Below are 144,179 nucleotides of genomic sequence, written 5' to 3' on the forward strand. Positions count from 1 at the left end.
AATTTGGAAATGATCCCCAAATATAATCCAAAGTATGCCAAACAAAGGAACATTGGCCAATATTAACCCCTCTATGGTGAGCAGAAGAGCTCCAGAGGACTCCAAATCACAAAACAAAAAGTTCACCCGGCTGCATGCCCAATGGTTGCTGAGTGCAGTTGTCCTATCTGGCAGTCAGCTAGCCTGTCAACATGATTGGCTGCCAAACGAGAAACAAAATAAAAAAAAACATAACGAGGTCCTGCCATTATCATGAATCAGAGTTAAGGACCAGCCAACTTGCCTTGATACAGTGGAAGCAGCATGCTACACACATAGCTATGCAATCCATCCAGTTTCCTCCTGAGATCTCCACCATCACAGATGACAGTCATCAGCCAATTTCATTCACTCCACATGATATCCAGAAATGGCTGAATGTGCTTGATACAGTAAAGGCAATGGGTCCCAACAACATCCTAGCTCTAGTGTTGAAGATTTGCACTCCAAGACTAGCTTCGCCCCCTAGACAAACTGTTCCAGTACAGCTACAACACTGGCATCTAGCCGACAATGTGGAACATTGGCCTGGCATCTCCTGTCTACAAAACGTAGGACAAAACCAATTTGGCCAATTGCCACTCCATCAGCTACAGAGCATCCTGACTTGGAATTATGTTGCTGTTCCTTCACCGTCGCTGGGTCAAAATCCTGGAATTCCCTCCCGAGCAGCAATATGGTTGTACATAAACAACATACACTGAAGTGATTTAAGAAGGCGGCTCACCATCACCTTCTTAAGGGCACTTAGGGATGGGCAATAAATGCTGGCCTAGCCAGTGACACCAACATCCCATGGATAAATAAAAAAAATTGACTGGACTTCCACATCATCAGAACTTCCAGAATCCTCCCAGCAACCCCACTCCTCTGTTTCCTTCCCACCTCTCTGTACATAATCAGGGACATTGTCTTTAGAAGCAGGTTTTAACCCATCACAATATAGCAATCTTTGGGCAGGAGGAGCCAGCAGTCCTGTTAATCTACACTTCCAAGTTCAACCTTGGTTGTGCACAATGATTTTGGAACTGATAGCCTGCAGACACCTTTTTAAAAATAATTATGAGTTCCCAGTAAATACAAATACCTTTAGCAAATTTGTGATTGAGATGTGAAATCTGAGTGGTAAATATTGTTTTCAATTAACACTAATTGAAAATAGCGAGAGTTTCATAGCAACATGGCTTTCTCCGGTTTGTTAGCCATCATACAGTGTGAAAGGAGAGGTCGGAAGACAGGATGAAAAATCAAGTTTTGGTTACAGGTTCTGTCCCCCATTTTCTTTCCATCACTAGCTCGAGGATATTAAGAAAACCTACCAAACTAGAAAGTAGCCTCTCCAATATCAAAATTAAGAACTTCGGTGTTTGCCACTGTCATGAAATTTATTGTGAAAATATATTCCTTGCTATTTATAATGAATATCAGAACTCAATTTTTAAATAGCTTGTTTACAATTTTATTATAAATATTGAAAATCAGAATCCTTTAAAAATTCATTTATTGTATTGCTGGATGCATTGATCAGAGGAATGATGGGTCTGAATATTTTTACAGGCAGGTGAGAAGTGGCTGAATGGCTTCCCACTCTTTCTACCCCTTGGTTGACAGCAACAGGTATTTTATGAAGAACTTGCTTGCCCATTCAGTGAGTGTTTAACTGTTTAAGTGCTGTGACTATAAAAACACACACAGACTGGTTTTCTTATAAGTTTTCAAAGAAAAGGAAATAGTATTCATTATACTTAACATCCGATCTAAATTAAAATAATAACAACATTCCAACTTTCACACACATGCATTGAAGAGTTCACACACACACACACACACACACACACGCAAGCACATGCACAAACACAGAAGTGAGTTATAAAGTGAGAAGATAAGTTAAATTATTTAAGACCCCAAAAGAAAGTCAGTTATTTATGGATCCTGTAGATTGATGATTTCATACTGGGCTTGATGGTCTTTCTGGATTCTGCATCAAGACAATTTTAAAAAGTGGATGATAATTTCTATCTTTTCTTCTGGAGTCAGCAGCTGCTGGATTGATGTTTAATATGCTGCCCACTGTGTGTGGCTGATCAAAATACAGACAAGGCACAAGCTTACAAAATGCCTTAAGTGAGAGAGAGGCTGAGTTCTTCTCATTGTTCCCAACTCAGGGCCTTTTTGGTCTCATTCTGACTGTCCCTGCAAGCAGTGTCTTAAAACACAAAAAAGGTTAGCTGGCTCATCACCTGACTTTATCTCTCAAACTGGCCAGTTTCCCAAACATGGTCATAGCCAGCTGATTCCAGGTCCATTGTTTAACAATGATTAGGCTATGGCTGGTGGAGTTTCCTTCTCAGCTGGAGTTATTGTCCAAATTGATTGAGCCTAATGGCTTGGCCCACACCCAGCTGAATACATAAATTATGTCGGGATGTTTTGTGAATGATTGAGGGGATGGGTCATTTGCAGTCATCAAGTTGGTCGTCTCTGGTGGGCTGTTTCTAGACAGCCTGGCTTCTTTCTGATGGCTTTGTAATTTTTAGGGCATAGCTGTGTAAATGTTCAGCCATCTCAGGAGCCGCTGCTTAAGTCACTTAAAATTCTGTTGTTCCGTCTTTTTAAACTTATCTGGTGGTTTCAGCCCACTCAATAAATAAAGTCATTTTTGATATAAAACATTGTATACACAATGAAAAACATAAAGCCTTTGCCAGATCTGAATATAATTGAATAGATTCAACTTTATTTATTGAGTGGGCTGAAACCACCAGATAAGTTTAAAAAGACGGAACAACAGAATTTTAAGTGACTTAAGCAGCGGCTCCTGAGATGGCTGAACATTTACACAGCTATGCCCTAAAAATTACAAAGCCATCAGAAAGAAGCCAGGCTGTCTAGAAACAGCCCACCAGAGACAACCAACTTGATGACTGCGAATGACCCATCCTATTAGGGGAATTTTTTTGCAACCTAGGTTTCGCCAAGGAATGTAAGAGGATATAAACTGGGTAATCCTTACATTCCTGTCGCTGATGTAGAAAATGGTGGAACTGTGCAATAATGATATTAGCAGTAGTTTAGCATACAGAACAACAGTCATTATGTTTCCAAGTAATTCACTGCATGAACAAATTTGATGCTTTGGCATGATATTTTACATAAGTGAACTATATTATTATTTTTTAACAGAGCGTTTGGAGTTAAGTAAAATAATTGGAAGTGTATGTGAACAGTTACAATTTGGATGAAATTGTGGTCTAGATTCTAGTTGAATAAGTTGTGCCCTTTCTAATATGGGCTTGGAGAGCAATTTAAATTTATTTGGTACTAGACACTAGGATAATTTATGAATATTAATTTTGTCATCTGAATAATGATCTGCAACATTTTCTGCCTTTCAGTTTTGAGTGGCGATTGAGAGTACAGTGGCTTTAAGTAATGTCAGGCAAACTCACTGGGGGAAAAAAATTCTAAATGCCTTTGGGAATCCCTGCTCTTTCAGTGTGAGATCTTTGCATTTAAAAAAAAATAGCTTCTGGTCTGTCCTCAGGCTGCCTCCATACTGACCTTACTAATAGGCTGAGCTGAGGCTTCGTCACCATATCAACAGCCCTGGAGGTGCCAAATTAAAGGGGATTCATAACTCTCTGTTCCCTCCACAGTGGCATAGCCTCGGATTCCTTCATTAAATGCCCTACTGTTTGAGGAGAAAATGAGCTGAACTTTAATAAAACACTAAAGGAGCACAGAGGAAGAATAGATTTGTGTCCCAAGAAGCAGGTAATGAATAACAAGGGTAAAGTGAAATTGACTTATTCAGTCACTATAAATTTAGGGCCTAACTTGCAATAACTTTAAGCTGTTCTATTTCCTGCCATAGCTCCAGTATGTAACACTTCATTCAGTTGATCAGTTTGTCACTATTGAAGATGTTACAGAGCAAATGCTATCAACAGTGTATAAGAATGAATAATAATCTATGGTGGCTATGCTGTTTTCCAAAAAGAGCAGAGTAAACTGTACTACTACAGTAAGGCATCTTCAACTGTCAAATGGTACATCTTCTTCACAAAAAGCACTCAAGGGTTGTGTCCAATTCTGGGCAGTACACTTTAGGAAGGATGTGAAGGCATCAGAGAGGGCGCAGAAAAGAATCATGGGCTTGGATTTTTCCTATGGCGGGCGGGCTGTGCGGGAGCGGGCAGGGGCGGGGGTGGGGGTGGGCGTGGAGCCGATTGGCTACACGCCACCATTTTACGTGGGCGGGCTGATTAAGGCCTGCCCATCATAAAATGTGATCTATAGCACTTAGCTCTACCTGCGCAGGCGGGAGGAGGAGGGAGAGTAGGAGCCTGCGCTCTTTCGCGCGTGTGCACTGAAGAGTGCAGCAATCTCCCTGAGGCACAGAGCTGCCTCAGGGAGATTGAATAGCTCATGAAACATTTTAATAAATTCTGCAAAAATTTATTTAAACATGTGCCCCCATGTGACAGAGTTACATGAGTTGGGACATGTTTGTGAAGGTGGGAAAATTTATTAATTTATTTTATAAAAGCTTCAGGGAACCTCATTCCGCCCGTGGATAAGGTTTCCTGAAAACCACGAAGGCTGCTTGGGCTTTTCGCATGCCCGTCAACCATAAGGTTGGACGGGGAGCATTCTAATGTACTTTAATTAATTTCTTAATGGTCTTAATAGGCCCTTAACATTTCAGCAGGCGCGCAGCCGACTCCAGCGCGTGCCTGCCAAACGAAATATCGCGATGGTGTGTGATGATGTCGGGACACATGCCTGACAACATTGCGCATCGTTTTACGCATCGGTGTGTTGGGCCCGCCTTCGCATGCCGACTGGAAGATTCTGCCCGTGAAAATAGTTCCAGGGATGAGAAACTTCAGTTATGTTCATAGACTGGAGAAACTGGTGCTGTTCTCCTTAGAAAAGGGAAGATTAACAGGAGGTTTGATAGTGGAGAAAACTGGAGAAACTGTTCCCATTGGTGGAAGCATTGAGAATGAGAGGACACTAATTTAAAGTGATTAGCAAAAGAAACAACGGTGACATGAAAAGGTTTTTTTTATGCAGTGGGTGGTTAGGATCTGGAATTCACTACCTGATGTGTGGTGGAGGCAGATTCAACTGAGGCTTTCAAATGAGAATTAGATTATTATCTGAAGAGAAGAGTTTCCAGTACTATGGGTAAAAGGCAGGACAGTGGGATTAAGTGAGTTGCATCTGCAGACAGCCAGCATGACAAACTGAATGGCCTCTAGTACTGTAGCCATTCTATGATTCTATAAATCAATCAGAAAAATAATTTTCTGTAAACCTGCAATGACAATTATTCGAAAGTCAAATGACAAAAATGTGCGAAATAGTGAATTCTTAACTCATGTTATTTTTGTAATAAGTAAACAAACCGTATTTTAGAAATGTTACAGAAATACCACCACAGGGTTAAGCGAGAGACTGATGTTCATTACTATGGAATGTAAAGAATGCTAACAAGTTCACACTGAATTGGTGGATAAGGCACATAAAGTCCAACTGAGAAACACAAGTTGAGAGCAGAGTGTTATACATTGGTGAAGAATACAATGCTGCATTTCTTTTGATTACAGAAGTCTAATTGTATAAGAACAGACCATTAACTATAAATCCCAGAACTTCTGATCTCCGGATGGTCGTACCAGGGATGTAAACTCAACCCCCAAATCCCAAGATGTGCTATGGGACTCCTCAAAAGACTCAATGCATTGAATACATGGGAATTGTCCGGGAAGTTTGGACTTCTGATGGACATCTCCCATGTGTCTGGAACCCTCCAAAAAATGTCTCCAACTTTGAGTTAAAGTTGGAGACTTCACAGGGTTCTGGCTTACCATAATAGTCACCCAGCAAAAGTTCGGTAACTGTACTACTGACCCTCCGACTCTCCACTGGATGCCCCCCACTCTCAACCCCCACTCCCGACTACCGGTCTACCACCCCTTCCCCACAACCGACTGTCCCTCAACCACCTGACTATGCCCGACTACCTGACTATCCCCCTCCCATGGAAATGACTACCCCCCGCGATCCTCCAAATACCATCCCTAACCACCCAACTATCCCCTGACCCTGAGTGCCCCTCACCCTCCAGACTCATCCTACCCCCTCACCCACCCACCAGACACTCCACCCCCCTTACCCATTTACCTGCTGCCCTACCCCCTTGCCTACTTACCTTACACATTTACCTTAGCTCCCTAGCTTCTCAAAGTGGCTTTGAGATATTTAAACTAGCTAGTGCAGTAAGAAGGAGCCATGGCTTCTATGATGATTCTCTCCGCTGCTCCCTGTGAGGATTGCTGCACTGTGTGAGTTTGGAAGGACCCTCCATTGGAAGACAGGCCCGAAAAATTGTAGCAAGGTAAGTAGATAACATTTTGCCTGATTCAGTTCAGAAATAAGGGGCAGAATTTTCCCGTTGACTTGCCACCTTTGGGAGGACAGGCACAGGCACAAGGGGCGCAAGGCCAAGAGGTGGACCTTAGCGGAAGGGACTACAGAAGATGCCACTATCCTGCTGCCAGGGTATACAGGCGGCAGAGCAGCAACCTCAATATGTCTGAGGTGCAATGCTGAAGGAGGCTCCGTCTCTCAAGGGAGACAGTCAACTACATCTGTCAGATGATTGGGCCTGAGATCTCCGCTAACTGTGTAGGTGGACACCCCATGCCAGTGGCTCTGAAGGTCACAGCTGCTCTCAACTTCTATGCCTCCAGCTCTTTCCAGGGGTCAGTGGGTGATCCTTGTGGTGTCTCCCAGTCAGCTGTCCACACTTGTGTCAAGCAGGTCACAAACGCTCTGTTCAGGCATGCATTCACCTTCATACCCTACCGTTGGGACCAGGCAAGACAGACAGAGCGAGCCAGAGGCTTCGCAGCCATTGCTGGCTTCCCCCGCGTACAGGGTGCTATAGACTGCACACATGTGGCCATCAAAGCGGCAGCAGGTGAGCCCGGTGCCTTTGTCAACAGGAAGGGCTTCCACTCCATGAATGTGCAGATAGTGTGTGACCACAGGATGCAGATTCTACAACTTTGTGCAAGGTACCCAGGCAGCTTCCACGACGCCTACATCTCAGACACTCCCAGGTGCCAGGGCTCTTCAGTGCTCCAGCCCGGCTTGATGGATGGCTGCTGGGTGACAAGGGCTATCCCCTCAGAAGGTGGCTTATAGAAACATAGAAAATAGGAGCAAGAGTAGGCCATTCGGCCCTTCGAGCCTGGTCTGCCATTCATTATGATCATGGCTGATCATCCAACTCAATCTCCAGCTCCCGCTTTCTCTCCTTTGATCCATTTTGCCCCAAGAGCTATATCTAACTCCTTCTTGAAAACATACAAGGTTTTGGCCTCAACTACCTTCTGTGATAGCAAATTCCACAGGCTCACCACTCTCTGGGTGAAGAACTCCAGCGAATATAATCCAAACCGACTCAATCTCTCCTCATATTTCAGTCCCGCCATCCCAGGAATCAGTCTGGTAAACCTTCACTGCACTCCCTCAATAGCAAGAACATCCTTCCTCAGATAAGGAGACCAAACTGCACACAATATTCCAGGTGTGGTCTCACCAAGGCCCTGCAAAATTGCAGCAAGACATCTCTGCTCCTGTACTCGAATCCTCTGGCTATGAAGGCCAACATATCATTTTCCTTCTTCACCGCCTGCTATACCTGCATGCTTACCTTCAGCGACTAGTGTACGAGGACACTCTGGTCTCATTGCTGATTCCCCTCTCTCAATTTATAGCCATTCAGATAATAATCTGCCTTCCTGTTTTTGCTACCAAAGTGGATAACCTCACATTTATCCACACTATACTGCATCTGCCCACTCACTCAGCCTGTCCAAATCACAGTGAAGCATCTCTGCATCCCCCTCACAGCTCACCCTCCCACCCAGCTTTGTGTCATCTGCAAATTTGAAGATATTACATTTAGTTCCCTCATCTAAATCATTAATATATATTGGGAATAGCTGGAGTCCCAGCACCAATCCCTGCGGTACCCCACTAGTCACTGCCTGCCGTTCGGACAAAGACCCGTTTATTCCTACTCTTTGTTTCCTGTCTGCCAACCAGTTTTCTATCCATCTCAATACACTACCCCAATCCCATGCGCTTTAATTTTACATGCTAATCTCTTATGTGGGACTTTGTCAAAAGCCTTCTGAAAGTCCAAATAAACCACATCCACTGGTTCCCCCTTATCAACTCTACTAGTTACATCCTCGAAAAATTCCAGTAGATTTGTCAAGCATGATTCCCCTTTTATAAATCCATGCTGACACTGTCTGATTCTGCCACTATTTTCCAAGTGCTCAGCTATCATATTGGACTCCAGAATTTTCTCCACTACCAACGTCAGGCTGACTGGTCTATAATTCCCTGTTTTCTCTCTACCTCCCTTTTTAAATAGTGGGATTACATTAGCTACCCTCCAATCTGTAGGAACTGTTTCAGGGTCTATAGGATCTTGGAAGGTGACCATCCACTATTTCTAGGGCCACTTCCTTAAGTACTCAGGGATGTAGATTACCAGGCCCTGGGGATTTATCGGCCTTCAATCCCATCAATTTCCCTAACACCATTTCCCTACTAATACTGATTTCTTTCAGTTCCTCCCTCTCACTGAACCCTGTATTCCCTAACATTTCTGCTATATTATTTGTGTTCTCCTTTATGAAGACAGAACCAAAGTATGTATTTAGTTGGTCAGCCATTTCTTTGTTCCCCATTATAGATTCCCCTGTTTCTGACTGTAAGAGACCTATATTTGCCTTCACCAGTTTTTTTTCTCTTCACATACCTATAGAAACTTTTCCAGTCAGTTTTTATGTTCCCCACAAGCTTACTCTCGTACTCTATTTTCCCCTTCTTAATCAATCCCTTGGTCCTCCTTTGCTGAATTTTAAACTGCTCCCAATCCTCAGGTCTTGTTTTTTCTGGCCAATTTGAATGCCGCTTCCTTGGATCTAATACTATCTCTAATTCTCCTTGTAAGCCATGGTTTGGCCACCTTTCCTGTTTTACTTTTGTGCCAGACAGGAATAAACAATTGTTGCAGTTCACCCATGTGCTCCTTGAATGTTTGCCATTGCCTATTCACCATCATCCCTTTAAGTGACATTTCCCAATTCATCATAGCCAACTCGCGCCTCATACCATCGTAGTTTCCTTTATGAAGATCCAGGACCCTAGTCTCAGAATCAACTATCATATTATGGTTGCTCATCCCCAAGGGGCCTCGCACAACTAGATTGCCAATTATTCCTTTCTCATTACACAATACCCAGTCTAGGATGGCCTGTTCTCTAGTTGGTTCCTCAATGTATCGGTCCAGAAAACCATCCCCTATACACTCCAAGGATTTCTCCTCTATGGTCTTGTTACTAATTTGCTTTGCCCAATCTATATGCAGATTAAAGTCACCCATAATTACAAATGTTCCTTTATTGCATGCATCTCTAATTTCCTGTTTAACGCCATTCCCAACATCACCACTACAGTTTGGGAGTCTATATACAACCCCCACTAATATTTTTTGCCTCTTAGTGTTTGTCAGCTCTACCCATACAGATTCCACATCATCAGAGCTAATATCTTTCCTCACCATTGTGTTAATTTCCCCTTTAACCAGCAATGCAACTCCACCACCTTTTCCTTTTTGTCTGTCCTTCCTAAATACTGAATACCCTTGGATGTTCAGGTCCCAACCCTGGTCACCCTGCAGCCATGTATCCGTAATCCCGACTATATCAAACCTGTTTACATCTATTTGCTCAGTTAATGCATCCACTTTATTGCGAATGCTCCTGGTATTAAGGCACAAAGCCTTAAAGCTCATTATTTTAACATTACTTGTCCTGTTCCCACTATTTTTCACTGAGGCCCTGTTTGATTCTTGCCCTTGATTTCTCTGCCTATCACTTTTCTTATTCCCCTTTCTGTCCTTTGTTCTTGTCCTTGATTCCCTTTCCTCTGGCTCCTTGCATAGGTTCCCATCCCCTTGCCATTTTAGTTTAAACCCTCCCCAACCACTCTAGCAAATATTCCCCCTAGGACATCAGTCCCGGTCCTGCCCAGGTGTAACCTGTCCAGCTTGTACTGGTCCCACCTCCCCCAGAACTGGTTCCGATGTCCCAGGAATCTGAAACCCTCCACCTCACACCATCTCTTCAGCCATGTATTCATCCGATACATCCTGCCATTTCTACTCTAACTAGCACGTGGCGCTGGTAGTAATCCTGAGATCACTACCTTTGAGGTCCTACTTTTCAATTTACTTCCTAAATCCCTATATTCTACTTTTAGGACTCCATGTGTTTTTTTAACCTATGTCGTTTGTACCAATATGTACTATGACCACTGGCTGTTTACCCTCCCCCTTCAGAATGTCCTGTAGCCGCTCTGAAACATCCTTGACCCTAGCACCCGGGGGGCAAAATACCATCCTACAGTCTTGTTTGTGGCCACAGAAATGCCTATCTATTCCCCTTACAATTGAATCCCTATAACTATTGCATTCCCACACTTTTTACTCCTCCCCTGTGCAGCAGAGCCAACCGTTGTGTAGCAAATTTGGCTGTTGCTGCTTTCCCCTGAGAGGCCATTCCCCTCAACAGTATCCAAAGTGGTATATCTGTTATTCAGGGGAATAGCCACAGGAGATTCCTGCATTGCCTGCCTCATCCTTTTGCTCTGCCTGGTGGTGACCCATTCCCTTCCTTGCTTGTGGACTCTTAGGCTGTGGTGTGCCCACCTCTCTGTACATGCTATCCATGATACTCTCCGCCTCGCGGATGCTCCACAGTGCCCCCAGCCGCTGCTTCAGCTCCGAAACCCGGACTTCCAGGAGCTGCAACTGGAGACACTTCCCACTCCAATGCTGACCCAGGCACTGGAAATGTTCCCGGCTTCCCACATAGAGCAGGAGGAGCACACCATGGCTTTGAGCTCTCCTGCCATGACTTACCCCTTTAAATTAAATTAAACCTTTTGGAAGATACTTAATATCAAATAATATCAATTACTTTAGGGCCCTTCTTCACTGCTCCTCGTTGTTACAGAATACAGCCCTTACAAACAATGAACCACAAAATAAGACCTTAAAAGCTATATGTGATAAAAATAGTAAATACTTACCCGACCATACTCACAGTACTCAAAGGATCACCTCACTCCCTCCTTACCAAACTCCCTCAGTCACCAAACTCCAACTTAAGCACTCTATTGCAGCCTACAGCAGCATTCCAGTGGAGACAAAGTCAGCACTATAAGATGGCCTTTTTTTATACTCTCTGAATCTAGCCTCTGAAAACCTGTTTAAGCCAGTTATCTAATTAACTAGTTGTAGCTGCAAGTAGAGCATGTAAAAACCCTGTTTTAAAGCTGGCCTAAAACTCACTTTCTTCCAACCCAAACAGCAACTTTTAGTTAATTACTAAATTAAAGAAAGACTAGACTTTAGATAGAAATTAACCCTTAAATTCCCTCAGCCACCAAACTCCAACTTAAGCACTCTACTGCAGCCCAAAGCAACACTCCAGTGCAGACATGATGCCTCTTCGCCATCCAAGAACAGAATCTGAGCAGAGGTACAATAGGAGCCATGCCTCCACAAGGGCTGTGATGAAGAGAACCATCGTTGTTCTCGAGATGCGCTTCCAATGCCTGGACCACTTAGGGGGTGCATTCCAGCATGCTGCGCTCTCCAACATCTTGTGCTGGACAGGGGGGACACAGTGGATGATGCGCAGTGGCTGCAGCTGCACACAATGAGTCCATCAGTGAGTCCAAGGATAAGCACGCACAGGGAAATGCTCAGGGGGGTAGACGCTGACCTGGGCATACTCCAGGGAGGCAGAGACACCCAGGAGGTTTTAATCCAATGAACCTTCAGCTAGCACACCACAGATGGACCTCCATGACAAGCCTGGGCTGCAGACTCCATACTCGATACCCAAGTGCAAAATCTGCCAGGTTATGAACAGTAACTAAGGGCCTTCTTAATAAATCTGAATGTCCCACAAAGCACTCATTACATTTTTGGAAATCATATACATGCAAAAGAAAAAATGCACCCTCAGGCACGGTCACATTGCTGAATTTAACATCACAAGCAAAGTAACTTAAGCAAAAAAAATGACAATGGTGTTCCAATTCAAAGTAAATCATAAAGACCTCAGCTCGGGCCAACACAACAGCATCAGTGATAAACCTGTGGCGTGCCTAAGGTGCCTTATGTTTATGTTTGCGGGTGCTACGTCTTGGTGCTGCCCCCTCACTAGGAATGGCATCTGAGCCAGCCTGCTGACTCTGCTGTCCTGTTGGCCTCGATGACCCTGGTGGTCGTCGTCTGGCCCGTGGAGCCTGTGCTGGCCCCGCCTGGGAGGGAGCTGCCAGTTCCACAACTGGCATCTCCCCAGTTGTCGCAACCTCACCAGATGCTATGGTCACTGGGAGAGGGGTGGAGGAGCTGCCACCCTCATCCTGGAGTGCTCTGTGAGGTGCCTGCAGAGAGGACAGGCAGCTGCTGCTCCGATGTGAGGTCACTTCGGACCTCCGTGCTCACCGTGGATGGAGGGGCACCGAGCTGTGAAAGTTGATGCCCAAACCATTTCCCACACTGGCACTGACCAGCTGAGGTCAATGCGGATGTGAGGGCTTGCTGGTCAGAGCACATCCCAAGGAAGCCCTGACAGGTCTCCTGGAAGAGCCTCTCCATGAGAATCGCCACTCTCTCCATGGAGAACACATGACGCTCAGACATGTGGTTCATTGCTTTGGCGATCGTCCATGTAGACTCCTGCACCACGGACACCAAGCCAAGCATAGCCTCATGTATCTCCCCCAGATGCTCCCACACACCCGGCCACATTTCCTGCCTCTGCTGCATCACGGACAACTCCAGAGGCTCATCATCAGGCACTGACTGAGCTTGAGTCTGGTCCCCTGCAGTCCTCCGACGGCTGGCACCATGGACACTCTCTGTCTCTGTCAGTTCCTCCAGCAACTGTGAAGTGCCCTCACTGCTGTACCCCGGGACACTAGCTGATGTTCTAATTCCCACCGAGGTGGTAGTATCTGTGCTGGTGCCTGCCTGGCAGAAATGGTGTGACGCTGGGCCCTCAGGTGTGAGAGGGGGCCCCTGCTGCTCCTCCTCCCGGCCCCGCTCCGCTGATGCTGAAAGGAAGAACAAGGACATTGGATCCACGTGGAGGCAATAACAAAGTGCATCCCTGTCCCCCAGATCATTATACGCTCATCCTTCCATAATCAATGGTCAAGCCATGTTGCAAAATTAAATCACTTAACATTCAGCACTGCCATGGCTGTTGGGAGAATAATGCTGAATTCACTGCTGGGCATAAATACCTGACCGTGGCACCCCAACCACACTGACACCAGTGGACCTGGGCACATGGCGCCTCTCCAAATCCAGAGTCTCCTGCTCAAACCAGCTGAAGATGGCTAACTGCGCTTGGCCACCGCCAATCCTTGCACGCTCTGCCACATTATGAGCATTCTTCTCCTGAAAATGAGAGAAGAGCATTGATTAGTGCAAATTGTACATGGGCTTTCTTTGCGCACGGCCCACCCCAAACGGACTGGGGCATATCAGGACTCCAGTGCCTCCTCACCCGCTGCTGCCGAACACTCACACAAAGATACTGGACCTGCTCTATATCCCCCACCTACCCCCCCCGGACACATGCTGCCTCCATCACATTATGCAGCACACGATATATCCTTCCATAGCAAGGAGGTGCAAGCAGGTGAAGCGCAGAGGGCAGCAGATGGTTCATTGCCACGCCTGTTATCACCCTGGCTTGGACATGTCCTGCAGTTCAAACACAATGCCTAGGTGCAGCTCCTCCAGGTTGCCCCCAGAACAGTAATGTGGGTCTCGGTGTATCACATGCTGCCGGTGCAGAACCCATCTCTCCACCAGCCTCTCAGGCTTACCTTGGCATGGGTAATATCTGCTGGCCCCCAGCGTACATGCTGTCAATGATTCAATGCAGCCACTACACTCAGACTTAGATGAGTTGCGGGGTGGGGGGGTGGTGGGCAGTGGACAGCAGGGGGAAAAGCCGACCTGCTGGGTTAAATTCCCAATGCCAACATTGTCCTCACCCTTCCAGAGCACAACAAGTCATTGAAATGCTTGCGGCACTGGATCCAGGTGCGCCGCACCACATCGCGGGAGCTCACCACCTCCGCCACCTCCCCCCAGACACATTTTGTCATTTGGGGGGACCTCCTCCTCCCAGCCTGGGGACCAGCACCTCCCGGCGTGCTGCCACCTCCTTGAGGAGGGGGTGGGGGGGGGGGGGGGGGGGGGGGGGGGGGGGGTGGGGGGGGGGGGGGGGGGGGGGGGGGGTGTGTGGGGGGGGGGGCGGAGGTGGAGCAGCAAGGCAGTCTTCTGAAAAACGAGGGGCACAATAACCCCCTGCCCTATCCTCTGGCCTGGCCTGCCCCGATGGCCTACTCTACGGCCTGGCCTGCCCCAATGGCCTACCCTCCAGATTGCATAATCTCCATTGCCCCTCTGCAGAGCCCTTCACCCAGCCATTGTGAGCAGCCTTTCCAAGGCTGCCAGTCCTTCCTTTATACAGGCCGCCGGGTTGCCATTGGACCCGGTGGACTGAGAGTGCCCGCCACCACCTGCCCACATCTGCTATGCACGGGAGTCATGAAGTATGCTCGGCGGGCCTTAATTGGCCTGCCCACATAAAATGGCAGCGTGCACTCGATCGCGAACGGCGATTGGATCTGCACCCGCCTGCACCCGCTCACACTCCACCATCACCCCCCCACCCCCAGCCAGAAAATTCAGCCCAAGGATTCTGATCCAGGCTGGAAGTTTTGGGCCAGCCTTCACCACATTTTACCAAAACTTCATTGAGAACGCCATGGCTCAGTGACACATATGATGCGTCAACATCCTGAGCCATGGAGAGATAAAATGCAGCTATTTACTCAAGTTTACTCCCTGTAATGGTTTCCATTGGTGGAATTTTCCATTTTTGGGACTAAGTGTGGTGGCTGGTGGGGTTCGTGGCGCATTTCCCGCTGGACAGCACGGTGGGAATTCGCACCCGATTTCACGCTGCGGAACTAATTACTTTTGATTCAGTGAGTAGCTCTGCCAATCAGGTAGCAGGCAGGCACTGATTCGTTCACCCTGTCATTACCTCATGGGGCCAATATCTGGGCACCATATTTAAACACACACATTCACTCTGTCAAGCCCAGCTGTATGGAGGAAATGTCTTGACACGGCTGCATTCAAGAAAAAGCTGCACCAAGGTTTAGCATCTTGAGGCCCTCATCCATGGAGCCCACCAGCACCAGGATGCCCTCTACCCAAGAGATGGCTCCAGGAGACCCACCAGCCTCACCTCGCTGGCCTGGGAGGTGGTTGCAAGAGAGGTCAGCTCGTCGGGCACTCGCCCAAGAAATGGCATCCTGTGAAGGAAGAGGATGAATGGCCTCACCTGCTCCGCCAGGGTAAGCCATCCTTCAGCTCACTCCAATCTCACTCTCTCATCTTGGCATCATGCACTCAAAGAGTTAAACTGCTCAAGGATCTTGCACAATATTAACAGGGGAGACATTGAAATTGATTGTCTTACATACGCTATAACATTATGAACATCTCATCTATCATCCTGCACAAACTCCATCCTCAGCCCTTACTGGGGAGGGCTCAGCACACAGCAGGCATGAATGCTTTCCAACCTCTCCTCCATCACTTCTCACCACATTCCATCCATTTGTCTTCATGCAGGCCAAGCTTGCGTACAACAAAGGGAGAGAGCCCAGACTGGAGGAGGAAGGGCAAACATCCAGGAGCTATCCAAAATTGGGAAGGATGCCACCTAGTTGGCAGGAGACGACAGGGATTGCTCATGTGGGGAAGGTGAGATCGACCTCTCCCAGCAAGTCAGTAAGGATGAGTCCTCCATGAGCCGATTACATCCTGACATTCCCAGTGTGTGACTTGCAATGTTGCATTCAGCCTGTTTATGAACTAGATCTATCTGCTTACTCTTGCAGGCACCAGCAGGTCCAGACACACCTCCAGAGCCAACATAGACCACAGCCCCCAGGCCACCTCAGACAAGAAAGCTGAGGAGCCATTAGAAGAAGACACATCACTGTGTTCACCCGCACCCTCCACCAGCTCAGAGACACACACCCCAGTGGGTCATAGATCTACATTAGGCTCGAAGTCACGTTCTGGGGAACACCTCACTGACACATCTCTGCAGCGTGCGGAGGCAGTGACAGACCAGGTCCCTGGCACTCAGGGGACTGCTGGAGATCAGGCACCCACTGAGTCTGAGTCTGGAAATGAACATGTCAAACATGCTGAATAGGCAATGACAGCCAGCGAAAAATCAGGTAGAGTTGTGAGAGGCAGTTAAAAGACTAGGACGAAGGATGGAGGACTCCGTGTGCGTTCTATCTGATGTCATAGCTCCAACATGCGAGCTCTTTGTGGTGTCCATGGGAAGGGTGGTGGCCGCCTTGGAGACCTTTGTCCAGCAAACCCTGCCAGATTTGTAATCGGACCTGCACTCCATCGCTAAAGGCATTGGTGGGATCCATCAGTGGCTGGGAGAGAGCAGGCAGAGCACCGCAGCCTCCCTCGAGGAACCCCTTCTCCTCAGGGATTCAGGCAGGGGCCCTTGGGCCCCTACGGGAAGGAGCAGCAGCAGCTGGAGACCCTGGGGCCACCCACCCAGGTCACTCCGAGAGTGTCCGGCTGACCATAATCCCCTCTGCTTGTGACCCCATCGCCTTCAGCTGCAAAGGCCAAGGAGGGGCGCTCCAGCTCTCGTTCCCCTAAAGGACACCCACTGTAGCCATCAAAGACGACAGGGCATAGCAGTCAGCAGGCTGCCTCCACCTCTGCTGTGGATATCGGGAATGCACCAAGACGCAAGGTAGGGTTAGAAAAATGGAGAAACTTTGATATCACTTCTGGCTCATGAGCATTCAATCACTGTTTATATCATGCACCTTTGTAAATACATTTACTGTTCATGAGAATGGTCACATCATTTGAAAGTGTCTTGATTCTGCATCTATGTACCCTCTTATTGCAAGGGTGAGCCATGCTCCAACTCAGTGATCGCATCCTTTTGTGAGACTCACATTTATGTGATGTGTAGCTAAGTCATGATAGTGACTCGCTATGTCAGGGAGATGTGCCAAACTCTTTACTGGAAGTGTCTGCAAAATGTGTTAGTAACCATACTCCTTACAAGACAGCATGGAATTGGGTGTGCTCACTAGCCTCAGAGGGGTGGCTGTAATTGTTTCTCCAAATGGGAAGGCTACCTTCACTGGTAGTGCCAAAGCACAAGTCCTACAGCCATGTTGGTCTCTCCAACATGTGCGCATCTCAGTGTCCACTAAAAATTTCTCATTAAGGTGGCAATGACTTGCAGATTTGCACCAAGTGTGGTAGTGGGCAGGAAAAAGGGCGTTTTACCCGCTGGCCGCAATGGTGGGTTTTTGCGCTGCATTGTCCCATACCACCTCATTAATTATGCTGCCACAGGAAGCACACCACCTCCCTGGCAGGCAGCCTCCGATTTGCCCAAAGCACCATTACCTCGCTGTTTCCTCACGCAGGGCGCCATATTTAAACAGCTGCAGCCCAGGAGGGCACCAGTGAAGACCTGGCCCCAAAAGCCAAGACGAGTGCAGCCCCCTGATCCAGATACGCCTTCCGGACACTGTAGAGGCCCGCCTCAATGTCCTCTGCCCTCACTCTGGCTGCAGGAGGCCCATCAGTCTCACCACTCCAACCTGGGAGATGGTGGCCGAGATGGTCATTGTGAATGCCGCACACAAGAGGTCAGCCATCCAGTGCAAAAAACAAGTGAATGATTTCAACCATGCCGTCAGTGTAAGGCAACTATCTCATCACTCTAAACTCACATTCACAAGGCCATCACACATTCACTGGCATCTCTCTCATTGCCAGCTCAATGGACATAATCGCTCACTCACTCACACCCTCACACCTCAATCTGGCCTCATCTCCTCTGGAGACTGCCTCCTCAGTCCTCACCATCTTGAGACTGTTTGCACAGATCAATATGTGCCCCCACAAACACCTTGGGATATCCTCCTCCCCCAATACAGCCCTCACCCTGCATCCTCTTCCCTTGCCTGAGACCACTTTTTCCCCTTCCTCAAGCAAGTCCTTGCCCTGCATCCATTGAAAAGCCACCCCACCTTACAGCTGGTCTGGTAGGTAGAGACCTGCGTGTGAGCCCCCTAAAAGTGGTACAGTTCTGCCTGTGAAGCCTGGCGCTGATGACCGCGAATGCTACATGAAGAACGGTAGGCAAACAAACCTCGAAGTCCCGAGTGAAGTGCAGCTCGCCAGGTATATGTCGCTTATGCATGATTATGAAACATGTCAGCAAGACACAGATGATCCAGTGTGGGGGGATGATTCCAGCGAGCAGGCCTTATAATTAGATGCAAATACATTAAATTGACGTTCCCGACATCCAATGGCGGGAAATGCGACCCACCATTGACGGGTGGAGCGGATGATCGCAAGCTACTTTCACGGCAGCACAAAACCCATTTTTGGCCTTCTCGCCATATTGTCTGCTCACGCCAACCATAACGCCCGATGCCAACGGGGGCAGAAGATTCCGGCCAGTGTTATCTAATAGGATTTTGATGCTTGCCAAACTTGCAGCGATCAGGTCACTATCTCTACCATATTATACAAAATTCATGTAATGTTAATTTTTAAAAAATGCTATCTTTTGAAAATAGATTTAAGGTTTTAAACAGTTGGAAATCAAGATTGATATACTCACTGCCAGAGCCAGGAGAACAGCCTTCAAAAGGATTTTGCAATCCAGCTATTCTGCAATCCAGGTCTGCCATATACACTCTCAAAGGGTGGTTACCGTCTATTAACTGAAGGGTTCCGTTTCTGACAGTTTGCTCCAGTTTATTTTAGAAAAAAAATTTCTTCAAGAGTAAACCGTCTCTATTTTATCAGAATTGATATATTTATAAATTCGAGGAGGGAAGAGAATCAACAAATGTATTGCCTTCTGCGCTCTGACTCTTACCTTGCTTGCGTTCTGTTTCCTGCCATTACCAAACCATAGTATCCTGACATTTAATAAACTATTGGCTCATGGCCCACCTCCTGTAATCTTCTCCCTCTACACCTACAGAGCCCTATTCCTTTCAATCACTCATTTCAATAGGTCGATTAAGATGAAGGCAAACACATTTAGATGTTGCACTGCCCCAGGATGCCAAAATTGCACATTTCAACCCTCACTGGCAGCCATGCAGCGCCATCTGTCGCTCACGCACCTCAACTGATTTGCGAAAACCACCAGCTACCACCAGCTGAACAAAACCAAGTGCTTCAATTAGAATCTTCTGTGTCACCAGTTTCCCCAAGAAAATTTTGAGAGCAATCAAATCGCTGTCCTACTGAAGAGCAGCCCTTCTGTTACAGCACTTCACAGAGCAATCCTGCAAATCTAAATGTGTCATCTGGGAAAACAAGAACAGAGAAGGGAACAAACTGTGGGTTATTTTTCTTGTTTCATTGACCAATTCGCCCTTCAGATTCCAGGTCACCAGAAGCCCAACAATGGAACTATATTCTGATAAACAACATAGGCCTAAATGTTGTGCTCATCGGGCGTGCGCAATCGATGGGCCCGGGAGTGGACAGAAACGGTCCCCCGTTCGCAATTTCACTCTAGCTGGCCAAATAACGGCCTGCCAGCATGAAACACGCACTGAGAAAGGCTCAGCATTGCTGGTGGGGGGGGGTGGGGTGGAAGGAGTGCGGGAAGAGGGCGGGCACCAACGTCACTGCGGGTGCTGGTGAATGCTTCCACTGAGCTCCCTGAAGGCAGACAGCTGCCTCAGGGAGCTGCAAGCCTCCACAGGATAAATAAAACAACAAAAATGCTGCAAAATATGCCTATGCAGCACAATGAAGTATCTGAAAGCTTACCTCTTAAAAAAAATGGTCCCCCAGATATTTCTAATCACCTTATACCCTAACAGAGATTTCATCCCACCCTTGGATGAGATTTCGTCAAAAATGTAAAGCCCGCCTGGCCGATTGCCCATCCAGGCCATGCAAAATCACTCACAAGTGGGCCGTTAATGACCTTAACCGCCTGCTTAATTGTCGGCTGGTGCTCTTCCGGATTTTGCACGCCTCTGCTGAGCGAAATATCACACAAGTGCACAATGACACTGGGATGCTCGCCTGATGTCATCTCGCACGATTTTACTCCCATTCGGGTTGGGAGTATGCTTGCCTGTGGGACGTAAAATTCTGGCCATAGTCACAGTGTGATTGAAATGTGACTCCTGCCTAACAGCAATGGGGTTGATTCTTCCTTGCTCAGTTAGGGATGGATGACAAATAGCAGTCCAGTGAGTGACACTCAGTATAATACCCACAGCTGCAACCTAAACACAACTCAAGATTGTGTGGCTCTAAAAATGAACAGCATAAATTGCCACTAATCTATGGCTAGCTTGCCACATGTGGTGAATAGCGAACATATTGGTCAACACTGGTGTAGTTAAAGCCACGAGAACAAGGAGTGCCCTTTAAGTTTATGCTGTTTTATATGCCTTGCTTTTTATGTCTAATTCCTTGTGATACAACAAGAGCAGCTGTCATACATCTCAAATATCTGAAGTCATCTGGTACGAATTTCAACACAGAAAAAAAATGCGCCTACTCTGCTTGGAAGATGATATGAGGAAAGAAAGAGAAAGAACTTGCCTTCATACATTGTCTTGTCACATCCACAGAACATCTCAAAATGCTTCATAACAAATGATTACTTTTCAAGTACAATCACTATTGTTATGTAAGCAAACATGGCAGCCAATTTAGACTTAGTAATGTCCTACAAATGGTAAGTGAATGAATGGATAAACCTCAGTTCTGTTAGTTTTTCCCAAACTAAATGTTTAGCTGCTACTGTATCAGCTGACTTAGCTTCCAGCCCCATATCCTCTCTGTTTCCATGCCCACCTGTTTCAGTGCATCTTTCAATCTTTCACTGAAACTCTCCTCCAGGCCTTTGTTACTTCAGCCTCTATTATACCAATGCTTTCCACCGCCAACTCATCTTCTGCCCTCTTATAAACTTCAGTCCTGTGCTACAAGTATCTTATCCCATAATCAAGTTCATAACTTCTTTCCTCACTAACCTTGACTCCCCATTCCCAAAGGGTCACTTTTAATACTTTCATCCTTGTGTTTGAATCCTGCCATGGCCTTCTGCAACCCTACCACCCTGTGATCCCACATGCTGCATTCCTTTGACTCCAGATTCTTGTGCACCATCCCTTCCCTTTACCCCAGCATTAATACCATATCTTGTGCTGGCTGGGACTCACTCTCTGGACTTACTTCTCTAAACCTGTTGGCATCACCATCTCCCTTTCCTCCTTGGAATCTGATTAAAACCTTCCCCTTTGGTCTTCCCTCCAATATGTTCCTTCTTTGGTTCAGCATCTGTTTTTTTTCTTCACATCTCTGTGAAGCACGTTGGAGTGCTGTTGACATGGTGTAGTCTTGATCTGATTATCTCCCTGCTACCTACAATGGTTAATACACTCTTTACAAGTTGAGAGATATTCCATTTCATGCCCATATCACTCAGTGAAAATGAAACTGCATTATTACATATAGTGAGGCTTAATTCCTTGCTACGGCTCTCTTTGCCACACCATCTCTAGATATGGTATATTTGATGAAGAGTGATTTCAAATGAGAATCCTACCACTGAGCTGAATTGACACCTTGTACCAAGTCAGACATACCAGAAGGTCCCAGGTTCAATTCACCATCTTGGCTGAGTTAGCTAGGGCAACAATTAGGGCGCTATATTCAACCTTAGTGTCCCAGTTTAAAGGGGGTGGGGGGTGTGGAAATCAACTAGACGTCCTGTTCCAAGTACATGGCTTCCAGCAACCCTCCAAAATAAATGAAAAACGACATATATGTATGATCCTGCACAGTGGTTATCGATGGCTTTTCAAAATATTGGAATCAAAGCTGAGTATTGTTCAGTGCAGTATTAAAACAGGTGATACATTTATCCACCAAGCTTTTTGGAGACTAGTGGGCTGCTGTTAGAAAGTGCAAATGTGGACATCAGGCGAGGACAGGATTGAGTTTGGCTGTGATTTCTCCTAATGCCTTTATAGTTTGGTGAATCTCATTGCCTAGACTCACAAATAAAGAATGGCTATGTGGCTGAGATACTGCAGGCTACCAACATCACTGGAATCACACACACCCCAGCTGAGTTAGGGAGTTTAGGTAAAGAACAGAGAAAGCTGGAGGCACCAGTGTATTTTTAAAAATCTCTTTATATATGGAAATGCATCATGCTTTATTGCAGGCTTCATTTCCTGACCCAAACATTTTTACTTCTCAGAGTATAATCTTTATCCATCTCAGCAAGCAGTTACAAAAAGAATCAATGGTGTTTAAGCAAATAAAATTATTCTGCACAATAATTCCTATTACAAACCTTGCATAGCTGAAGTGGTATTAATGTCATATAACTGTTCTAAAAAGTCAACTCAAAGGCTCCAAATGACTCAATAGCTAATGGTACTATGGGCTAGAAATTGGTTAACCCTGTTTTATGAGCATGCAGGCTGAGGGGGACAGTGTTCAAATTTGGAGTACCCACCTCATCTGTATGATTGTAGTGAAAGTCTGAAGGGGTGCTGTCTGAACAACCAAGCAACCTGTGGGCTATGCACTCAGCAGGGGTACCTGAAGGATTGTTTGTAAACATTTGACACAGCCAGCTTTTTCTTCTTAAAGTCAGATTGTGCCTAAAAGGACAGATGCACAAAAATATTGCTGTAACATGTAAGTTATTGCAAAGTGAATACTAGGGCAGAGTGACGGATGCAATGCTGGAGGCAGCAGTGGTGCACACAGGCTGGAGAAGAGATGCCCATGGTCTGATGGAGGGCCAGGAGGTCCTCAAGGGCCACTGTTATGATCAGATGAAGGGCAGTCAAATGACTCCTATCTTTGTCCTCTCCTGCTTGACTGCTACAAGTTTTTATTTAAAACAGATATACTTGCCAATTTCATGAATATTTAAATGTTTATGTGCTATGGCCATAAAAGGCACAATCAGTCAGCTTTTCTTGAGACTTAAGAAATAAAATAGAATAGTTTTTATTACACTTAACCCAGTCAAAGTAAAATAATGAAAAAATGCTATGAATTACACACACACACACAGAGGTTACAGAGAGGGAAAGATGGATTAAATAATTTAGATTCCAGTGAAATTAAAGGGGTATATGACTCTTGAATGTTGATGACTTGGCTGGCTTCAGGCTGAATTCTGTTGTGCTGCTACTTTCATTTGGCGGTCCTGCTGCTTTCGGCATTGAGGCAGTTTAAAGATGTAGACAAATGATTTATCTGTCCTTCTAGAGACAGGACCGCTGGTTGAGTTCTTTTTAAAATCTTTTTCTGCAGCACTTGAATTGTCAAAATCAGCAGACATTGTTCAAAACTTGCAGTTGGATGGAGAGAGAGAGAGGGAAGGAACCCACTCAGGATCTTGTTCCTTCAGCGCCTCAGTTACTTGATGTGTTCTGAAGAGAGAGCAGATGTTAAAAGACACAAAGGGTTGTCTTGACACATGACTTCTCTCCAAATGCCCAGTGACTCAAATATGGTCATGGCTAGTGTATTCCAATTGTAACTTGACTAGATCATGTCTGGGAGTCCCTCTCTCAATCATGTGTTATGAGCAACACATGATGAGTCATCGAGGTACGAGTGGGTTTCAGCCAGGACAGGGTAAAAGGTGGATCGTTTGCCAGCTCACCAGAGGATGAGCACTGTTGCAGACACCTCACTTGAGAACATCAATGGGATAGCATACAGGAAAACACTAAATGGGCATGCATTTCGAGAAGCTGGATGCATTGCCTGGCCTGGTAGTCAGCCTCCTTCCACAGCCTCTGCTCCCTCCCCTTGTTGTGCTGCAGTTCTGGAAGCTCCGCCACTGCTGCTTCCATATCTATTGTAGGGTACTTTTCTGGTCCCTTCCCCCTCCACCATCCCCACCCCTCTGTCACATAAAGATCTAGAAACTCACCCATATACCTCCATCCAAAGCATATCAGAGTACTTTCAGGCTCTTGGCACTCGAAAACATCATTACAAATTTGTATTGTTTTCCATTATCATCAAAATGACTACCGTCAAGGCAGGGATTTTTAGAAGAAACATTCCTACAGACCTGGATTGTGAAGTTGATTGGTGGCATGCCTCCGTCTTATCCAATACAGTTCAAGGTGCTTAAACTTTGCATTGGTACAAGTGAGTAATATGTGATTGCCAAATTCCCAAGCTCAATCCATTTATGGACCAAAATCCAAAGGGATTTAATAAATATAGCAGGGTGAATTTTCCCTCAGAGTGGATTTCTGAAGGCTGGTTGCAGCAGTTGTGATCAGAGCTCAGGTGCCCCAAGGTAATGTCAGGTGGCCCAGCTAGCTCCCCAAGATCACTGGGGTGGGTGGAAAAGGGTCCGATGTTTTGGTTGGGGATGGAGGGTAATGAAGCAGCAGCAGCAGAGATCAGGTTTCTGGAGCCTGAAGGGGCACTCCTGCTTCTCCAGGCTGCACAAAAAACAGAGGGACTTACCTTTAGGGTCGTTTTTGGAAGAGCAGCCAGCTGATACTTGTCAGACTGTGTACGATGCACAGCCCAGCCAATTCTGCCCACAAATGGCATTGGGGGCCTGATTTCCATTTCAAATGTGCTTGCCTTTGGTTGGCCCCAATCAATATTGCCATGACAACCAGATCATAGGTCATTTCTCAGTATTTTTGGAAATTTGCCCTAACATTTTGCTATGAATACGTAATATCATTGTTTTAGGGATATGACTTTTAGTTAGGGGGCTTGAAGTTTTTTGAATGTAGGATAAATAAAAGTACCTGGTTTGAGAAACATCCTGGTAAACACCCTTAAGATAATTACAATTCAAAGGATGTTCCATGTTTACTTAAAGGGGTTTGAGTTAGATGTGTGAAAAAAGAAACAACATGTGGTCTTCTCTTGGCTTCATAATGGAGCCAGTGAGCCTGGTAGAATTGTACTTGTCCCCATTAGAGATATAAATTATTCATGTGGATCCCAGAATTAAAGGGATGTTTTCAAGGTAAAATTAATTAGTTTGGATCTCTATCTGGAACATCCAAGGTATGTCACATTGCTATGTTATAGGTTATGCAGGCTGTCATTTTGGCAGTAACTTTGGACAGACAGTTGAAGACTGGGCCAGGAGCTATAAAGCAGTTATAGATCAGTAGCAGAGGGCTATCAGAAGCCAAGGGCATTTCTGGGTTGGAGTCACTAAGTAAGAGTACAGTGAAACCCATGCCTGACTTGACCACAATCCTGAGGTGGTTAAGGACAGTTGGAGGGCCACCTAGCTGGATGCTAGTACAAGGACCCCAAGAAATCTCATACCTCAGAGAATAGCAGGAACACTGAGGAGAATCAAAGTGAATTCCTGAAAGCTATCGCATGTCATGATTTTTCCCAGGAGAAGTGAAGGAACCCTCAAGATCCTATAAAGTATAGGGAAACACTTCGGTGGAAACAAAAGTAGAACAAGTGGTCGGTTGAGATTTTCAGGTGTAAAGAATAAGTGTTTGCGAAATATAGGCTGGACTTTTCCGTGCCCATTGGTGTCGTGCATCATGGCGACATGAGCAGACAATATGGCTGGGAGGCCAAAAATTGGTTTCATGCCATCGTGAAACCAGCTTGCAATTGTCTGCTCCATCAATGGTGGGCCACCCACCGCCACACATCAGGAACTTCATTCTAATAGATCTGCATATATCATTATAAACCTAACTCATCGAAATCAACCCCCGACATCAAATGTACCACCCACATCAGTGGAAAAACACTACGGTGCAGAACAAGTCTTGAAAAGTGTGACGTGCAGAAGTCGGGATTTATCGAAAGGGCCTTGCTCAGATCGTGGACCTCCGAGGAGCAGAAGATGCTGGAGCCCACAGCTACCAGACCCTGGAGGAACACGTACATCGCATGCTGAGTGGACTTATATGGACATGGCTCCACTGTGAAGCAGCTCACAGAAGGTAGAAGGTGACCGTTGATGTTTGGGGCCTGCTTTGGGATATCAGTGACTTGGCCATGGTCTGCAATGGGTGTTCGTTGTGGGGGTGGAGAGGAGGGTCCACCTGTGAGTGGGAGACGAAGGTGTACCGGAGGAGGGTGGGAGAAGAAGGTCTAGGTTTGACTGGGAGAGGAAGGTGTACCGGGGTGAGTGTGAGTTTGGGAGGGGTGGGGGAGGGAGTATGGAGTGGGGGGGAGTGTGTAACCAGGGAAAATGCGGCAACCCAGGAGGTAGGTGTAAGTTGGGAGGAAGGTGTAAGGTAAAGAGATCCGAGGGGGAAAGGAGACGGAGGGGCGGAGGACTTAGTAGGGAGGAAGGAGTTCATAGGGGGGCAGGAGTCCAGGGGATGGAAGGTATTTGGTGAGGAGAAGAAGTCCAGGGGAGGAAGGGGTTAGGGAAAGAAAGGAGTAAGGTGAATGAAGGAGTAAGTGGGGGGGTGGTGTCCTGGTGAACATGCAAGGGAGGGTTCTGTGGATTCAATGGCTGCCTCCTGGGGAGAAAAATGAGGGGGGGTGTAGTAGGAGAGAATGTTGAGATGAGAGAGGGCAGAGGGAGCTGGTAGGTGGGAGGGTGATGGTGCGTTGGTGGCAGTAGAAGGGATGGTAAAGGTGATTGGTGGGGGCTCGGAGGCTGACATGGACCCTGGGGGTGGGAAGAAGGAGGTTAATGTGGATGAGGTTGGGATTCTCGGGAAGATAGGGGATGTGCATGTTCACCTGGACATCCCAGAAAGAAAACGGTTCCGGCTGGTAGGTGATGGTGGGGAAGTGGAAGGTGATGCCAGAGGGATCAACAGTGATGGAGAAAAGGACATGGGTGACTGGGGAGGGGAAGGGACGGGGGAACTGAAGACATACTTAACAATAACCATGATTCTAAAATTGAGTGTGAAAGGAGCCTTGGGTGGGCACAGGTGCTATATAGGAATGGGTGGGCGGAGGTGCAGATCAGTTCAGATGGACAACTGAAAGAGAATCCAAGCAGGCAGCATTGAGAATGCTCAGAACAGTGAGATGAGTGTGATGGAGGAAGGCTCTTCGTGTGCGGGAGAATGCATGCATGAGACTCTGAAAGGCCCTGCTTCACACACACTTTGCCCTCCAGAATCACTTGTGGGCCAGCTGCGTGCAGTTGAACTGCTAGTTGGGGGAATGGAGGGAGGGACTCACGAAGCCTGTCAGTGAAGCTGAACGACACCATTACACATTATTCAGTGAAAGTGAATATATTTTCAGATTATAAAGTAACAAAATGTGTTCACCTGTATAACCACTTGTGATCAGAAATTCTTAAGTTTTCTAGGCTTACCACTTCTTCGAGGTGCTGCCCTGACATCCGCAGTAGGGATGGAGACAGCTTGTGCAGTTGTTGACTCTGATGACTCTGGTGTGGGTCCTCTGGTTGCCAGCTGCTCCCTCTGCAGTGACAGAGGATGAGGTTGAGGGGGTCGCAGATAAAAGGGACTCGGGGGGAGATGACAGCCTCTAAGATTCCTGAGTGGATGACCCAGGGGTTTCGTTCCTCTTCCCTTCAGATGCCTGAGGGCCCCGGTCTGACTCCTTGAGGGGAAGAAGCACCTGGAGGGCCGTTGAGGTGCCTCATTTCCCTCTCACGTTGTCACTGCAGGACCTCACCCATGGCTCTTGTGATGGAGTGCAGGTCTGTGCACATCCCCGCTTCCTGTTGTACCAGGACATCCATGGCACCTGCCATCATTCTCATGGAGACCTCCATACACACATATGTAGGCACCACTTCATCAGAGAGCAGGCGGATACACTCCTTCAACTCACGTGCTGCTCTGTTGAGGGCTTCCAACAGCTCTGCATGATGTTCCCCCGCTTTCTGCTGACTCTTCACGATGAGTTGGAAAGCCAAATCTAGAGGTTCGTCATCTGACTCGGACCTCACAGATGCATCTTTGCCAACAGTCCTACGAATGCCAGGGAGCTTGGCTGAATCTGCCTCCTCTTGCTGCGGACACGTGTCCCTGTGGTGACCACCAGATTGTGGAACCCGTGCCTGCTCTAGATCTAGGTCCCACCAAGGTGTGTGCCTGTGCTGGTAGAGAGTGTGGGTAAGCGCTGTGACAGATCTTCCAGGCTGCTTATTTCAAGCTCCAATGGAGGAGGTTTCCTCTTGGCTGGAGGTGAGGACCTGGATGGAGCTGAGGGACTGGCTGGCTGAGGGTTTCAGTCACTTGGCAGTGCTCTTTGTGAACCAAAGTAGAGATAATTAGTGCATGGCAGTAGCGTCAAAAGTAGGACAGAGAGCATTCACTGTTGTATTGAGAGAAGGATGATGTAGCGCAGGATCCTCATGTAGGTGTTCACCACTGATCTCACTGTCACCACAGGCAGCGTCCACGTCCCCACCTGTCACTCCTCAAAGTGAGTGAGGGGCTTAATGTGAGCTACTGGGTCCTCTACCTGCTGATGTGAGCTAGCTTCTCCTGCATGAAAACAGATGGAGAGAGTGTGTGCCACATGCATGGCACTGCATGGAATAGTGAATGGAGCCATGGATGATATCAGGACACATGTTCCTGAGGATATGAGGCTGATTGAAATGTAAGGCTGTGTGTGGGAGTTGGTGGTGTTGTCCCTTGAGGTGTGAGAGACCTGTGGATGTGTGATGGGTTTGTGAGTGTGTGAGAGTGAAAAGAGTGACTTACTCTGGCAGAATGGATGAGAGCATTCATCTTCTTCCTGCACTGGGTGGCTGTCCTCTTTTGCAGGACATTGGCGCTGACCACTGCTGCCACCGCCTCCCATGCTGGATTGGTGACCTTGCTTGATGGCCTTTGCCAAGATTGGAGGTAGGTGACATCGTGGCGGACTTCTACTGCGTTCAGTAGGTGCTTTAGGGACGTGTCGCATGATTCCTCACTTTGGCAGCCATCAGTTCCCAGCAGCTTCCTATCTCTTAAAGAATACTCTTTGTAGGGGTGACCTTTAAACATGGTGCCCGGTTAACTGGAGGCCTGAGCTAATAGCGGGGCAGGCGAATCAGAGGGTGCCCTGCCAGCGACTCAGCGTGTTTCCCGGGAATGCATAACTAATGAGGTGAGAATGGGATTTCTATGGTGCGAAAACCTGCCATCGTGGCCAATGGATAAAACATTCTTTTTGTGCCCGCTACTGCACAGTGCAAATCTGGGACAATTCCGCCCATAGTGTTAAGTTAACATTACTTGTTTTGTGTAACTCTTATACAGTAAAGTATTTTTTTTCAGTTTAAATGTCAAATCTTGGGTGCTTCTTTCAGTTGATAACTGGGAATTCAAATTTCTTTTTGGAGTTACTGGTTTCCACTGAGATCATAACAAGCTCTAGTTGCCAGCAAATGCATCACTGTAGTTCAATTTTAAGCTGAACATATAATTGTTTCACAGGTCATTTTGCAACTCTAGCACAAACTGAAAGGGTGTGGATGCAACTTCAATGATAATTTTCAAAAGGAAATTGGATATATGCTTGAAAAGGAAAAAATTGACAAGGCTATGGGGAAAGAAAAGGCAGTGGGATTAATTGAAAGCGCCTTCAAAAAGCAGGTACAGAAACAAGGGGCCAATTGATGACCTCCTGTGCTGTAAGATTCTATGATTACATTTAAATCATCATCATTATTATTATGCACACTTCATATTATAAAGGTTTCGTATTTTAAGCCATTGCTCTTTACATGGGGAGTTTACAGATCAAAAATAAAAGCTTATCAAATGGATTTGATGCGATTGTTTTAAGTGGCCCCAGGCCATTAGGTATTTTGATTTTTGACTTTCCTGTGAACTGCCTGACTAAAGCACAAGAAAAGAATCAACTTTTCTATGATATTTTGCTAAATGATATATAAAGCAACATGACATGTTAAATTTGTGTCAAATACTAAGGACAACTAAAATCAGTTTCTACCAATTTTTAACAATAAATCCCTGCATTGTTTTTGGATTACAGAATCAGTAAAATCACAAGAACAGCACAAAGCCATTCAGCTCCTCCAGCCTGACCTGTCATTCAAATAGATCAATTAGATCAATGTTGATCTATATCGGGTAAATAAGATTAGAGACGTAAATCTCTAATCTGCATGGCTCAAAGATTGGTGTGGGAGAAATAGGTTCTGACTCATGGGGCACTGGTACCAGTACTGGAGGAGGAGAGAGTTGTTCCTTTGGGATGGGCTTCATTTGAACCATGCTGGTATAAATGTCCTGGCAAGTCGTATAACTAGGGTTGTAGATAGGACTTTAAACTAATTGTTGGGGTGGGAAGGGGTTCAATTGAAGGGAAGTTAAAAAAATCAAAAAGATAAGAGAGAGCAGAGGTGCAGGGTAGTGAAGAGGCAAACGCTAATCAAAGTGTGACATGAAGGGGCAGAAAATATAAGCAGAAGAGTGCAGCAGAAATCAGAACCCGAATGAGCAATAATGGTAAAAAGTCAAAGCTTAAGGCTCTTTATCTGAATGCGCACAGCATTTGTAACAAGATATTTGAGTTGACGGCACAAAAAGAAATAAATGAAACAAAAGCAAAAAATGATGAAAAAACTCAGCAGGTCTGACAGCATCTGTGGAGAGAAAGACAGAGTTAATGTTTCAAGTGGCCATTGACAGGTCAGTGGGCCTGATTTTGCTGCGCCCCCGCCTTCCTGAAAATTTAAATGGGATGGAGTGACGTCGGGGGTTCCTCCCGATGTCATCCCGCATCATTTTACGCGTTGGCGAGCAGGCTCCGCTCCCTGCTCGCTGACAGTAAAATTCTGCCCATGGTTGCAGGGTGACCAAGAATGGGAACTCAACATTCAATGGTATTCCAGAAAAATAGGCAAAAAGGAAAAGGAAGTGGATAGCTTTGTTAATAAAGGAAGCCATCAGCGCGGTGGTGAGCAGTGATATAGGTGTAATAGGTCATGATGTGGAATTAGTTTGGGTAGAAATAAGAAACAGCAAGGGAAGAAGTCATAGGTGGGAGTCGTCTATAGACCCCCAAAGAATTGCCTCACTGTAGGACAAAGTATAAATTGGGAAATAATAGAGGCATGTAAGAAGGTCGCCATAATTGTCATGGGTGATTTTAATCTGCATATTGACTGGACAAATCAGATTGGCAGGGGTAACATGGAAGATGAATTTGTAGAGTGCATCAGGGATTATTTCTTAGAGCAATACATTGCAGAACCTACCTGTGAACAGACTATTTTAGATCTAGTAATGTGTAATGAGGTGGGATTAATAAGAAATATTGTAATTAAGGGTCCTCTAGGGGGTAGTGATTGCAATATGATAGAATTTCGAATGCAGTTTGAGGGTGAGCAACTCGGGTCTCAAACCAGTGTCGTCAACTTAAATAAGAGTAATTTCAGAGGTATGGAAAAAAGAGCTGTCTAAAGCTGGCTGGGCAAATAGACTAAGGGGAAGGTCAGTGGATGAACAGTGGCAAACATTTAAGCAGATATTTCATAACGCTCAACAAAACTTTATCCCAGACAAAAAGAAGGACTTGATGAGAGGGATGAGCCACTCGTGCTTAACAAGGGTGGTCAAAGAGAGTATCCAAGTAAAAACTAAGGCATAGAAAGTGGCAAAAACTAGTAGTAGGCCAGAGGATTGGTGTTTTTTTTGGAACCAGCAGTGGATGATTAAAGAGCTAATAAAGAGGGAGAAAATTGATTATGAAAGTAAATTGGCAAGAAATATAAAAACAAACAGCAAGAGCTTCTACAGGCATATAAAAAGAAAGAGAGTGGCTAAAGTGAGCGGGGGACCATTAGAGAGTGTGACTGCAGGATTGACAGCAGGGAACAGCAAAATTGCAGATAATTAAAACCAAAATTTTGCTTTGGTCTTCACGTTGGAGGACACCATAAACATCCCAAAAATATCAGATAAGCAAGGAGCTAATGGAAGGAAAGATCTTGTAACTGTCTCTATCACAAGGGACAAAGTATTTGACAAACTAATGGGACTCAAGGCAGACAAGCCACCAGGGCCTGATAGCCTGCATCCAAGGGCTTTAAAGGAAGTGGCTGCAGAGATGGCGTAGACATTGGTCAAAATATTCCAGAACTCACTGGATTCCGGGAGTGTCCCAGCAAATTGGAAAACTGCTAATGTGATGCCCCTGTTCAAGAAGGGAAGGAGACACAAAGCAGGAAACTATAGGCCAGTCAGCCTAACATCTGTCGTTGGGAAAATGCTAGAGTCCGTCATTAAGGAAGAAATAGCAGGACATTTAGAAAAGCTTAATGCAATCAAACAGAGTCAACATGGTTTTATGAAAGGGAAATTATGTCTGACAACTTTGCTAGAGTTCTTTGAAGGTATAACAAGCAGAGTTGATAAAGGGGAACCAGTAGATGTATTTGGATTTCCAGAAGGCATTCGATAAGGTACCACATAAAAGGTTATTGTACAACATAGGAGCTCACGGTATTAGGGGCAATATATGAGCATGGATTGAGGATTGGTTAACACACAGAAGACAGAGAGTTGGGATTAATGGGTCTTTTTTCAGGTTGGAAAGACGTAACTAGTGGAGTGCCACAAGGATCGGCCCTAGGGCCTCAATTATTTACTATCTATATTAATGAATTTGAGGAGGGGGCAGAGTGTAACGTATCCAAATTTGCTGACGATACAAAAGTAGGTGGGAGGGCATGTTGTGATGAGGACATAAGGAATCTGCAAGGGGATATAGATAGGTTGAATGAGTGGGCAAAGATTTGGCAGATGGAGTTTAGTGTAGGAAAGTGTGATGTCATGCATATTGGTAGGAAGAATTAAAAGGCAGGCTAATTTAAATGGAGAGACTCCAAGAAAGTGCAGCACAGAGGGATCTGGGTGTTCTTGTGCATGAAACAGAAAAAGTTAGCATGCAGGTGCCAAAAGTAATTAAGAAGGCAAATACAATTTTAGCCTGTCTTGCTAGGGGGTTGGAGTTTAAAAATAAGGAAGTCTTGTTACAACTACACAGGGTATTGGTGAGGCCACAGCTGGAGTACTGAGTACAGTTTTGGTCCCCATATTTAAAAAGGATATATTGGCATTGGAGGCAGTTCAAAAGAGATACACTAGGCTGACTTCTGGGACGAAGGGATTGACTTATCAAGAACAGCTAAACAGGTTAAGCCTTTATTCATTAGAGTTTAGAAGAATGAAGGATGATTGTTGAAATGTACAAGATTCTGAGGGGGCTTGACAGGGTAGATGTTGAGAAGATGTTTCCACTATTGGGGGAATCTTGAACTAGGGGACATAGATACAGAATAAGGGGACACTCATTTAGAACTGAGATGCGAAGGAATTTCTTCTCTCAGAGGGTAGTGAATGTCTGGAATTCTCTACCCCGGAGAGTTGTGGAGGCTACATCACTGAAAGTATTTAAAGAGGAGGTAGATAGATTTTTGAAATATCGGCGAGTCGAAGGCTATGAGGAGCTGGCACAAAAGAGGAGTTGTGGCTTGGGGCAGATCAGCCATGATCTTATTGAATAGTGGGGAAGGATTGAGGGGCCCAAAGGCCTCCTCCAGCTCCTATTTCTTATGTAATTATATATCCTAACTCCATTGAGCTGCCCTAGCTTCATATCCCTTAATACCCATGCCTAACAAAAAAAATTAACGGTTTTAACTTTTGACCAACAGCTTTTTGAGGATAGCAACCCAGATTTTTCCTAGGCTTTGTGTGTAGATATGCTTCCTGACATCTTCCCTGAACAGCTTAGATCTAATTTTACTCATTTGAACTACATGATGTTGCCATATGTCACTGAATGTTTTACAGTCAATAAAAAATCACATTGAGAGAAATATTCCAACATTGTGATAGCATTGCACTGGAATCCTCTCAGCTTCTTTCAAACCAAGTGATGAGCTGTCAGTTGGTACAATGATAAGAAGGATGTTGAAATGAAAGAAAAAAAAATAATTTCTGAAATATCTTGGTGAAAATAACAAATGTCAAAGCAGTTTGTCCTAGCTCTGCGATCCCGGTATAAAAGCTATCACCAGTTTATTTTAACTTTAAATGTCAACATGCTTACGTAACTGTTCATTCACTTTGCTTTGTATTCATATGGTGCTTCACATATTGATTTCTTCCACATAAACATTGAACATGGTTGTGAGATTGTACATCCTGGGGTGGCCTTGTGTGTGAGACAGTGTTGAGTCAGTGACACTCTTGCCTCTGCATCAGAAGGTTGTGGCTTCAAGTCCCAGTCCAAGGGTTGCGCACAGAATCAAGGCTGACACTGCAAAGCAATATTGAGGGAGTATTGCACTGTCAGAGGTGCTGATTTTTGGAAGAGGAATTAAACTGAAGTTCAATCTTCCCTCTCAGGGTAATACTTTAAAGAAAAACATGGGAGTTATCTCCAGTGTCCTGGCCAATCAAATCAACATCACGAAAGGTGTAAAATCCCAGCCCTATATTTTCAGTTCCTGATGTGCAGAGAATGGGATGGTTGCTGGTGCAAAGGGGAGTATTGATAGCGCACAGGAAACCTGGAAACTAGTGCTACATGTATGTCAAGGGTTTTTGAACCTAGCCACTGCATTAACATACTATTTCCACATTTCCCAACCAATGGACATGGCGTGATGATATGGCATGAGTCGATTTCAACTCCAGCATTTAAATAGGCAATGCAAACATGAAGTTTAATGAATTCAGGGTTTGCGAACAGAATACAAGAAATTGATAGAATGAAGCACACTAAAAAGGCTGCATCTCACTGTGGTGATGTCTCCCTGGGTGATGCTGAGGGATTTAAGGGCCAGCATGAAGGTACTGTTCCCTCACGATGGTTGGAAGGAGAAGTGAGGAAGTGTATAAAGTAAAGGATGGAGGCTATTTAAAAAGTAAGTGGGTGTGAGGAATGATGCAATGGAGTAGCTTCACAGCAGAGTGAATGTATGGACGGTTGGGGTATGGGTGGTGTTGTGTTAATCTGCCATATATGTTGAAGGAGAGACTCTGGAATATGTTGAGCACTTTTCACATCTCTCTCAAAAGGCCACCATTGATGAGGAGATCCAACACCAGAGCAGCTGTGCCAGCTCAGCCTTCTACAAACTACTACAAGTGTTTGACAGCAAAGACCTCTGGAAGTCAACAAAAGTCCTGGTTTATGAGCAGTTGTCATCACCACACTCCTGTACTGCTATGAGACCTGGGTTGTGTATTGATGACACATAATGCTAGAGAAATTCCATCAGCAATACTTCCGCCGGATTTAATGGGAGGACTGTCGAACAAACATTGATGTCTGCAAGCATTCAGGCAAAACTTCCTCAAAATCAACTATGATGGACTGGACACCATGTCTGGATGGCTGAAAAACACCTCCCTGCAAGGTCCTGTTTTCTCAACTCTCAAATGGGCAGCGTTCAAGGGGAAGATACAGAAAATGCTACAAAGGCTCCCTGAAGCTGTCCTTGAAGCACAGCCTCAATAGCATTAATGACAAAGAGAAGCTTGCTGCCAATCATTCAAAATGGCGACAACTTGTCCATCAAACTACAGCATGTTTTGAGCCCACTGGCATTGGGCGTGCTTGGTGGCGTGAGCGGGCAATATGGTAAGAAGGCCAAAAATCAGTTTCACAACGTCGTGAAAGCAGTTTGCGACCATCCGCTCAGCCCGTCAATGGCGAACAGCGTTTCCCGCCATCGGACATCGATAGCCTCGTTGTAATACATCTGCATATCATTATAAGGCCAGTCCACTGGGTGGCGAAAGAAGTAAGGGTGTCTGAAGGACTCAGGAAGGGGGAAGGACTAAGCGGGGATAGAGTCTGTCAGGGGAGTCTGAGATCGAGGGGAAGGAGTTCCAAGAGGAGAAGGGGGTCTGGAGAGCAGAATGTTCAGGTGAGCATGCAAGGGAGAGCTCTGTTGAGTCCATGACTGCCCCCTCGGCAGCAAACTGAGGGTGGGCATGGTCTGAGGGAATGGTGAGAAAGACCGAGGTTAGAGTGAGGCACTAGAATGGGAGGGTAAGGTTTCAACAGTAGCGGTAGAAAGGACGTCAAGGGTGGTTGGTGGAGGCAGACACGGTTCCTGGGGGTGGGAAGAAGGAGGTCGGGGAGGTGAATGTGGATGGGGGTGGGATTTTCAGGAAGGAAGGGAACATGCACATTCACCTGGGCATCCCGGAAGGAAAAGATTTGTGGCTGATGGGGCGTGGAAGGGAAGTGGAAGGTGAAGCCAGGGGGTCAACAGTGATGGGGGAATGGAAATGGGTGACTGGGGAGGGGAAAGGACGGAGGAGCACATGAAAAACTGAATCCAGACCATGTTATCTAAATCAAAATTGAAACAACAGTCCTGGTGGGCGAGAGCAGGTGCTGCATGGGAGTGTGATCAGTGGGTGGGCAGAGATACAGATTAGCTCAGATGGACAACTGAAGTGAACCCCAGCAGGCAGCATTGAAAATGTTCAGGACGCTGAGGTGAGTGTGATATGTGAAGGATCCCCATGCGTGGGAGAGTGCTTGCAAGAGGATCCAAACTTCTCCCTCCAGAATCACATGTTGGCCAGCTGCTCCCTCTGCAGTGACAGAGGATGAGGTTGAGGGTTTTTTAAATCCCCTTTTCTTATTTTGCATTTATTTTTATTTTTTATCCATTTTTCATTTGTATTCAGTTATTCATTGTTTTATCATCTTTTTTATTCCCTATTTATCCCTTTTCCCATCCTTTTTTTCCCAACCACTGCTCCCTCCTCCACCACCACCACCACCACCACCCCCTCCCCACCCCCCCACCATCCCACCCCCTAGGGACATCAGTTCCTTGTTCTATGTTGTTCTTTCACAGAGTGCTGACCCTTGTTCTGCTATTAACACATTCTGCTTTCTTACCTTTATGCCACTATCAGCACCTCCTTTAGCCCTTACCACTACCATTAACACTCCCTTTGTCTTTTCATCCATGACCCATGACACCTTCATTAATCTCTCCTTAGCCCTCATCTATCGCTGGCCTTCTATCCAGCTTCACTTGCTCCACCCACCTTAAACAGTATAAATTTAATTACATTTCTACCTCTCTTTAGCTCTGAAGAAGGGTCATATGGACTTGACACGTTAACTCTGTTTCTTTCTGCACAATCAGACCTGCTGAGTTTTTCCAGCATTTTCTGTTTTTATAATGGAAATAAGTAAACTCTGTTCATTGCAGACTTCCTGTGCTTCTGTATCAGGTCTATTCCTCTGGCAGATCACTTTGTCCTATTAATGTTTCCGGGAAAGCCACTCTGTACAATGAAAGAATGTTGCTTCTTTTTTTAGAAGGTCAGTATCTGGATTTAGGTGCTAATTTGCTGATCCAGACGGCAATTTAGTTGTCATTTTGAAGAACTGTGATGGGTGCAAATGTAAAATCTAGAAGAGTTACGAAGTTAAAAATGATTTGTTCAGGAGACATCTCTAGCCTACTTGAACTTTGCTCTCATTATTTATTTATCATCATTACCTCAATGTGTTATTCCTCTCCACAGTATCAATTATCCTATGGGCAAAATAATATACTCGGCCCAACATGCCCGATTGTAAAATGATGCCTGAAGACCTCGGGTGAGCGTCCCGACGTGCAGTCTCACAATATTTTGTTCGGCAAATGCACGCCGGAGTCGACTGCACGCCCGCCGACAATTAAAAGGTTTATTAAGGCCATTAAGAAGCTAATTAAAGTTAAATTTATGCTGTCTGTCCAACTTAACGGTTGGCAGGCAGGCGAAAAGGCCAAGCAGCCTTTACATTTTTAGGAAACCTCATCCGTGGATGTTGTGAGGTTTCGTAAAGCAAATAAATATCAAATGAAAAATTTATTTTGAATTAAAAACATGTCCCAGCTCATGTGACTGAGCCACATGAGCTGGGACATGTTTTATGACATTTTTATTTTCTTCATTTTTTTTTAAAAAAAGCTTCAATCTCCCTAAGGCAGCTCTTTTTCCTCCCCATTCCCGCACAGGCAGCGCTCAGCGCTGCCGCTCACGATCGATGCTAGGCAGGCCTTAATTGGCTTGTCTGCATGAAATCGCAGTACGGAGCCGATCGCGGGCAACGGTTGTCTTCCCGACCGCCCCCCACCCACCCCCGCCAAGCACCCCCACCAAATGCAAAATCCTGACCTATAATTTATTTTGTGTCATGAAATTTCTCCTCCAAGTCAGTTGCCATTCTGACTTAGAAATATATCACCGTTCCTTCACTGTCGCTGGGTCAAAGTCCTGGAACTCCCTCCCTAACAGCACTGTGGGTGTACCTACAACATATGGACTGCAGCAGTTCAAGAAGGCAGCTTGCCACCACCTTCTCAAGGGCAATTAGGGGTGGTCAATAAATGCTGGCCTTGCCGACGATGCCCACATCATTGTGAATGAATAAAAAATAGTGGTATTCCACCACTCACATGGCACTGAAGTTCTGCACAACAGTGGTGGGTTGGGATAGGACTATAGTTACTTTCTTGAATAATATTGAAATAAATGTTTTTGTAATACCATCAGTTTACTTCTTTCTAAATGCAGTATAGCTGACTGATATCATTACCATCTGTTCGAGTAGTATTCCATGTCTCTCCATAAACACAGCCAAATTCAAATGAGATAGCTCATTCACTATTCTAAACATCCACTTCCTCCACCACAGGCATGCCATGGCTGCAGTGTGTACCATCTACAAGATGTACTTGGCAAGGCTTTTTCAGCAGGTACCATCTAAGACAGGACCACCTAGCGGGACAAGAGTAGCAGGTTCATGGGAACAACACTACTTTCAAGTACTCTTCCAAGTGACAAGCCATCTCGACTTTGACAAATTTCTTCACTATTGCTGGATCAAAATTCTGGAAATCCCCACTGTTTAAGTATCTTCAGCGCACAGACCGCAACAATTCAAAACAGCCCACCTGCACCACCTAGGTGATACCCTAGGACAACTAGGGACACACAAAAAATACCAGCTTTGCCAGTGACACCCACACCTCAATTTTTTTATTTTTAAAAATAAATCAGTCACTACTCCCAGTTCATTGGTACTTGCTGATTTTGCCTGTTTTAATGTAAAATCACTGACTCTTGTAGACCCTCGTTTTCCTTTATTTCAAGCCTGTAGATATAGGCCAGTCCTCTGAACTCTTGGGGAAATGTGCATTGATCAGGACACACTGCCAGACCTGCCACAAAAAGCTGTATGTGTAAATTGCAGTCACATTACAATGCTTGGAATATTTTTCATGAGCTGGTTGCTATGAATTTGCTGTCACTAAGCAATGCACTTAAATGATACACAATCAGGACTCCAAGGACATATGGGAAAACAGCACTAACTCTACTGATATGTGAACACACAGCTCAGACTTCAGGGACATGAGGGCATTGTCTCAGACAGCAGGCGGGCCAAACAATTTCCAGCAATACCCCTGGGTATCTCCAGGAGCTCTCTCTGCATCTCTCTCTCTCCCTCTCATGGGTATCTCTGAGCTCTGTCTCTCTCTCTATTTCCTGAGTGTATTGAGCTCTATCTGTCTCCTTCAGGTTGTCACTCAGCCTCCATCCCGATTCCATCAGCAAATAAATCTGATCAGAGTTCCCTTTGCTTTGCAATAATTTTTAAATTCACCAATTCTAATATTTGAACTTTACTGTGCTTCAGTATTCTTTCCTGTGTATAGTATACCACTGCAGAATATTGGATAAAGTTACTTTAAAGTTTTTCACGCGTCTCATTGCATTTTCATTATGGACTTTGTTTTGTAAGCTATGAGGCAATTGGATTTCACAATAAAAACAACCGAGTTGTAGAAATCCCTAATAGAAATCCCGAAATCCAATGTAATTAAAATGCATTTACTCAGTCACCTTGAAGTAGTGCCCTTGATTTAACATAACAGCCTTTATTGAGAGCTAGTTTTCACTTGTTCAATTGCTTTTTTGACTTGTCTGCTTTTTTGTGTTTTTTAGATTGGCATGTATCTAAATCAGTACATTGTTTATTCACAGAGAAGAGGAAAAGGGTTTGGGGCCTCCCATGGGATGAAAACAGGGCAGTAGTACCCTCATAAAGTGCTCTGTTTCCCCCAATGACATAGCCTTTCCTCTCTTATCCTCAGGCCTGCTGCTGAAAAGCCAGATCACATGTTCAAGTCACAGGTGGTAGGCCCTTTTAATATGCATAGTAGCAACCTGATTACCGTTTTTATTATAGCATGGAACGTATGATGTGCGTATTCCACACAGTATCAGTGACAGCCCAGCTGAGCAGAGGCCTGGTGGGTAAGTTTTAATTTATTTTACTGTGGCTGGGAGGAGCAGGAGTGCTCCTCCAGACTCCACAAAAGGAACCTGCACCACTTCTTCACCAGGTTCCCTGCTTTGTCCTTCTTCCAAGGCCAAGTTATCTTTCCTGAATTCTGATGGAAAGTTAACTCTGTTCCTCTCCACAGATACAACCTGGGCTGCTGACTATTTCCAACATTTACTGTTTTAATCTTTCCTGAAGTTCAGTTCCTAAAACTGATGCAGTGGCCCAGATAATTGGCTAAGACTCTATAGAACTGAAACATCATTACCTCACTTTTCTAGCCTCCTTGAGACAAAGGTCAACATTCCAGTTGTCTTTTCGATTACATTTTGTATCTGTGCACCAGCTATCTGTGATTTGTATACGTTTCTGTAACTTGTGACTTGTAGGAGGTAATGTGACCTTTATTGCTTTAGTTCCTTAAATTAAGAACTTTAGCTTAATTTCTGGTCTCATAGATCAGGGACCACCAACACATCGATCGTGAGCAACTGCTAGCTCGCCATCTGCTAATGAGTCGCTCACATTAAGATTTGGAAAATAACCAATATTATCACAGGATTCAAGTCATATAGTTATTTTCCTGCCTCAAGCTAACTGGTTTGCCAACTTTTGTAAACGACACCAGCGCCTGAGTCAACGTCATGCCTTATGTGCAGTTCCGACCACCGTAAGTAATAAATGGGCAGCAATTGCAACCTGCCATAAGTGAGGATCGACATAAGTCAAGAAGCATCTGTACTAGCACAACTCTGCTTGCTAGCGTACGGCAGAAAAAATAATCTACCCTTGTTGCCATCATGGATGCAGAGGCAGGTCCACACAAAAAAAGGCAAAAGACGTATTATTTCCATCAAGAATGGGAGAACGATTTTTTATTTTCAAGCATTAAAGACAAATGTGCCTGTTCAATCAAGAGAACTCTGGTCCTTGACAGCTGAACTTACAGGTGTTCTCAATCAGATTTTAGTCCCAAAAGATCTTTAAATTACTTAATTTTTTCTAATTCATTCACGGGATGTGGGCTGTGCTGACTGGCTGGCTGTTAATTTAACAAATCATCTGCTTAATTGATCACTATGAAATTGATCCAAGTCTTAAATTGGTGATTTAATGACCTATAAAACCTGCTGGGCTGGGGCTCTCCAGGAGCAGGGTTAGAGATCCCTGGCTTAATATGTACCCTTATCAATCCATATATTTTCAATATATAAAAGCAAAAAACTGCGGATGCCGGAAATCTAAAACAAAAACAAAAATAAAAATACCTGGAAAAACTCAACAGGTCTGACAGCATCTGCGGAGAGGAATACAGTTAACGTTTTGAATCTGTATCACTCTTCAACAGAACTAAGGAAGAGTCATATGGACTTGAAATGTTAACTGTAGTCCTCTCTGCAGATGTTGTCAGACCTGCTGAGTTTTTCCAGGTATTTTTATTTTTGTTTTTATTTTCAATATATGTTTTAGTAGCCTGGGGTATTTTTCATTAATCAGAAGTAGATTTCATGAAAGAAAAGGTTGGCGACCCCTGTTGTAGATCCTCAAATCCGTAGGATTGTACCTCAGGGTAACTCAACACATCAGATGTGTGAGTTTTATGTTTTTGGTTATCAGGTTTGCTTATTCCAATGAACTCTAGCTGCGCTCTTGATATTAACACATTAGATGGTGCTTGAAACAATACAGGCAGAGAGACCGATTAACTGAACAAGCAATGGTAGTTTATTGGAACTAGGAACAGGGCACTAGCGCATGCACAGCCCGGCCTCTCTCTTTCTGTGGCTGGCCGTCATGGGTCATCAGCAGCTTTACTGGTCCCCCCCCAGGAAATTTGGCCAGGGCTCCGGCTCATGCCAAGTCTGTGCGGACTGACACGGCCTGATCCAGAAATACGGCCTCAACATGTGCCGTCAGTGCTTCAAACAATATGCTAAAGATATCGGCTTCGTCAAGCTGGACTAATTTACAAAAGGAGAAGGAATGCATTCTGATGCAGTGTGAAATGGAAATGCAGCATGTGTTGAACAACTTTCTACTGTCTTCGCCTGGAAGAAGCAAACTTGTGATGCTCCAGTTTTGTAAGTAAAATTAAATTGTCCTTAAAAATAAAACACCATTTGTGCTTCTTCAATCACCTCCAACTCTAGACTTAGTTATCCAAGTAGCCCCTGCGGTGTAGCAATTGGTCAGTCTAGTCACATGGTCAACTAACGACATTCTCTTAAAGGTACATAGCACTCTACCACAGTGAGGTCTCTGTTTAAAAAACCCCATGAATACAATGCAAACTGACTGACATATATTAGTGTGTCTTAGAGTTTCTGTGGCTTTATTCTGCCATAATAAAACAACTCAGCAATGTTAATGTACTGAATATAACAGTGATTGTATATCCATTCTGTACTGTGATGAGAAATGAAACTCAGTGTTTACAAGAAATGTTTACTTAATCGTCTGTTACAGGTATTGATAGTTATTTTAATGGATTTCATTCATAATTGATTGTAGTAACCTCAGTATGTTTCTGGTATGTACTAGGATGGATGGATGTACTAGGTTGTGTATCTTATGAAAAGGGACTCAGGTAGATACTCAAAACTAGTTTATTTACACTATGTAAATTACATTCAGGGTGGGTTATTAATTGGGCACATCTACCCTGAGTGCTGCCTGTCTACTGTACAGAGTCTCTAGCACATGACTGCTAATGTCACAGTTACATCATAGTCTACACCACTCATTTGCATATCTATTCTATTAAACCATTGCACTACCTCTCCCCCGAAGTATACCATCTACTTTTTTAGTAGGCTATTACCATGTCCAAACTATTTACATCGCATTTACTTACATAACTTTGGCTCTGCCATCCCCTCCCCCCCAGACTCCCCCAGTTAGAGATTAAGTCTCTGCAGAGCCTTCAGCACCCTTCTGGACCTTGTTGCTGTGATCGCCAAGTGGAGCCGGTTGTCTGGAAGTGGGTCCTGGAGTGGGTCAACATTTCACTTAGCACTCAAAGTAATCTTAAGAGTCTTCATCCCACATCATGTGGTAATCAAAGACCTGTGGCCTGATGGGTATCAGCAAAATGAGGGCTCTCTTGTTGAGTTGGGAAGTACCAAACAGTGCCTGGACCAGGTATGATTGTGGGTACTCCGTTCTGATAAGGACCACACTTTCTGCTTCATGATCATGGATCCAAACTCTCTGGCATGGAGCTAAGGCTGCTAGGGTCTTGGTCCTATGTCTAGAGTTGTATAACTGTTGCTGTTTCTCACGGAGGCCCATCTCCCTGTTTCTCACCTTCTTGTAGTCAGCAGGGGTAATGTTAGATTCAAGGTTTCTTGGCAATAGAGGAACTTGTGTCTTTAGACATCATCCTTGGGCAATTCTGCTGGAGAGAATCCATTAGCTAGAGGTACCGTAGCTCAGTAATGCAACAGGACTGAACACTAGTCAAAATATTTAGACTGTAGGGTCTTGCTGGTCCTGACTGCTCATTCAGCCTCTTCATTAGCTAATGAAGATGCGAGCTGGTGACATGAGTGATCCCATTATCAGCAGTGAATTTCCTGAAGTAGTCATTAGCAAATTGTGGACCTTTATCTAAGATGATTTCATCAGGGAAGCCACGTGTATAGAAGATGGTCTGCAGCACCCTGATCACCAACTCAGCTATAGTGGTGTGGCGTCTGGCTACTTCCAGCCATCTAGAGTAGCAATCCACAGCAATGAAGTATGTCTTGACCTGATGACCCAAGAGGTTGAGCCCTAATTTCTACCATGATTTGTATGGAAAACTGGGTGGCACCAGGGGTTCCATGGGCATCTGGCTGTCAATGCAGCAAGCATGACAGAAGAGAACAAAATCTTGGGTAGCCTGTATAATGTCCGGCCACCACAGGTTGCATTGCGTGTGCTCTGCACTTTACAATCCCTAGGTGGCCTCCATGGAGCCTGTGAAGGATCTCTTCTCACATGGGCTTCGGAGTGACCAGGCAGAGAACAAAAACTAAGAGGTTAAATGTCCGCATTGCTCATGGTATTTATGGATGAGTTGGTCTGCGCGGCCTTAGACCACCCTTGGAGGCAGAACTCTCATACTTCAGCACATTCCACATCCTCTTTTTGTGCTTGTCAGATTTGTGGCATAGATCAGCAGTGAATTCATTATGGTTGAAGGGAATGCTTCCACTTCAGTGACAAGTATTAAATCCAAGGCAATAGGTTGGTCTGCTGTAGCTCCGGAGAGAGCATCAACCATGGATTGCAATTTTCCTGGAATGTAGATGCCCGTGTATTGATGACACATCAAGCAAAGGCGAAACCATGAATGCATGAAGGCGTTTTAACATGAGAACATAAAAACATAAGAAATAGGAGCAGGAGTAGGCCATTTGGCCCCTCAGGCCTAACCCCGACATTCAATAAGATCATGGCTGATCTACCCCAGGCCTCAACTCCACTTTTGTGCCAGCTCCTCATATCTCTCAACTCCCCAATACTTTAAAAATCCATCTCCCTCCCCTTTAAATACTTTGTGATCTAGCCTCCACAACTCTCTGGGGTAGAGAACTCCAGACATTCACCACCCTCTAAGAGAAGAAATTCCTTCGCATCTCAGTTTTAAAAGAGTATTCTGTTCTCGCTTATCTTATTCTGTAACTATGTCCCCTAGTTCGAGATTCTGCCACTAGAAACATCTTCTCAACTTCAACCCTACCAAGCCCTCTCAGAATCTTGTACGTTTCAAAAAGATCACCTTTCATTCTTCTAAACTCTAATGAATAAAGGCCTAACCTGTTTAGCTATTCTTGATAAGTCAACCCCTTCATCCCAGGAATCAGCCTAGTGAATCTCTTTTGAGCCTCAAATACCAGTATATCCTTTCTTAAATACGGGGACCAAAACTGTACACAGTACTCAAGGTGCAGCCTCATCAACACCCTCTACAGTTGTAACGAGACTTACCTATATTTAAAATCCAACCCTCTAGCATTACAAGCCAAAATTTCAATTGCCTTCTTAATGACTTGCTGCACCTGCATGCTAACTTTTTCTGTTTCATGCACAAGAACACCCAGATCCCTCTCTGCTGCACAATTTTGGAGTCTCTCTCCATTTAAATAATAGCCTGCCTTTTGATTCTTCCTACCAAAGTGCATGACCTCACACTTTCCCACATTAAACTCCATCTGCCAAGTTTTAACAATCTCCATGGAATTCAAGAGGGTAATGAGGGGTTTGTGATCACTCTCAATTTGGAAGGTAAAGCTCATCAAGTAGTCAGAGAACCTTTCAATGGTTCATGTGGCAGCCAATGCTTCCTTCTTGATGGTGACATGGCGTTGTTCTGTTTCTGTTAATGCTCTGGATGCGAAGAATACTGACTTCCTGTCACCATTCTTCTGGAGTTGGATAAGAACAACACCAAGGCCAGGGGAAGAAGCATCTGCAGCTACTATGGTAGGAAATGTTGGAACATAGTGTTCCAGTACATCTGAAGAGAATAGCCTGTCTTTAATGTGGTCAAATGCATTGCGTTGTTCAGTGCCCCTGAACCATTGCTGACCTTTCTGTTGGAGATCCCATAGTGGTTCTGTGATGGTGGCTGAGTTTGGCATAAACTTGCCTACCTGGTTTACCATGCCTAGGAACTGCTGGACATCTGTGAAACACATGGTTTGGGCAAAGTCAGTAATGGCTTTTATTTTGTGAGGGCCCACCATGATCCCCTGTCTTTGGATGATATGGTCTAGAAATTTGATAGTGATCTTGATGAATTCACATTTGTCATTCAACGTGAGACCTGCTTCCTGGAAGCCTTAAGAACTTCTCAGATACTGTGGTCATGTTCTCCTCTTGTGGAGCCATGGACAACGATGTCATCCATGTGGCAGATGATTCCTTTTTTGCCTAAGATCGTGGATATGATGCGCTGGAATATTGCTGGGGCTGATAACATGCCAAAAAGAAGACGATTAAAACAATTACAGCCAAATGGCATGATAAAATTTGTCAGCAGCCTGGACTCCTGATCGAGAGGTATTTGTCAAAACCCACTATTAATGTCAAATTTGATTGGCAAGCTTCATCAGGCTGTCATCCACAAACACCATTGGGTGGAATTCCATTTGGACTGCTTTGTTTAAATGTGTGTGGTCCATGCACAACCGGAGTTGGCTGTTTGATTTGGGAATTGTGACCAACTGGGAAAACCACCAGGTTAGCTGTGGGAGTTGTGAAATTACATACCTGTACAGCATGCGGTCAAATTCCTCTTTGACATTCAGTAGCATAGGATATGGTACCCTCCTTCAGGCTGCCCCATACCTCAAGAAGTTATTGCACCTCATCTTCCAATAGCAGCTTCTCTATGGGCCATCAAGACTTTCAAATGTGTGGGGTAGCGGCAGTGACTGCTTGTCCAGTGCTGCCATCACTACCCTTTTCCGTTAGCCTCTTCCTTAGCCACTCTTGCAGGACGTCAGTCCAAACAGGGTTTGTTGCCATCACGGGCTGTGTGTGTTCCGACTAGGGCACCAACTCTTGCTTAGATTGGTGTCACCACCACTGCTACTATGTTTGATGGATATGCTAGATCATATATCTTATGAAAAGGGACCGTAGCCTGACTCAGGTAGTTATTAAAACTAGTTTATTTATACTCTGTACAATATATGCAAGGTGGGTTACTTGTTCTGAGATGGATCCTTCCACCTTGGACTCTAGGTGTGGGTCTTTGTTCTTCAACAGACTGTAGACATAGTCCGGTATCTGCTTAACATTAGTACTACATCTGAACAGGTTACAGAATAAGCACATTGCACCTAGGCATGATTCCAACCTCTTTCGAGAAAGAGTCTAACACATGACTGACTGATAACAGTGATACATCATTATCCATATCATACATTAGCATATCATATCTGCTACCCCTTTATATTATACCTTCCCCCAATTATATTATCCTTTTTTTAACAACAACATGAAACTATATCTTTAATTATTTACATTTCATTTCTGGAACTCTCTTTTTTAGCACTACAGTTTCTAACCATATCCAACTCCTACTCTTCTCCTCTCCAAGTCACAGGCCTGGAGAATTCAATCTCCCAAAGTATTTTTGGACCTTAGCAAAGACGTCTTAGAGAGATGTGGGGTTTCTTCTGTATCTGAAAGGACGTCACTTTATCAGCATTGCTGTCAGCATAGCTGGGAAGCAGAGTGTAGGGTTCAGGATGATTTAACTTCAAGGACAATGAAGACTTTTCAACAAAGGACTGATCCAAAAGCGAAGACTGAAGAGAATCGACCTTTGGACCCAAGAGGCCAGAACAGAAGAACTCAGGACACTCTGTGGAACTTGTTGCTCCCTCAAAGGACACTGGGAAGAAACTTCAGAAAAGGGATAATCTTCAACTCCAGGGAAGACTGTCACAGCTGTACCATCTACTGCTGTATCAAAGGTTGAAAAGGCATTGAAGATCTGCGATTTCAATTAAACTAGACGACAAAGGGGAAAACGATCAACTTCCTGTAAGACTGTCAGGAAAAGAGATGATTTTCCAATGACATCTCAGGAGGACTAATTATTTTCTGCAGGCAGTGGTAAGAGAGCCACACTTCTCCCTGTATGAGGTTGCTCCACTATGGGCAATTGGAAGAATTGCTGAGAATATGGAGACAAGACAGCCTCATCTTCTGTAATGAGAGGAGTTTCCTGTAGACAATCAACTCAGGTACAAGGTTGCTGCGTAGGATTCTGCAACTTCAGTAGTGCTAAAGATTCTGCTGCATCTTCTGTGCTGACCCCCAGCTCTGGAGAGAAGAAGACTTTCAGCTGGGATTGTGGTAATTGACTTTCACCCTGGGAAGGCACCTGCTATTTAGCAGTGTGATCCTCTATGGATTCTGACCTGGATTCAGGCAAAGAATCCTCTTTGGAAGACTCTTCATAAACAACAGGAGATAAAGTAATCAGTACAATGGTAGATTCAGTGGAACTTAGATCTGAATGCTGCTCAGCCATTAAAAACACAGCTGAATCATCTAAAAAGACAACAGAAACTTCATAAGGTGCATCCATTAACGGGAAAGACAAATCAGTCTCTAGAACCTCAGCTTCCAAGAGGTCACTCAGTACTGCCAGGGATTCTTCCCCATCACTTTCTCAGAAGAGCCAATTCATGTCCAGCAGGTCTTCATGGCGATGGTCGCTGACTGCTACAGTGCCCTCTGTATCCTCCACTTCTGGCCCAATCTCATGAAGAACTGAGAGAATCATAACTTCCACGTCTGCCCTAGATCTAGTGGATGATGTCCCTGTGAAAGAAAGGAACTTACTGTTGACTGCATAAACTTCCTCAGCTTCTGAAGGCTTCTAAATAAAAGGTTGAAGATTGTTGCATGAAAGACAGTGAGTCATGCAAATGATGAGCATGATCTGATTTTTCTAGGATTCCTAGATGTATGCCAACATCACCACTCAGTAAGGATGTACGTTGATTGTGAAAAACATAGAGAAAATCAATGATCTGTTTCTCCTTGGAGCTAAGAGGATTGTCTTAATTGTAACTTTAAAGAATGTAGTGACTGTAGCTTTAAGACTTATTGTGTTATATAGTATCACATGACAGTATGAATGAATCAGCTCTAAGCTCAGAGAACCTTAGAGTGGGAGTTCTTCTTGTAGTTGTGGAGCTTGATGGAAGCATGTAACTGCTGCTGCAGCCTGTAGATAAAGTTTGATGTTTCTAATGAGAAACCTGTCTGGAAAATCAAGTCCATAACAAGGAGCAATAATCCTGCCTTTGATTGGAAGGTCCATGCCACGTGGAACGTGTAACTTGATGTCTGATGGATGAAGGGTCATTGGCTGATGCCAGTTGAGGTCATCTGCTCTAGTGTCAATTTTAAAGTGGTATCAAGCTTTGGACTTGGGCTGTCACCGACCAGTAGTCTGGATGAAGACTATCTATTTCCCCTAGGAGCTCTGTAATTTCGCCTTTTTCTTGACTTTCCATTTCTTGGAAGGAATGAGTTTCACAAATACTTTCTGGTCTTTGACTTGGATTAAAATTGCTGGATTTGCAGAAATGTTTGTATTGTCCAGTTTTGCCACACTGGAAGCATTCCGCGCCCCCTGTTGGGCAGTCTTGGCTTCTACGCTGGGTTTTCACAACACAATGCAAGTAACTCAAAATGGCTGCCGGCGTGGAATTTCCCGCCTTTTCACTTGGTTTGGCGGGCTTTCTTATTGATAGGGCTGCTGCCCGTGGGCCTACCCAATCTATGGAGTCATGTGAAACCTCAGAGCCGCCCTGAATTATAGCCAATTAAATGCTCTAAGCTTGGCCTGCCTTGCAAACTGGACCGCTTGTTACAAAGTAAGATCATCTTTGGTCTGTAGAAAGTCAGACACCCACGACTATGTGTTCATGGATTAGCTCATCCGTCAGCGCCCCATATCCGCAAGATGGTGATATAGGTCAGTTCGGAATAATTCAACCAATTCTCCTGGTGGTTGCAAGTGTTGGTTAAAACGTGCTTGCTCAATTAAGAAATTTTGCTTCTGACTAAAATAGGTGTCAAAGGCTTTAATAATGGATTCAAAGTCTCCAGTGGACTCCAGCATCTCTTAGGAGAATGTCATCTGCTACTGGACCTACTGCATAAAGAAAGAAGCTAACTTGGGGTTTTTGCTCCTTTTCATGAAGGTCTGATGCAGCTCGGTACTGGAGAAAATGGTATTTCAATAACTCCCACTGCTGGCCTCTCTGCAGGCCTTTGAGGCAGTCAAATGGGTGGGACAAGGGCATGGACTGCTCACCAGGTATGGTTATCATTACCTCTTGCCTGTGTGCCTCCTTCATCTGCCAAATTTTTTCGAGCTGCTTTCAGATGTTTCTTCACCCTGTGGTTCCTTCGATAATGCCAATGTGTTTTTTTACATCGACTTCTCCACGTCTGCCACCATGGTCTGAGATTGAGTCCTTCTACCTTGGACTCTAGGTGTGGCATTTGGTTCTTAGACAGACTGTAGGCATACTCTGCTATCTATAGACCATAAGATGTAGGAGCAGAAGTAGGCCATTCAGCCCATCAAGTCTGCTCCATCATTCAATGAGATTATGGCTGATCTGATAATCCTCAACTCCACTTTCTGACCTTTCCCCCTTAACCCTGGATTCCCTTACTGACTAAAAATCTGTCTATCTCAGCCTTGAATATACTTAACGACCCAACCTTTACAGCCCTCTGTGGTAAAGAATTCCACAGATTCACTACCCTCTGAGAGAAGAAATTCTTCCTCATCTCAGTTTAAATGGGCACCTCCTTACTCTGAGATTATGCCCTCTGGTCCTAGCCTCTCCCACAAGGGAAACAACCTCTCAGAATCTACCCTGCCAAGCCCCCTAAGAATCTTATGTGCTTCAATAAGGTTGCCTCTCATTCTTCTAAACTCTAATGAGTACAGGCCCAACCTACTCAACCTCTCCTCGAAAGAAAATCCCTCCATACCCTGGGATCAACCTGAACTTTCACTGGATTGCCTTCAATGCCAGTATATCTTGCCTTAGATATGGGGACCAAAACTGTTCACAGTATTCTAGGTGTGGTCAAACTAGTGCCTTGTATAGTTTTAGCAAGACTTCCCTATTCTTATACTCCATTTCCTATGAATTAAAGGCCAAAATTCCAGTTGCCTTCCCTATTACCTGTTGAACTTGTATGTTAGCTTTTTGGGATTCATGCACAAGGACTCCCAAATCCCTCTGTGCTGCAGCTTTCTGCAATCTTTCTCAATTTAAATAATATTCAGCTCCTCTATTCTTCCTGCCAAAGTGCATAACCTCACATTTTCCCTCATTATATTCCATCTGCCAAGTTTTTTCCCACTCACTTAACCTGTCTATATCCCTTCTGTAGACTCCTTGTGAAATCCCCACCACTTGCCTTCCCACCTATTTTTGTGTCATTCACAAACTTGGCGATAGTACATTCATTTCCCTCATCTAAGTGATTAATATATTGTAAATAATTAAGGCCCAGCATTGATCCCTGTGGCACTCCACTAGTTACAGGTTGCCATCTTGAAAATGTCCCCCTTATCCCAATTCTCTGTCTTCTATTAATTAGTCAATCCTCTATGCATGCTAATATACTAACCCCAACTCGATGGGGTCTTATCTTACTAAGTAGCCTTACGTGCAGTACCTTATCATACCTCTTTTGGAAATCCAAATATATTACATCTACTGGTTCCCCTTTATCTATCCTGCTTGTTGCCTCCTCAAAGAATTCTAATAAATTTGTTAGGCATGTTTCCCCCCTCATGCTGATTCTGCTTGATTAGATTATGTATTTCTAAACGCTCTGCTATTACATCCTTTATAATAGACTACAACATTTTCCCAATGACAGATGCTAAGCTAAATGGCCTATAGTCACCTCTTTTTTGTCTCCCCCCCTTTTTGAATAAGAGTGTTACATTGGCCATTCTCCAATCCTCTGGGACTTTTCCAAAGTCTAAGGATTCTTGGAAGATTACTGCCAGTTTATCCGCTATCTCTGTAGTTACTTCTTTTAATATCCTAGGATACAATCCACCAGGTCCAGGGGACTTATTGGCCTTTAGCCCCATTAGTTTCCCTAGTACTTTTTCTCTAGTGATTTTATTGTATTTATTTCCTTTGCCCCTGTTGCCCTTTGGTTATTTAGTATTTTTGGAATGCTATTAGTGTTCCTACTGTGAAGACTGAAGCAAAGTATTTATTCAACTCCTCTGCCATTTCCTGGTTCCCCAATATTATTTCCCCAGCCTCATTCTCTAAGGGGCCTATGCTCACTTTGGCCTCTCTCTTCTTTTTTATATATTTAAAGAAGCTCTTACTGTCCATTTTTATATTACTTGCTAGTTTATCCTCAAAGTTTATCTTCTTCCTCTTTTTTTTGGTCACCTTTTGTTAGTTTTTAGAACTTTCCCAATCCTCTAGCTTACCACTAATCTTTGCCACACTGTATGTTTTTTCTTTCAATTTGATATTGTCCTTAACTCCTTTGGTTAACCATGGTTGGTTTGTCCCCTTCCGTGAATCCTTCTTCCTCACTGGGATATATCTTTGTTGAGAGTCAGGAACTATTTTCTTATACGTCTGCCATTGTTTATCAACCATCTTTTCTGCTAAACTGCTTAACTCTTGTTTATTAGTACTACATCTAAACAGGTCACAGAGTAAGCACATTGCTCCTAGGCATGATTCCAGTCTCTCTCTCTCTCGAGAGAGAGAGAGAGAGAGTGAGAGAGAGAGAGACAGAGAGACAGAGAGAGAGAGAGAGAGTCTAACACATGAATGACTGCTGTCAGTGGTACATCATTGTCTATGTAATACATTAGCATAGCACATCTGTTAATCCATTAAACTACATTACTGAGTAAGCACATCTCCCCTGAGTACTGCTATACAGAATCTCTAGCACATGACTGCTGACGTCACAGATACATCATTGTCTACATCATTCAGTGGCATGTCTCTACTATTAACCCATTACATTGCAGTATGTAACTGGAAGGTAAATTCACTGATCATGCATTCAAAGAGAAAGGATCAAAAAATTGGTACTGTAGTGTTAGAGACCTATCTCCAGCTTGCACGGCAGCTCCATTAAATTTCTGAATTTGCCAATGTATACCAACTTATGAGTCAATTTATGCACCTGAAAATTAGACTATGCAATATTATTACATTAATTTGTAGGGCCCAATTTTAACACTGTGTAAGGATGGAATTTTCCCTGCCCACTGGCGTTGGTGTGTTCGGCATCATGAGCGGACAATGTAGCGAGAAGGCCAAAAATTGGTTTCAAGATGTTGTGAAACCAGTTTGCAATCGTCTGCTCCACCTGTCAATGGCGTGCTGCGTTTCATGCCGTCAGACATCGGGAACCTCATTGTAATATATCTGCATATCATTATAAGCCCAGCCCCTTGGAATCATACCCTCATGCTGGATCATCCAAGCACATCGACGTACAATCACGCCGACGTGTTTCACAACAGTGTATATAAGGCATGCAATTGGTGCGCTGCACTTTGAGGGGAACTCAGAGGTGAGTGCACAGTAACATTGCAAAGCGCACGCCAGGGTCGCCTGTTGCACTTCAAAGGCTGAGGGGGTCAAGGGCTTCATTGCCATCATGGGGAGGTTCGGGGCGCCAATGACTGACTGCAGTTGAGGCCAGTTGGGGGCTGCAAGGGCTGCACTGCATTTGATGGTTGTGCACAAGCACATACGGGTTGGGGGTAGGGGGGGAAAGGAGGTGGCCACGCATTATGGGAACCTTGTAAAAAGTGTTCATTCCTCCACAGCTGAGACGGTTCAAACACAGCCATATTGACATGCTTCGAGTCGAGTCTTTACCTTAACTGCCCATTCAAACAACGTAGAGGCGTCAAAGTGGCACAAAATGCTCCTGAAATTTTCACCCCTCTGGCACAGACTGCAAACTACTGAGCATTTTAGTGGACTACAGAACAGTTGGACGACTGTGCATGTTGTATAATCTCCTTGCTAAAGCTGGCCATGGAGCAGTCACTGGTGGAGGCGCTCACAGCCCGTTGCAACGTCATCATTCAGTTTTGGACCAGTCTCCCCCATGGTTCAAACTAACAGTCAGCATTGCAGTGTGGGTTAGGAGAATGCCTGTGCCTGAGCTGAGAGCACAGTATGCAGTCAAATGGGCAAAGCTGCTGTCAATCGGTCAGATGGAGTGGGGATGAGGTGGGTGGGGTTTCGGGCAGTCATGCAGCGCACTAAACTCTGGCCATCCAAGCTGTGGCCAGCATGCTCCGGCATGGGTTAAGGGGCCTTCAGACTAAACCAACAGAAGTCCTTAGTACAACAAAAACAGAAAATGCTGGAAAAACTCAACAGGTCTGATTGCATCTGTGGAGAGAGAAAAACAAAGTTAACATTTCAAGTCCGTATGACCCTTCTTCAGAGCTGAAGATAAGTGGAAATGTGATGAAATTTATACAGTTTAAGGGGGATGAGGCAAGTGAAGCTGGACAGAAGGCCAGCGATAAGTGGGGACAAAGGAGAGATTGACAAAGATCTTATGAACTAAAAGACAAAGGGAGTGTTAGTGGTAGCAGTAAGGGCTAAAAAAGGTGCCAGTAGTGGCATAATGGTAAGAAAACAGAGTGTGATTTTGGCAGAATAAGTATAGCATTGTGTGAAAGAACAGTATAGAACAAGTGACAGATAGCTCTGTAGGGGATGGGGTGGGGGCAGGGGGCGGTAGAGAAAAAGAAAGGATAAAAAATAGGATAAAAAAGGGGATTAAACTACGGATAAATGAATAAAAATAAAACAAGAGAATAAAAAATAAAAATGAGTGCAGAAGAAATGGATTAAAAGGGGGGGTGAGGATGGAGGAGAGAGTTTATGTTCTGAAATTGTTGAGCTCAATGTTAAGTCCAGGATGCTGTAAGGTGCCCAATCAGAAGATGAGGTGCTGTTCCTCCAGTTTGCGTTGGGCTTCACAGGAACATTGCAGCAGGCCAAGGACGGACATGTGGGCCTGAAAGCAGGATGGTGCATTGAAATGGCAAGCAACAAGATTGTCTGGGTCAGGCTTGCGGACAGACCGGAGGTGTTCTGCAAAGCGGTCACCCAGTCTACGTTTGGTTTCCCTGATGTAGAGGAGACTGCACTGGGAGCAGTGGATGCAGTAGACCAAATTGAAGGAGGTGCAAGTGAAGTGCTGCTTCACCCAAAAGGAGTGTTTGGGCCCTTGGTGAGGAGGTGAGGAGGTAAAGGTGCTGGTGTTGCATCTTCTGCAATTGCATGGGAAGGTGCCGTGGAAAGCGGATGAGGTGTTGGGGTTGATGGAGGAGTGGACCAGGGTGTTCCAGAAAGAATGATCCCTACGGAATGCTGATGTGGGGGTGAGGGGAAGATATATTTGGTGGTGGCATCATGCTGGAGTTGGTGGAAAAGGCGGAGGATGATGCTTTGAATGCAGAGGCTGGTGGGATGAAAAATGAGGACAAGGTGGACCCTATCATGGTCCTGGGAGGGAAAGGAAGGTGTGAGGGCAGAGGCACAGTAGATGGGTCAGACACGGCTGAGGGCCCTGTCAACCACAGTGGGAGGGCAACCTGGGTTAAGGAAGAAGGAATACATGTCAGAAGCGCCATTTTGGAAAGTGGCATCATCGGAACGGAAGCAACGGAGGTGAAGGAACTGAGAGAATGGGATGGAAGCAGGGGTGAGGAACTGTAGTCAAGGTAGCTGTGGGAGCCGGTGAGTTTGTAATGAATATTGGTGGACAGTCTATCACCAGAAATGGAGACAGAGAGGTTAAGGAAGGGAGTGGAAGTATTGGAGATGGACCATGTGGTTCTTAGTACACCCAAGCTAATGAACCCGTCTCTTTTTTTCATCCTGCAGGAGGAGTACATCAGGAGCTTAGAACCTGGTGACCTAGTTGTATGCCTTGTGGCTTACAGAGACCAGAGATGAAGGACAAGAGAGTGATAGAGGCACCTGCCTGGGCAGAGAGAGGAGCAGCACCCTCAGGTAGAAGGGGCAGGGAGGTTCCCGGACACTGCTGAAGAGACACAGCTGGTCGATGCCTAGCTAGACCCAGGGTATATAGATGCCACCTTTCATTCCTGCAGATGACCAAGAACCAGTGTTGCACAGGTCTAGGGAACTGGCCGGTTAAGTCTGCCAGCTACTGCAGGATTTGGCAACATTGGGACATGGAGGGCATCCACTGCTCGTGGCCATGAAAGTGACTGGAGCAGTCAATTTTTAAGCCAGTGGCTCCATTCAGGGCTCCACAGGTGACCTCTGTGGGATCTCACAAGCCTCCACCCAAAAATACATCCATGAGGTCACGGATGCCATTTTCTCAAGGGCACACAACTTTGTGCATTTTGCCCGGGGCCAGGACAGCCAGAATGCAAGAGTGATTGAATTTGCCCAGACCTTGGGTTTCCCACAGGTGCAGGGTCCAATCGACTGCACCCACATTGCACAACAAGTGGTCAACTATGTCATGCACAAAGGATTCCATTTGCTGAATGTGCAGCTGGTGTGCAACCACCACAAATGTATCCTGCAGGTCTGCGCATGATTTCCAGGGAGTGTCCATGATTCCCAAATCCTTAGCAGGTCACAGATCCCTGATGTCTTCCAGGGTCCACAGAGGCTGCAGAGTTGGCTCCTCAGGGTCAAGGGGGCCATGGCTGATGAAGCCCATGCTTTGGACTCAGACTGCAACAGAGCAAAGGCATAATGAGGCTCATGCAACTCGCAGCTTGGTGGAGCAAATCATCGGGATGCTGAAAATGAGATTCCGTTGCCTCGACCGGTCTGGTGGAGCCCTGCAATATAGTCCACAGAGGGTGTCACGCATCACTGTTGCATGCTGTACCCTTTACAACTTGGCACTGCAACGGGGAGACGAGCTGGCTGAAGAGGAAATAGAGGAACTGCCCATCTCTTCCGATGAAGAGCACATCGACGGGGGTGAGGGAGAGTAGGTCCTCAAGGCGACAATGAAGGTGATGAGACCAATGCACTGACCAGATGAAGCAAGCACGCTCGGGAGGCCCTCATCACTGCTAGATTTGGAGAGAATGATGATGACATGCAGTGAGGAGACACCTTAGATCCTCACATTGCATCTGTGAACGTTTGACTCCAATCAGGTTGATGGCAACTTACATACCCTCTGCAATGAGGCTCCTGTCATGAAGACGCAGCCTAATAGCTGCTCGATTCCAGGAGGATGATGGCACATGTGGGTGGTGAGTGGTCCCATGGATGAGATGAGAGCAATGAAGGTGAGTGTGAGAGTGTGGATGGTGATGTCCCTTGAGCTGGCAGTGAGCGAGATCCCTGTGAATGTGCGAAGGGTTTGTCATTGTGTGAGTTTGAAGTGATGAGAAGAGTGACTTACCCTAGAGGGATGGAGGAGATGATTCATTCTCTTGTAGCACTGGGTGGCTGTCCTCTTTTCCAGGGTGTTGGCACTGACCACCGCTGCCATCACCTCCCAAGCCGGATTGGTGATGTTGCTGGCCCTCCTGCAGCCAGATCGGGGGGTAGATAACATCAAGGCAGGCCTCTACGGTGTCCAAAAGGCACTCGAAGGATGCATCACTGAATTGTGGGGCTGCAGTCTTCTTGCCTTTTGGGATCATGTCTTCTGTGGTCCTGGGCTGGAAGCACCGTGAGGTGTGCACGTGGCTGCACTTTAAACATGGAACCCGGCGTGATGAAGCGATAAGGTGATGGCATGGTGGCGAATGAGAGCCCGCCCACCGTAGAACCGGCATGTATCCTGGGAGTGCTTAATTAATGAGGCAGGATTAGGACGATATGGTGCAAAAACCCACCATTGCAGCTGGCAAGAAAAACCTTTTTCCTGCCAGCTACCGCATTTAGTGCAAATTTGGGGCAATTCTGCCCTAAGCAGATGTGTTTGAGTCAGTTAAAATCTCATCCAATATTATGGGTTAATTTGAATAGAGGACAATTAACCACTCACATGTTAATAGCTCATGCAATCATTTCCAGTCAACAGTTCTCAATAAAAAATGTTTTGTCTAAATGGCTCTTTTGAAGTGAATTCACCTGAGGTCACGGATTCCATCCCTGAGTTGTGTGGTTATCTGATCTCAATTAGGGTGGCAGTGGAGACTGACCTCACTGACGCTGGATCAGTGAGTGTTCCCACTCCTGATCGCTGCTCCAGTTACTGTAGGGACCCACATTTTTAAACATTGCAACAAGTGGAGGTGTGGTTCCCACTAAAGTTGAAAAGTCTGACAATCACTCACTGTCTTTCAATGCTTACACGTAACTAATGGCCACATGAATAGTGTGGGTGACAGTTGAGTGCCCATGGAACCATCCCCCAGCAAGGAATCAATCCTTTCAAGAAGGGAAGCGAGAAAACTGGCAACACATGTGTAATCAAATTTAGGATCAGCAAATGAAACAAATTGAAAACCCATTGGAACTTAGAGCTGTATTTATTTTTAAATCATTAAAGCAAGTCACACACACTTTGAAACCAAAAACAGCAGTGGCTGTACTAATGAGTGAGAGTTTATAGATTCACCGCTAGTCACTTTTTGCCACCGAGCAAACTATGTTATGCTCCTGTTTATCCAGCAGGCTGAGTCTTTCAACAAAGCCTGAGTGGCTCTGTGTTATAAATAGCTCCAAAGTTTTTACATGTTACTGCTGCTCCACAAAGTATATCTTTGAAGTTGATTTTCCTTTGTTTACATAAGGTCACCTCGAGGTTGGAGAATTAAAATATACAGAATTGCAATAAAAGCTCCAACCTAAAGACAATGTTATGTGAAAACAGCCAAATGTGCTGCTTTAAGCCGAAAGACAGTTGGAATTGTCAAAAAGCTTTTCTTTTCTGTTTTGATGAGAAATGTATTATTATTTGTTTGTCTATTTTTGTTACTGCATGATTGTTACATGTTTACATGTTTTTAACCTGATTACTTAGCCTATATTTGAAGTTACAAAGCACTTGTTCAGCTTTCAGGCTGTGAACAGGTTTCTTGATAAATACCATTATTATATTAAATTAATTAATGAGTTATGTGTATGTATAATAACCTATAGAGATTAGCATGTCACCCTCAGAGTCCAGTAATGAAAACTGAAAATGTTGGAAATTCTCAAGAGGTTGGATTAGCTGTCAAGGAAGGCAGGTTCTCCACTGTGAACTCCCTGCATTTACTGCTTGTACTTTCAAATCTAAAGCAATTGTTTTTTTCTTCTTTTTATCTGTACTGCACTTAATTAGGAACTCCATTGCTGGAACAAGTATTGTAGGGAGCCATAGAGTAGACATAAGGTAGTGGTGGTGCAGCCCCCATATTGTCAGTACTGAGCTCTGCTTTGGAGCAGTTCTTCCTTACAAAGGAAAGGGGGCCTGAGCCACTACAATTTCCTCTTGAAAACTGGTCAAACAAGTTCATAAGACAGATAGAGTCTCACCCTGGATATTTGCTGGGAGGGATTCATTTAGAAAAATAAAAAAAAGATTGTTTCACAAAGCATGTACCCCGATGTTTGCAATTACTTATCACCTTCAATTTATGAAAACATCCCATTGGCATAATTCACTGGGGTTTCAGGAAAATGGGAAAGGAAAGATTAGCGTCAAATAATCAAAAATTTGATCAAAGGATTGAATAAAATAGAGAGGCACATGGAGAGGTTTAGGGAGGGAAATCCAGAAAATTGGACCTAGTCCCAGACAGCTAAAGACACATTCCTTTGATTCTAGTGTTAGAGGGGGGTTAATTTAAACAGGCCTGATTTCTCCTCCCTCTATCTTTAGTAAACAGAAAGGTGTTTTTGATTTTTGATTTTCCCCCTTTATAAGTGGTGGCATATTTCCCTAACCTTCAGATTTGGAGTGATCCAATCCTCTATTAATAACCCCACAGCAAACTCGAGATAAGGTAAAATAAGAGGGTTGGATTATTTTACACACACACAATATGCAGGAAAGAGGTTTTGCAACATCCACCCCTTTCTGCACTCATACAATGAAAGGGGGATAAGGGAAAGAAAGGGGTACAGGGCAAGACCATGATAAAAATAAGAATTATGGTTTTATATGAGTCCAGAGTCCAGAATCAAAGTTCCACTGGTATATTCCTTTAGGGGTTAGCAGGCTGAAACTGTTGCAGGGTGATTCGACTTTCCAGAAATGTAGACTTCCATGATGGGAGAGGGCACATAGGGATGTATTAGTCTTGAAGGAACAGATACAGAAGTTCCAATGTTCCAGTAGTTCACAATATAAATGAGGGTCTGGTACTTCACCTGGACAGAGGTCTTTCTGCTGCTACCTGTTGGACGATAAAATGGTAGACAGAGGTAGGCTGCTTGCCTCGAGTCCTGCTTCTCTCCTGAGGTCAAACAGGGACTGAAGATACAATTCAAGAGCTGTATAATTAAAGGAATTCAAACCACTCAAGTCTTGGTCATATGACAGGGTGGTTTTGGGTTGAGCTATTCAGCTAACGAGGTGCTGTTTGAAACTCATTGTGTTTTGGAGCAGGCAACGGTGGGGTCATAAGCACAGCATTAGAGATTAGGAGTCACAAATAGCTCTACTTTTGTCCATAGCTGACTGGTGCAAACTTATTGTCTATGAATCCCTTGTGTTGGCTTGGTTGGAATGTTCATACAATACAAGTCACATTCCAAGATGAAGAGGTAGCCTTTATCCATTGGAACCACTTAAAATCTTCCAGAAACCAGCATGAGATCAGCTGCAGCCAGTTTTATCAGCCCAGCAATAGCCCATTTTGAAAAAAACATAAAAAATAATTTTATAATGTAGCCAGGCTGACATAGATCCTATATATAGGATGGTTGAAGACATGAGGATGACCAGCAATACATTGGAGTAATTGGTGTCAATTTTCAGTTTTTGACAACTAACTGGTTGGTTGCCTGCATTCAAAGTAAAGAAGCAACAGTGAATTTGAGCTGCACACCATTAACTTAAAACTGGGAAGGCCTGTGGGGTGCCAATCGTGTGTCCTGAGGCAACTCACCAGATTAAGGATTACCAACACCAGCCTTGGCTGGTCCAGTAGTATTTCTGGTCTCTGAGTCAGAAGGTTGTGATTCAATTGCTACTTTAAAGATTTGACCACCTAATCTAGCTTGACATTCCAGTGCAGTACCGAGACTGCATTGTCAGAGGTGACATCCTTCATTTGAAACATTAAACCAAATTTGGTCTGCATTCTCAGCTGCACATAAAAGATCCTATTGCATTTTTTTGAAGAAGACCATGGGAGTTCTCCCTAGTAACCTGACTAATTTTATTCTTTAATGTACAGCTAAAATAGTCATTTGGTAGTACAGAACTTGAGCAGACTTGAGTCCACTTGCCAACCAATCAGCTCTCTCTTCATATACAGTATAAATTGTTGTTTTCTCCTTATATTGGTATTCTTGCGAAGTGTCCTGATGAGTGCGAGGCTGCCACAACAGTTTAATAATTCTCATAATATTATTTATTTATTGTAAAAGTAGGTTAATAGTGGGGTTTGGATAGTTTAACTCTGTGTGTGTGTGTGTGTGTGTGTGCATGTGTTTGAGAGAGAGATTTAATTGAATTGGAGAGAGCTGGTCTGGAGGCTTTGACGCATCTAAAAAAGCTAGGCTAGAAATGCTAAATATGTAAACATGGCTGAAGTTTTAGAATGTGAGGAGAGTTTGCAGTTTTAGATAAACCAAGGCAGTTTGAATTTCAAAGAGATGGTAAGATGTTACACCTAGCCAGTGAAGCTAGACCAAGCAGTGTGTTTATTTTTTCCCAAAGGTTACTGGCAGTATTAGCACCATGAGAAGATTTATATGATGAGAAAGGTAAAGTTCCAAAGACTTATGGGAACAATGGAATTTGCATTAAAATGGAGAAACATGTATAAATGAGAAGAGGCTTTGTGTCAGGGAAGGCATTGTAAGATCTACCAGAAGTGTGAAAAGCCTCCAGTGTTTGTGCAACAAGCTGCTGTCTACAGAAACTGAAGCATGGAAAAGCCACTTTGAATTCTACTGTCCAGGGTATTGTGGTGACTTACCTAGATCTGTTTAAAATCTGTTTTTTTTCACTGTTACCTTAACGGGGGTATAACTGGAAGCCAGGTTAATTAGGGGTTTTAGGAGTTATTATAGTAATATTTTGCACACCTGTGTATGTGCTTGAAATATTTTCTTTTGTTAAGTTTAGTTTTTAGTAATTTAGTTTTATAAAAATCTCTGAAGTTGTGGTAGGCTTATTACTTCTGAATTCAGAGCATGCATCTTGAAGTAAAATACAAATTGCAAAACTGCTGTGACCGTGTTATAAAGTTTCCCTTGTGGGTTTGATCCGCCTGGCACACATCATCTGCAGCATCATAACAAAGACAAAAAGCTTCAACATGTCTCTTTTTTCAGCAATACACTTAAAACAGTAGACTTGATCATTTATTTAATTCCAGTTTGTGGGACCTTGCTGTATGCAAATTGACTAGTGCCTTTCCTACATTACAACAGTGACTACATTTCAAAAGTACTTCATTGGTTGTAAAGCACTTTGGGATGTCCTGAGGTTGTAAAGGCATTATATAAAAGAGTGACTTAATTGAAAGGAAACTGGGCTTGGTGGAAAAAGGCTGCCCATTTTTTTTTTTTGGCTTAGACCAATTTCTCTCTCTCAGTTTTCTCTGAATTCTGATCATCAGAATCCAAACTATGATCCCTTCCACAACATCCCCATTGTGCCACTGTCTAGCTTTTGCCTTGGCAAAATGTGGCACTATACTTAGAAACATAGTAATTTACAGTGCAGAAGGAGGCCATCCAGCCCATAGTGCCTGTGAAAGCTGAAAACGAGCTAACCAGCCGAATACCATCTTCCAGCTCTTGGTCCAATGCTGTATAGATTATGGCACCTCAAGTGCATATCCAAGTGTTTTCTCAAAAGCGATGAGGATTCCTCCCTTTACCACTTTTTCAGGCAGTGAGTTCTAGACCCCTACCAACATCTGGGTGAAAAATTTCATCTCACCATCCCTCCAATCCTTCCACCAATTACTTGAAACCTATGGCCCCAGTTACTGGCTTCTCTGCTAACAGAAATAGGTCCTTCCTATCCAGCCTAACCCCCTCAAAGTTTTATTCAACTCAATTAAATCTCCCCTCAGCTTCCTCTGTTCCAAAGAAATCAACCTGAGTCTATCCAATCTTTGCTCATAACTAAAATTCTCCATTCCTGGCAACATCCATGTAAATCTCATCTATACCCTCTCTAGTGCGATCACATCCTTCCTGTAATGTGGTGACCAGAACTGCATATAGTGCCCTAGCCGCAGTCCAGCTAGTATTTTATACGGTTCTAGCAGAACCTCCTTGTTCTTATAATCTAGGTCTCAGCAAATGCAGGAAAGTATCTCATATTTCTCCCTGACCACATTTTAACCTGTCCTCTTTCCTTCAGGGATGTGTCGACATGCACTCCTAGATTCCATGGTTTCTCTACACTTCTCAGAATTCTCCATAAATGCATTACCTTGCACTTCTGATTGAATTCCATTTGTCATTTTTCTGCCCACTTAGCCAGTCCAAAGATATCTTCTTGCAGGCTATGGTTTCCTTCCTCAATATCAACCACACAGCCAATTTTATTAATTATGCCCCTTCTAGTTACACATCTAAATCATTGATATATACCACAAATAACAAGGGAGCCAGTACTAAGCCCTGCGCAACTCACTGAAAACAGCCTTCCAGTCACAAAAAACCCCATCAACCATTCACTTTATTTCCTGCCACTGAGCCAATTTTGGATCCAAGTTGCCACTTTTCCTTTTATCCTATGAGTTTTTAATTGTCTGACTAGTTTTCTATGTGGAACCTTGTCAAAAGCCTTGCTAAAATACAATTAGACTGCATCACAAGTGCTACCCTCATCGACTCTCCTTGTTACCTTCTCAAAAAATTCAATCAAGTTATTCAAGCATACCCTTCCCTTAGCAAATCAATGCTGATTGTCTTTGATTAATCTGTGCCTTTCTAAATAATGATTAATTCTATGTCTCAGAATTTTTTCCAATAATTTGTCCACCACCAAGTTTAGGTTGACTGCCTTGTATTTATTCGGGCTATCTCTTCCTCCCTTTTTAAACAACAGTACAACACTAGCAGTGTCCATGCCTGGAGCCAAAATTGACTGGAAAATGATCGTTAGAGCTTATGCTATTTCATCCTTTGCTTCGCTTAGCAGCCTGGGACACATTTCACCTGGGTCTAATAGTTTATCCACTTTCAAGGATGCTAAACGCATTAATCTTTTCTCCTTTGCTTTGTTTACACCATCCAATATTTCACACTCCCCCTTAACTACAATGCCTTTATCACTCTCTTTTGTGAAATGATACATAAAGCATTCATAAAGAACCATGACTACATCTTCTACCTCCACAGGTTTATGATGGGCCCTACTCTTTCCTTATCACCTTGCTCTTTTTGTATTTATTGCACATCTTAGGATTTTCCTTGATTTTGATTGCCAATGCTTTTTTCATGCCCTCCCTTTACCTGACTAATTTCCTTTTTAATTTTACCCCTGCACTTTTTATATTGTGTAGAGTAAAGGGTTAACATCAGAAGCATACATGATGCTGATGTAATAATAATGTCAGATGACATGACTGAGAAGACCTTGAAGAGAGCAGGAGCTCTTACCTTGGCTGGAGGACGAAACATGTAAATACTTGCTGTAAATAAATAGCTCTGGTTAAAAGGAGCATCAAGCAGCATACTTTTGGCACACTAGACAATCCCCAAACCCCGTCTAAATCCCTATCACACAAAAAAAACATGGTGACAGTGAGTGAAAGACACAGCAAAGGAAGAAAGAAGCCATAAGGCTGACAAGTAAAGGGGGAATCTCGAAGGTAGGACAAAAGAAAAAAATTCCAAAACTCCCCACGATGTCAGAATATCATGGGAGCAGCAGAGCCAAGCTGTGACACAGATCTGGAGATCAGACGGCACTGAGCACAGGCCTGAAACAGCGAGCAGTGGAGAAGCAGAATCAAATGCAGAAATAATTCCAGCCCTCAACAGAAGCCTGGAATCCTGCTCCCTATTACTCCCAAAACCATTTCAGAGTACAGAGGGCCACAGCAGTCCCAGAAGTGGGACAATGAGAGAAAAAGGTTCAAAAGTTTAAGAATTTCATAAAAAAAAACACCAGATAGACCAGGTCAGCATCCTACTTTATGCAGTAGGAGCTTTTGCTATGATAACAAGTTCGGGGGTTGATGAGACTACAGCTTCTTATGAAGAAGTCATGCAAGTTTTTGACTCTTATTTCAGTGTCCATCGGAAGCTAATAATTGAGAGGGCTAAATTTAACAGAAGAAAACAAAGGCCAGGTGAAAGCATGGATTCGTTTATTAACATTCTCTATAGGATGGCAGGGAATTATGCTTATGGAATTTTAAAAGATGAGCTGATTTGTGACAGGGTCATTGTGGGAGTGTTAGATGAAGCATTATCAAATCTCTTACAGACAAGGGAGGAGTTAACGCTGGTTAAAGTAGTGCAGATCATGAGACAAATGGAACTTAGGAAACAGAATGTGGTGTTCACTTGTGGGGAAGGAGAGGTCCCATGAAGAAGATCAAGCGAGACCATTTAATTCATAGGCCATAAAATGGAAAGCATGCCTAAGTGTGCCAAAACTGAGAAAAGTGCACCAGCCACCATTTTAAAACATCTCCAGTGTGGAGGGAACAAGCCACACAAACGAGAAGAATGTCCAATGGGAGGGCAGAGTGCCACAACCATGGGAAAATAGGCCACTTTAAAATTGATGGCCACTTGAATATGCTGACAGCCAGTAAAAAGAGAGAGAAAATGTTAAAGCAGAGTCTCGTAAAAAAAAAGTGAAAGAGCCACAAGAGTGGAAATTAACCTTCCTAGGGGAGATAAATCACACTGATAAAAAGTAAAGGAGTTGTTAGCTCACAGTGGATCGACACCCCACTAAGTTTAAAATATACACAGATGCAGGAGTTTCTATTTTATCAGATAAAGTAAACTAGCTCAAAAGGATTCCATTGCAACCCTCATCTATTAACTTACCAAGCCCTGGAGGGACTACAATAAAAATGAAAGGCCAACTCATAGTGAAGTTGAAATATAAAGATAGAGAAATCCTTGAACTTGTCCGTGTCATTCAAAATCAAGAATGCTCTCTACTAAGCAGAAAGGTATGCCTAAAACTGAAATTAACCTTAATAGTGAACAAAGTTGCTGATGAGAATTTCAGCACTACATTCCGAAACAAATTCTTAAAATTGTTTACAGGGCTGGAAAATTGAAGACTGAGTATCACATCATCCTACAGAGCTGATGCTGAGCATATTTGCCTCTTTAACCCAAGGAAAGTCCCTCACCCACACTTGGACAAAGTCAAGGGTGAAATTGAAAAGATAGAGCAGTAAGGGGTTATCTCATCAGTTACCATGCCAACAAAATGGTACTCAGGCACGGTTACAGTCCCAAAAACAGATGGCTTGAAAATAATCTATGTTGATTTAACTCAGCTAAACAAAGCAGTGGAACATGAGATCCACCTGATGGCCTCAGTGGACGAGAGCCTAGAAAAGCTAGACAAGAGCACTTTATTTACGAAATTGGATGCAAACAATGGATTTTGGCAATTGCCTCTGGACAAAGAATCCAGATCACCAACCACATTCATTACACCTTTCGGTCATTATTGTTTCAATAGATTGCCCTTTGGAATTGCATCTGCTCCAGGGATTTTCCTGGGAATGATGTGCAACAATTTTGAAGGCATGGAAGGAGTAACATGCCATATGGATGATATACTCATACATCAATCCACGAGAAAGGAGCATGATTGCAGAGTCAGAGCAGTGCTGAGAGCTTTACAGGATGCTGTAAGCACTGAATGAAAAATGTGAGTTTGTCAAAGCCATGATTAAATTTCTACGTCACATAGTACAAGCCACAAGAATCATAGTTAATCCGCTAAAAGCAAAAGTTTAAGAGAACATCCACAACCCAGGAACATAACTGAGCTTCAAAGATTCCTGGGGATGGCGAACCAAGTAGGCAAGTTCCTACCAAGCAGAGGTTAATGAGGCCTTGAAACAGCCTTTGAGACAGGGTCAACAGTGGTGCTGGAATGTAGACCGGTAAAATGTCTTTGAAAGCATTAAACAATGATCAATCTCTTCTGAAATCTTGGCATTTTACAACCCAGCTTACTGAGCATACTAGCAGTAGATGCATCATCTGCAGGTTTGGGGGAAGTACTATTTCAAGTGCAAAAAGATGGCAAGTGTAGACCAGTCTACTATGCTTCTAGGTCATTGACAGAAATGGAACAATGATACACTGTGGTGGAAAAAGAAGCTTTGGCAGCAATGTAGATGTGTGAAAAAAATTCAGTCTTTGTTACAGTTTTCAAATGGATATTTGGTTTATATGGACATTTCAAAATGGAAATAGGCCATAGACCACTAGTCACCCTCCTGAACGTCGAAGAAACATGAAAATGCTACCCAGAATCCAATGGTTCAGATTAAGACTGATGAGGTGCGACTTCACCATAGAGCACGTGCAAGGAAAATGTCAAACAACAGTGGATACACTGCCACGAGTACCATCAGAAGGAACTGAATATGAGAATTTAGACTTCATTGAGGCACATAGGTCCTTAAGCAGTCAGTATTTACCAATTACTGCACGAAAGTTGCAGAAAATAAAACAAGCCCAGAAACGGGTGAAGAATGTCTTCAAATTTGAGAACTTTTCTTGGAAGGATGGCCAGACTATATCCCCAGAAATCCGATATTATGCTAGTATTTTGAACAGCGCAAGCACCTCACAGTCTTTGACGACTTACTAGTCTTCAATGAGAAATTAATCATACCGAGAGAGCTTTGGCTTGATATGCTACAAAGACTTCACAAGGACGTTTAGGGACTACAGAACATCGAGCGAGGGCACAACAATCAATCTGGAGGCCAGGTATTACTCACTCTATAGAAGAAATGATTTCTAACTGTATTACTTATGCTATAAACAGCCAGGAACAAAAAGAACCACTATTACCTTCTTTTCTATCAAGGCCATGGGAGTGCCTGGGAACAGACTTATTTGAATTTAAGGTAAAACCTTCCTTATCGCTATTGATTGTTATTCATGGTGGATTGAACCAACCCTATTGCATAGTATCACAGCAGGAGCAGTCATTCAATCCCTCATGACATTCCGGACATTGTAGCGTTTGACAATGGGTCGCAACTTCAAATGAGCAATTCCAAATTTTCGCAAGCAAATATGGCTTTGTTCATGTAACCAGTTCACCTCGCTACCCTCAAGCAAAGAGAGAGGGATATGAAACATTAAAAGAAAAGCAAAGACCTTAATCTAGCTCTTCTGAGTTATTGATCCTCACCAGTTCAGAATGGTTTCTCACCATCAGAATTACTAATGGGAAGGAGATTGAGAACACAGCTTCCATCTCTGACTCAAAAATTTAAACCCAACATCGCCACAAACAACCACAAGAGGGTAAAACAGTATGAGGAAGAAAGAGTAGCAATCAGATTCAGAGCTTAAATCTCAGCATAGAGAACATGAGTTAACACTACTGAAGCCCGGGGAGAGAGTATGGGTCTGAGACCAACAGAAAGAAGGTACAATTATTGAAAAAACTCCACTATCAAGATTGTACTGGATTGGGACAGATTGGTACCATAAGGAGAAACCATAGCACCTTAATATCCTTGAAAAGAAAACCAGTAGAAATTTGGGCTTACTACTCAGATGCTGTAGAAGAGAAAAGACCTACTACAAGCTCTACAGTTATTCAGGAGGAAAAAACACTCAGATTGACAGAAGGGAGAGCATTGAATATTCTCTATCTCAAAAGAAGATCAGAACAAGATCAGGGAGATTGGTCCAGGCACCTCAGAGACTAACCCTGTGAAGTCTGAGACTTCATGGGGAGGTGGAGGAGAATATGAATATGATGGGGATAAATATATTGGGGGGGGCAGGTATAAAGGATTAATATCTGAAGCATTCATGATGCTGATGTGATAACGATGTCAGATCACATGACTGAGAAAACCTTGAAGAGAAGCTCTTACCTTGTCTGGAGGTCCAAATGTGTAAATACTTGCTGTAGATAAATAGCTCTGCTTAAGAAAACTATGGACTCAAGCATCATACTTTTAGGAGACTCGTCAATCCCCAAACCCCGCCGACACCCCTACCACACCTCAAAACATACTCCTCTAGGTTTTCTGCAGTATTGAACTCTTGCAATCTGACATAAGCATTTTTTTTCTTATCATACCCTGTGTGCTCTTTGACATCCAGGGGTGCCTAGATTTATGAGCCCCTCCCCACTTTTTTTGTGTGGGAACAGCTTTGTTCTGGAACACTCACTATCTCCTCCTCAAATGCCTCCCACTGCTCTGACACTTCAATTTCCAGCCCAGTTTTGCCAAATCTCATCTCAGCTTAGTAAAATTGAATTATAATCACTACCACTAAGTGTTCTCCCATTGGTACCCTTTCCACCTGTCCAGATTCAGTCCCTAAAACCTAGTGCAAAACAGCCCCTTCTCTTGTTGGACTTGCTACATACTGGCTAAAAAAGTTCTCCTAAGTGTATTTTAAGAATTATGTGCTGTCTCTACCTTTCATTCTGCATTCATGTCAGTTTAGGGCAGTTGAAATTCCATACTTCTGCCTGACTCACAGTATAAAACAGAAAAAAACACATCGGCTGGAATTTTATGGCCCTGTTGCGGTGAGGATGGGGCTATAAAATGCAGCGAGCCATCCTAAACTCCATTCACTTCAGAGGATGTAAAATCCTGCTTCCATAAAATTCCACCCATCAATTGAATCCCTTCAAATGTTCAGCATTGCAAGATTAGAAAACACAGTAGTTTCTTTATGCATTACCCTGTATTTACCCAGCTGAAGAATTGCAGTCCTGACCTTGATCAGCTTTGTTTGTACAATTCTAGCCCTTGAACTGCTGGACCCAATTAGGGTTCTTGCCACATAAATATGAGATTGATTGCTTTTCTCCCCCATCTTTGAATTGGCCTGAAACTGACTCTAAATAGTGAAAATACAACAATATCAGCCTTTATAGGGGCACTCCTCTCATAGTAATAGAAAGACTTGCATTCTTACAGCTCTATATCACCTTTCCAAACACTTCATATAAAATTCATTACCTTTAAAGTGTAGCATTGTAACCATTTTGTGCCTAGCAAAAATCCACAATCATTACAAAGGTCGGTTTGGCAGCCTAAGTTGAAGGCAAACCTTGGCTAGTTCACAGGGAACACTTCCTACTATTTAATGTTGAGGAACAGCACCCCATCTTTCGATTAAGCACTTTACAGTCTTCCAATTTCAGATCGTAACCTTGGTCTCAATGTTTTCAAATGGCAGCTGTTGTGATGTTTTGGCTATTCTCTTTTATTTCCATCTCCTCCAGACCCATCTTCTGATCTTTTACTTGTCCTATTAACACATTTTGGTCATGCACCATTATCCCTTTTGTCATTTAACCTCTCCTGCTTTCCTATCACAGACCATGCCTTTTGTTCCCGCCCCCTTCCCTGGCTCTGGAGCTGCTTAAAATCTGTTAAAATCTGGTCTAGGTAGCGAAGTCCACATCCCACAAAAGAATAACAAAGAAACACATTCAACTTGTTCCATTTCTGACCAACATTCCCTCTAAGCTGTGCAGGTACATGACTACGCAACAATCCAGAACTTACTGTGTAGGGGACAAATAGGCCACATACACGTAGCATTCCCTTTAAGATGTTTTTGCAGGCTGTGCTGCAATCTTAAAGGGACCCCCCCCCCCCAACCCCCCACCCCACCCCCAGTGCAACAAAGGGGCCAAGTAAAATTAGGGAGAATATTAATTCTGATGAAAGGTCACTGACCTGAAACATTGGGTGGAATTTAATGCCCTGTCCTCTGGTGAGTTTGGATTTTTTTATTCGTTCATGGGATGTGGGCATCACTGGCTGGCCAGCATTTATTGCCCAACCCCAATTGCCCTTGAGAAGGCGGCAGTCTCAACTGAGTGCCTTTCCAGGCCGTTAAAAGTCAACCCACTTTGCTGTGGGTTTGGAGTCACATGTAGGCCAGACCAGGTAAGGACAGCAGATTTTCTTCCCTAAAGGGCTTTAGTGAACCAGATGGGTTTTTACAACAATTGACAATGGTTTGGTTTTGTGGATACTGACACTAGCATTTAATTCCAAATTTTATTAATTGAATTTAAATCCCAACAGCTGCCATGGTGGTAGTTGAACCCATGTCCCAAGAGCATTGGCCTGGGCCTCTGGATTACTCATCCAGTGATATTACCACTACTCCATTAATCAGTTGGGAGGGTGGCAGGTGACGACCCCACTGTGTTCCTGCCTCCATCCTGATTAAGTCCATGGCAGGACAGCCTTCCTGCCCCAGTGCCAATTGAGGCTCTTAAGTGGGTAATTAATGCCCATGTAAGGGCCTCATCCTTCCGCCACTGGTATTAATCCAGCAGTGGATGGTGGGCCCTGTGTGATGTTGCTCATGGGATCTTTAAGCAGGGGGGGCCTCCCCATTCAAAGGAACTCAGTAACTAATCAAGGTACCCAGCATCCAGATGTGGGGGGCTACTGAGAGCCAACCCCCTAACCTTGCCACTGAAGCCCCTGCCCCACCTTCCCCATGATCCCCACCTCTTGAGCGCCCTCCCGCCATCACTCACCTGTGGCCTGGGATTCAGCGACTATCCTGGACCTCAGGTGGATGTTGTACCAGGAGTAGCCATTGCTACCCCATTGGCACTGTTGTTCAATAGAGCTGGCAGCCTTTGATTGGCAGGAAGCTCTCAGCCACTCCTAGGGTCATTGATCCCAGGAAGGCCCAATTAAGTGCCTGAGGAGCAATTAACTTAGCAGGGCTTCCCTAAAAGAGGCAACATCAAGCTCTCCTATCTGCTCCATTAAATATCGCCTGTTAAGTTTCTCTTCCCAGTACCTGAACTGCTAAGTATTTTCAGCATTTTCTGCTTTTACTTCAGATTTCCAGCATCCACTCTCTAAGAAAAATGCTTTAACATCTCAACACCCAATAGCCACCCTTTGGCTTGGCATGATAGCTCAAATGCAGATGGCACAGTGCACTGCCACAGAATAAAAGCATCATGACAGGATACCAGGCATTGACCCACATGATTGACTACCACTGGTCACACACCAGCTGGATGCTGAGAGACTGGAATCCTTTCCGGTTATGGTACATGGAAGAGTTGACATGCTGTGCCCGCAAGTTTTATGCACGATGGCATTGGCACCTGTGTTCAATTATGTCTTTGGAAGCAAATGGAATAAAACTTGCCAAGCATTATTTGTGAACATTTTTGATGCATGAAATAGTGAGTCAAGAGGTTCAGATATATAGCTTGTCTATTATCTTTCTCAATGTAGACTTAAGAAATTATTTTTGAAACGACTGAATATCTTTTGTTGAGTCCTTTAATCAATGTTCATAGTAGTGAACAATCTGTCCCAAAGGAAAGTCATTAATATTGAGAAAAGAGAAATGTTTGTTCAGCTCTCAGAGGATGTCTGCAGTTACTCATTAAAGGTTTCTTTTAGCTCCTCAGAATTTTAATTCTTTACATTATTATTTTCAGGTTCAATATTAGGTGTAAAATGACCATGTTACACACACACACACGGCAGAATTTTGCCCTTAGGGTGTGGGATCGACAGGGGTGGGTAGGGGCAGTCAGGAAGCTGACCACCACCTGTGATTGGCAGCGCACCATGATTTTACGCGGGCAGGCCAATTAAGGCTCACTCAGTGTGATACAGGAGCGGCAACACTGAGCGCTGCCTGTGCGGGCTGGGGGAGGAGGGCGATCAGGCCTAGCGCGCAATTTGCACATGCGCGTGAAAGAGTGTTGAATAATCACCTCAAGGAGATGAAGAATATATTGAAAAACTTAATAGTATCAGAAAAAATTAATGAAACATGTCCCCTCATTTGATTCTGTCACATGAGCAGAGAACTGTTTTTAATTAAAAATTAAAGTTTTTATTTCATTTGATTTTGGAAACCTCATCCCGCCTGCAGATGCGGCTTCCAAAAAAATTTTGCTGCCCGCCAACCATTAGGTTGAACGGGCAATGAAAAATTCAGCATAATTATTAACTTAATGGCTTTAATTGGCCTTTTAATTATTGGTGGGATAACTGCTGGCTCCAGCACACGCCTGCCAACTGAACTATCGCAAGAGTGCGCGTTGACATTGGCACGCTCAGCCGACGTCAATTGGCTTTATTTCATGCTCGGCTGTGTTGCGCACGCGCACGCGCCCGCGCACACACACACACACACACACACACACACATGCAAATGCTACAAATCTCATTGTGCAATGCTGGTTTGATACCATTTTCAGGTTAGTTGCTGGTTTATTTTTTATGGCTGGTGCTATGAACCTATAAGCGTACGCTGCTTTCCATACTTGTTTCATGATACAAAAGCTTGTAGGAAGGGTGCTGAATGAGCTTTGCTGACTTCAAGGGCTGAATCTTACCTATGTCGGGCAGGCTGGGCAAGAGTGGGCGCAGGCGAGCGCGGAGCTAATTAAGGCCCTTCCAGTGTGAATTATGGCTCCTGAGAACAGCGAGTAGAGGCGGGCGGCAGCAGGAGTCCAGTGACTGCCGGGTCCAATGGTGACCTAGCAGCCTGTTTAAAAACAGCACAGCCAGCCTTCCAAAGGCTGCCATGGATGTTGCACAGAAGGATGTCCGAGAGCACTCTCAGGGAGCAGGCCAGGCAGGAGGGCAGGTCGGCGGGCCAGTGTGCCCCGAGATTTTCAGGTGAGTGCCTTGCTGCCCTCCTCGAGGAGGTGATAGCACGGCATGAAATCATAGTGCCAAGGGACGGAAGGAGGAGAAACCCTCACATGACAAAATGTGCCTGTGAGGAGGTGACAGATGGGTCAGCTCCTACGATGTGGTGAGACACACCTGGGTGCAGTGCCGCAAGTGGTTGAATGACCTCTTGCGGTCGGGAAGGGTGAGCACCGTGTTGGCATGGCTCACTTAGCACAGCAGTTAGGTTGCCACCCCCCCCTCCCCCCCCCCTCCCACCCCCCACCACCCCACCGCCCAGCAGGCCCCGCAACTCGGAATTTTATTATTGCACTCATTCATTCACAGCATGTGGCCTTCGCTGGCTGAGCCAGCATTTATTGCCGATGCCTAGTTGCCCCTGAGAGGGTGGTGGTGAGCTGCCTTCTGTACCCCCGGCATGTGGTACACTTACACCCACAGTACTGATTTGGGGGCGACCTGCAGGGTCTGGACCAGTGCAGTGCTGGGACACCCAAACATTTCAAAGCCAGGATGCTGACTGACTTGGAGGGGAACTTCCAGGTGACGGGGTAGCCATCCATCTGCTGCCTTTGTCCTTCTAGGTGGTTGTGCTCATGGGTTTAGAAGGTCATGCAGTAGTGGCAAATGTGATGGAGGCAGTATCTGCGCAAGGGGCTCAGCCTTGGCTGCTTGGAATGAGTGTACAGCAGCTCCAGGTTCATGAATCGGATGAGCCCTGTAAGGTTTCCCTCAGGTGGGGGTGACAAGGCTGCAATGGCAATGCAGCTACAGGGTGAACTAATCAATGTTCCTCTCTCCTTTCAGGAGAAGACCATACACAATAATGCTGAATGGCTGTGGACTGGCGGAGGGCAGGTCCACCTTCTGATACTGACCAGATACGAGCAGAAGGCTCTCGAGCTGGAGAGGCGCCATGCACCCAGGTCAACCGGCAATGGTGAGGTTAGGGGGTCACTGGGAGATAAGAGGGCCATGCACTGAGGCCGTGCAATGTCTCTCAGTGCAAATATTCCACTGTTGAATGTATATTGATTTCAGCCTCCAACATAGGTTTCCCATTGATAATAGAAGGAGGAGCACATCCTGATCCAGGTGCCAGGCATACACATTAACAGTGTAATGACTTCTACTAATCAAATGTCCTTGTTCTTCCTTTCAGCTCACCTGCTCACTGTCCCCTGAGGGCCCTGAAGATATACAAGCACCAGCATCACACTATCTCAGCCAGGCAGTCACCAGCGCAGATACCAGCACCTCAGTGGGGATAAGATCGTCGGCTAGTGTCTCGGTGCACAGCGGTGATGGTACCTCACACTCACTTGAGGTGCAGGTGGAGACAGGAAGTGCCCAGGGCGCCAGCAGTCAGAGCACTGCAGAGGACCAGAGACATGCTCAATCAGTGGCTGATGATGCACCTCTGGAGTGGTCCCTGAGGCAGCAGGATGTGCGGGAGGGTCTGGTAGAGATACATGAGGTAATGCATGTCATGGTCTCTGTGATGGAGGAGTCCATTTGGAGCATCAGCAATGCAATGACCCTCATGGCCGAGCATAATGCCTCCTCCATGGAGAGAGGCTCCTCCAGGAGAACAGTCAGGGCTTCCTGGGGATGTGCTCTGACCAGCAAGCCCTCACAGTGGCATTGACTTCAGCTGGTCAAGGCCAGTGTGGGAGATGGATTGGGCACCCAGTATCCCAGCTAAGTGCCCGTCCATCACTGGTGAGCAGGGAGGTCTAAAACAACCTCATGTTGGCGTACAAGCTGCCTGTCATCTCTGCGGGCTCCTCTCAGGGCGCTCCGGGTGAGGGCAGCTGCTCCTCCGCCCCTCTGCCAGTGAACATGGCATCCGATGAGGCTGCAATGACTGGGGAGGTGCCAGCCATGCCATTGGCAGCTCCCTCCCAGGCAGGGCCAGCACAGGCCCATGGGCCAGAGGGCACCCACCAAGGTCATCAAGGCCAACAGGACAGCACAGTGAGCAGGCTGTCTCCAATGCCAATGCCAGTGAGGGGGGAGCCCCTAGACGTTGTACTTCAAACGTAAGCATAAATCACCTTTGGCACAACACGGGCTTATCACTGGTGGTTTTCTGTAACCCCATATTAGTTGCTTCTCATTCAGTATGATGCTCAACATCTTTTAATGCACTTTCATTTCTGTTTTTTACTGTGCAATCATTAAATGTTTTAGTTCTCAACAAGCCTTTGAGTGCTTCATTGCTTCTGTAGCTGAAGGGGAACCCATGATGTTATAAGTAACTTGTTTGTCATTGAGCTTTATCGACAAGGCACATAGTTAATGTTCCTGACCAGGCAGATGTTGCTTTCACGTATCAAGTATAGAGCCTGCAGCCCTGTCATGTGTTAGAGGTCTATCTGTGGTGTGCTAACTGAAGGATCGTTGGATCAAAGCCTCCCGGGTATCCCTGCCTCCCTAGAGGTTGCCCAGGTCAGGGTCTATCCCCTCAGTGTTTTCCTCTGCATGCTCATCCTCAAACTTACTACTGGACTCATTGTCTGCAGCCAGAGAACCTGCATCTACATCTTCTTCCTCCACAGCGCCACCTCCACCTTTCTAGTGCCAGGTTGTGGAGAGCGCAGTATGCAACCACTATCAGTAACACACGATCTGGGGGGTATTGGAGTGTAGCCCCTGAATGGTCCAGGCATTTGAAGAGTATCTTGAGAAGACCTATGGTTCTCTCCACCACAGCTCTTGTGGAGGCGTGGCTCCTATTGTACCGCTGCTCGGCCTCTGTCCTTGGATGGCAGAGAGGCATCATGAGCCATCTTTTGAGGGTATTGCCCTTGTCACCCAGCAGCCATCCAGCCAGCCGGTCTGGAGCACTGAAGATCCTTGGCACCTGGGAGTGCCTGAGTATGTAAGCGTTATGGGAGCTGCCTGGGTACCTTGCACAGACTTGCAGAATCTGCATCATATGGTCACACACTATTTGTACATTCATGAAGTGGAAGCCCTTCCTGTCGACAAAGTCACCCGGCTCAGCTGCTGGTGCCTTGATGGCCATATGTGTGCAGTTGATTGCACCCTGGATGCGGGGGAGGCCAGCAATTGTTGCAAAGCCTCTGGCTCGCTCCACCTGGCTGGCCTCGTCCAAGTGCTAGTGAATGAAAGTCAATGCACGCCTGAAGAGACCATCTGTCACCAGCTTGACGCAACTGTGGATAGCTGATTGGGAGACTCTGCAAAGGTCACCCACCGACCCCTGGAAAGAGCCGGAGGCATAGAAGTTGAGGGCAGCCTTGACCGTCAATGCCATTGGCATGGGCTGTCCACCCAGACAGTTGGAGCTGTTCTCAACTGACAGATGGAGGTCACTGTCTCCCTTGAGAGACGGAGCCTCCTTCGGCATTGAGCCTCAGACATATTGAGGTAGCTGCATCACCACCTGTAAACATTGGCAGCAGCATAGTGGCATCTTCTGTGGCCCCTTCCATCTTGCGCTTCCTATTGGCCCTGCACCCCTTGTGCCTGCACCTGTCCTCCCAAAGGTGGCTCCCCTGGAGGCTGAATATGGACTCCTCCTTCTCCCCCTTCTGGCCTCTATTCCTCCTCAGAGGAGATGCCTCTAGTAGAGAGCACAACTCCCATTCTCAGGGTAAGGGAAGGCTGCCTGAAAGCTGCAAGGCCCCAAGGATTGTGTTTCCTCCAGAGTCCTGAACTGAAGCCTGTTATTCCTGTACAAGCAACTGTGAAGAGATTTGAAGTTCTCCTGTTCACACAAGCAAGTAACAGTAAGTTTCTAAAGTAAGTGACTAACAACTTGCATCTGTAAGTCCACTCACCCGTCTTATCCTGCCTATTGATGAGGTTTTTAAAAATGTAGCCTACCCGCCTGCCCGTTACTCCCGTGCGACGCTTTGAAAATAGAACGGGCTGTGAAAAACTGTCGTATATTACTGTCTCAAGGACCTTAAGTGGCCTGGTAATTAATGGCAGGCGCACCTCAGAACTCATAGCGTGCTTGCCCACCAAAATATCGCAATGGCGCGCAGTGGCATTGGGACGCACGCCCGATGTCATTGCGCGTCATTTTACACATCGGGCCCACACCCACACGCCGACCTCAAAATTCTGCCCGAAGTCTTCTGGACAAACCAATTGCTCCAGACTTGTAGGAATAAATACAGTATGATTGGAGAATGAACACAGGACATGCAGAGAAGGCTAAGCTGCTGGAAGAAGAAGGAGGAACAGGAGAAGATCTCAGAAGCTGGCTATATCTTCCCAGAGTGTTCGGAGTGTTCAATTCCTCTACCTGGACCTCAGTGAGGAACAAAATGTGGGAATTATGCGCTTCAGTAAGAATGTCATTAGTGAAATCACACAACTGCGATTTTAAAGCATGGCAAGGGCTGCATTACCAGTGGCTGTGAATGTGACCATGGCAATAAATTGTTATGTGTCTGGCTCCATCCAGACTGAAATAGGAGATATTTGCAATATCTTCCAGTTTTCCGTCCAATGTCACATAAGCAAGCTTATTGAGGGTCTCTGTTCAAAGAGAGCTGATTACATTACACTTTCTCTTGCCTAACGACCATCAGACAGAGCAAGCATGTGGCTTCCCTGTGGTTCGCTGTGCACCACATATTAACTCTTCCATGTAGCAGAACTGGAAAGGATCTTATTCCCTCAAAATCCAGCTGGTGTGCAATCATGCAGGTCAATACCCGATATCCTGGCAGCAGTCATGATGTCTTTATTCTGTGGAAGGCCACTGTGCCATTTGTTTTTGAGCCAACACAGCGAGCCAAAGGATGGCCACTGGGTGACGGGGGCTATCCTCTGATGACAGGGCTCATGACTTCAATCAGGAACCAACAGAAAGGTGCACTGCAGGCCTACAATTAGACCATGCTGCCACACAAAAGGTGCTAGAGTGGATTACTGACATACTCAAACAACATTTCTGCTGCCTGGACTGCTCTGGAGGAGCCCTGTAGTATTCAGCAGAATGGGTGTCAAGGTTTGTAGTGGCCTACTACATGCAACATAACCTCGCCCATTATAAGAGGACAGCCCTTGCCACTAGCTATACGTAGAACAACTGAGGAGCAAGAGGAGGAGGAGTAAGAGGAAAAGGAGGAAACCTAGGCACTTCTTTTCTGCAGGTTGTCAAGCATGATAACAGTAAAAGCGACCCTGATTCCTTATTAATCAACAGTCCCACACCTTCCCTTCTATACTGAAATGGTTGGTTTTATGTCTTGAGTCTATGAGTTCACTAGTCGAGTAAACTCAAATTGCACACCTTCATATACACTTTTTAGTTGGTGCTCGCTATCAATAACGGAGAGAGACTGACATAAGAACGAACTGTGATTGTTTATTGCAATAGAAGGAAGAGCACTAAATCCTTGCCTGCTCTCACAACCACCTCCAGCTCTAGACTGACAATTAACCAGTAGCCCACGCTGTACAGTGATTCGACTGTACTGTCACATGGGTAGTCCACTTGTATTCTCTTAAAGGTACATGGTACTCCACTTTACCACAGTTGGGCTCCAAGCTCTGTACAAAGTCCTGTGCCAAGTTGGTGCTGAGCTCCTCCATGTTGAACACAGGCCTTCCAGCAGGCTTCCTATTGCATCAAGCATTTAGTTTTGTATGCCCATCAGCGTGCTTCTGTAGGCTTCCCCATTCAAATCCTCATCTGAGTCCACTGTAGTAGAACCTGTGTGACCTCACCGTCTGGTGAACTGGCACATGCGCTAACCTTGCCCCTGCCCTGGAAATTGTTCCTAGTGGGTTTTATCCGGCAGGAAAATATCACTCCTCTTCCAGTCAGGCCTCAGGTTAAAATATAAATAGACTAGCACCCTATGACATTTCTGGAGCAGATCTGCCTACTTAGTGAGGACCCCACTGGCAGATGTCCTTGTTGGCTGCAATGTAAAACTAAAGCTGACAAGATCAGAGTGGGAAAAGAGTGGACTTGTCCCTTTTCCATTTTAACTTTCAATACCAGGTCAATGGGTGGAGACAATTGGGGTGGAGTGAAGGGGAAGTTATAACTGAGGCCATTGTTACTGAAAGTTGCACAAAAGAATGGATACAAGTGCAAATTGACATTCAGGGATTTGTAGTTTCTATCCAAAGATAACAAAGATAACAAAGATGACTAACCTCTTATAAGCATTTTATGCTTTAGATGCTTTTTTTTCTATTTGCTGTAATCTTTTTGGTTTCATATCACTACTTTACTGTAAATAAAACAACAAAGTGAACAGTGACGCTCTGCAGTCATTTCCTGAAATGCACTTATCACCATCCAATGATGACAGAAACAGGCACAATATTAAGCCATTTAATATGTAAAAAATCTGGTCAAAATGCAGTGTTGTGACTTAGCGTGTTAAGATGTTTAATACACTATGCAAATTATTACAAATAGGGTCTTTATTAATCCTAGAACTATGTAACTTTCTGAGGCAGATTATTATAAAAGCTTCTGCAGATTATAGCATACAAGACCCATTTATGGGACTACTAGAAGGACCAGTTAAAAGGTTAAGAGAGATTATGGTGCTATTAGATTTCAACACTTACAGGAAGTGTAGTTTTGAGACTTGATTTGAGTAGGTCTTAAATGCCTCAGTGGAGGAAGGTTAAAGTTTTTGCAACATCATGGCACAGGAGTCAAGCAACTTCTAATTAGATTGAATTATTCAGCAATTTGCTAAATTGGGCAACTTTGATGCTGCATTGAAAACGTTTTCATCCTAAGTGTGCAGAAAGTAGGTGATTCAATACTTTGAAATCTATCTTAGATCCAATTTCCTTTTCAGCAGAAACAAGCTGTTTAATCACAGATTCACAGATTTTCACTCTCAAAGAGAATCAAAGAGAATCACTCTCAAACTCTTTCAATTTCCACCTTCCTCCCATTCCACCATGCAAAATTTGTGGAAAATAGCATAACCTCATCTTTTGCCTTTCCAAACTTACTACTACAAGACATAAAAATGAACAGTACAATCGGGAAGATTTGTTTACAGCCATTGGCAACTTTTCAAGAATTCCCCTCTCCCACAATCCCATGAGTACAGAAATTAAATAAATACAATTAACTCACCAATAGCAAATCATGAACTAACAAGACCAACGGAACTACATACACTGTGAAAATTTATTGAGAATCAAAGAGTCAATGCTCTAATGGGCCGAGCATTAATCTTGCAGGAAGGAGCAGAGCTCAGCAGACTTGCAGCTCATGTTACCAGCATATCAGATCATTACTTAAAGGCACACCGTCATCAACTGTAGTATAGGGCATTTGTATTTAGGAGTGTGAAATGGCAGTGTTTGAGTTCCAGTGATAGTCACTGGACAAATCTGAATCATAAAATCTTAGATTAATAAAAAAAAATATAAAGTTGAAGGCAAAAAATTAAAGACATTACCTACAGCAACTACTGTTGTGTAAATTTATTCCAGCAGCCAGCGAAGTGTAATTTAAGTTAAAAAGGTTCTCTCAAAAATGTAACCTTGAATGAGCCCTGTCATCCAATGAATGGGAACAAGGGAAAAAAACTGAGGCTCCCTGTCACAGTTTCTATACAGTGACATGCAAGTAATATTCATGCCGCACAAGTGCCAGGCAATAAAGATCTCTAACAAGAGGAAGTCTAACCACTTACCCTTGATATTCAACTGCATTACCATTGTTGAATTCCCCATCATCAACATCCCAGGGTCACTATTAACCAGAAATTTAACTGGCACAGCCGCACAAATGCTATGGCTGCAAGAGCAGGTCAGAGACTGGGTATTCAATGAGAGTGAGTCACCTCGTAATTTCCCCAAAATATTTTCACCACTTACAGGGCACAAGTCAGGGGTGTGATGGAATACTCTCCACATGTCTGGATGAGTGCAGCTCCGACACATCTCAAGTAACAGCAGGGAGGACAATGTGGCCTGTTCGATTGCCACCCAATCACATTCACCACCTCCAACCAATATGTAGTTGTGTACCATCTACTGATGCACTAAGCAACTCCCCAAAACTTCTGTAAAGGCACATTCCAAACAATCTCTACTACCTAGGGCAAGGGGAACAGGTGCATTGGAACACCAACAACTGCAAGTTCCCTTCCAAGCACACACCATCCTGGTTTGGAAATGTATCATTATTCCTTCATTGTGCTGGGTGAAAATCCTGGATCTCCCTGCCTAACAGCACCTTGAAAATACCTTTACCAGACAGACTGCAGCAGTTCAAAAAAGCAGCTCACTACCACCTTCTCAAGGACAATTAGGAATGAACAATAAATACCGGCCTTGCCAGCAAACGCCCACACCCTGTGAATTAATTTTTAAAAAAACAATGGAATCAGGAGAGCAGTTACGTTGGATTTGTTTATGTTAAACTGTATGGGAATTGGCAGAGGCATAGAATATGAAAGTAAGGATATAATGTTGGAATTGTATAAAATACTGGTGAGGCCACAACTGGAGTATTGTGTGCAGTTCTGGTCACCACATCACAGGAAGGATGTAATAGCTCTGGAGAGACTGCAGAGGAAGTTTACAAGAATGTTGCCAGGGTTAGAAAAGTGTAGCTATGAGGAGAGATTGGATAGGTTGGGGTTATTTCCCTTGGAACAAAGAAGGCTGAGAGGTGATTTGACTGAGGTGTACAAAATTATGAGGGGAATAGATAGAATGGACAGGATAAAATTGTTTCCCTTGATGGAGAATTCTAGAACCAGGGGACGTAGTTTCAAGATAAGTGGCAGAAGATGTGGGGGGACATGAGGAAGAACTTTTTTATGCAAAGGATAGTGGGTGTTTGGAATTCGCTGCCCAAGTTGGTGGTAGAGGCAGAAACTTTAAACTCTTTTAAAAAGTACCTGGATTTGCACCTAGAGTGCTGTAAGCTGCAGGACTATGGGCCGGGTGCAGGAAAATGGGATTAGAAAGGGCACCTGGATGTCCCGGGGCTAGCATGGACAAGATGGGCCGAATAGCCTCCTTCTGTGCTGTAACTTTTCTATGGTTCCATGGAAGGTGTAATCAGACTGATTCCAAAGTGTGAAGGAATAGGCTATCAGGCAAGGCCAAAGAAACTTCAGTTAATTCTAGAATTAAGGACGATGTCAATGAAATGTACATTAAATATTTAATGGTATAAATAATGTAAACTCCAATTTTCACTTCAGGATAAGCCAGTTCAATAGAACTAGAGGATATAAATGGAAATTAATGAGATGTTCATTAGGAACAGACATTAGTCTTCTTCAGTCAAAAGAATGATAAATGTTTGGAATAATCTATCCAAGTGGGTAACAGAGGCAAAAATCATTCAGGCTATTCAAAATCCAAATTGATGTCATGGTAGAAGAGTGAATAAATGTTTTTCTCACTGAGATTGTGAAGGAGTCTTTTGAGAGGTATTTGGCATGTGACAAACCAGGCTGTAATTTCTATGGCTGGGATTTTCCAGCCCTGTTGTGGCAGGGCCCACTGAGGGAGATTAGCCCAACCAAAAGTCCATTGACTTTCAGTGGGGCCAGACAATCCCAGCAGCAGGCGGGGCCAGAAAATCCAGCCCTATGTTTCTCTTTGATACAGCTAGACAATTTTCTGTTCTGTTGCAGCGTAACCCAACAGCCTATAACAGTTTGCTGAACTAATGAGTTAGTATTTAAACATGATCCTGGGACAAGGTTAATTTTGCTTAAGACTGATGCCAATAGCAAAGGAAGAGAAAAGCAAAACTAAGTGAAGATGAGCCATGATAGATCTAGACATGGAACTTGGAGAGTTCTGTGCTGGTCAGAAGGTCATGGTGAAAAACCACCGAGGCGATGAAGAGAAGTATTTGATTGGAGTTGTTGTAAAGAGGTTAGGTGCATTCACATACCCAGTGAAGATTGGAGAGGGACTCTGTCAGTGTCATGTTGATCATTTGCTTGAGAGAGGAAATCTGACAAAGGTAGAGCAGGAGAAACTTCCTATAGTTCAAATTCTTCCTCCAGCCCAAAGTGTAAGTCAGAAAGAAGATAAAAGTCACAAAGATAATGAAAGTTTGCCAGTATCACAAAATCCACCTGTTTAGCAAAGTGAGTTAGGCTCTTTTAGTGAGACAAATCAATCAATATCCCAGCCATTGAGTGGAGTTGGTAGTCAAATTCAACGTTCAGGTTTGATGCAGTCAGAGATGTTAAGAGAGCAAAGTCAAACTAATGGAAATGGAAAAAGATAACCATTCAGAAAGAGAAAGAAGCCAGATAGGTTAATTGAAAGTATGTAGGAAGAGGAAATAAGTTTTTTTTCACTATTTCTTGTCAAATTGTGATATTTTTGTTGAACACATACATGTGTTAAGGAAAAATAATGTTTGTACGTGTAAATTACTCTGGTAATATCAGTCATATATGTTTTGGTTGTGAATAGAGTAAAAATAAATATGCAATCCAACTGTTAAATTTCAGCTATTGTTGATATTGGTTTAGTCAGATTATATTCTGGGAAATTATGTACATGTACCATTGTACATTTTAATGTATAAGTTTTTTTCAGTGGGGTGGGGGGGCAGTGTCGTATACTGCGAGATCTGATCATTTTGTTATAATGCCCTCGCTGCTGCCCTCTCTGTTGAGGGGACCTTAAAGAAAGGTAGTTCAATAATGCCTGTCTGATGAGAATCTATATGGTGAGTTTTGCTCAGTGCAACACACAACAGAAAATATCGCAGCATAGGGCACCTTTAAAATAGTACAATATCCCAAGGCACTTCTTCGGAACAATATCAAACAAATGTAACACCAAACTACGTAAGCAGATATTTGGGCAGATGATCCAAATGGCCAAAGAAGTAGCTTTTAAGGAACTTCTTAAAGGAGGGAGAAAGATAATGAGGCAAAGAGGTTTGAGGAGGCTGTGGATTACAGTATAAAAGGATTACAGCAGTCAAGTAATCTGTCCTCCAACAGATTACTGTAATTGCTGAGGCACTGCCCCAGGAGAATGGCAGTGGCTCCATAATGCACAAATCTACGGTCCTCTCTCAGAATGACAACTTTCACGCTCCCACTATTACTACTCTGCCAGTATCCTTTTTGTTGCCTGTTAGTCAACCAGGCCAGACTCCTGCTGCCCATGCTGAGGTGATGCAGTCCAAGGCTAGTCCCTCAAGACCTGAACTGCTCAAGGTTGCCTGCAGTCTCTCTAGCCATACTGCAGCCATGGGGGTAGCACTGCATGGAGCACCTGGACAGGCACTAAAGGAACGCACAGGAGTGAATAGATCATTTTTGCATATATTATTGGAAGAATTGTTGATGAAAGTTGTGATTAAATGGTTTATTGTTGGGGATTTTCATTTCAGGATTTTGGCCAACAGGAAGCTGTGGTCCATGGAAGATGGATTGAATTGTGGGGAATTGCGGTGCAGCTGTGAAGTGGGGTTGAGATCTCAGGAGAACCAGAGTCTGAGTACCTACTCACAGACAGATTACCTGGAATGAAGGAGTACCAGATGCCTTCTCCCTTCACCCTCCTCTTGAAGAAGCCTCCAAAGGCCTGGTGGCAAGGAATGCACCCTCCATCAAGGTTGTGGAGGGAATAGCAGAACAGCATAAACTTGGAGACACCCTCAGATGGGTATAGGAGGGCTCCTCACGAGTGGTTCAGGCAGTGGAAATAAAAACAGAAAATGCTCAAAATATTCTGCAGGGCAGGCTGTATGTGTGGAGAAAGCCAAAAAAGCTGGTCAATGACTTTCATTATGATGTCAATTATTTATGCTGTCCACAATGTTCCTGGTATCTGAATGGCTCTCAATATAGCTATATACACATGGGAGAATGGCAGCATGGAGATATGAGCCACGTGTAGAATAGGTACCCCGTGTCATCCAGCAGCTAGCCTTTAAACCTTTGTGGTGACCCAAAAATGGCAGGTATATTGGTTGGCACAGGATGAATGAAAATCAATATGTCATGGCTGCTGCAAGAATAACAGGCATTTAATGACAGGATCTTTGGGTCTGGTCACACATTAGCTACATTGTAATGGAGTGATATTCTTTGTCCACATCTCCTCATTAACATGTGGGGCTGGCAGGGCCACATGTGTGGAGTCAATGGCAGCCTACACCATTGGGAATCCCACTAGCCTGGCAAAGCCACCTGTTCACTCATCCTTCTTCTCTCTGGTCAGCGGGAAAACTGTAAAGCCCTCTCTCCTTCTGTACTGGTCCTGTGTCATCTTGCTGCTGCAGTGATGCATGGCAAACTGTAAAATGTAGTGAATGTCACCTCTTCCCGCCTGGAAGGATCCTGAGGAATTTAGGACCACTGGCAGTACTATGCTGTGCTGTGCAGGTCAGGGGTAGAAGGTGGCACTGTTCAGTCACCATCTCCCTATTGAAATGTAGGCACCTCACACACTGTTCCTGGCTGAGCAGACTGAGGAGAAGTGCTCCTTAAAGAGCCTTGAGTAGGGCTGTCTGTTGAGACCTGTCCTCCTCCCTTGCTCACAGCTTTCTTTCTCTGCTGTCAGTGCTGCATATCCTCAAGTTGTCGGAAAGATCCTAATTGATTGGCTGTGGGTGTTTCACTTAAATGGACATAGCAAAATGAAAACCTCTATGGAATTCACACCACCTATTTTTGTGAGCTGACCCCAAACTCAAAATCTATGGATGCCTAGACTTACTGTATCCAAACTCGAAACTGAACACTGAAGGCTGTAGAGAATTTTGAATTTTACAAACAGCACATCTTCGGGGATGGACACTGGGAGACAAGGGCTTTCCACTGAGGACATGGTTACTAACGCCTGTGAGGAACCTATGGAGCAAAGCAGAGGAGAGTTACAACACCTTCCATGTGGCAACCCAAGTGACCAACAAGCAAGCCATTGGCTTCCCAAGATGCAATCAGGTGCCTTGATCAATCAGGTGGATCCCTTCAGTATGTCCCAGCGAGGGTCTCACATACTGTGGTAGTCAGCTGTGCGCTACACAACTTGGGACAGCAGAGGGAGGAGGCATTGAACAAAGAGGATCTTGTGGATCACAATGCCTCCTCCAATGTTGAGGATGTGGAGTATGCTGACTAGGTAATGCAAGATGAAGGACCACATGGACCACAGGCAAGACACAATGAGATACACGTAAGAGAGGCTCGGGACATGCTAAAACATTTCATATGAGCCTTGCTGCCCTGTTGGGTCCATACCAATAAAGCCTTGCCTTTCTGCAGTCCTGCTGTTGCCTCCTTCATTTACCATTCCATTGCCCTGCACCCGTTTGTACATCGCATAGTGGCAAGGGTGAAGCACTGATGGCATGTGGCATGGTCTCCCACAACCAGCCCCTTGAGAGGGACAGGGTATAACTGAAACCCCAAAGGGCAGCAGAAAATGGAAGACGATGTAATACCAACACATTATAGGGGGAGGCAATGGCGTAGTGGTATTGTCGCTGGACCAGTAATCTAGAGACCCCGGGTAATGCTCTGGGGACCCGGGCTTGAAACACACCACAGCAAATGTGATTTTGAATTTGAATTTAATTAAAAAAATATGGAATTAAAAGTCTAATGATGACCACGAAACCATTGCTGATTGTTGTAAAAACCCATCTTGTTCACTAATGCCATTTAGGGAAGGATATCTGTCTTCCTTATCTAGTCTGGCCTACATGTGACTCTAGACCCACAATGTAGTTGCCTCTTAAATGGGTCCAGCAGACCACTCAGTTGTGTCAAACTGCTAGAAAGTCACAAAAAAGGAAAGAAACTGGAAGGACCAACTGGCATCGACTTAGGCACCAGAGATGACAACAATCTGCCCTGTCGACCCTGCAAAATTCTCCTTACTCGTGCCAAAATTGGGAGAGCTTTCTCACAGGCTAGTCAATCAACAGCCTGACATAGTCATCCTTACAGATAATGGCCGGGATTTTCCGACCCGCTACGGGCGAGACGGCCCCCCAGCCAGAAATCCATTGGCTTGCAGTGGGACCGGAAGATCCCACCCAACGCACCAGATACCATCCCTGGGTATGTCCTGTCCCACCGGCAGGACAGATCCAGCAGAGGTGGCGGCACAGTGGTATACAGTCATGAGAGAGTTGCCCTGGGAGTCCTCAACGTCAACTCTGGACCCCATGAAGTCTCATGGCACCAGGTTAAACATGGACAAGGAAAACTCCTGCTGATTACCCCATACCTCAGCTGATGAATCAGTGCACCTCCATGTTGAACACCACTTGGAGGAAACACTGAGGGTTGCAAGGGTGCAGAATGTACTCTGGGTGGGGGACTTCAATGTCCATCACCAAAAGTGTCTTGGTACCACAACTACTGACCGAGCTAGTCGAGTCCTAAATGACATGGCTGCTAGACTGGGTCTATGGCAGGTGGTGAGGGAGCCAACAAGAGGGAAAAACATGATCTCATCCTCACCAAACTGCCTACCGCAGATGCATCTGTCCGTGACAGTATCGGTAGGAGTGACCACAGCACAGCTGTGGAGACTAAGTCTCGTCTTCACATTGAGGATACCCTCCATTGTGTTGTGTGGCACTACCACTGTGCTAAACAGAATAGATTTCAAACTGAACAAACAACTCAAGACTGGGCATCCATGAGGCGCTGTGGGCCATCAGCAGCAGCAGAAGTGTACTCGAGCACAGTCTGTAATCATGGCCTGGCATATCCCCACCCTACCATTACCATCAAGCCAGGGGATCAACCCTGGTTCAATGAAGAGTGCAGGTGGGCATGCCAAGAGCAGCAACAGGCATACCTAAAAATGAGGTGTCAACCTGGTGAAGCTATAACACAGGGCCATTTGTGTGCCAAACAGCATAAGCAGCAAGTGATGGATAGGGCTAAGCGATCCCACAACCAACGGATCAGATCTAAGCTCTGCAGTCCTGTCACATCCAGTCGTGAATGGTGATGGATAATTAAACAACTCACTGGAGGAGGAGGCTCCACAGATATCCCCATTCTTAATGATGAGGGAGACCAGCACATCAATGCAAAAGATAAAGCTGAAGCATTCGCAACAATCTTCAACCAGAAGTGCCAAGCGGATGATCTATCTCGGCCTCCTCGCAGATGCCAGTCTTCAGCTAAATTGATTCACTGCAGATGACATCAAGAAACATCTGAAGTCATTGGATACTGCAAAGGCTATGGGCCCTGACAATATTCCCGCAATTGTGCTGAAGACCTGTGCTCCAAAACTTGCCGCACCCCTAGCCAAGCTGTTCCTGTACAGTTACAATACTGGCATCTACCTAGCTATATGGAAAATTGTGCAGGTATGTCCTACAAACAAAAAGCAGGGCAAATCCAACCCGGCCAATTACCACCCCATCAGTCTACTCTCGATCATCAGTAAAGCAATGGAAGGCGTCATCAACAGTGTTATCAAGTGGCACTTGCTTAGCAATTACCTGCTCACTGACACCCAGTTTGGGTTCCACCAGGGCCACTCAGCTCCTGACCTCGTTATAGCCTTGGTTCAAACATGAACAAAAGAGCTGAACTCCCGAGGTGAGGTGAGAGTGACTGCCCTTGACATCAAGGCAACATTTGACCGAGTGTGGCATCACGGAGCCCTAGCAAAACTGGAGTCAATGGGAATCAGGGGGGAAACTCTCCATTGGTTGGAGTCATACCTAGCACAAAGGAAGTTGGTTGTGGTTGTTGGAGGTCAGTAATCTCAGCTCCAGGACACCGCTGCAGGAGTTCCTCAGGGTAGTGTCCTCAGCCTAACCATCTTCATCTGCTTCATCAAGACGTTCCTTCCATCATAAGGACAGAAGTAGGGATGTTCGCTGATGATTGCACAATGTTCAGCACCATTTGCGACTCCTCAGATTCTGAAGCAGTCCATGTCCAAAAGCAGCAAGACCTGGACAATATCCAGGCTTGGGCTGACAAGTGGCAAGTAACATTCGTGCCACACAAGTGTCAGGCAATGACCATCTTCAGCAAGAGAGAATTCAGCCATCACCACTTGATGTTTAATGGCACTACCAGGACAGAGTGCTACAAGTAACTCACCTCCTGTCTCTCAAAGCCTGACCGCCATCTACGTGCACAAGTCAAGTGTGTGTTGGAATACTCTCCAATTGCCCTGGATGAGTGCAGCTCCCACAACACTGAAGAAGCTTGACATTGTCCAGGACATAGCAGTCCGCTTGATTGGCACCACATACACAAATATTCACTCCCTCCACCACCGACGCACAGTAACAGCAGTGTGCACCATCTACAAGGTGCACTGCAGGAGTTCACCAAGGCACCTTTGACAGCACCTTCCAAACCCATGACCACTCCCATTTAGAAGGATAAGGGCAGCAGATAGATGGGAGCAGCACCTCCTGGAAGTTCCCCTCCAAGCCACTCACCATCTTGACTTGGAAATATATCACCGTTCCTTCACTGTCGGTGGGTCAAAATCCTAGAACTCCCTTCCTAACAACACTGTGGTTGTATCTACACAACATGGACTACAGCTGTTCAAGAAGGCAGCTCACCACCACCTTCTCAAGGGCAATTAGGGATGGACAATAAATTCTGAACCAGCCAGTGAAGCCCACTTCCTGTGTGAATAAAAAATAATGAATCTTTTATTTATTGCAACAAGAAATGCAAGGATTCAAAGTTTGACATTCTATTCACCCGTGAACCCCAAGTTCAGCTGGATGCTCCTCATAAATTCCTTATGAGTGCTCCTTTGTGGTGCTCCCCCTGCACTTGCAGCTGAGGTGGAGCAAGCTTCTGACTTTGCTGCCCCATGGCTTAATATGACTTTGGTGGTGGTCCTATGGCTGGTCTGCTGATTCTGATTTTCCATTAGGGTCACCAGTCTTTCCACAGAGGACCCAAGTCTGTACCAGTCAGAGACATGATAACACTCAAGACCTGAATGGACTCCTCCATTCTGTGCAATTGGGTGCATGTAGCCTCTGGAATCTCCGCCAGATACTCTCTTACCTCATGCTGTAGCTCCAGCACCTGCTGCCTTGTTGATGGCTCCAGAGGCATGTCATCAACCTGGGGCTCAGCATTGCGGGCCTCCCATATTCCTCTGACTGTCAGTAGCCTCAATTGTCAGCTGCTCGGTCATTGTCAGCTTGTCTAAGAATCTAAGCATGAATGGATACCGATCAATGCAAGAGTATCTATGCTTGTGGAGGCTGCGGGGGAATGATGTGATGGTATACCCACTGAGGACCCCTCCTTTTCCTCTCCCAGTGTCTCCGATTTTCTGTTCTTTGGCCTGGCTCTGATCTGCATGACAGAATTGGTAGATTAAAGGATTATGCACTTTCCATTGTGTCCTTCCAACTATCCCTACTGTGGAGCTCCATGTGTCCAGTAATGGACACATGAGCACTATGCCTCGTGTGTGCCAAAGGCTGTATTGTGCCTCTGCACTCAGCCATTCGCTCTCTTGTTTTGCCATCAATGACAGAGCAGCCACCATGCTGCCCTGCCAGTTTCAATACCTGCTCCTCCACAGGGGTTAGGGTGGCCAGAAATAGAACCCATCAACCAGACTTGGCCCATTCTTTGAGGTTATGGGGAAGACGTTCAAAGCTGAACACTGTTAGCTCCCCTACAAAGACACCACAACACCTATGCTTGTGGAAGCTTAGCGGTCTGTAATGGGGGCACATGAATGTCTCCTGCTTGCAACCATTCTTGAAGGACCTTATGGGGATCAGCAATCACAGATTAATGAGATACAGCCATGCCTCTGACAGGATCTTCTCCACTAAATGGAAACTCTTGAGTTGTGCAAGGCCCAAAGAACAAAGTGGTATGCAGTACTCAACTTGGCAGAACAAATAAGGCTATTGATGCACTTGTTGTGATGGATCTATGTTCTGGGGGTGATCCCAAGCCTACCTACCTACTCTGCAATCTCCATCCAGATTATTGATGTGCTTCTGAAGACCTCTGACCTTGCCCTTGAAACCTGATGGAGAAACTGCTGAGAGGCATCACTGAACTGGGGGCGGTAGGCGGGGGGGGGGGGGGGTGAGGGGGCACCCAAGCCCCTCCTTCCCTCCTTCTGCCATTCTGGTTGCTGCTTTGCCTCCTCTCTTGAAGTTTTCAGGCAGTCCCATTCAGTGCTGGCAGCCCTTTAAATATGGTGCCAGCACCTTACCTCACAAAGCCACTGCTGCCCCTCTGCCAGTCTACACTCCTTCAACTGTCGGCTCCCCATCTTATGACTGTTCATTGGATGGCCAACAGAATATAGTGTGCGGACAGACAATCCCCCCACCCCACCACCCCAGCAAGTGGAAGTAGCTCCCAGCCATTGTAAAATGTCTTTAAGGAACAGCAGCATGTCATCACTAGAAGGGAAGTGTGTCATGTGATCCAGCCTCAGTTTTATTTCAGCCTGTGAGCAGAACACAGACACACACTGCCCTGCTGCTGATCTCTTCAAGCTTTCTATCAATGTACAATAAATTAACCCAAAACATGTTTACACCATCTCTTATGAGTGATAGGTGCCTTTTTATCATAAAAACATGACACAGTGTTCAGCAGTGGTTTCTTCTAAATGACATGGTGCTCAGCCTGGCAGCACGATTAAGTATAGGTACATCATAGATCATGCTACATGGCATGAGACAACCCTTGATATTTTTCAGACCTCAACGATGTTGGAGCATCGGAGAGTACTGAGAACGCAGCATAGTGACTGCACAGAAAAACTTTGAAGACACAGGCCGGGATGGTGCTCAAATAAAGAGTGGTAAGTAGACGGATCCCTTGTGGTGAGACTGCAGAGCATGGCCTGTCAGTTCAGTGAGTGGGACAGTGCACCAAGAGGACCAGAACCAGGTTAGCTCAGTCAGGAAAGGTAAGGGACCAGGGTGTGAGCCAGATCAATTGTGAGCAAGGGAGATTAAGTCAAACAAACCAAAAAAATCCTAAAATTCGGGGCAGAAAAGGTTGTGATTATAATGGACGGAGATTCAGAAAAATACACGAAAGTGGCCACAGCGAAACTCATCCCAGGTACTGTAGGAGCAAGAAGGTCAAAGGGATATAGTCAGAATGCCCACAAAACTCCCTAGTTTGATGTGGGATGCAGCTGACCTACTATCCAGATTCAAAATTTTTAAATAGTGTACAGAGATATGGTTTCTTGACTCAGGTGTGTCTGAACCAAACAAGCAAGCCATAAAAATTCACCCAGCAATTGGTAGTGAAAGTCTATACAGGCTGAACATGTCAGAATTAACTGAAGAAGAGGTGAGAGCTAAAGGATCTCCAAAAGATGTGGACTACTTTGGAAGACCAGTTCAGAATTCATCAGCTAGAGTTAATGTCATTTCGACGACAGCCTACAGAAACTATAGGCCACTTCATCAGCAGACACAGAGGTAGAGATAACAGACAGATTTGTTGAATTGGCGATTGCATCCATTCCCATGGATGCACTCCAAAAAGATCTGCTAGATAAGCTCAAACCATATAGCATCGAAGAATTATTCAAGGATGGATATAAGTACGAAGTGATCCTTGCAGTTCGATGAAGCTTACAGGTCCTAAGTACAATCCCAATTGTTGACACACTGGCTAGAACACCCAAACCTAGCAAGACATGTGCAAGGTGTGGCTTTCTGCATGCACCAAGGAAATGCCCAGCTTTCCAGCAATTGTAAGGCATGAGGCAGAAAGGGCCATTGGCAGTGACAGTGCACTAGAGCAAAGGCTGATGCTGCTACCAAGAGCCACACACTGATCCAAACAGATTGTACACAACGGGTACTTTCAAGCTATAAGACTGACCATCTGGTATACTATCAGAAACATATACATGAGGTGACTGACAAACCAGAAAATGATGATGATGATGTGCATGATGAGACAAAGAGCAATGAACACATGTTTCACACTAACAATTTCGAGGAAAACATAGATGCCATCACACCATCCAAAGTGTTTGCCAAAATTCGAATTATCCATCCTAAGGAAATCAGTAAATACTCATTATTGGCCAAGATTGACACAGGGGCAAGTGCCAACATGCTACCTCTCCAAATTCTAAAAGACATGTATCCCAGACATGGAAGGCCGTGGTAAAACCCACTGCTGTGCAACTTTCAGAGTACAACAGTTCACTAATTCCACGCGCAGAATCCATAGTCCAGGAGTGCAAGTAAAATCAATCCTCCTGTGTGTCACAGGTGTTCTACATCATGGAGACTAAAGGCCCAGCAATTGTAGATCTGCCATCATACCATGACTTAGCTTGGCCTAAATAGCCAAGTGGTTATGGTACTGGGTTTGCAACCCCAAGATCAAGAGTTCAAATCTCACAATGGCAAACTATGAAACAATGTAACTTCATCTGAAACAGAAGGAAATGGGTTTGTACTTGAAAGAGTTACAATACATGAAGGCTTGGCCTAAGTAGCCAAGTGGTTATGGTACTGGGTTTGTAACCCCAAGATCAAGAGTTCAAATCTCACAATGGCAAACTATGAAACAATGTAACTTCATCGGAAACAGGTTTACTCAAAAGAGTATCATGCCATGACTTCACCTTAGTGACAATCCATGGAAGTAGTCAAACTTCACATGGCAGATCAAACTCAGAAACTACACCTATTACCTCAGTTCACCAGCTAACATCGAAATGTCTCGAATGATTCAACAAAATTGGCAATTTCAAGGGAGCTGCAATGTTATTTTTGCAGGAGAATGCAAATCTTTCAATTGATCCGGTATCTTTTGCATAATATTCCACACTATAGAAACTATAGAAAACGATAATTGAAGGATGGCCTGATTCAACCCAACATGTCCACAAACACATTAGACCATTTTGACCTAGGCATCAAGGCATCTCCTGGGAAGTCATTTTTAAAGGCAGACAGGTCAGCATACCAGAATCTTTGTGACCTGATATTCTTCAACAACTTCATCACTCAGCTCTAGGAAGTTGGAGGACGAGACACCTGAGCTCCAGAACATTGGAGGCAATGAGGAGACCAGAGCAGCCCAACTTTGCCCACAACCCGAAGAGGCCAGCGCACCCCAGCCCCAGGAAGCTGGGAGCAGTGAAGCGCTCAGCGCACCCCAGCTCCGGGAAGCCGGGAGCAGCAACTTCCCAGTGGGGGAGAGGATCGGAGAGTCTTCTTCAATGGAGAACATTCAAATCTCGTTCCTTGCACGAACCCCCAGATGCCACCTGAGCAGAACATCTCCAATGGGGTGGCTCAGGACAGTTTCCTCAGCCCATCCAAAGTGAGGCAATTTGTGAACACTATGGGTATTCAGGAGCAGGCCAAAGTTCTGGAACTCTCAAAGACAAGAGGTTTGGTAAGATATTAAATGCTTTAAAATGGGTGTAAAGATTGTATCCATAAACAAAAACAGAATTACCTGGAAAAACTCAGCAGGTCTGGCAGCATCGGCGGAGAAGAAAAGAGTTGACGTTTCGAGTCCTCATGACCCTTCGACAGAACTTGAGTTCGAGTCCAGGAAAGAGCTGAAATATAAGCTGGTTTAAGGTGTGTGTGTGGGGGGCGGAGAGATAGAGAGACAGAGAGGTGGAGGGGGTTGGTGTGGTTGTAGCGACAAACAAGCAGTGATAGAAGCAGATCATCAAAAGATGTCAACAACAATAGTACAATAGAACACATAGGTGTTAAAGTTAAAGTTGGTGATATTATCTAAACGAATGTGCTAATTAAGAATGGATGGTAGGGCACTCAAGGTATAGCTCTAGTGGGTTTTTTTTTTATTTTATATAATGGAAATAGGTGGGAAAAGGAAAATCTTTATAATTTATTGGGAAAAAAAAGGAAGGGGGAAACAGAAAGGGGGTGGGGATGGGGGAGGGGACTCACGACCTAAAGTTGTTGAATTCAATATTCAGTCCGGAAGGCTGTAAAGTCCCTAGTCGGAAGATGAGGTGTTGTTCCTCCAGTTTGCGTTGGGCTTCACTGGAACAATGCAGCAAGCCAAGGACAGACATGTGGGCAAGAGAGCAGGGTGGAGTGTTAAAATGGCAAGCGACAGGGAGGTTTGGGTCATTCTTGCGGACAGACCGCAGGTGTTCTGCAAAGCGGTCGCCCAGTTTACGTTTGGTCTCTCCAATGTAGAGGAGACCACATTGGGAGCAACGAATGCAGTAGACTAAGTTGGGGGAAATGCAAGTGAAATGCTGCTTCACTTGAAAGGAGTGTTTGGGTCCTTGGACGGTGAGGAGAGAGGAAGTGAAGGGGCAGGTGTTGCATCTTTTGCGTGGGCAAGGGGTTGTGCCATAGGAGGGGGTTGAGGAGTAGGGGGTGATGGAGGAGTGGACCAGGGTGTCCCGGAGGGAGCGATCCCTACGGAATGCCGATAAGGGGGGTGAAGGGAAGATGTGTTTGGTAGTGGCATCATGCTGGAGTTGGCGGAAATGGCGGAGGATGATCCTTTGAATGCGGAGGCTGGTGGGGTGATAAGTGAGGACAAGGGGGACCCTATCATGTTTCTGGGAGGGAGGAGAAGGAGTGAGGGCGGATGCGCGGGAGATGGGCCGGACACGGTTGAGGGCCCTGTCAACGACCGTGGGTGGAAAACCTCGGTTAAGGAAGAAGGAGGACATGTCAGAGGAACTGTTTTTGAATGTAGCATCATCGGAACAGATGCGACGGAGGCGAAGGAACTGAGAGAATAGGATGGAGTCCTTACAGGAAGTGGGGTGTGAGGAGCTGTAGTCGAGATAGCTGTGGGTGTCGGTGGGTTTGTAATGGATATTGGTGGACAGTCTATCACCAGAGATTGAGACAGAGAGGTCAAGGAAGGGAAGGGAAGTGTCAGAGATGGACCACGTGAAAATGATGGAGGGGTGGAGATTGGAAGCAAAATTAATAAATTTTTCCAAGTCCTGACGAGAGCATGAAGCAGCACCAAAGTAATCATCTCAATGAATTTCGGGCTCGGCATGATACTGAACTCTTCTTCCGCCGTCTTCGTCTCCGGGCTCACTTCTTTGGGCAGGAGTCCTCTCCCAGTTCAACGGATCCTTTTACCCATCTTCAATATTCTCCCTCCACCTGGACCCCTCCCTCTGGATTCTTACCTTCTCTCGATCTTTTCATTGAGAACTGTCGGCGCGACATTAGTCGTCTCAATTTCTCTGCTCCTCTCACCCATTCTAACCTGTCTCTCTCTGAACTTACTGCACTCCATTCTCTCAGGTCCAACCCTGACATTGTCATCAAACCTGCTGACAAGGGTGGTGCTGTTGTTGTCTGGCGCACTGACCTCTACCACGCGGAGGCTGAGTGTCAACTCGAAGACACTTCCTCCTACCTCTCCCTGGACCATGACCCCACCACTGAACATCAAGCCACTGTTTCCAGGACTGTCACTGACCTCATCTCCTCTGGGGATCTCCCTCCCACAGCTTCCAACCTGATAGTTGCCCAACCTCGGACGGCCCGCTTCTATCTCCTACCCAAAATCCACAAACAGAACTGCCCCGGTAGACCGATCGTCTCAGCTTGCTCCTGCCCCACAGAACTCATTTCTCGTTATCTTGACTCCCTTCTCTCTCCCCTTGTCCAGTCCCTTCCCACCTACATCCGTGATTCCTCTGACACCTTACGTCACATCAACAATTTCCAGTTCCCTGGCCCCTACCGCTTCCTCTTCACCATGGACGTCCAATCCCTCTACACCTCCATCCCCCACCAGGATGGTCTGAGGGCCCTTAGCTTCTTCCTTGAACAGAGGCCCGAACAATCCCCATCCACCACTACTCTCCTCCGTCTGGCTGAACTTGTTCTCACGCTGAACAATTTCTCCTTCAACTCCTCTCACTTCCTCCAAATAAAAGGTGTGGCTATGGGTACCCGCATGGGCCCCAGCTATGCCTGTCTCTTTATGGGGTATGTGGAACATTCCTTGTTGCAGTCCTACTCCGGCCCCCTTCCACAACTCTTTCTCCGGTACATCGATGATTACTTTGGTGCTGCTTCATGCTCTCGTCAGGACTTGGAAAAATTTATTAATTTTGCTTCCAATCTCCACCCCTCCATCATTTTCACGTGGTCCATCTCTGACACTTCCCTTCCCTTCCTTGACCTCTCTGTCTCAATCTCTGGTGATAGACTGTCCACCAATATCCATTACAAACCCACCGACACCCACAGCTATCTCGACTACAGCTCCTCACACCCCACTTCCTGTAAGGACTCCATCCCATTCTCTCAGTTCCTTCGCCTCCGTCGCATCTGTTCCGATGATGCTACATTCAAAAACAGTTCCTCTGACATGTCCTCCTTCTTCCTTAACCGAGGTTTTCCACCCACGGTCGTTGACAGGGCCCTCAACCGTGTCCGGCCCATCTCCCGCGCATCCGCCCTCACTCCTTCTCCTCCCTCCCAGAAACATGATAGGGTCCCCCTTGTCCTCACTTATCACCCCACCAGCCTCCGCATTCAAAGGATCATCCTCCGCCATTTCCGCCAACTCCAGCATGATGCCACTACCAAACACATCTTCCCTTCACCCCCCTTATCGGCATTCCGTAGGGATCGCTCCCTCCGGGACACCCTGGTCCACTCCTCCATCACCCCCTACTCCTCAACCCCCTCCTATGGCACAACCCCTTGCCCACGCAAAAGATGCAACACCTGCCCCTTCACTTCCTCTCTCCTCACCGTCCAAGGACCCAAACACTCCTTTCAAGTGAAGCAGCATTTCACTTGCATTTCCCCCAACTTAGTCTACTGCATTCGTTGCTCCCAATGTGGTCTCCTCTACATTGGAGAGACCAAACGTAAACTGGGCGACCGCTTTGCAGAGCACCTGCGGTCTGTCCGCAAGAATGACCCAAACCTCCCTGTCGCTTGCCATTTTAACACTCCACCCTGCTCTCTTGCCCACATGTCTGTCCTTGGCTTGCTGCATTGTTCCAGTGAAGCCCAACGCAAACTGGAGGAACAACACCTCATCTTCCGACTAGGGACTTTACAGCCTTCCGGACTGAATATTGAATTCAACAACTTTAGGTCGTGAGTCCCCTCCCCCATCCCCACCCCCTTTCTGTTTCCCCCTTCCTTTTTTTTCCCAATAAATTATAAAGATTTTCCTTTTCCCACCTATTTCCATTATATAAAATAAAAAAAAACCCACTAGAGCTATACCTTGAGTGCCCTACCATCCATTCTTAATTAGCACATTCGTTTAGATAATATCACCAACTTTAACTTTAACACCTATGTGTTCTATTGTACTATTGTTGTTGACATCTTTTGATGATCTGCTTCTATCACTGCTTGTTTGTCGCTACAACCACACCAACCCCCTCCACCTCTCTGTCTCTCTATCTCTCCGCCCCCCACACACACACCTTAAACCAGCTTATATTTCAGCTCTTTCCTGGACTCGAACTCAAGTTCTGTCGAAGGGTCATGAGGACTCGAAACGTCAACTCTTTTCTTCTCCGCCGATGCTGCCAGACCTGCTGAGTTTTTCCAGGTAATTCTGTTTTTGTTTTGGATTTCCAGCATCCGCAGTTTTTTTGTTTTTATCTTTGTATCCATAAATGTGCACAGCATTAAATCTACTATGCAATGTGTTGCGACCTTGGACTACCTTGCCAAGGTCAAAGCTGACCTGTTGTTTCTGCAGGAGTGTGCAATACCGCACCTCAGCTCCTACAGGCAATGGTCACGATGGTGGTCCCACGGGCCATCGATCTAGTCAGGAGGAAAAGACTCTCATTCCTCCGGCCTGGATATTCTGCTGCGGGGATGCAACTTCACCGTCTCCAAGGTTAAGGAGGTGGTGGGCAGGCGCCTCCTCATAGCAGACGTAATGTACAAGAATGCTCCACTCCGACTAATTAACGTGTACGCCCTGGCACAAAAGGGCGAGCGGCTGGCAGTCTTTCAGCAGCTCCCACTGCTGCTGGCGACCTCCAGGCCGGTCATTTTGGGCGGTGACTTCAACTGCATCATCGACAGCAGATTGGACGCTACGTCCAGATCCCTGATGGAAACAATTAAGGATGCAAAGCTGCACGATGTCTTCAGCAACCCTGCAGATGGAACGCAGCGTAGATACACCTGGTCGCGGCCAGATGGGTCCATCCATTCCAGGATAGACTTACTGTTTGTGTCCCGTGCATTCGCAGTCAGATCCACCGACGTCAAGCCAGTATTCTTCTCTGACCACTGCCTCTTACTGGCTGACTGTCACTTAGAGGAAGACCAGAGGGTTGGCAGGGGGGCATGGAAGCTAAACGTGCAACTGCTGACCCCAGAGAACATTGAGGAGCTCAAGAGGGATTACAAATGTTGGAGAACCGTGAAACCCCTCTTTGAGTCCCTGACACACTGGTGGGAAGCAATCAAGGGAAACATCAAGAGGTTTTTCATCCTCAAAGATGCCCAGAAAGCTAGCAAGGAACAGAGGGAAATGTCCCGACTCCAGAAAAACATACAGAACCTGCTCCAGCTGCAGTCGATGGGGGTCGATATCAAGAAGGAACTCCAAGAGGTGAAGAACCAGCATGTCTCGCTCTTTGCCTCGGAGGCCTCCAAGATCATCTTCTGTTCCAGAGTCCGCTCCGTGGAGCAGGATGAGACGTGCTCACGTTTCTTCTTCCAAAAGGTATACAGAGAGATCTCTGTGATCAGCAGCCTGAAGGAAGAAGATGGCTCAGTAAAGTCATTGCAGTCCGACATTTTGAGGATCAGCAAATCCTTTTATGCCGGATTGAATGACGTGAAGCCCACAGACAGCACAGCCTCCCAGTCCTTCCTGTCCTCTATCACAGAGGTCTTAGATGACAGTACACGGGGGAGCCTGGACAAACCTGACGAACTGACTAAGGCCCTTGAGTCCTTCGAGAAGAGTAAAACTCCCAGAAGTGATGGCTTGCCGGCTGAGTTGTATTCGGCTCTGTGGGACTGGATGGGCCCAGACCTGCTAGAAGTGTACGAGAGTATGCTTCTGGCCGGCAGCATGTCAGAATCCATGAGGAAAGGCATCATCACCCTCATCTACAAGCACAAGGGGGAAAGGGAGGAAATTAGAAATTAGCGACCCATTTCTCTGTTGAATGTGGACTATAAGATTCTGTCTACGGTCATCGCCAATTGGGTCAAGTCCGCTCTGGAATTGGTGATCCACCCTGACCAGACTTGCGCCAAGCCCGGCAGGAAGATCTCTGACAACCTCACACTGCTCAGGGATACGATTACCTATGTACAGGACAAGGGTGTGGGATACCTGCCTCATCAGCCTGGATCAGGAGAAGACCTTTGACAAAATATCGCACACCTACATGGCGGATGTGGTCTCTAAAATGGGGTTTGGGGAGGGAATTTGCAATTGGATCCAACTGCTCTACGCTAACATCAGTATTGGAATATTGCATGCAATTCTGGTCACCACATTACCAGAAGGATATGGAGGCATTGGCGAGGCTGCAGAGGAGGTTTACCAGGATGCTTCCTGGTCTGGAGGTTATTAGCTATAAGGAAGGTTGGAGAAACTCGGATTGTTCTCACTAGAGCGACAGAGATTGAGGGGCGACTTGATAGAGGTTTACAAAATTATGAGTGGCATGGACAGGTAGATAGTCAGAAGCTTTCTTCCTGGGTGGAAGCGTCAATTACTAGGGGATATAGATTTAAGGTGAAAGGAGAAAACTATAAAGGAGATGTGCGGGGCAAGTTTTTTACACAGAGGGTAGTGAGTGTCTGGAATTCGCTGCCAGAGGAGATGGTGGAAGCAGGTACAATAGTGGTGTTTAAGAGGCAGCTTGACAAATACATGAATAGGATGGGAATAGAGGGATACGGACCCCGGAAGTGCAAAACATTTTAGTTGACAGGCAATATGATCGGTGCAAGCTTGGAGGGCTGAAGGGCCTGTTCCTGTGCTTTACTTTTCTTTGTTCTTTGTTCTAGCACAGTCTCAATCAATGGGTGGGAATCAGATATCTTTCCTATTAAATCTGGAGTCAGGCAGGGCTGCCCTCTCTCCCCTGTCCTGTTTGTGTGTTGCATAGAACCCTTTGCTGAGTCCATCAGGAAGGATCCGGGCATAAGAGGAGTGACAATCCCAGGCAGTGGAGGCACTCAGGTCAAAGCCTCCCTGTACATGGAGGATGCCGCCATCTTCTGCTTGGATCCGCTGTCAGTGCGCAGAATGATCCACATCTGCGACCAGTTCGAACTGGCCTCGGGAACCAATGTAAATCGTGGGAAGAGTGAGGCCATGTTCTTTGGGAACTGGGCTGACCAATCCTTTGACCCCTTCACCGTCAGGGTTGACGGCCTGAAGGTGCTGGGGATATGGTTCGGAGGGACCGGGGCATGCGTTAGAAACTGGAAGGAGCGAGTGTCTATGGTGCAAAGAAAACTGGGCCTGTGGGAACGACGCTCCCTCCCCATTGCAGGTAAGAACCTGGTCATCAGGTGTGAGGCACTATCGCTGTTGCTGTACGTGGCGCAGGTCTGGCCCATTCCAGACTCCTGCGCAATGACGATCGCCCAAGCCATCTCTCACTTTATCTGGAGGTCGAAAATGGATCACGTCCATAGGGACACGATGTACAAGCCTCTAGATAAGGGGGGGGAAAAAACGTGCCCAACAGTGCCCTCATACTGATGGCACGTTTGTGTGCGGCTGCATCAAGCTGTGCATAGACCCTCGGTACGCAAACACCAAGTGTCACTACGTGCTGGGGTTCTACCTGTCCCCGGTGTTGTGAAGGATGGGCCACCCACGCTGCAGCGGAATGCTCCAAATAGTTGGACCGTGCCGTACCACCTGTCCCTCGTGGAAAAAATTATGCAGGGAAACACCTTTGACCACAAGTCAATCAGGCAGCAGTCGGCACACAACGTCTTAGAGGCCCTGCAGGAAAAGGAGAGGGTGGATCCTGTGGGATGGTTCCCCAGGCAGACTGTCAAAGTCATTTGGCAGAATGCCTCATCGCCAGAACTTTCCAACAAGCACCAAGATGTAGCTTGGCTGGTGGTGAGAAAGGCCCTCCCCATCAGATCCTTCCAACATGCCAGGAGTTTCACCCCCTCGGCACGTTGCCCTCAAGGCTGTAGTGAGGACGAGACTGTTGTTCACCTCCACAGGACACTGTGCTCTATGGGATGTTCCCAGGGACACAAACCGAGACAAACATTAACTGCAGCTGGAGGATCATCAACTCGGTAAAAGACGCTCTTTGGTCTGCCCGAAACTTGTTGGTCTTCCAGTGCAAAGAGTTGTACCCGACCGAGTGTTGCAGACTGGCACATTCCAAGGTCCAGGATGCACTAAAGCTTGGGGCAGCCGCCACAAAGGCGCAATGGGGAGAGGTCGCTGTCTAAGACCTTCCTGCCATAGTGCACCGAGGGGCTGGGAACTGTTGAGAGCCCCTCGGACTGTACAGCTCAAAATGAATGTATGCCTTGAATACTAATTGTATTATAATTGTATTGAAGCAGCTCAGAGTGCAACATGATGTATGTTGATAACTCCAATACCATTGTCTGTTTGTCTGTAATGACCATATTGAAATGATTGTAATATTCATTGATCTTATCGATGCACCTCATGAACCATATGTAAAAGTTGAATCTGATTGTACTTTTTGTGATAGCGATTTTGAAATGTTTTGTAATGTTCTTACAGACATTTTATGAATAAAGTATATTTATAAAAAAAACATCATTCACACATGGTCATAGATCGATGAGAAGACTCGCAAGAGAGACAGTCTATTGGCCGAGTATAAACAATGACATTAAAGTCATCATCAAGAAGTGTGGGGGATGTCAAGATCAAATGCCAAGTCAGCACAAAGAACCATTGATTCTACATGAAGTTACTACCCATCCTTGGCCCAAAATCACATCAACCTCTTTCATGTCCACAGCACTGACTTCATTGTCATTGTCAACTACTTTACCAAGCACTCCATTATTCAACAATTGTACAATACATCAAGCACAACTGTCACATGCATTCTATGTGCTATTTTCAATTTATTTAGTGTGCCTAGAGAGATCATTACAGATAACAGTCCGCAATTTATTGGTATGCCATTTCAGGATATTTGTGCGAAGTGTAATATCGATCACATTACTTTTCCTCATTACCCTAGATCTCATGACCTAGCTGAACAAATGATTTGCACAGTGAAATCCCTAGTTCTCAAATGTAAACAGACCAAGCAAGATTTACACATTGCAATGTTACTTGTGAGGGCGACACCTTTAAGTGCAACTATTCCATCACCAGAAGAGCTCATGTTTGGCAGACCAGTGCATACCAATTTACCTACTCTTACTATTCTATTCTCTCAGAAACTAGAGAGCAACATTTAAAACTGCATAAGAAGATGACCAACATGCACAATAAAATGCAGGTACAGAATTGCCAAATTTACAGTTGAGACACGTTTGCATCCAAGATCTCACAGAAGGCACATGGCAAGCAGCCGAGGCGACAAGGATTTGTTCAAAACCAAGTTCCTATGAAGTAATTACACACAAAGGCGCAATGGTGAGACGTTCCTGAGGACAAATCAAATCCATTCCAGCTCCTCAACCACTGTGCAGTCCTATTTCATTAAAGACTAGTTCCTAAATGCAACCAGGAACAACATCCAAGATGAACAACCCTACAGATCACTGTAAGCAATTAAAGACACCTCCAGACAAGGTTCCCATTACAAGGTATGGGCATACCAGCAGATTTCTTCTATGCTTTAGAGACTCACAGATTCACCAGTCCTATGTACTTATGTATTGTAAATAAATGTAAATAATAATTTCTTTGGAAGTGGGTAAGTATCTTTAAAAAAAAGGGGGAATGTTGTAAAACACCTTTAAGGGAAAGAAGCATGCCGTCATGAGAAGAGAAGTGTGTCATGTGATCCAGCCCAAGTTTCACTTCGGCCTGTGAGCAGAACATAGCACACACATGCCCTTTTGCTGATGACTTCAAGCTTTCCATCCATGTATATGTTCTCATTGCCTAGTCTTAATAAATGAATTCTCAATGTGTTTACACCATCTCTTATGAGTGATGGGTGCCTTTACATCATTATAAAAGCACAACACCAACCAGAACAGCCTAGCTGCAACATTCAGTCCATTAATACTGTTACTATCTTCATAGATACTGCCAGACCTGCTGTGCATTTCCAGCATTTTCTGTTTCTTTTTCAGATTTCCAGCATCCACTGTATTTTACTGTCATGGGTTTGCTGCTGACTGGGTGAAAAACAAGCTACAGGAGACAGGAGTACACCGATTCCTCTGGTACAAACACAGCTACAAAAATACTTGGAGATTAGAAAAGGGAACAGGGCCAACAAGATTGGTAACAGATTTACTCACTCTTTTTTCCCCTCTTCACCTATTGTCAAGTATTAAGTACTGACTGAAGGATAGAGAATGGGCTAGAATTCATGCAGTTCAGAGCTTTTTGTAAAAAGCCATGATTATGTGCTTAACCACAAAGTGAAACTTCCCTCCTTCACACTCTGGCCCCGCTGTGATCCCAACTGCAACTACCTTGACATTTGCATTTGCCATTAATAGCACTCTTTACGCAATCTCTCAAATTGCCTAATTAACACCAAATTATGGGCAATTCTATGCTGTGGGTTTGCAGCCACTGAAACCAGGTCAAATCCAGGGTCTCACAAGTTATGTGGCAATGATGTTTTAATTACTCCAAAAGCCTGATTTGCGCAACAATGCAAACAAGACCTAATCATTGCAAGACTAATCAGATGCAACACCTGCCCCTTCACTTCCTCTCTCCTCACCATCCAAGGGCCCAAACACTCCTTTCAAGTGAAGCAGCATTTCACTTGCATTTCCCCCAACTTAGTCTACTGCATTCGTTGCTCCCCATGTGGTCTCCTCTACATTGGAGAGACCAAACGTAAACTGGGCGACCGCTTTGCAGAACACCTGCGGTCTGTCCGCAAGAATCACCCAAACCTCCCTGTCGCTTGCCATTTTAACACTCCACCCTGCTCTCTTGCCCACATGTCTGTCCTTGGCTTGCTTTATTGTTCCAGTGAAGCCCAACGCAAACTGGAGGAACAAAACCTCATCTTCCGACTAGGCACTTTACAGCCTTCCGGACTGAATATTGAATTCAACAACTTTAGGTCGTGAGCTCCCTCCCCCATCCCCACCCCCTTTCTGTTTCCCCCTTCTTTTTTTTTCCAATTAATTATATAGATTTTTCTTTTCCCACCTATTTCCATTATTTTTAAATATCTTAAAATCTTTTATGCTCGCCCCACCCCCACTAGAGCTATACCTTGAGTGCCCTACCATCCATTCTTAATTAGCACATTCGTTTAGATAATATCACCAACTTTAACACCTATGTGTTCTTTTGTTCTATTGTTGTTGACATCTTTTGATGATCTGCTTCTATCACTGCTTGTTTGTCCCTACAACCACACCCCCCCCTCCACTTCTCTCTCTCTCTCTCTCTCTGCACCCCCCCACCACACACCTTAAACCAGCTTATATTTCAACTCTTTCTTGGACTCGAACTCAAGTTCTGTCGAAGGGTCATGAGGACTCGAAACGTCAACTCTTTTCTTCTCCGCCAATGCTGCCAGACCTGCTGAGTTTTTCCAGGTAATTCTGTTTTTGTTTAAGACCTAATCATTTCCTGTATACAATGTTTGAAGAAGAGTCCTTAGTATGAAAAGCACATTACGCCCAAAGATTTGCTGCATAAATCCCAGTTCATTACAAAAATTTACATTTTTATAGTAGCAAAAAAATACCAACTACTGCCTAATGGCAATTGCAAATTACCAACAATCAGGTTACTTACAAGGCATTGAAACTGCAATTACGCTGTGGGGTGATCAATGTATGAATGCTTAATGGGAAGTCTGAAAATTCCTATTTTAGGAGAGATTTAACCTAAAATAGTAGGACAGGAATTTGAGAAGATGGTAAGCATTTGTACACATTATGTCAGAGGCACTGTTACTTAGATATTTTAGGCTTCTTCCTGTCTAGATGTCAAAGCTTTTATCTAAAATCCATTGGCTATTTTGGGCTCTGCACAGAACATGTAACAGAAGGCGTGTATGTGAGCAATGGCAACTATGTACATAAGGAAATGTCATGGACTGCAATAAATAACAGACACAGTGCCCCCTTTAGAAAATTGTGACAAATAGCAACATCTGAGAACCCAGTCCTTTCTCCTTGCGTGAGGTTAAGTCAAAGTGCTTGCACAAGATATGCATGAATTATTTTCCTGCCAAAATGTATTTCTATGTTAATATTTCTATCATCCCATATTTCACTAATAATTTACAACAGTGTTGTGTAGTAACGTCCTATGAATAGAGTGCAGGGCAACAGAAGTATTTTTGTCTATTTTAAGCTTACATCTTTGTTCTAGTTTAGTGTATATTCATAAAGCAAATAAATATTAAGGAACTTACTGGGGATTAGAACTTTGCATTAAAAGAATGTGACTGAATGCGTGACACTCTGGAATGCACAGCATACTTTATTTTATGGGATTTTAAACATTTGTACAAGAACGACTTCCACTTATATACCTGTGAGATGGAAATAAGTCTCAAGGTGCTTCACAGGGACGTAACCAGACAAAAATGACACAGGTCCACAGAAGAAGATATTGGGAGGGGTGGCCAAAAGTTTGGTCAAGAGATGGCTTTTCAAGAGAATCTTGAAGGAGGAGAGAGTGGAGGCATGATTGTGTGGTCTGGAGAGGCAATTCGAGACCCTGAGGTCTTAGACAGCTAAAGACAACCACAATTGTGGGGTGGGAGGGAGGGGATGCACGAGGTCAGAGTCAGAGGAATAGAAAGCTCTGGTTGAGTTGTAGGGCTGGAAGAGATTATAAATATAGAGATGGACAACGTCATGAAAGTATTTAAACACTAGGATGAGCATTTTAAATTGGAAGTGTTCATCAGCAAGAGCAAGAGTGATGGTTGAGCTGGACTTGGTGAAGGACAGGATTTGGATGAGCTGAAGTTGACATGGCATGAAGGGTGAAGTCTGACCAGGAGAGCATTAGAATGGTCACATCCAGAGTGGCAAAGCATCAGATGAGAGTTTCAACAGCAGATGGGATGAAGTGGGATAGAGGTGAGCGAAGTTGCTCAGGTCGGAATTGAATAGGATGGTGAAGTTGTGAACAGTCCGGTTCAACCTGAGATATTGGATGACAAGGAGGACAAAATAAGTGGCAAAGGGTACAGAGTCTGCAGTGGGCTACAAAGACGATGGGCAGAATTTAATGGTCATGGCAGTGGAACTGTCTACTAGCTGGAGAGCTGGTGGTAACTCCACCACAGCCATTTACAGGAGTCCTGACAGGATTAAATCAAATCAGGCAGTTCACTGTCTGCCATCAGGGTTCCCATCTCCTCCAGGGGGAATTTCCTGCATGAATATCTCCTGTAGGGCAGATTTCTTGTCACTGAGAGCTGCCAGCCAATCAGAGGCTGGCAGCTCTGCAGGACCATTAGTGCCACCAGGAGCAGTGGCCAGTGCTGGTACTGCAGGAGGCCTGAGGAGGCAGATCATCGCTGGAGCCCAGAACTCAGTAAAGTGGGGCAGGATCACAGGGCCCAGTCAGAGAGGCCCCAATGAGAAGCTGGAGGAGGGGGAAGATCGTTGTAAAGGGATTGGGAGTGGCTTCCCATGGATCCCTCACTTGCCACTGGTGGGGGCCTTTGTTGTGCAGAATGGCCAAGAAGGAGACACAGCCCAACAGGCAGCACCATACCCTCCATGATTTACCTGGAAGCTCGCCCACATAGTGTGGTCCCTGCCTAGTGCTGGCTGAATACTAGCAGCAATGGGATTGAGGTCCTTAAGTGGTCACTTTAGAGCCTGAATTGACCTCCAGATAGGAAGGCCATTATCAACCCTTCCCGCCTTGGACTTAAATCGGGGGTGTCAGGAAGGCAACAGGGTCTCCAATCCGCATCTCCCCCTGCCCCATCCCATTATACAACACCCCAGCCTCTGCATCCCAGATTACCTCCAGGGGGAGCTTTATATGTCACCTGAATGTTTATCGAAAGAAATTTGTGCTAATGCAAGCCTGAATATTGAACAAGCAGTCTGACAGCATCGAAGCACAGAGGAGTCAAGGGAGGTGATGGAGTGGCAAAGCTGCATGTCTTTGGATGATGGCGCCAAGGGGCAGCATGTAGGCGGGGAAGAGGAGGTGGCCAAGGGTAGATGCTGAATGGGCTCCAGAAATAATGGTGTAGGACAAGAAGAGAAGCCATTGTTTTATACACTCTGGCTATCATCAGATAACTAAGAGTGGAACTAAAATGCAGCAATTTCATCTAAGGGAACAACTGGGTAGCAGCACAAAAAACAGGTAACTATAGGCCAGTTAGCTTAACATCCATAATTGGAAAAATGTTAGAGTCTATTATAAAGGATCTGATAGCAGAACATTTAGAAATACATAATATGATCAAACGAGTCAGCATGGCCTCATGAAGGGAAAGTCATGCCTGACAAATTTATTAAAATTCTTTGAGGAGGTAATAAGCAGGATAGATAAAGGGGAACCAGTAGGTGTAATATACTTGGATTTCCAAAAGGAGTTCAATAAGGTGCCGCACGTAAGGCTACTTAATAAGATAAGAGCCCATGGTATTGGAAGTAATATAATAGCATGGATAGAGGATTTCCTCACTAATAGAAGACAGAGAGTTGGGATAAGGGGGGCATTTTCAGGACAGCAACCTGTAACTAGTGGAGTGCCACAGGGATCAGTGCTGGGGCCTCAATTATTTACAATATATATTAATGACTTGGATGAGGGAAATGAATGTACTATCGCCAAGTTTGCAGATGACACAAAAATAGGTGGGAAGGCAAGTGGTGAGGATGACACAGAGTCTACAGAGGGATATAGATGGGTTAAGTAAGTGGGAAAAAACTTGGTAGATGGAATATATTGTGGGAAAATGTGAGTTTATGCACTTTGGCAGGAAGGATCGAGAAGCTGAATATTACTTAAATGGAGAACGACTGCAGAAAACTGCAGCACAGAGGGATTTGGGGGTCCTCATGCATAAATCCCAAAAAGCTAGCATACAAGTTCAGCAGGTAATAGGAAAGGCAAATGGAATGTTGGCCTTTATTTCAAAGGGAATGGAGTATAAAAATAGGGACGTCTTGCTAAAACTATACTAGGCACTAGTTAGACGACACCTAGAATACTGTAAACAATTTTGGTCCCCTTATCTAAGGAAAGATGTACTGGCATTGGAGGCAACCCAGAGAAGGTTCACTAGGTTGATCCCGGGCATGGAGGGATTTCTTATGAGGAGAGGTTGAGTAAGTTGGGCCTGTGCTCATTGGAGTTTAGAAGAATGAGAGGTGACCTTATTGAAACATATAAGATTCTTAGGTGGCTTGAGAGGTTGTTTCCCCTTGTGGGAGAGTCTAAGACCAGAGGGCATAATCTTGGAGTAAGGGGTCACCCATTTAAGACAGAGATGATGAGGAATTTCTTCTTTCAAGAGTTGTTAATCTGTGGAATTCTTTACCATAGAGGGCTGTAGAGGCTGGGTCATTAAGTATATTCAAGTGGCTGAGATCGACAGATTTTAAATCAATAAGGGAATCAAGAGTTATGGGGACAAGGCAGGAAAGTGGAGTTGAAGATTAACAGATCAGCCATTATGTCTTTGAATGGCAGAGCAGACTTGATGGGCTGAATGGCCTATTTCTGCTCCTATATCTTATGGTTTTATGGTCACTGGAGGTAGATGGTGTGGTCAACTGCATAAAATACTGCAAAAAGATTGAGGAGGGCAAGAAGAGAAGAAGCACCAGTGTCACTGTCACAGAGAATGTGGGCTAGGCCAGCATTTGTTGCCCGTCCCTAATTGTCCTTGAGCATGTGTTGGTGCACCAAGGGGAGGTGGTTAGGTTCTATCTTATTAGAGCCGGTTATTGCCTGACACTGGTGTGGCATGAATGTTACTTGCCAGTTATCAGCTCAAACCTGAACATTGCCCAGATCTTGCTGCATGTAGGTACAGTTTCATTGTCTGGGAGCTGTGAAAGGAACTGAATATGCAACCATCAGTAGACATGCCTGCTTCTGATGGAGGGAAGGTCATTGATGAAGCATTTGAATATGGTGAATCCCAGGATACTGGAAATCCTGGAACTCCATACGTAACAGCACTCTGGGTGTACCTACACAACACAGACAGTAATCATTCAAGAGGACAGCTTACCATCACCTTCGAAGGCAATTAGGAGTGGGCAATAAATCTGGGCCCTGCCAGCAAGGCCCAGGTCCCATGAATTAATAAGTTTTTTTAAATGGTTTTAAGGGACCTTTTAGGAGACAGCTCTGATCTCAGTGCACAGCATGTGCAAATCTCATTCCCCCCCAGGTGTGGTAAAGGGAGCAACAATTGCACACAGTAAGTTGTTTTTTTCATCCACATTATTCCAGATGGCTGCAATAATCAGTATTATCTGCAGCCTTTATCTTTCATGTTAGTAGATTTCAAGGTTGCTGGTATTCCAGATGGGCTGCAGGTGCTCTAGATTTTCAGCACTGATGCTTAATAATGTCAAAAGTAGACATATTTTTTCACATTATAATACAATTATACATAACAAAGGTAGAATCAGTCAGCATAACATTAATTTTCAGGCATATTTCTTTAAAGTCTCTTTGTGCAGTTGGGAATTGGGAAACAGCTGTCAGAACCAGAGATGTAATGGTTTAGTAAAAATGACTCATTGGTTGTGGTCATTCACCAGGACTACCACACAGACTGCAGCTGTTCAAGAAAATAGCTTTACCACCACCTTCTCAAGGCCAATTTAGGGATGAATAATAAATGCTGGCCTTGTCAGTGACATTCACCTCCCATGAATGATTTTAAAAAAACAGTTGGAATGAAATGATAAATTATCGGGGATAGGTGGGGTGCAGATTTGAGGTTACTATCAGGTTACCATCAGATTAAATGGCGGGGCAGGTTCGAGGGGCTGAATGGCCTACTCCTGCTCCTTGTAAATATGTTTGTATGTTCGTAACCCACAACCACATGAGTACAGTTCTAAAGAACAGTGGCAGAGGCTGGCAGCAGACTGACTCCTCTCAGCTTTTGCTAGAAAATATTGAATGGCATGCTTGAACGTTAACAAAAATTAAATTAGAGAGTTATAAAAGTAAAGAAGCTAAAGTCCAAATCTGTCATGTTTTTGTGAATTCTTCAAATATTTTCCTTTAATAAGATCCATTAGCTGGTTCTTTATATTCAGCATATTTGACCTGAGACCTTTAACATTATTGCCCCTTCCCCTCTTTATTTTGATAAGTCTATAAAGGGATTGCCCATTATCCTTCTAATGAGAGATATCTATGGGCAGAATTTTTTGCTCAGCATGCGGGCGTATGCTCGACACGCTCAAGTGTAAAATAGCACACGTTATTTCACTTGGCGGGTGCACACGGGTGCTGGAGCCGCACCCGTCTTTAATTAAGAGGCCATTAAAAAATCAATTGACGCCGATCTTCATTGCCCGTGTGATTTTGCGCTCATCACACAGGCAGGAGCCCAGCCGACAATTTCAAAAACCTCATCCATGGGCGGGAGAAAAAGAGTCAGCAGCATTGCCAGTGTGAACAGCCAGGAGTTTGGAACATAGTTTGCTGCTGGTGACTTATTGATACTTAGCAGCTTCATCTCTGTTCGGGGCTTCAATGTTAGTATTTCAGGCTTCATTTCAGGACTCATTGGTGTCTCCAAGGACCCCGGAGAATTCAGGCTGGGTGGACCATTCCACATATCAGACAGCCTTCTGTTACCCTGGTAATGGGGATTGTGGTCTCTACTGGTGGCACCTCCTCCTCTGAGGAAGAGAAGGGTAGAAGAGAGAGGAGGCTGGGTGTCCCTATGTAGCTTCCAGAGGAGCGGCCTATTGGAGGAGAGGCACAGGCACAGGGGGCACAGGGCCAGCAGGTATTCCAAGGAGGAAGGGACCGCAGAAGACACCACTATCCTGCTGCCAGGCTTTACAGGCAGCGATGCAGATACCTCAGGATGTCCGAGGTGCAATGCCAAAGGAGGCTCAGCCTCGCAAGAGAAACAGTGACTTCCATTTCTCAGATGATTAGGCCTGAGATCAGCTCCAACTGTGTGGGTGGAGACCCCATGCCAGTGGCTCTGAATGTCACAGTAGCCCTCAACATCTATGCCTCCGGCTCTTTCCAGGGTTCAGTGGGTGATCTGTGTGGAATATCCCAATCAGCTGTCCACAGTTGTGTCAAGCTAGTGACAGAAGTCCTATTGACTTTCCTTCATTTCCATGCAGCTGAGACCAGCCAGGCTGAATGAGCCAGAGGCTTCGCAGCGATTGTTGTGTTCCCCCGCATCAAGGGTGCCATTGACTGCACAACAGGGCTCCAGAGGGACAGCTGGTTTTCCTTTAATATCAGGAAGGGCTTCCACTCCATGAATGTGCAGATAGGGTGTGACCACAGGATGCAGGTTCTGCATGTCTGTGCAAAATACCCTGGCGGCTCCCATGACACATTCATCCTGAGACACTCCCACATGCCAAGGCTCTTCAGTGCTCATTGAGGCAGACCTCAGTAACCTCCAGAGAGGCAGGGACACCAGAGACACCTTGATCCAATGTTCCTTTAATTAGGCTGCCAAATAAGCGCTACCACCTCATGCAGAGGCTACCGCCTCCATCCCGGATGTCTGAAATGACCCTTTCTTTTGACCCCAAGGTCCACTCAGTGCCTGTGCAATAAGGTTTCAAGCCACCCACGTCCAGCATTACATACTGGCATATCCTGCACCATATTAAATAAAAAAAGTGAAGAATGCTCAGGCCATTATGACAAAAGAAAATTTATCTCATGTTGACAGTCAAAACAAATCAGCAGACCCTTCTCTGGTCTTCAACCCAGACCAGTTAAAATAAACAAAACACTGCACAACAGAAGATCACTCTTGACCTGTCCCTCTTGAGAGTGCTACACTTTGGTGCTCCCTCTCGCTGGCAGCAGCATTGGAGACAGCCCAATGACTCTGTTGTCCTGTTGGCCTTGATGACCTTGGTGGTCATCCACTGGCCAGTGGAGCCTGTGCTGATCCTGCCTGGGAGGGAGCAGCCAGTTCCATGGCTGGCATCTCCCCAGTCACCACAGCCTCATCAGATGGTCACTGGCAGAAGGGCAAAGGAGCTGCCGCCATCATCCAGAGCACCCTGAGAGGAGCTTGCAGATACAACAGGCAGCTCGTGCGCCAATGTGAGGTCACTCTGGGCCTCCCTGCTCACCACTGATGGAAGGCACCTAGCAGGGATGCTGGGTGCCTCATCCGTCTCCCATACTGTCACTGAACACCTGAGGTCAGTGCCTGTGTGAGGGCTTGTAGGTCCGATCGCAACCCCAGGAACCCCTGATTCTGTCCTGGAGCTGCCTCTCCATGATAGTCGCCACTCTCTCAATGGCGGAGGCAGTGTGCCCGGCCATGAAGGTCATTGCTGTGCTCATGCTCCGCATGGACTCCTCCATAACAGAGACCATGTCACGCATATCCTGCAGGACATCCAGCATCTGTCGCCTAATGGACGCCTTCAGAGTCTCATCATCTGCCTTCAACACAGCATTGTCCTGGTCTTCAGCAGTCCTCTGACTGCGGGCACCCTGGGCACTCTCTGCCTCTGCCTGCACCTCAAGGGAGTGTGAAGTGCCCTCACTGCTGTGCACCGACATTCAAGGAACCAATCCAATGCCCACCGAGGTTCCGGTATCTGCACTGATGCCTGGTTCAGAGAGTAGGTGTGACACACACATACTTGGAGCCTAATGGTTCTCTGGCATCAGGGGTGGATCTTCGGGGTCCTGCGTTTGGGCGTGTGGTGGAAAAACTAAGGGAGAACAATGACATGTCATTAGTTTAAGTCATCACACTGTCACAGTGCATGCCAGGTACCCTGGTGAGACCATGGAGATCTGCATCATGGTGCTTTCGTCTTTCAATGATCAATAGGGAATCCAGTTTTGAGGCTCCCATCAATGATGAAACTACACAAGAATGTTTGCAGCATCTGAAACTCTCACTTCTGTGCACTGCACTTGTACCTTTGTCTGACACCCCAGTCTCTCCACAGCTGGATGACTGAGATGCATGCCAGCTCTCTAGCTCAAGGGTGTCCTGCTTGATTCTAGTTGGGTTTAACAGGTTTGGGGGGCCTCCGCCAGTCCTCAACCTTTCAATGTTGCGATGGCTCGTCTTCTCCTGAAAGGACAGAGGAGCATTGATTAGTCCACTCTCTACCTGCAGTGCCATTGAAGTCTGACCAACCCCACCTGAGGAGCACCTTGCAGGGCAGATCCAAGTCATGGCCCTCAAGCCACAAGGCATTCAGGCCAAGCAGCCAGGGCTCACCCCCTTGGCAGCTTCAGTGTCCTTGACAATTGGCACTCAGCCTCTGAGTTCAATGGGGGGAACGGCCAGACCTTAACACTTCAACACACTGATCCATGCCAACATGGTACTCGCTTTTCCTGAGGGCAGCAGGTCATTAAACCTCTTGTGGCACTGGTCCCAGGTGCACCACACCACATCATGGCTGCTGACCAGCGCTGCCACCTCCTCCCTCACTCTTTTTGTAAGATGTGGCAGCCTCCTCCTCCATCCCTGGGGACAATGGTGCCCGTCCTGGCAGCCACCTCCTCCAGGAGGACCGCAAAGCACTCATCAGAAAACTGGGGATGAGTGTCCACCCTACCTGCCCTTCCGCCTGGTATCTGCAGCCGCATTTGTATCCACAATTTTCACTCTCCTGCTGACAACACAGAAGATGTCTTTATCGCCGGCAGGACCTGACTGTGCCGGTTTTAAACTGGCCATTGGGTCACCATTGGACCTGACTGCCGATAGGCCCCTGCCCCCGCCCACCCCTTCCCAACCATTGGGGAGCCACCGTTCATGCTTGACGAGCCTTAATTGGCCTGCCAGTGTGAAATCGTGGTTGGGGCCACTCTTGAGCCTGCCAACCACGCCCACTCAAAATTCTGGCCTATGTAATAGTTACCCTACCTGTTTGATTTCTAGATTATAACAAATATGTTTGTTTCTATTCTTTTGTGTTTTTTTTATACAAATTGATTTTCTTTTAATTTTTATTGAAAGTCAGCATCAAGTTACATTTGCATAGGGGCTTTAGTAAAACATCCCAAAGGGCACCACAAGTGAAATGGATTCCAAGCAGCGGTGAGCGATTCAGGGAGGTGGTTGAAGGCATGGTTAAAGGGTCAAGTTTATTGAAAGATTTGAAGAAAGGGAAGGAAGTAATTAGTTTGGGGGACGGAGGTTTAGAGTTTCAGAGTGTGAGACCAAGGTGGAAGCTTCTTCAAAACTGATAAGCTGCATGGAAAACAAAGGAGACAAATGAGGGAAGGGCATATGTTTGACCATGGTGCAAGTTTCCAAAAGAGGAAAGGACAAGTCTGTGGAGAAACTTTAAAACAAGGATAATATTTTGAATTTAATGCATTGTGGCCACAAGTTAAAGGACAGGGGTGCTAGATCTGCAGCATCAGATCTCTGGAGTTATAGTTTATGTCAGGTGGAGCTTAGGAGACCACTTGTAAAATGGCTGGAGAAACCATGCCTGGAGGAGATGCATGTGTGGAATGGATGTAAACTCTCATAGCTGTTTATCTGTTTTATTGGTCCTGTCTTCCATAAAACTCTAGGTCCTTAAGAGTTTGATATTCTTTTTTATTTTTTCCTTACTTCAGCTATTTCAATCACTATGCTCTTCTCTCTCAAAATATATACATAGGTCCCCAAAATAATTTGTCCTTACTCCCCATAAATTTCATTTTAATTATGTCACTGTCTTCTTCTGACCACATATGCGCGAAAGAGCACAGGCCCCGATTCAGGGAACCACCCCCCCCCCCCACCCACACAGGGAGTGTTCAGCGCTTCCTGGCGCACGTCACGTTGGGCGGGCCTTAATTGGCTAGCCCCTGTAAAATAGCGGCGCAGCCCCGATCAGGGCACCAATCGGGTTCACGCCTGCCCCCGCACAACCCCCCAACAGAGGGACATTTCTGCCTGTGATATTGTAGAAGTTGCAAAGTCTTGCTTTGCTAAAAGATGTTGGCCAGCATAATCTTTACTGCTGCAGATTGAAATAGTTAATTCACAGAATTTTAATTGCACTTTGGTTCAGTTCATTTTATGGAGTAGTTTTCCATACTGTATGCCTCAGCATGTAGAGAGAGGAAAATTAAACAGTGGAATATTTCCTAAATTTTAAGAGAACATGTGGAATGTATAATAGTTGCCCTCAGTGTTTTGTGTTACTCTGAGCTGAGCTTCAAACATCACATCCAGTTGATCTCCTCCTTCCACTCTTAATAATTTACAAGTTGAAAACTGTTAAAAATGATACATCAATGTAGGCAATTATAATTATTTTTCAATGCAGTCAATCACATTTTTTGTCCACAGAATAATCAGTAAAATCCATTGACTGAAGCGATAATGACAGAGGATAATACAGTTAGAAAATAACTCATTAGGTAATACACTGAATACAATTAATTAACTGGATAGGAAAGGATGCAATCAAATTTATCACAACTAGTCATTCAATGCTGTTGAGTATTGATTGACTAATAGTGGTCTGATTCTACTTTCATAACGAATTCTGTCTACATATTGTAAAATTAATAAGAGATTTGACTTGCAATTATATTTTTAAATATGAAGTAGCTCGTACACATTTCTTGAAATGGTGTGCACATACTTAGAAACAAGCACTGGGAGAGCCCTGTGGAAATCCTACCTCTTATCTTGACATCATCCTTGACCTGTTTGCTCTAAATTTTGCTATTGTTATTTCAGGATGGGAGGAGTGTGTAGCTGATCTAGCCCCACTACTCCACAGGTGCACCATTAGTTTAAAAGTTTGATTCACTCACCAAAATGGCTAATCATTTGCCTTCATTACTGTTACCCAGAATAAAAGAGACTTTAACCAGGCTCCGTTCAATAGACAACTAACTTATTAGTTTATTATAAAATCAGTCTTGTCGAATAAAAAGGCAAAGCTTATTAACATAGAGCATGGAATATGAAAGTATAATAATTACTCTTTTGAGATACCTTAAGTCACACTCACCCCCCACCCCCACAAAAATAATAATAAAATAAAAATAGAGGAACTCTGCCAAAGGTTAAAAGTTAATGGTTCAAGGGAAGAGGAAAGATGATGCAGTCCTTGAAATAATGTCCGAGTGAGACATTTGGTCTCTCATCATTGATCTACTGAAACAGTTGATGACTCTTATATTGCTTTTCAGACGGACTCGAGGAATACTTGCAGGCATTCTATTCCAGCATGTAGTAACTTAGGAGCAGCTTATATTCACTTCCAGCTGTGGACTGGCTCTGCACTGCAAGGAAGCAGCTATCTTCCTTTCACAAACAGTTGGCCCTTCCTCTTCTCAAAGCAAAACTAAAACCAACCCTTTAACACATTTTTTCCATACATGTTTTTTTTTTCAGAGCTATAAGCTACCATGTGACCACTTTTGTACACAGTCCACCAGGTCAAGAGGTTTCCAGCTTCTTTAAAACTGCTTAATTACCTTTTCTTGTAAAAGGATGTTTCTTTTCCAGGAATTGCAATTAGAGTGCTGAATCAACGCTTTTGTGGACAGTGTCTATTAAAACACAAGTTCTTCCAGAATGTCCTTGGTCCTTTAAGATGAGCCATTTTCTGTGATTAAAGTGTTCATGACAGTATTAATTATAAAATGTTCTTCAAGGCAGTAATTGATTGTTTTCTGAGGTATCTCTGTACCAGAGACATAGCCTCAAGAACTTGTCTCTTCTGCATAATAAAAGTTGCCAAGTTGCATTATAGAAGTGATTGTGGGAGCTGTGCACAGGTAGCAGGCTAGTAGCCAAACAAACAGTTGGAGATATTGGATTTGAGGAGGCCTTTTTGAAGGTGATGAGACCAGCAGAAAACTGGGTTTAGGGAGACAGTTTCACAATGCTGCTGATAATAAGGCTCAGGGTAGAAAGGATGCACAGAAGTCCAGAGTGGTGGGATTGCATAGGTAGGAAGAAGTGAAGTGGTAGAAAAATTTGAAAATAAGAATTGCTGATTTTCGATCCAGTAGACGTTAGCAAGGACAAAAGCGATAAGGATGTGCAGATAGGATAAGGATGGCAGGTTTGTCGACTGGCTAAAATTTGTATAGGGTAGAAATTGAAAGGATAATAAGCTGCTCATTGGGCAACTCAAAGTGGTGAATGCCAAAGGCATGGATAGAAATTTTGGCCCCAGTGCAGCTGAGGTAAGCAGGAGGAAGGAGGTAATCAACCGGATGTATTGTTTGATTCACTCAGTTCTGTTGAAGGGTCATGAGGACTCGAAATGTCAACTCTTTTCTTCTCCGCTGATGCTGCCAGACCTGCTGAGTTTTTCCAGGTAATTCTGTTTTTGTTTTGGATTTCCAGCATCCGCAGTTTTTTGTTTTTATCTCTGTGTTTTAATCAACCAGATGTATTGTTTGAAGTTCAGCTCAGAGTAACATAAAACACTGAGGGCAACTATTATACAATCCACATGTTCTCTTAAAAATTAGGAAATATTCCAGTGTCCCGTTTTCCTCTTTCTTCATGCTGAGGCATATAGTATTTCCAACAATGTAAACGGCCCGCTGATGTATTTTCCAAATGCCTTGTCTTGTTTTAGATAGTGAACACTAACTGCTTGTTAAACAAGCCACCTGATTTTCATTGCCTTTGAAATTAATGAAAAATGGTCCTTTATATGACAGGTCGATCTCAGCACCAATTCCAGGGTGGGCAGCAAGATGAAAGCCTATCCAAAGTTTGCTGTGATTATATGCTTAGGAAGGAATGACACTTTCTAGTTTAATTCCCTGTATGTGCTGAATTATCTGATCACAGCCAGGTGGCAGTAGGGTCCTTTGATTGGGCTCACTTGTCCCTGGGCTTGGAAAGGGAAAATCCTCCTGGAAGTGCACATAAATGGATAACAAAAACAGAATTACCTGGAAAAACTCAGCAGGTCTGGCAGCATCGGCGGAGAAGAAAAGAGTTTACGTTTCGAGTCCTCATGACCCTTCAACAGAACTAGGTGAATCCAAGGAAGGGGTGAAATATAAGCTGGTTTAATAAATGGATGTTGAGTCTCAGTAGGATCTGGCTCGACTTTGATGCTCCCTGTGGGCAATAGGCTATAACATACACCGTTTCATCTCGCTTATCCATTCACTACTGGAGGGCACCTGATGCCAAGAAGCTGTAAAGCTCGCATGAGGACCATTGCCTTTAGGGGAGGAGAGGAAGTTCTGCAGAAAAAATGAAAAACAGCAAAATTTCTAGCAAACAACCTTGCAATTTATTCCAGATGCTGTAAAGTTCCCTAATGCACTTTGCTCAACAAACAAAGGTCCAGAAAGCTGTTGGCAGCCCACATAAGCACAACTGATATTTTCTTGTGGATGCTTCTCATGCAATTGTGGCTGTAGAATAGGAATGAGTCCCATAGTATCTAAATGACTTTTAAACACTCTACTGTAGAAGCTGGGTTTAATAATGCTGAAATACCACGTCTCCTTTAATCAAGATACTGCAATAAAACTGATGACATGGAATAGAGCCAGGATTTTGAGAACAGAAATTCTGAACACTGGATTCTCATTTATATTATCCAAGATATGAGGTGGAAAGGGGAGGACATCGCCCTCCTTCCTCCTCCTGTCACATAAATGCGCTACCAGCTCTGGTGCTACTAGTCATTTTGATAACTGGATTCCTCATGCTTCACTGCTTAGTATGGGTTCCTTTTGAAGTAGCGCGCACCATAGGAGACTGTACAGGGCAAGTGAATTCATGGTTGACTCCTTAGATGTAAACGTATCAGTATCCAATTCTTTAGAATATTTTCCTTTCCTCTCAATTGATGCACTGGTTTCTTTTCCCACCACCACCCCGCACACACCCACCACCCAGCATCACCGCCGACTTTCTCCTTTCCTGAAAGAACAGAGTCCCTGGCTCCATGAGCAGCAGTCACTGTACATTGCCTTGGGTCCTGAACATTTATTGCCTATGTGTTTGCAGTGAGATCCCACAGACTAGTTAAATAGGGTTCATCTCACTGTAACAACTGATTCCACTTCACCCAATTATTACCAAATGTTGCCTGTATTTAGTTTATTTATTTTTGAACATTTTTTTAACCCTTGAGATTTCTTATCAGTGTACGGGCAAGATTTTCCATTCGTCAGACAGGCACTGTGGGTGGGCCCAGGAACAGCCGCAAAATGGGCTGCCACCTGCGATGGGATTCCGACCGCGATTTCGTGCTGGCTGGCCAATTACCTTGTGGCTTGTGTTGTGGTGGGGGTGGGGGGGTGTGGGGGGAGGGGTGGGGGGGAACGCACATTGAAAGCTCCCTGAAGACACAGAGCTGCCCCAGAGAACTGAAGAGTTTTGAAATGAAAAATAAAGATCATACAAAAGATATAAACATATCCCCACATGTGACTCAGTCACATGAAGAGGGACATGTTAAAAACGATGGAAAAAAAATATTGTTTATTTATTTGCTGTTGGAAACCCCATCCTTCCCATGGATGAGATTTCATAAAAAATGCAAAGGCTGCCTGACTAATTTGCCCGCCCGCCATCTGAACAGTTGAGCGTGCAGTGAAAAATACAAGCTAATTACTTATTTAAGGGCCTTAATATGCCTCTTAATTGTTGGTGGGCGCACTGCCGGCTCTCATACGCACCCACAGGATGAAAAATTCTGCCCTACGTGTGTAATTTATATTCTGTTTCTATGTACTCTGCAGTCCAGCTTCTTATGTCACCAAAGGGGCAGGCACAATAGGACCCACATAAGAGAAGTAGCAATTTTACAAGGAAGAGGGGGAGGTAACAGGGTCAGGCAGGAAGAGAAGGCATTGCTGGAAATTCTCTGGCCTAGGTTTAGCTAGATAACAGTGGAATCATGTAAGGGAAATCCTACTGAGCTGCATACCAGAGGAGAGCTTTTGGGGGAGAAGGATGTGGTGGACTGTGATCAAAGATTTACAGAGGGGATGAGGTCAGATTTACAGAAAATATTATTTCTCATTTTTTTGAGGCTATTTCGGCACCCAAGGCCTGACCAGAGAGATTCAAACAGGGAATTGCAAGAAAGATGGGCACAGATCTGGAAGACGAAGACATCTACAAGGAATTTAGAGATGGAAAGGAGATTAGTGGTGGCAAGGTGGTTTGCAAGGACAGAGGCAGTGAAAATAATATTTGTAGGCACTATTAAAGAGCAGAACATAGGGAAGTCAGCCCTTGTAAATCTTCCCTTCTGAATATTGTTAATCCTAGTCAGATTCAGAAACTTCCCAATGGGCATACTGCGAAAAGCTATAATATGGAGAAGATGCATATGGTTATTATAATGCATTCTGATTTTGATAATGAATAAATTTCTTAAATATTGCAGCAAGGTATAAATAGCTATCACTATTGTACATTATGTTACTTGTAATACAAAAATTTCCATTTTAAATTCCAACAGATCTGCACATTATTGTATTTTAGAATCATTGCTATAACAATTCATCTGGTCGGTATGCAAAATAGAATTGTCAAGGCCTTTCTGAATATCTCTTCTGATTGACAATTCCATCTAAATTGGAAAGATGTTCTTTTCAACAAGCAGAAGAGAGCTGATGTTATAGAACTTCATAGTCCCCACAGCACTCTATGCCACTTAATTCACTTAAAGCTTTCAGAGTGTAAGTGAATTTGATCTAATGGTATAGGAAAAATCACCGATCATAGGGGAGAGGAAGGGGGAAAGTTGGGTGGTAAAGGGCTGGTTCATTGATGAAATTGCATTCCTGTAGCACCTTTAATGTAGCAGAGATTAAGCATGGCCTGGGACCCTGGAGAGACATGTCACAACTCAAACCTCATAGGAACATGAGGGTATCAGAGTATGCCTTACTACCATAACTTACTTCATTGTACAAGATGGCTAGATCTCAGCTGTGTTCTGTTTCTGTTCAGAAACACTGAGAAGGCCAAAGTCCTCATAGAATCATAGAATAGTAGAGCACAGAGGAGGCCATTTTGTCCATCATGTCTGCATTGGTTGTTTTGAGGAGCAGTTCAGCTATTCCCCAGCTTTTCACCCATATCCATGAATTTTTTTTCTCTTCATGTATTGATCCAAATCCGTTTGAAAGGGACTACTACTGACTCTGCATTCACCACTCTATCAGTATATTCCAAATCCTAACCAATCCTAATCATCTTGGGCCATCGGCCACAAATTCTACTACCTGATCATGAATTCCACCCCACTCCCCGATAACTACCTCAGGCCAGATGGTTTGCTCAGCAGCCCGTTCAACTCCAAGCTGAATTTCTGACTCTGTGGCTCAATTTTCACAGAGTCAGAAGAACTTTGGAGTTATTTAAAAATGGCAGATTGGACCCGATTCCTGTTCCCGTTCCTGACACCCCTAATTTCTGCTGGCATGGGATAATGGTATGGCTAGAGAGCCCACATCTTGCTTTCCTGACCTGGCTGGCTCAATTGCAAGGGTAAGCATCTCCTAGCCCCCTGCAATTTTCATGGAGTTGGTCCAGCTTCTCCCTGACTCGTGGTTCATGTGCAGTCAGAGCAGTTGTGAACCGTAGTCTGGATTCTGAATCATTTCGAAAGGTAAGGCCTTGCCCATGCCCCCATGCCCCGTCCATGCAAACTCAATGCCAACTAATGCTGCCCACCCACCCTATGGCCCCCTATAGCTCCCATGCCAACATGATGCCTTCCATGCTGATTCATCTAGTATATACTATGCATAGAACCAATAAACCCTCTAGTGACTACGACATATGTGAAACCACTTAGAAAAAACACCCATTCCTAAATCTTTGGAAATAAACTGGTGTTCCTACAGCCCTATAAATGCACCAATCAGCCAGACCATTAAAGTATCAGTAACAGAAGCTTTAACCACTTCACACCTCTTAATCTTTTACAAATAAGCATTGAGGCATTGACAAAAGAGATAATGGAAAAATAACTTATTATAACCACATAAAGGTGTCAATCAAGCAAAATCGACAATTCTTTCCAAATGTGTAAAAAACATCCCACCCACATAATCCTTTTATGATACTGGGCTCTCAGCCAAGCCTCATTACGCATGCTTGGCTAGTATAGCATCTACTTTCCTAATTGTTTTCTGTACCCACATATTAACTTCCTATGATCCATGTACAAGGATACCCATGTCCCATTGAGCACCGTATTTTCCTGTCTCTCACCATTTAAAAAAAACTGTTTTTCAATTTTTCCTACCATAGTGTGTAACTTCACATTTATCCACATTGTATTCCATCTGCCAAATTCTTGCCCAATTACTTAACCTGTTTAAATCTTTTTGGAGCCTCCTTGCTTCCATCTCACAGCTTATTTCCTCACCTAAATTTGTATCATTGGCAAACTTGGATATATTGCACTCAGTCCCCACATCTAAATCATTGGTATAGATTATAAATAGCTGAGGCCCAAGTACTGATCCTTGTGGTACCCTATTAGCTACAGCCTGTCAATCTGAAAATGATGCTTTTATTTGTACTCTTTGTTTTAGACCAGTTAATCAATCCTCAATTCATGCTAATATATTACCCCCAATCCCATAAGCCCTAATTTTATGTAATAACCTCTTGTGCAACACCTTACCTTGAAATACGTTACATCTACTGGTTCCCCCTTATCTACCCTACTAGTTACAACCTCAAAAATAAAACAGATTTGTTGGTTTCCTTTTTGTAAATTTGTGTTGACTCTACCTGATCATGTTATGATTTTCTATCATGTTATCACATCCCTAACAATAGATTCTAGCATTTTTCCTGCTGTTGGTATCAGGCTAACTGACCTATTCCAAGGATGATGGGTTTGACCTATGGGGATAGATTGAGTAGATTAGGATAATAATCGCTGGAGTTTAGGAGAAGTGATCTCATTGAAACAAATAAAATTCTTAAGGACCTTAAAGGGCTAATGCTGAGAGGCTGTTTCCCCAGACTGGAGGGTCTGGAACACACAATTTCAGAACTTGGGGGCGGCCATTTAGGACTGAGATTTGGAAGTGTTGTAAATCTTTGGAATTCTCTACCCCAGAGAGCTATGGATGCTCAGTTGTGGAATCTATTCAAGGTAGAGATCAGTAGATTTTTAGATACTAAGGGAATCAAGGGATACAGGGATAGTGTGGGAAGGTGGAAATGAGGTAGAAGGTCGGCCATGATCTTATTAATTGGTGGAGGTGGCCTGGGGCCATATAGCCTACTCCCATTTCTTATGTTCTCTAAGTAAGAGAGTAAAATGCATAGCTGGGGAAATGGTGTATGAGGAGAGACCACAAATTTCTGTGCCATTGGACCCAATCCTGAGATGGGTGTGGCCTGGAAAAGACAATGATCTTTACCTGAACAAAGCTAGGGCCAGTGTCTAACTGAGCAAGTGACAAGTGATGAGCGTGAGGATATATCAGCGGAAAGGGAAAAAACGATGATAAACGGAAAGGAGAGCAAAACAGGACAAGAAAAATAAAAGATTAATAGAGAATAAGAAAGATAAGAGATAAAATGAAACATGATAAAAGCAGATCAGAAGGAGGAAAGCTTAAAAAGAATGAATTTGCCAAGTAGACACATGCTAGATTGAAATAAAAATGTAAAATATTAAAACTAGCCAGCAGGTCAGACAGTATCTGAGAAGAGAAGGAACAGAGTTAACAGGCTGGATTTTTCCAGTTGAGTCACAATCCTGATGTCAGGCTCAATTCCAGATCAGAAACCCAGAAATGACTGTGGTGGGACACCGGATGTAACCAATTAAGAAAATACCTCCTGGAGACATGCCCAATTAAGGACAGAGGGCGGATCTTGGGAGCAGAAGGCCCAATCATAGAGTGCCCACTGCAATGTCAGGCTGGAACCCCCCACAGGGAGAGGTGGAGCTGCTCAGGCAGGCAGGTGAGTGTGAGGGCATCTCAACATGGAGCTGAACCTCAGTTACGTGCAACAAATTCCATAAATAAAGAGACCGAAAGCCGATAGGGCCATTGGAGTGGAGGGGAAACCCTATCACAGGAGGAGTGATGGACACAATTATGGCCTTTCATCCCTGGGGTCCCCTCATTGGGGCATGGAGCCTTCAGCTCAGATGGCCTCCTGGCCTGCTGCCAAAACACTGCCTTCAATGTGCTGACGGATTCCGCTGGGGGCTGCTCTGACAGCAGGAAAATACTGGTGCCATCGCAACATAGCATGAGCCCTCAATTGCTCTAATTGTCTGTACATCTCTGTGGAACAGTTCCCAGGCTGCCCCTGGGAAAGTCCCCCACAGGTGGGAAGTCGTCAGGGATCCATCGCGATGCGGCTTCCCCTAGTTTCTTGGCCTGGAACTTCTAGCTTCATCTTCACAGGACTGGAAAAATTCAACCCAAAGTTTCAGGGTGATGACCTCTCATCAGAACATTTGTCACCAGCTACATTGTGTTGTATGCACATAACAGTAGTCGTAAAAGCCTAAAGTAAATTTGAAATAAAATTGGTAAACTAAAGACACAAACTATATTAGGAAGGGTAATACTTATATGTGTGTAATGCGATGTACTGCTGTGACACTAATTTCTGTGACATGATAGCCTCCGTCGTATGTCTATGGAATGCAATCCATGTGGTATGGTTTTGGAATTCTGCTGACCCCAACCTCTATCTGTTTATGCCACCAAAGACCTCAACACAATACCATTCTCAGGATTACTTTAGTTCACCTGTGCAGAGCCTAGTGCTGGCACCAGCTGATTAACAGTGTTAGAGGCAGGCGTCTGCATTCAAGCCACTGCTCGTGGCCCACTCCTCACGAATGGGCACAAGACAGAGCACCAGTTGTGATGGCCCCTTCAGTCAAATGGCTTTCAAACTTGTAGCGTCTAATCTTACAAATGATCATCTGTGAGGCACTAGATGATAATTAGTATTTGTTGAACCATAGCCCAGCAAGGAGGGAGATGGAGCAAGTTAGCAGGTAATAAAGCGATGGAAAACTTGACATTACAAGTCTTCGGGGTGACAGCTGTACTTCATTTTTATGGGGAAACTGATTTAAGCTTTCCTTTTGGGTCGGTTTCCCAGCAGCTGGGAGCCACAGGTATAGCCATGTCTGAATATATAATTGTGCTGCTGCATTGTCTGCTAATAACAAGGTAGTGTGGAGTTTAACGTAAACCTAACCACATGGACACTGAAGATTTAGGGAGATGCAAGGTTTAGGAATTAGGGGCTGAATTTTCTGTTTGACCGGGAGGGCGGAGCGGGAGCAGGCGCAGGCCTGATCGCTGCCCACAATTGGGTCCACACCACCATTTTATGCAGGCGGACAAATTAAGGCCCACCCAGCATAATGCGCGACTCCTGAGGATAGCGGGAGTGGGTAGACGGCAGCGGGAGTGCATTGCCCGCCAGGTCCAATGGCGACCCAGCGGCCTGTTTATCAGAAATGCTGGCAGCCTTTGTAAGGCTGCTCACAATGTCAAGGGGGCTTCTGGTGAACAGGCCAGTCTGTGGGGTAGCCCAGCGGAGCAGGCGAGGCTGGAGGGTAGGGCAACGGGACAGGCCAGGCCAGAGGAAAGGGAGGGGGTGCCAGTGTGCCTCTAGTTTTTCCGATGACTGCCTTGCTGCCCTCCTTGAGGAGGTGGCAGCACGGCTGGAGGTGCTGGTTCCCCAGGATGGGAGGAGGAGGCCCCCCCCACATGATGAAACTTGCCTGGGGGAGGTGGCGGAGGTGCTGAGCTCCCGCGACGTGGTGCAGCGCATCTGCATCCAGTTTCACAAGGGCTTCAATGATTTGTTGCGCTCTGGCAAGGTGAATACCATGTTGGCATTGGTCATTTAACCCAGCAGGTCGGCTTACCTCCCTGCTGCTCCCACACCCCCTCCAAGTCTGAGTGTAGGGGCTGCATTAACTCATTAATGGCATTTGTCCTTTGCTGGTTAGGTAAGCAGATACTGCCCATGCTGAAGTCAGCCTCAGAGGATGATGAAGAGATGTGCATTGTCCCCGCAACATGTGTTACACTGAGTCCCACATGATTGGTTTGGAGGCAACCTGGAGGAGCTGCACCTAGGCTCTGTGTTTGAACTGCAGGACATGTCCAAGTCAGGGTGATGAGATGTTGGGAGGGGAGCTTCAAGTTGGCATGGCAACAAACCATTTGCTGCCCTCTGCGCTCCACGTGCTTGTGCCTCCTTGTTATGGAAGAATGTACCGTGTGGTGCCTAACGTGATGTCGGCAGCATGTGTCCAAGGGGGTGGGTGGGGGTTGTGGAGCAGACCTAGCATCTTTGTGTGAGTGTTCGGCAGCAGCGGGGTGAGGAGGCAGTGGAGGCCTGATATGTCCCACTCTGGTTGGGATGGGCCATGCGCGAAGAGAGTCCATGTGCAATTTTCACAAATCAATGCTTATCCCTCATTTTCAGGAGAAGAATGCTCATAACATGGCAGAGCATGCGAGGACTGGCGGTGGCCTGATCGCCACTCTTAGCCTCTTCGAGCAGGAGGCCCTGGATCTGGAGGGGTGCCATATGACAAGGTCCACTGGTGTCGGTGAGGCTGGGGTGCCATGGCGAGCTATTTATGCTGAACAGTGAAGTCAGCATTGTTCTCCCAACAGCCATAGCAGTGCTGAATGTTAATTGATTTAATTTTGCAATATGGCTTGACCATTGGTTATGGAAGGATGAGCGCATAATGATCCGTGGTGACAGGGATGCACTTTGACATTGTCTCCACGTTAACTGGTCCACTGTCCTTGTTCTTCCTTTCAGCATCATCAAGGCAGGGCCGGGAGGAGGAACAACAGAGGTCCCCTCTCACATCTGAGGGCCCTGAAGTCTCATCAGCGTCACACCATTTCTGCCAGGCAGGCACCAGCGCAGATACTAGCACCTAAGTGGGAGTGCAAACATTGGCTAGTATCCCAAAGCACAGTGGTGAGGGCACTTCACAGTCATTGGAGGAGCTGGCAGAGACAGAGAGTGCCCATGGCACCAGCAGTCAGAGGACTGCAGGGGACCAGGCATATGCTCAGTCGGTGCCTGATGATGAGCCTCTGGAGTCGTCCACAATGCAGCAGCTGTAGGAAATGCTGCGGGTGTGTGGGAGCATCTGGGGAAGATACATGAGGCTATGCTTGGCTTGGACTCTGTGGTGGAGGAGTCTACGCAGACAATCGGCAAAGCAATAAGCCACATGTCCAACAATCATGAGTCCTCCATGGAGAAAATGGCGACTCTCGTGGAGAGACTACTCCAGGAGATCAATCAGGGCTTTCTGGGGATGTGCTCTGACCAGCAAGCCATCACATCGACATTGACCTCAGCTGGTCTTTTCTTACCCTCAAAGTGTCGATCACAAATTAAATAACTTCAATAGCAAGCTTTTGTGATTTTTTAAAAAAGGTTATTTATTCTCACACACTTACTCTGAATTTAAAATGCAATGTTCCACACATTCATTCCCACATGCTATAGATTGATCCACACTTCGAGGGTAAGAAAAGACACATTTCTTCCAGAGAAAACATGCTAATGATGGGCAATAAAGGGAGCACAAATATTCTGCCCATGACAGCAGCATGGTATTTTTTACATCCACCTGAGGGAGTAGATGAGGTCTCAAAAGACAGTGCACTCCTTCTGTACTGCACTGCAGTGTCAGGCTAGATTTTGTACTCAAGTCACTGGCCCTCAACCCATGTCCTTCTGACTCAGAGGTGAGAATGCTATCACCGCCATTGTAGCCCAATAGAAGAGCTCTAGGGAAAGCGAATTAAATCACCCTCTTACTGTGCATTAATCCACTGGGACCTGCTCCTGCTCTGTTAGATCCTTTTTATCTCAGCACCTCTCACCGCTACTCCATGTTCAGTTCTGACTGTTATACAAGGTGAAAAGTTTATCTGCCATTAAGAAATTGCAATCAATGAGATGATCAGGATAAAAATAAACAGTATGCTAATCAGCATTAAAAATATATATAGATTAATGTTTCAGCATGTTAATGTTTGATTTTATTTTATTCAATGCATTAAAATTCTAGAAGAGAACAGAATTTCAATTTTTCTTTCAGAATTTTTATTCTTAAACTTAACAGTTGACCCAAATAGCATTCCAGAGTTTCTCTTCATTGACAACAGTGAAAACTGGTACTGTAATATCACATTTATTAAATTAAGCCATTCGCACATCAGTTCCTCATAGATGAATTTTAACTACAATAACCCAATTCACCATTGCATCAATTTTTTTCTTGCTAAAAATTAATGTAGCTATAGGTTCTTTGCTCAATCTTGGAGGCCTGGCATTTATTAATTGCTATGAATTGTGAGTAAATGATTCCCAATAAGCTCAGTTCTTGTAGAAAGTTAACTTGAAGCTATCAGTTTAACTACTTAGAGAGCAACAGAGCAAATTGTAAGTGAAGTACAGTGGGATCAAAACATCAAAAAAACTGAAATGTGCAACTAAATGAAGCAATCAAAGAAAGGATATAATTTCACCATTAGTGATTAGTTGGCTTTTTATAAAGCATTTAAACTATGAAGTAGTTATGGATGAAGCAGACTCACCAGAATAATCCTATACCATTAAATATTATAGACAGATCATTAAAGAGGTTCATGAGGGTCAATAAACAGCAGAGTTTTGGAAATACATAATGTAGTACTGTTGATTGAATAAATTGCAATGTTGTAAAACTGAGATCTAAAGGTCGAATGAGTAAATGATTCACAAACTGCAATACAGAGAATGAAATCCATTGACCAATATAGTTCACTGAATTATTCCTGATGATCAGACTTCATCAAGTGCAAAGTAAGTACCTAGACACCTATATTATCATTCATGGAGCTCTGTAACTCTTCCAAATGTGCCCCGGAGCGAATACTTTTTCAGGTCCTTATGTAAAATATAAATTCCTCCTAGCCCACAAGCAGGCTATGAGCTAAATTTTATGCAGGAGGCAGAAGTCCCACCACAGGAAGTCAGGAAGTGAGCCCTCTTCAACCAGTGGCAGAACCCTGAGCGGCTTATTGCCGGTACATCCAATTAATTGGCTACTGCCTGGAGGAGCAGCCCGATCAGAGGACTGGCAGCTCAGCAGCACCACCACTAGTGGTGGCCAGCACTGAGGCTGCAGTCGCATGGAGAGGGCGCCTCATGCCGGGCACCTTCGAAGAGGAGTAAGCGTGGTTGAGGGTGCTGGAGCCAGGCAGGCAAGTCCAGCGATCGAGGGGAGGTTTGGTAGTTAGGTAGTAATGTTGCCATGATGATAGCTATTGCCATGGGGCGGGGAGGAAGGGGAGGAGCGTTGCCGTCTGTCAGCCATGGAGTGTCCAGAAAGGAGATCCGATCCCTAAATCTGCAAGAGGCTTGGGTAATTGTGTCACAAGGTGGCGGGGACGAGGGAAAAATTCCTGTGGAGATGGGATGTGGCCCATAATTAAGTGGCTCAGTTGGGCTCCTATTTTTATTTATTCATTCTTGGGATGTGGGCGTCACTGGCAAGGTCCATTTTTTGCCCATCCCTAAATGTCCTTGCTCAGAGGGTATTTAAGAGTCAACCACATTGCTGTGGGTCTGGAGTCATATGTATGCTAGACCAGATAAGGACAGCAGATTTCCTTCACTAAAGGACATTAGTGAACCAGATGGGTTTTTTTTTATAACAATTGGCAATGGTTTCCTGATTTTTTAATTGGATTCAAATTTTACCATCTGCTTTGGTGGGTTTTGAACCCAGGTCCCCAGAGCATTACCATGGGTCTCTGGAATACTAGTCCAGTGACAATACCACTATGCCACTGCCTCCCCTGGCAATTGCCAACCTGCCACCTCTCCTACTGCTAGCAAAATGGCATAGCATTGTGGAGAGATCGAGTATCCCCGACACCTCTTGTGCCACTTAGCCAGTCTTCCCACCTCTCATCCCATCGGCAAAGAGGTGACAAAATTCTGGCCTAAATGCAGAATTCTTCAAATGTCTTGATTATGATGGATCACACTAATTGTTTGCTATTTGTTAGGAAGACTACTTTTGTAATTAATACTTATTTTTCAAAAGAAATTATGTTTTCATGGCAAACTTTTCTTATTTGTTTACAGATTCGTAATAATGTTTGACTGGTTCTGGACTGATCAGAAATAAGGGGCAGAATTTTACCCTTGGCTTGCGGGCTCGATGGGGGTGGGCATTCGGGCCTGGAAGGCAATTTCACGCTGGCGGACCAATTAAGGCCCACCCAGCATGAAACGCGAGTGGCAGTGCTGACCGCTACCTGTGCGGTGGTGGGGGGAGGAGTGTGAGCTGGGCAAGCGTGACCATCGCACATGCGCGCAAATGCACGCTACATAATCTCCCTGAGGCAGATGAACTGATTTCGGATAAAAAATTTAAAATCTTATAAACGTTATGAGACATGTCCCCTCATGTGACTCTGACACATGACTAGGAACATGTCTTTAAGTCAAGTGTAAAATTTTGATGTGATTTTTATTTGCCTTGGGAAAGCTCATCCTGCCCGTGGATGAGTTTTCCTGAAAAAGATAAAGGCCACTTGGCCTTTTTGCCTGCCTGCCTGCCAACTGTTAGGTTGGGCAGGCAGCATAAATTTGAATTTAATTAACTTTTTGATGGCCTTACTAGGCCTTTCAATTGTCGGCTGGGGTGCTGCCGATGATGGCGCGATCCCGCCGAATGAAACATCGCGGGACTACACGATGACATTGGGACGCTCGCCAGACGTCATCGTGCATCGTTTTACGCTCGGCTGGGTCATGTGCGCGCACGCCTGCTAACCATAATTTTCTGCCCAGGGAGACTGAATTTGGACTGGTCAAAAGTACAGAGACAGGTTTTGGACTGGCCAGATGTATGGGAACAGGCTTTAGACTGGTCAGATGGACAGAGATAGGCTTTGGACTGGTCAGATGTATGGGAACAGACTTTGAACTGGTCAGATGTATAGGGACAGACTTTGGACTGGTCAGATATACAAAGATAGACTTTGGACTGGTCAGATATATGGGGTAGAATTTCCCCCCTGTCAGGAGGGGTTGTGCGAGGGCAGGCACGGGTGGGTGCAGACCCGATCGGCACCCCAGATCAGGTCTGTGCCGCCATTTTATGTGGGCAGGCCAATTAAGGCCCAGCAAGCATGACGTGTGCCTGGAAGAGCTGAGCACTCCCTGTGCGGGTGGGGGATGGTGGGGGAGTTCCCTGAGTCGGGGCCTGCACTCTTTTGTGCATGTGCATGTAAGAGCGCAGAAATCTCCCTGAGGCAGATCTGTGTTCCAAAAACTTTAATAAAGAAAAAAAAATTAAGAAATGTCCCTTCATGTGACAATCACATGGGCTGGGACAAGTCAATGAACTTTATTTTAAAAATTTATTTAATTTATAAACCCTTCATGAAACCTCATCCTGCCTGTGGATGAGGTTCCATGAAAAATGCAAAGGCCACCTGGACTCTTTTCCTGCCCGCCAACCTTAAGGTTGGACAAGCAGCTTTCTCAAGTTGGCTGCGTGCCTGCCAAACTGAAAATCTAAATGACACGCAGTAACGTCGAGATGCACGCCCAACGTCACCCCTCATTTTACACCTCGGTGAATGGGCCCTGCCCCCACTCGTCGAGCTAAAGATTCAGCCCATGGGAACAGACTTTGGACTGGTCAGATGTATGGGAACAGGTTTTGAACTATTAAATTTTTCAGCAGCCAGATCTCAAGGAATGAAGGGAGATAGAGAATTTCATCTGAAGAGGGAAGGACCTATTCTAATGACATGTAGATAACAGGAATTTTATCAAATAATATATTTCCCCATTATTTGTACTATAGCAATGCTGGGCCTGGAAACACAGGGGAATGCCTAGTGCCAAGAATGCTGTAGCGACCTGGAGGGCTAAATTCAAACAGTTGTCCTAGCAATACTGAGATTTTAAAAATATTTAGCCAGCCCAAAACACTGATGGCCAGATTACAAGGTAGTAGGCACATGAGGACTATCACAGACATTTTCCATTCCTCTGCTCTGGGCTTTCCTAATGGGATTGGCCCTTGTTGAGGCATGTCGGCGGCTGGGAATTTCCCAGCACACCCCCAATCACCCAAAATTGAGCACCTAATTATTCAAATCGGTTCCCTGACTCAAGCTTCAATGTTAACATTTCTAAGTCAATAGGATAGGGTCTTCTTGTACCCTCTTATCCATACAAGTGTTTAGTAAAGGCTAACAAATGGCCCTCAGCATGAGCTAAACTAAAGATGATCTCGAGCTATAGCGATGGACAATGGCGAGGTAATGACCCCACCCCCAAAATCTTGGATACCTGCCCTGTATTCATTGGTTAGAGGGTTTAAACAAGTGGTTGGCATAGGGTGAACTATCAGCTATCAATAGTATATCAATGGATGCTCTTAGGGGCAGCAGAAAGTCCTCGCCTAGCAGAAAATGAAGAAGGTCCTAACACCTCAGCCAACCGAGGAGACAAAGAACACAGAGAGAAGAAGGCTGGTGCTAACAAACAGGCAAGAGGCTGTCACTTCCAGCCACAGAAATCAGCCACTTTCACTTGTTTGTTCCCTGGGATCACTATACTGCTCTCATCTGTCATGGTCATATGCTTTTCCTGGCTATTTAACTTATGCATAATTTTTAAACTGTTGCTTCTTAATAAACTTGACTGCCTCTTCTGGGTAAACTTTGACTCCTGAACCCTATAACTTACTAATTGGTGTCAGAAGTGGGATCACAGAGGTCGCAGTATCATACGTTCAAGTTTGAGAAGCCTTACTTAAATGGCTGTGGAATAGTTCCTAAGAAAACCAGGTATTACAATGGCACTAGCACATTACAGGGAGCCACTGATAGCCTGGCAGAGAAATCAGAAACCCCCAGGGCAAAAGACATCCCAAAAAATTAAAATTGAAACTATCTCTGAAGCTGCTAACCAGCTTATGTGCTGAATGAAATTAAACATGGAAATTTTAGTGAAATTGAAAAAATATTTTTTAAAAAAGAATAACATTTTAAGTTAGAGATGTTAGTGTGGATTTATTTTGACCAAAATGTATTTGAACAAATCTGAAGGGCACCAAAGACGTTGGTTCCCAAAAGATAAGCCTGAAATCTTGAAAATGTCTGGCAGAAACTCGGTTTGAACTTTTCAAGACACTTGTACCAGTGTGTAAAAAAAACTAATAAAAAATAAATCAAAGTAAAAGCAAGTTTTACTGATTGTTTCTTTCAAATGAGGTTAAGTAGCAAACATCAGAACTTGAAAATTGGTTGAAAGGAGAAAAAGCATAAGTAAAAGAGAATTGGGAAAGATCCAATCCCTTTTTCTACAGTTAAATTCTGCAAGACTGGAGGTTTTATTTAACTGTGAAAGCTGTTTTTTTGGCCTGATATTTCATAAAGATGGAGAGGGTCTTCAGCTTAGCTAAAATGGTGCCAGAGGCCCGATTGCGGAAGTCCTGCCCCGAACTGGGCACCCACTATTTTCACCAGGGGGAGAATGGGGTGGGTTATGTGGTTCATGGAGGCAGCTGCACATATTAAAGTGCTGAGTTCAAACAGGTCCAATTTTTGCTAGTAGGATTTCCAAAATGCAACTTGGGGCACTGCAGTTTTCTAGCGAAGGTCTGAAGCTGCCATAATTTTTTGGACAGTTGGGATGCCAGGACATATTTGGGAGGCATAAGGCAAGGTCAATTGCCCTTTGGGATTGTTTAAAGTAGGCATGAATATGTGTAAAAAGTGAAAAAGCTAATTGGAACTGTCAAGCTGTCAAGGGAACTATCAACTCATCAAGGCATTTAAACCTCCTGGCCTTTATGTGTTTTCAAAAAAGCAGTCAACATTTTTAAAAAATCAATGCCTGCTATTTCACTCTGTCTGTCAACATAAGCCTGAGAAAATCCTATCATTATAGGATTTGTGCAGCACGGCTAGTTCCACAACCTATCATTATCATAGTGGGGTGCCCATTAGTTCACAGTTTGATTGCCATCTCCAAGTGGTTACATATTGTGGGGCTATTATTACAAACGCTTGTTTTATAAGGGCTTAAGCAACTGAATGAAATGTTTGCATTTATAAGGGATCAAGGAATGTAAATGCAGGGCAGAATTTTCTGCCTCTCGGGCGGGCGGGCCCAACCCAATCTCCGGCGGACAGGGAGACGATCCCCGCCAGAGAAGTGGGCCCCACCACCATTTTGCGTAGGTGGGCCAATTAAGGCCCGCCCAGTGTGACGTCCTGTGCTGGTGAGGGGGGGGAATTCCCCAAAAGCGAGAGTGTGCTCTTTCGCGCATGCGCACCAAAGAGCGCACATCTCCCTGAGGGTAAGTGCTGCCTCAGGGAGATCGCTTATACTTTTAAAAATATTAAGAATAGAAAAAAAATATTCCCTAACGTGTCCCCCTCATGTGACAATGTCACATGAGATGGGACATGTTCATAATTAACATAATAACTTTATTAAAAATTTTAAATCCTGCCCATGGATGAGGTTTCATGTTTTCTCTATTTGCCGCTGGGGCTCCTGGCCTGCCCGCCAACCTTAAGCCTGGACGAGCAGGTCCTTTAATTGTTAAAATGATCCTGTCAATGGACTCAATTGGCCATTGACAGGTCGATGGGTGCACAGCTGATTTCACTGTGCCCCCGCCTTCCTGAAAATTTAAATGACACGGGATGACGTTGGGGGTTCCGCCTGACATCATTTTAAGCATCGGTGAGCATTTTACAATGGCAAAATTCTGCCCTCAGTGACTGTTTTTATGAATGAAATGTTTTTCAAAAATAGTGAAGTCATCAATAGATACTTAGAAGTTTATTTTATTTTATCTCAGCATGGGTCATGAGTTCTGAACATGATGGATACTGGGTGAAATTACATTGAGGGTGTAAGGGAAAAGGCTGGTGGGTGGGGGTCATGGTTTGGCATGAGTTGGCACTAATTTGGCATGGAGCTATATAGGGCCAAGGGCAGAGGGGCAGAGGTTGGTAGGAGGTGGCATGGGCTTGTATGGAGAGTGTGTGAGATGGTCGGGGGTGAGGGCTGAAGAGCTGTTTCTTTATTTTATATTTTTTCTAACAGCTGTGACAAAGTCCAGGAGCACCGAGATAGGCCTTTCACACAGCTTGCCTCCATACCCAGCAGACCCTGTAGCTGCCTCCCAATGCTTTCTGGGGGGGGCAGCAGTCCCCCGATTGCTGTTAACAACCACCCCCTCCCCTAGATCGAAAACTGGACCATCCGCAGCACTTTCTCCTGATGGGAATTTTCCAACTCGGGAGCGATAATTCAGGCCTTTCTTTAACCAAAATTGTGGAGAAGGATACCAAAGGAATTTGGGCAAAAGGCTGTTCAAAATGGAGTTTGGTTCTTTTCTCATCAGGAAAATTGTTTTTCAATTACGTTAAAAAAGTGACACAGCTGCATGCAAAGTTTTGTCTGCCCACCCACACTGCGAACAGCGAGCTAAGTTAAACCTTTCACAAACAAAAACAGAAAATGCTGGAAAAACTCAGCAGATCTGGCAGCATCTGTGGAGAGAGAAACAGAATTAAGGTTTCGAGGCTGTATGACTCTTCTTCAGAACTGTTAAACCTTTCTGCTGACAGTTGCTTTTTTCAATTCACCACACAATTTTTGTCTTGCTAAATTTATGCTGGGCATTATTAAATTTAGGAACAAAATTTACAAGTATGTTTGGATAATTTAATCCATTCGGCTGAGTCAGAGCCACAATGGATAGCTTGTGCAGTTTTTTCCCGCTCCATGTGCATACTGATGGTGCAGCAAGAAATCCAGCACGTCTTAGAATTAAAAAAGCAGCATTGTGACAATTTGGACTAAAGACTTTGCCTTTTAAAGTCTTGTCCTTAATCATTCAGGTCATTTGTTATCTTTTGTGACAAAGTGCTTGCAAACAGGAGATGTGGAAGTCACCTCTAAAGTGATTGCAATTAAGTGCTTCTGCCTCTCATATAATGTACCATTTAAAACCACCAAGCCTGGGTATAATTGTCTCTGAAATTGGAATTAATAAAATAGATTGATATGAGTTGCTATTTCAAGCATTCAAAGGGAAATTTACCTGAAGTTTAAGGGGATAAACAAATTTTAATTTTCAAAAAAAAACTAATAGAAAAACAGTCTCAGTGGTATCTGGATATTGAAAAGGAAAGTTTGTTTTGGAGAGAAATAAGTTGAACACTAACAAAACCTATCAGCCCAACAAGACTGCTATTTGAATTTGGGATCATTTTGTAATGCAAATAAAAATGTCAGGCACAATGTAGCCAGTTATTCTTGAGAAAATAAAATGCCATCTCCAATGAAGAACAAACAAACAAACTATATCAATAACTGGGAATGCTTAATTTCTGTTTTAAAGATGTTATGAAAATATTGTATTGGACAGTAAAGTTTCTCCAGGAGTCATGAATGAGATAAAATGGTAACTATTGCATATGTATAATTGTATGAGGAAATGATTGTGGATAGGAGATAGAGTTAGGAAAAAGATACACCACTGAATGGAAATTGGAATACCCACATTGGGTGTAGATAAATGGAACATATTAAGCTGGTATTAATACACATTCTTGAGAAAGAAAAGTGCAGATGAGACTAGTAAATTGTTAGGTTTCCCTTAGAAACCTGTGTCCTTGCCTATGAATGTTTTTTTTAAAGAAAACTGCATTTGATAGTCTGGCCACAATCAGTGACATTGGAACTGTGCAAAGATCTTCAGATGGATACCCCCTTGATCTTTTGAGAAGATTACTTGACAGTTAAGAAGGCTTGTGTGAGATGGAGCATGTGTTGCATAATATTGGGATACCTGTGCGAGTGTGCAGATGTGATTTATTACATGTGGAGTAACTAACATGTGGAAGCGTATGGTGAAGGTGCACTGAAGAATGTGTCCCAGACATGCTCAGCTATTTGACAAATAGTTTGACATGAAATGGTTAAGGTGGTCTGTAGAGTAGGCAAAGATTTTTAAATGATCAAGGCAGTGACACATATGCCATAGAGTAACATACTTTAAGACAATCAAGCCAGAGGAAGTAAAAGTAAAAGGGATTTTGGGTCGGGACAATTGAAGGCTAGGGAGAAATAATATTTAATAACAATTATCCACAACATGTTTACATATGAAGAGAGAGCTGGAGAATCTTTTAAGTCTATACATAATCTGTTGCTTTAATTGTATGTGCTTATATGCTAACAGCCAGAAATTAACAGCACTCCTGCAAAAGGATAACGAATATCATTGAGTGAGGTGATCTGTAGGTATGGAGTGCCAATCCAAGTTGATAGTAATCAAATAATTGAAGTAGCTTTGCTATGTTAACTATAGTATGTAATCAAGAAATTAGGGAAATGTGTTTGTAGCTTAGAAATATCTAGGTTAGTTAAAAAAAATCAGTTGTGAGGATTCAATCAGGATATTTCCTTCTCAAAAAAGGGAACTGTAAGGAATGGCACTTTTCAGAATATTATAGAATTCTCATGTAGTTAGTAGGCATAGGATGATACCACCTAGCAGAAAGTTGTTTTTCTTCTTTCTCTAGAAAAGCACATAAACGGTCCCTAGAAATGTCGACATTTCTCAATTCAGGTTTCTTTGTTGACATTCCTCAGTGAATAGGACAGTGTCTTTGTACAGTGTCTTGTACCCTCTTATCTTGTTTAGTGAGGGCTAACAAAGAGCTTCAGCATGAGGTAAACTAAAAGATCACTTTGAACTAGAGTGATGGACAAAGGGGAGGTGATAACCCCCCCCACCCCCACACCTTGGATACATGTCCTGTATTCATTGGTTAGCAGGGTTCAAACAAGTTATTAACATAGGGTGAACTACCAGCCCCCAGAAATAAGGTGTATCAATGGATGTACCTAGGGGCAGGGGGCAGTCCTAGCCTAGCAGAAGATGAAGAGCTTCTTAACACCTCAGCCAACTTGAGGAGACAGAGAAGACTGTTGTTAACAGACATGCAAGAGGCTGTCACTTCCAGCCACAGAGATCAGCTACAGTCGCTCATTCATCCCCTGGGATTGGTAAACCCCTCCATTACAGCCATATGCTTTTCCTGGGCAGAATTTTTCCCTTGGATGGCGGGTGAGCCCCACCGGCTCGGCAGCGGGCAGACAGCCGACCCCTGCCACCAAAACGGGGCCTGCTGCCATTTTGAGTGGCCAGGCAAATTAAGGCCCACGCAGCAGCTTGCCTGACAGGAAGCGCTATGCGCTTCCTGTGTGGGGGTGTGGGGGGGAGGGATTCCCCAGCTGTCAAAGTGCACTCTTTAACGCATGCGCGCAACAGAGCTCACTGCTCCCTGAGGCAAAGTCCTATCTCAGGGGGATTCATGAGAGGTAAGTAAAATCTAAAAATAGAAAAATATTAAAATGATTAGCATGTCCCCCTCATGTGACAATGTCACACGAGATGGGACATGTTAATAATAAACACTTAAAATTTATTACATTCTTTAAAAACAGACATGAAGCTTTATCCTGCCAGTGGATGAAGTTTCATGAATAATCTGGAGCCCACTGGGGATCCTGGCCTGCCCACCAACCTTAAAGGCAGGTCTTTAATTATCTTAACGAGCCTGCTAATGGCCTCAATTGGCCATTGACAGGTCGGTGGACGGACAGCTGATTTCACTGTCCGCCCGCCTTCCTAAAAATTTAAAGGGACCGGGATGAGGTCGGGGGTTCCTCCCGATGTCATCCCGTGTCATTTTCCCCTCGACGAGCGGCCCTGCCCCCAAATCGCCGAGGGGAAAATCCTGTCTATTTAGATTATGCATCATTTTTAAACTGTTACTTCTTAATAAACTACTTTAAAATCACTTATGAATCCTCAACCACCTTTTCTGGGTAATCTGTGACTCATGAACCCTAAAATTTACTATACTGAAGCCTTGTTGACATAATTTGAGATAATGCTATCCAGATAAGTAAACTGTTCTACTGCACTGAGAGTGTTACTGTCAAAGCTGATTTGAGGTAGACTGTAATTTCCTCAGCACTGTGGTTCGTAAAGTCCCTCTGCTGTCTTTAGGCTAATAGTAAGGCCATAGGCATTTGCTGTCCCAAAACAGCAGAGTTTTCTGTGCCCACTGGCATCGGGCGTGAGTGAACAATATGGCGAAAAATCTGTTTTGCAGTGTCGGGAAACCATTGCGATTGCAATCGTCCATTCTGTCGCATGCCAGTGGGTAAAACGTCTTTTTTCACACCCGCTATCACTCTTAGTGCAACTCCAAGGTGATTCCACCCTCAGTTTACAACGGCAACAGTCTGCAATGAGTTGTATTGCCTCCTCCATGTGTGCCAGAAGGACTCAATCATCAGCAAACAGAAGCTTTTCAATACGCTCTTCTGGGGTTTTACTATGTGCCAGTAGTCATCTCGGGTTGAAGAGCCTGTCATCTGTTCGGAAGTGGATATGAGTGCCCTCTGTCAAGCCTGCCTTTGCCTCTTGAAGCATTGTACTGAAGAAAATAGAGAAAAGTGTCAGTGCCGGAACATACCTTGCTTAACTCTTTTGGAGATAGGGGAACCTGTCTGAGAGGGCTCAATTCTGCTTGATCTAGCCTTACTGGCCCTCAGGCAGTTGATGGAGAATGCTGAGGAATTTTGGAGGGATTGCCAATCTAGATAGTATCATCCGAAGTCCATCCCGGCTGGCTTTATCGACCGCCTTGGTGAGATTTATAAAAGTAGAATTCAGGCGTATGTTTTGTTCTCCACACTTTTCCTGGATCTGTCTCAACACAAAAATATCACGGCTTGAATTTCACACTCCCTTGCTGGCGGGTTGTCAGGCAGGGGAGGGAAACGTGAAATTGAAGGAACAGGATTCTTTCTGGATTCCCACCCACCCTGACCTCACATCAATTTTATCCTGGTATGGGCAAAGCCTGGGATGGGCCACTTGCTCTTGCCCCAATTGAGGACCTTAAGTGGCCAATTGTTGGCCACTTAAGGGCCATTTCCACCTAGCTTTAAGTTTTAGGCTGGCGGGAGGATTTACCTGGCATAGGGGAAGCCCGAAAATGAACGGGCTTAGGCCTCGGGTGGGAAGTAGGGTGCCTCCATCAGAAGCCCTCTTCTGACTTTGAGCGCCCTCCACTTAGGTTCCAGTGGCTGCTAGACCTCCCTCCCCACTTCCCACCCTCTCGGCCTCTTTCTGGTCAAGACAGATCATAGCCCCAAATTACTTATGGACATATTGAATTTTTTAAGTAAGACCTGTGCAAAAGTTGGCTGAGACTGTGAAGTAACCACTTTCTGGAAAATTCATATGTGGATTACACTAGACCAACAAGCCTAGAGAGAACGGAATGTCACACCCAAAAAGATGTCAAGGCCTACTTCAGATAGAGACACTTCAAAGGAAGAGATGCAATACAAAAAAAAAATGATTACCATCTCTGTAGAAATCATCTCCTGTTGAGTCATATTCCAGTCTGTGATGTGAGTTGAAAGAGAGCTGTTCCTGGGCGAATGAGACATTTGTTTTTCCCTTCCAGGAATACAGAAGAAAAGGAGTTTAATTCCAACAGCAACCCTGGTCTCTGTGCTAGTCTGGTGTTCTGTTCTGGTGCTAGTGTGTGCTGTGAAGGTCACAGCTGAAGAACATCAACTAGGCACTCTTGCACTTACAGATAAAAAGTCTCTCTCCGATTGCTGGGAGCAAGTCACAAGTCAGCAAAGATGCAGTCAAAAAGGAAACAGGACAACTCCTTTTAGCCAACCTGCAGAACCAAGAATCTCCAAGCGCACTGCTCAACTGCCAAAGTCAGCCCTATTGGAATCATCCAGCTTAATGGACGCAATGTTTCACCATCTACTCTTCTTGGACAAGCCAAAGACTGATTCATACATCTTCTTTGACTTTTATTTCTGGACTTGCTTCTCATTTATAATCTGTGTGTATGTGTGTTGCATTTTTATTATTTTTTCTAGCATTTTAGTAACTAATAAACTTGCTCTTTCTTTGGCTCAAGAAAGCCTGGTTAAATTGGTTCCTTTTAAACATAAATACATTTGGACTGGGAAAAGGTATCCATGAGGGAAGAGGTCCTTTTGAAATTAACCTTGTTGTGACCAACCAAGGGGGGCATTGAATAAAGGGGAGCCAGTTCATCCCTCCTCACTCGGGAGCATAATGATTTGGGGTACCTCACCCCTGACACTCTAATCACCCACTTTCTAACCCTCCACCCTGGGACCCAGTAAACTTACCTTGCTGCACAGTCCCGGGACATAGGCGAAGGCAACTCACTGAAACTTCAGTAAGCTGTCCATTGCAGCTCTTGTCGCTGCAGGGATTATAGAGCTGCCAACCAATCAGGTTGGCCGGCAGCTCTCTAAGGCGGGACTTCCTCCCAACTGAGAGGCGGAAGTACCGCCTGCAGACAATTAATGCTCACTCGAGCGTGAAAAAGCTGCAGGGCAGTCAGAGTTGACGGGGATGTGTTCCCCACTAATTCTGTGGTTGGCAGGAAGGGAAACCCCACCATCTGAAACATTCAGGCCCATGTCTGTAGTTCCCCTAACGGGTCTATAATTCACCTGATTGGTTTGAATCTGCACTGTCAACAATGACATTGACTGTCCAAGGAGCCAGTAATTCCTTTGGCCAGCTCTCAAAGCACACCTGGTGAAACCATTCATTAC

At 44.9% G+C, this 144,179-nt stretch overlaps 1 long non-coding RNA gene and 1 pseudogene across 1 annotated transcript; one reads left to right on the top strand and one right to left on the bottom strand.

Moving 5' to 3' along the window:
• Window positions 1–22,488: 22,488 nt before the first annotated feature.
• Window positions 22,489–81,416, bottom strand: LOC121280781. The gene is made up of 3 exons (XR_005943708.1): window positions 81,307–81,416; window positions 80,358–80,434; window positions 22,489–23,766 (listed from the first exon to the last, which is right to left on the bottom strand). It is a non-coding gene; the product is annotated as an uncharacterized LOC121280781 (long non-coding RNA).
• On the top strand, window positions 42,443–42,613 carry LOC121280780 (annotated as a pseudogene).
• Window positions 81,417–144,179: the final 62,763 nt, after the last annotated feature.

The sequence above is a fragment of the Carcharodon carcharias genome, chromosome 8 (genome assembly GCF_017639515.1).
Source record: "Carcharodon carcharias isolate sCarCar2 chromosome 8, sCarCar2.pri, whole genome shotgun sequence".
In the NCBI taxonomy this organism is placed as follows: domain Eukaryota; kingdom Metazoa; phylum Chordata; class Chondrichthyes; order Lamniformes; family Lamnidae; genus Carcharodon; species Carcharodon carcharias.